The 144179-nt window shown below is 45.1% G+C and overlaps 2 protein-coding genes and 1 pseudogene across 2 annotated transcripts; 1 reads left to right on the top strand and 2 right to left on the bottom strand.

The window, feature by feature from the left end:
- The first annotated feature begins 44120 nt into the window (after positions 1-44120).
- On the top strand, positions 44121-46549 carry LOC123116466 (uncharacterized). Its single transcript, XM_044537417.1, has 3 exons — positions 44121-45122; positions 45646-45714; positions 46080-46549. Exons 1-3 carry the CDS (start codon positions 45100-45102, stop codon positions 46351-46353), a joined length of 366 nt encoding a protein of 121 aa, XP_044393352.1. The 5' UTR covers positions 44121-45099; the 3' UTR covers positions 46354-46549.
- A 27228-nt stretch (positions 46550-73777) lies between these two features.
- On the bottom strand, positions 73778-107459 carry LOC123116465 (auxin-induced in root cultures protein 12-like; annotated as a pseudogene).
- A 22837-nt stretch (positions 107460-130296) lies between these two features.
- On the bottom strand, positions 130297-131478 carry LOC123116464 (auxin-induced in root cultures protein 12-like). The gene has a single exon (XM_044537415.1). The coding sequence runs from the start codon at positions 131453-131455 to the stop codon at positions 130781-130783; it is 675 nt and encodes a 224-aa protein (XP_044393350.1). The 5' UTR covers positions 131456-131478; the 3' UTR covers positions 130297-130780.
- Positions 131479-144179: the final 12701 nt, after the last annotated feature.

The following is a 144179-nucleotide window of genomic DNA, read 5'->3' as shown; positions in this document are numbered from 1 at the left end:
TCCTTTGTGCTCTTAAGATGCCCTATGAGAAGATACATGCTTGTGAGAAAGGATGTGTCTTATTTAGGCGTCAGTATGGAGTGACAAATCCTAATCTCGATCCATGCCAACCCAACAAACATCTTCAGATACACCTGTAGAGCATCTTTATAATCACCCATTTACGTTGTGACGTTTGATAGCACACAAGGTGTTCCTCTGGTATTCGGGAGTTAATCTCATAGTCTGAGGAACATGTATAAGTCACGAAGAAAGCAGTAGCAATGAAATTGTAACGATCATAATGCTAAGCTAACGGATGGGTCTTGTCCATCACATCATTCTCCTAATGATGTGATCCCGTTCATCAAATGACAACACATGTCTATGGTTAGGAAACATAACCATGTTTGATTAACGAGCTAGTCAAGTAGAGGCATACTAGGGACACTATGTTTTGTCTATGTATTCACACATGTATTAAGTTTCCGATTAATAAAATTCTAGCATGAATAATAAACATTTATCATGAAATAAGGAAATAAATAATAACTTTATTCTTGCCTCTAGGGCATATTTCCTTCAGTCTCCCAGTTGCACTAGAGTCAATAATCTAGTTCACATCGCCATGTGATTTAACATCAATAGTTCAGATCTGTATGTGATTAAGACCCATAGTTCACATCATCATGTGAACAACAACCAAATGGTTTACTAGAGTCAATAATCTAGTTCACATTGTTATGTGATTAACACCCAAAGAGTAATAAGGTGTGATCATGTTTTGCTTGTGAGAGAAATTTAGTCAACAGGTCTGTCACATTCAGAGCCGTATGTATTTTGCAAATATCTATGTCTATAATGCTCTGCATGAGCCACTCTAGCTAATTGCTCCCACTTTCAATACGTATCCAGATTGAGACTTAGAGTCATCTGGATTGATGTAAAAGCTTGCATCGACGCAACTCTTTATGACGAACTCCTTTATCACTTCCATAACCGAGAAATATTTCCTTAGTCCTTACTAAGGATAATTTTGACCGTTGTCTAGTGATCTACTCTTAGATCACTATTGTACCCCCTTGGAAAACTCATGGCAAGGTACACAATAGGTCTGGTACACAGCACAACATACTTTATAGAACCTATGACTGTGGCATAGGGAATGACTTTCATTCTCGTTCTATCTTCTACCGTGGTCGGGCTTTGAGTCTTACTCAACTTTACACCTTGTAATACAGACAAGAACTTCTTCTTTGACTGATCCATTTTGAACTCTTTCAAAAACTTGTCAAGGTATTTACTCATTGAAAAATCTTATCTAGCGTCTTGATCTATCTATAGATCTTGATGCCCAATATGTAAGCAGCTTCACCGAGGTCTTTCACTAAAAAACTCTTATTCAAGTATCCCTTTATGCTATCCAGAAATTCTATATCATTTCCAATCAACAATATGTCATCCACATATGATATTAGAAATGCTACAGAGCTCCCACTCACTTTCTTGTAAATACAGGCTTTTCCAAAAGTCTGTATAAAACCATATGCTTTGATCACACTATCAAAGCGTTTATTCCAACTCCGAGAGGCTTGGACCAGTCCATAAATGGATCGCTGGAGCTTGCACACTTTGTTAGCACCCTTTGGATAGACAAAACCTTCTTATTGCATCATATACAACTCTTCTTCTAGAAATCCATTCAGGAATGCAGTTTTGACATCCATTTGCCAAATTTCGTAATCATAAAATGCAACAAATACTAACATGATTCAGACAGACTTAAGCATCGGTACGGGTGAGAAAGTCTCATCGTAGTCAACTCCTTGAACTTGTTGAAAACCTTTTGCAACAAGTCGAGCTTTGTAAACAGTAACATTACTGTCTGCGTCAGTCTTCTTCTTAAATATCCATTTATTTTTATGGCTAGCTGATCATCAGGCAAGTCCACCAAAGTCCACACTTTGTTCTCAAAGATGGATCCCATCTCAGATTTCATGGCCTCAAGCCATTTCGTGGAATCTGGGCTCATCATCGCTTCCTCATAGTTCGTAGGTTCATCATGGTCCAGTAACACGACTTCCAGAACAGGATTACCGTACCACACTTGTGCGGATCTTATTCTGGAAGACCTACGAGGTTCGGTAGTAACTTGATCTGAAGCTTCATGATCATCATCATTAGCTTCCTTACTAATTGGTGTAGGAGTCACATGAACTGATTTCTGTGATGAACTACTTCCCAATAGGGGAGAAGGTACAACTACCTCATCAAGTTCTACTTTCCTCCCACTCACTTCTTTCGAGAGAAACTCCTTCTCTAGAAAGGATCCATTTTTAGCAATGAATATCTTGCCTTCGGATCTTGTGATAGAAGGTGTACCCAACAGTTTCCTTTGGGTATCCTATGAAGACACACTTCTCCAATTTGGGTTTGAGCTTATCAGGTTGAAAAACTTTTTCACATAAGCATCGCAGCTCCAAACTTTAAGAAACGACAACTTCGGTTTCTTGCCAAACCACAGTTGAAAAGGCATCATATGTGGTAAAATCCGTTGAGACGATGCCTTCATTGGACCGCATACATCGGCATGTATTATTTCCAATAAGTCAGTAGCTCATTCCATTGTTCTGGAGAACGGAGTTTTAGTCATCTTGCCAATAAGGCACAGTTCGCAAGTATCAAATGATTCATAATCAAGTGATTCCAAAAGTCCATCTTTATGGGGTTTCTTCATGCGCTTTACACCAATATGACCCAAACGGCAGTGCCACAAATAAGTTGCACTATCATTATCAACTTTGCATCTTTTGGCATCAATATTATGAATATGTGTATTACCATGATCGAGATCCAACAAACTATTTTCATTGGGTGTATGACCATCGAAGGTTTTATTAATATAAACAGAACAACAATTATTCTCTGACTTTAAATGAATAACCGTATTGCAATAAACATGATCAAATCATATTCATGCTCAACGCAAACGCCAAATAACATTTATTTAGGTTCAACACTAATCCCGAAAGTATAGGGAGTGTGCGATGATGATCATATCAATCTTGGAACCAATTCCAACACACATCGTCACTTCCCCCTTAACTAGTCTCTGTTCATTCTGCAACTCCCATTTCGAGTTACTAATTTTTTAGCAACTGAATCGGTATCAAATACCCAGGGGTTGCTATGAACACTAGTAAAGTACACATCAATAATTTGTATATCAAATATACCTTTGTTTACTTTGCCATCCTACTTATCTGCCAAATATTTGGGGCAGTTCCACTTCTAGTGACCATTTCCTTTGCAGTATAAGCACTCAATTTCAGGCTTAGGTCCATCTTTGGGCTTCTTCACGGGAGTGACAACTTGCTTGCCATTCTTCTTGAAGTTACCTTTCTTTCCCTTCGCCCTTTTCCTGAAACTAGTGGTCTTGTTTAATCATCAACACTTGATGCTTTTTCTTGATTTCTACCTTCGTCGATTTCAGCATTAGGAAGAGCTCGAGAATCGTTTTCATCATCCCTTGCATACTATCGTTTATCATGAAGTTCTAGTAATTTGGTGATGGTGACTAGAGAACTCTGTGAATCACTATCTTATCTGGAAGATTAACTCCCACTTGATTCAAGTGATTGTAGTACCCAGACATTCTGAGCACATGCTCACTAGTTGAGTAATTCTCCTCCATCTTTTAGGCAAAGTACTTGTCAGAGGTCTCATACCTCTTGACACGGGAGAGGGAGTCCTGGATTAAGGGGTCCTCGGACAACCGGACTATATACTTTAGCCGGACTGTTGGATTATGAAGATACAAGATAGAAGACTTCGTCCCGTGTCCGGATGGGACTGTCCTTTGCGTGGAAGGCAAGTTTGGCGATTCGGATATGTAGATTTCCTTCTCTGTAACTGACTCTGTGTAACCCTAGGTCCCTCCTGTGTCTATATAAACCGGAGGGTTTAGTCTGTAGAAGAGGAACAATCATAATCATAGGCTAGCTTCTAGGGTTAGCCTCTACGATCTCGTGGTAGATCAACTCTTGTAATACTCATATCATCAAGATCAATCAAGCAGGAAGTAGGGTATTACCTCCATAGAGAGGGCCCGAACCTGGGTAAACATCTTGTCCCCCGCCTCCTGTTACCATTACCTTAGACGCATAGTTCAGGACCCCAACCCGAGATCTGCCAGTTTTGACACCGACATTGGTGCTTTTATTGAGATTTCCACTGTGCCGTCATCATAAGGTCTGATGGCTCCTTCGATCACCAACAACTCAACCCAGGGAGAGACCTTTCTCCCCGTACAGATCTTCGTATTCGGCAGCTTCGCACTGCGGGCTAACTCGCTTGGCCATCTGGAGAAGATCGACAGCTACGCCCCTGGCAATCAGGTCAGGTTTGGAAGCTTAAACTATAGGGCCAACATCAGCGGAGACTTAATCTTCGACGGATTCGAGCCCAGGACCGCTGCACCTGCCAGCCATGACGAGCATGACTTAGATATGACATCAAGCCGTACTCAGGAGACAGTGCCTATGATTGCCCTGGCCCTAGATCCAGAGCAGAACGCGCCGTCCGAGGACGAGGGGCTAAACCCCGCCACGGAAGCCACATACTCAACGGCGCTTGAGCCGTACATAGATCTAACCTCTAACGAGGCCTGTGTCATCAGACCCTCGGACTTACCTCCGGCCATAGGTTCCGAACCGCATGAATCCGTGCCCATCGAATCCAACTGGGCACCGATCTTGGAGTTCTCCTCCGCGGACATCTTCCAGAACTCGGCCATGGGAGACGTGTTAAACTCTTTGAAATCCCTTTCCTTGGAAGGGAATTCTTGGCCAAACTATGTCCGGCTTGAGTGGGAAGCGGACGACGAACTTCGTTACCCACCCACTACCCACTTGATAGCCACTGTCGATGATTTAACCGACAAGCTCGATTTTGACTCCGAAGACATCGACGGTATGGACGACGATGCAGGAGAAGAACAGGAACCACCGCCCACAGGGCACTGGACAGCTTCCTACTCATATGACATATACATGGTGCATACACCTAAGGACAACAATGGTGATAACAAAAAGGACCCAACTGAGGATAAGCCTCCTGAGAAGCAGCCGAAGCGCCGACATCAGCGGTGCCGTTCTAAACCACGCCATGGTAAAAATAGCGATACCGACACATGAGATAATACCCTGGACAACACCGAAGACAATGAAGACCCCGCAGACCTAGCCATGAAGTAGGACGAGCAAGGAGACGATGAACATAGTCCGGGGCTGCTGTCCAATCACAGCGATGCCGAAGATACCACTTATCAACCTGTCTCCGAAGAAGAGGACAGTCTAGATGACGACGCATTCAGCATCCCTGATACACAAGTGGAACGAGAACGCCTCTAATAGAGACTTATCGCCACTACAAGGAGCTTGAAGAAGCAGAAGCAACGGCTTAAAGCCGCACAGGATACGCTCGATGATAAATGGAACGAAGTGCTCGAAACTGAGGAAAAATACGGCGGTAATCGCCAAACAAAGAGCTATCCCAAATGCAAACTGCTGCCCGAATTCAACGACGAGGCTATAGCACCCATACCGCCGAATAATTGCACGACCGACCAACAGGACCGACCACCTCGTGGTCGAGACAGAGCAGCTAATAACGCCACACACAAATCCGCACCCCCGCTCCATAAATAAAAGGGAGCAACCCAGAACCAGCAACACGATTTACATGAAGACCTGGACAAAAGGGCCGGCATAACAAGGTCCATCTATGGATCTCGAGAATGTGCTCCCACGCAGGATCATGACCATCAAAACAAATATGCTGGTCACTCTCTAGTTCGGAAACAACACCGAACACTACAACCGTCGGACTCATGCCACGTCATAACCAAATACAGGGGCGCTGCGCACCCCCTGTGCTTCACCGATGAGTTGCTGGATCATGAATTTCTAGCAGGGTTTAAACCCGTAAACATCGAGGCATACGACGGAACGATAGACCCTACGGTCTGGATAGAGGACTTTATTCTTCACATCCATATGGCACGTGGAGATGATCTCCACGCCATCAAATACTTACCCCTCAAGCTCAAGGGACCAGCTCAGCACTGGCTGAAAAGCCTCCCCGAAAATTCTATCAGAAGCTGGGAGGAGCTCGAGGATGCTTTCAGGGCAAAATTTCAAGGGACCTATGTCCGACCTCCGGATGCAGACAATCTAAGTCACATAACCCAACAACTCAAAGAGTCAGCTCGTAAGCTTTGGAACAGATTTCTCACCAAGAAAAACCAAATCGTCGACTGTCCGGACGTCGAAGCCTTAGCAGCTTTCAAGCACAGTGTCCAAGATGAATGGCTCACCAGACACATCGGCCAAGAAAAGCCAAGGTCAATGGCATCCCTAACCACCCTCATGACTCACTTGTGCGCGGGTGAGGACAACTGGTTCGCCGTAGCAGCACCAGCGATCCAGGCACATCTGAAATCAGGGATGGCAATGGAAAATCACGACGCAATAAAAATAAACATCGAAACAATGAAGATAACCCAGACGATACAGCGGTAAACGCCGGATTCAGGGGTTCTAGGCCCGATCAACGGAAAAAGTTATTTAAAGGTGGCAGAGATGGTCCGTCCAGTCTAGATAAAATTCTAGACATGCATTGTCAGATTCACGGCACCATTGATAAACTAGCTAACCATACCAACAGAGAATGTTGGGTCTTTAAGCAGGCCGGCAAGCTCAACGCCGAACATAAAGGGAAGGCGCCGCAAAGTGAAGACGAGGACGAATCTCGCCAGCCGAACACACAGGGACAGAAAAAATTTCCCCCGGGGGTAAAAATAGTGAACATGATTTACGTCACTCACCTCCCAAAGAGGGAGCGCAAATGCGCACTCCGGGACGTATATGCTGTATAGCCCATCGCCCCCAAATTCAACCCATGGTCGGCCTTTCCGATCACATTTGATCGCAGGGATCATCTGACTAGTATCCGTCAGGGGGGCTCGGCTGCCTTAGTGCTCGACCCAATAATTAACGGATACCACCTCACCCGAGTCCTCATGGATGACGACAGTAGTCTCAATCTGATATATCAGGACACTGTCTGCAAGATGGGGATAGACCCGTCAAGAATTAAGCAAAGCAACACTACCTTTAAAGGAGTGATACCAGGCGTAGAGGCCCGATGCATTGGCTATATGACGTTGGAAGTTGTATTCGGTTCTCCCGATAACTTTCGAAGCCAAGAACTAATCTTCGACATTGCTCCATTCCGAAGCTGTTACCATGCACTACTTGGAAGAACAACATTTGCCCGCTTCAATGCAGTCCTGCATTACGCTTATCTCAAACTCAAGATGCCCGGTCCATGTGGCGTTATCACAATCAGCGGAAATATGGAGCGTTCTCTTCGTACGGAAGAACACGTGGTGGCTCTAGCAGCCGAATCACGGAGTGATATTTTCAAACCGAGCAATTCATCGGTCTTCGAGACCGTGGACACAACTAGATGTGTTCGGCGCACACCGTGTAGCAGCTCAGATAAACCTGAGCTTGATTAGCAGCTATGCCCACACAAGAACAGACCATAAGAAGACTGTACATGTCTCCCTGTATATATAATTAGGAATTCAAAACTCCTTGTGTGGTGTGTGGGGCCACCCACATATAAAAGGTCCATAATTCGGCTTGACCCTATTCGGACTGAAGAAGTTATATCTTCATGGTTCATTAAAACAAACCAATTTTACTCATGGTCACACCAGATTCTTTCACCTGGTTTCTTCTCTGATTTTCAGATGGCCACCACTCTATACCCCTCAAGAATACGGCGCAACAGAGATAAAGGCCCAGACGTGTAGTAGGGCCCCGTTCCAAGGTTTCTTTTTAGATTAAGCCCCTGCGTAAACCTTTTTATTATCTCTTGTTGTTTCATACCCTCCCGGCACTTAAAAAGTGTTATGGGTGAACTTATGGTTTGCCGCACTTAAATCAAAGTTACAAAGGCAGCAACCAGTGTGTTTTTTGAGATCTATGCTCTCACCACAGGTGCTCTTTCGTCACGCCGGATCGTCGCCCGTACCTTGAAATCCAGGGTTTATTACCAGGGGCTGTAGTTCAGCTCGGTATATATTGTAAAGTCCGAATAGCTTCGGGAGTGTTCGGCGCCGCGAGTTTGGCCTTATATGCATCAGCTCTGAATCATGTCTTTGGTTAAATGTTGGGTTTGCCCAGCTCTCGTGTTTTGCTACCTTACGTTCCGCTCTATCGACTAAGGTGGCACAGGGATAACTACTGCAATTGTGCCCTGGTTCATCCGGATGAGCACCTCAGTAGAGAAAGCCGGAAACTGACTATCATGATACAACGAGAGACTGGTCAACCACTTGATGACTCAACGGAATCCTCGTGATTCCTCCACATTAACAAAGGACCGATTTCCCAGTCACATATGTAAACGCACCATATTCGGATAAAACATAGACATACCAGGGGCCATATAGTAGCCCTACCATCAAACTCCTATGGCTAAGTGAAAGTGTTAAAGCTCTATATTCCGATTGCCTTGTTCGCTGCATTATCACCTCCTTAAACAGACCAAGACGTTGGATCAAGTGTGACTACGTGTTTTTGCCGAACACCCCTGCGTTATATGCGAGGGGGCTGAAGCCGACGACTCCAATGTTTCAGGTTATATACATATATACATAAACGGCCGCACATGAGACACTAAAATACTTTACGAGCAAAAGTATAAATGTAACCTCTTTTATCAAAAACATTGTCTTTACAATTCGAATACATATCATTCGAACATGATATTTTTTGAGCACTGAGCCTCTATTAAACATGCACCCTCCAAGACTTCTTCGAAATAGTGCTCTGGCAGGTCCTGGGCCCCGGGTGGACCCCGTGTTGCAATATCGGTGGCCTCCATCCTCGCCCAACACATCTTAACACGGGCAAGGGCCATCTGCGCACCCTCTATGCACACCGACCGCTTGATAGCGTCGATATGCGGCACAACACGAATAAATCATTGTACCAAACCAAATTAACTATCCGGACTTGGTTCCTCCGGCCACAAGTGGTCCACGACAGCCTTCATGGCAAGTCCGGATAATCTATGGAGCTCCGCCCATTCGGACATCTGCTCGTTCAACAGCAGCAGACGCCTTGGCATGCTAAAATGCGACCAGAATAGTCTTTCCGCTTCATGATCTTCTTGGTCTTGGAAGAACTGTGCTGCATCGGCATCACTCTTTGACAAGTCCAAGTACGCGTCTTAAGAACTCCACATTTGATCAAGAGGAGCATACTTCAGATCACCGAATTTAGTTCGCAATAAAAAGGGCTTCCCAGCCGCGATCTTGCTGGCTTGCCGGAGCTCCTCCCGAGCCGCTCTGACCTCAGATCAAGTCTCCTTTGCCGTTTGTAAGGCCTTTTTTAGGTCCACCATTTTTGCTTGGCTCTCTTTTTCGAGCAGCTCATATCGGCTAGCGGCATCCTTCAGCTCAAGAGCCATATTGGCTATTTTTTCCTCACTTCGGCGATGAGCAGCCTGTTCGGCTTTCAATTCACTCACTGCCATTTCGGCAGCCGCGTCGCTTATCCTGGCTTGCTCCTTAGCACGTGCAAGCTCAGCCCGAAGAGTCTCCACGGCGGCAGCACCATCTGCAGTTAAAGCATATTATAAATCCTAGCGTCATGCTGTCATGTATACTTGCTGACCACCCAGAAGACATACCTTGCGCCTCGTCAAGACGCTTATTCACGAGCGTGATGTCCTCATCCGCCACATCAAGTTGCTGCTTCAGTTCGGCAAATTCTGCAAATCGTGCAGTTGTCGGGGCTGCAGCTGCGTGTGTACAAAATTGGTAGAATCCTTTCCTGAGAATTATTGATATTTTTTGATCCTCTGATCGCCCCGTTCGGACGACAACCAGAGTCTTAAGGGCTACTATCTACACACAGTGCACCTTGCGTTTTGCAGTACAAAATAAAAAAATGCCACATTACGTACCTCGAAGCCTCTTAACAGGCTCATAAATGCTTCATCCAATCCGCTTTTAACGGACAAAATTCTTTTAATCACCATACCCATTAAGGTACGATGTTGCTATGAAACAGGTGCTTGCCGAAGAATACCCATCAACGTATCCGGCTGTGTGCCGGATAGTCTGGGGCTTTTGTTCACGGTCTCTTTAGGAGCCGAACACCCCGGACCTCGGGCGACCGAAGATTCACCTTCTGGCCTCGTTCTCCTTTGTGGATCGGGAGAGATCCTCCGAGACGACACTTTGGGGTCGTCCTCCTTATGGGGCGGGGAAGTATGAGGAGGCGTCTCGCTCTCCATCATCTCCGGAAGAAGATCCCCCGAGGACGAAGATTGTTGCAGAAGGCTATAGGCTGGACTGTGAAACATACGTTTCAGATGTTACTATCATAAATGGGAAAAGAACATGGTATGCTTACAAAGCACCTTTGTTCACTTACGTCTCGGCTAACGGCTGGTCCCCTTGAGGGCGCTATTCGGCAACGTTGCTCCCCGGGACAGGACCCCCTGATAGGGATTTCTTCCCTTGCTTGGAGGCCTCTGCCTTCAAGTCTTCGGGGGCGGCCCTTTTCTTCCCGTGGGGGGAGGGAATACTTGATTCTCCTCCCCGCTCATCCTCCGATGCAGGAGTTCCAATTTCTCCGGATACGGTGCGTAATGTACCACCAATATGGAGGCCACTTTTGACCTCCCCACTCTTCTCCTTGTCTTCCCCTGATGGCACTTGATATGGTGCATGAGCCAGCATCCTGGTTAACATCGGATCCGCTGAGTCTTCGGGAAGAGGCGCCAAACACCTGAACCTCTCTGCCTTCTTTATCCAACCCTGGCCAAGGATGGTTTTCAGAATAATGTTATGATAAATATAACGACAACATGTTCGGTTATGGGGTGCTCACCGGGGTATCTGGATGGTTGCAGTCAAGGCCTGTGTCTTTCGTGGTGTCCAGACACTTATTCGTGGTCCTAAGAATGATTTATACATCCCTTCGAGCGTCATACCGAAGAAGTGCTGAACGGTTATCCTTCCGGATTGAACTCCCACATGCGGAGAGGTCGTCATTGGCATGGCAGGACCCGTCGAACTAGCATTACTTGGATTACCTTGACAAGACTAATATCCTTCTCGATGAGATCTTGAATGCAGCTTTTCAATGTCCGCACATCATCAGCCGATCCCCAGTCCAGCCCCTTGTTGACCCATGATGCCAGCTGTGGCGGAGGACCGGAGCGGAAGGCAAAGGCAACCGCCCACTTTTTACCTCGGGGTTCTATGATATAAAACCACTCATGTTGCCACAGGTTGGAAGCCTCTGGGAAGGAACCCTTTGGCCATAAAGCATTAGCACATTTGCTTATTTTTATCCCTCCGCACTCCGCGTGTTTCCCGTCGATCATCTTCGGTGTTACATTGAAGGTCTTGATCCATAAGCCGAAGTGTGGAATAATGTGGAGGAAGGCCTCACACACGACGATGAATGACGAGATGTGAAGGAAGGAATCCAGAGCTAGATCATGAAAATCTAGCCCGTAATAGAACATGAGCCCTCTAACGAAGGGATGAAGACCGAGGCCTAGCCCTCGGAGAAAGTGAGAGATAAACACAACACTCTCATTTGACTTGGGAGTAGGGATAACCTGTCCTTGAGCAGGAAGCCTGTGGAGGATTTCCGCGGTCAAGTACCTTGCCTCCCTAAGCTTCTTGATGTCCTCCTCTGTGACAGAGGAGGCCATCCACCGGCCTTGAAGGCTGGATCCGGACATGGTCGGAAGTTTGGAGCGTTTTGGCTAAAGCCTTGGGTGTTGGAACTCGAGGTGGGAGAAGGAGAGGGTTAAGCATGGAAGAAAAAGACATGCCTTGGTCTCTTTATAAAGAGGACGAATATCAAACATCCCCCGCGTGGCCTTTGAAACTTGCCTATTCCCAAGGAATCCTACCCGTGGAACAGTTGGGTTACCCACGCCCGTATTGATGAGAATCCCGTAATAAGGGGACACGATCTCTTCTTTGACAAGATGTGCCAATGAAAACCGCCTCGCGAAAGGTGTCGTGGCAGGCTGATAAAACAGTTTGAATAATAACCGGGCCGCGGTGTGATGTCACGCTATGAAGAAACTGTCAGCAGATTAGATTTGTGAAATATTATACTCTCTACGGTGGTATGTGGAATTTATTTTGCAGAGCCGGACACGATTCTTGTGTTCAAGATCTACTTTGGAATATTCAGAGAAGGAACCCGCCTTGCAATGCCGAAGACAATCTGCGCGCTAGACTCAATTGTCATTGAAGCCTGGTTTAGGGGCTACTGAGGGAGTCCCGGATTAAGGGGTCCTCGGACAGCCGGACTATATACTTTAGCCGGACTATTGGACTATGAAGATACAAGATAGAAGACTTCGTCCCATGTCTGAATGGGACTCTCCTTTGCGTGGAAGGAAAGTTTGGCGATTCAGATATGTAGATTTCCTTCTCTGTAACCGACTCTATGTAACCCTAGCCCCCTCTGGTGTCTATATAAACTGGAGGGTTTAGTCCGTAGAAGAGGAACAATCATAATCATAGGCTAGCTTCTAAGGTTAGCCTCTACGATCTCGTGGTAGATCAACTCTTGTAATACTCATATCATCAAGATCAATCAAGCAGGAAGTAGGGTATTACCTCCATAGAGAGGGCCCGAACCTGGGTAAACATCGTGTCCCCCGCCTCCTGTTACCATTATCCTTAGACGCACAGTTCGGGACCCCCTACCCGAGATCCGCCGGTTTTGACACCGACAACGGGCATGAATCTGAAATACCAATTTCAGCTCTTGTAACATCTCATATGCTCCATGGCGTTCAAAATGTTTTTGAAGTCTTGATTCTAAGCTGTAAAACATGGTGCACTAAACTATCAAGTAGTCATCATATTGAGCTAGCCAAACGTTCATAACGTCTGCGTCTGCTCCTGCAATAGGTCTATCACTTAGCGGTGCATCAAGGACATGATTCTTCTGTGCAGCAATGAGGATATACCTCAAATCATAGACCCGGTCCACATCATTGCTACTATCATCTTTCAACTTAGTTTTCTCTAGGAACATATAAAAAACATAGGGAAACTCTAACGCGAGCTATTGATCTACAACATAATTTGCAAAATACTATCAGGACTAAGTTCATTATAAATTAAAGTTCAATTAATCATATTACTTAAGAACTCACACTTAGATAGACATCCCTCTAATCATCTAAGTGATCACGTGATCCAAATCAACTAAACCATGTCCGATCATCACGTGAGATGGAGTAGTTTTCAATGGTGAACATCACTATGTTGATCATATAGATTCATGCTCGACCTTTCGGTCTCATTGTTCTGAGGCCATATCTGCATATGCTAGGCTCGTCAAGTTTAACCCGAGTATTCTACGTGTGTAAAACTGGCTTGCACCCGTTGTATGTGAACGTAGAGCCTATCACACCCGATCATCACATGGTGTCTCAGCACGAAGAACTGTAGCAACGGTGCATACTCAGGGAGAACACTTATACCTTGAAATTTAGCAAGGGATCATCTTATAATGCTACCGCCGTACTAAGCAAAATAAGATGCATAAAAGATAAACATCACATGCAATCAAAATATGTGACATGATATGGCCATCATCATCTTGTGCTCATGATCTCCATCATCGAAGCATCATCATGATCTCCATCGTCACCGGCGTGACACCTTGATCTCCATCATAGCATCGTTGTCGTCTCGCCAACTATTTTTACTACGACTATAGCTAGCACTTAGTGATAAAGTAAAACAATTACATGGCGATTGCATTGCATACAATAAAGCAACAACCATATGGCTCTTGCCAGTTGCCGTTAACCTTGTTACAAAACATGATCATCTCATACAACAATTTATATCATATCATGACTTGACCATATCACATCATAGCAAGCCGTGCAAAAACAAGTTAGACGTCCTCTACTTTGTTGTTGCAAGTTTTATGTGGCTGCTACTGGCTTCTAGCAAGAACCGTTCTTACCTACGCATCAAAACCACAATGATTTTTTGTCAAGTGTGCTATTTTAACCTTCAACAAGGACCGGGCGTAGCCACACTCGATTCAAGTAAAGTTGGAGAAACAGACACTCACTAGCCACCTGTTTGCGAAGCATGTCGGTAGAACCAGTCTCGCGTAAGCGTACGCGTAATGTCGGTCTGAGCTGCTTCATCCAACAATACCGCCGAATCAAAGTATGACATGCTGGTAAGCAGTATGACTATTATCGCCCACAACTCTTTGTGTTCTACTTGTGCATATAACATCTACGCATAGACCTGGATCGGATGCCACTGTTGGGGAACGCGGTAATTTCAAAGTTTTCCTACGATCACGAAAGATCTATCTAGGAGATGCATAGCAATGAGAGGGGAGAGTGTGTCCATGTACCCTCGTAGACCGAAAGCGGAAGCATTATGTAACGCGGTTGATGTAGTCGAATGTCTTTGCCATCCAACCGATCAAGTACCGAATGCACGGCACCTCCGCGATCTGCAAACGTTCAGCTCGGTGACATCCCTCGAACTCTAGATCCAGTTGAGGCCGAGGGAGAGTTCCGTCAGCACGAAGGTGTGGTGACGGTGATGATGAAGTTACCGACGCAGGGCTTCGCCTGAGCACTACGACGATTGACTGAGGTGTGTAACTGTGGAGGGGGGCACCACACACGGCCAAAAGATCAACTTGTTCAACTTGTGTGTCTATGGGGTGCCCCCTGGCCATGTATATAAAGGAGGAAGGGAGAGAGGAGGCCGACCAGGCTGGGCGTACTAGGGGGGGAGTCCTACTTGGACTCCTAGTCCAAGTAGGATTCGCCCCCCCCCTTTTCCTTTCTTCCACCGGAGGGAAAGGGAAGGGAGAGAGAGGGATAAGGAAAGAGGGGGGGGGGCTCCCCTAGTCCAATTTGGTTTGGGCAAGGGGAGAGTGCGCCCCTGATAACCCACAAGTATAGGGGATCGCAACAGTTTTCGAGGGTAGAGTATTCAACCCAAATTTATTGATTCGACACAAGGGGAGCCAAAGAATATTCTCAAGTATTAGCAGTTGAGTTGTCAATTCAACCACACCTAGATAACTTAGTATCTGCAGCAAAGTATTTAGTAGCAAAGTAATATGGAAGTAACAGTAACAGTAGCAAAAGTAACAGTAGTGGTTTTGTAGTAATTGTAACAGTGGCAAAGACAAAGTAACTAAGCAAAGCACAATATGTGAAAAGCTCGTAGGCATTGGATAGGTGATGGATAATTATGTCAGATGCGATTCTTCATGTAATAGTTATAACATAGGGTGACACAGAACTAGCTCCAGTTCATCAATGTAATGTAGGCATGTATTCCGAATATAGTCATACGTGCTTATGGAAAAGAACTTGCATGACATCTTTTGTCCTACCCTCCCGTGTCAGCGGGGTCCTTATGGAAACTAAGGGGTATTAATGCCTCCTTTTAATAGAGTACCGGACCAAAGCATTAACACTTAGTGAATACATGAACTCCTCAAACTACGGTCATCACCGGTAAGTATCCAGATTATCACTTCGGGGTTAACTGATCATAACACATAATAGGTGATTATAGACTTACAAGATAGGATCAAGAACTCACATATATACATGAAAACATAATAGGTTCAGATCTGAAATCATGGCACTCGGGCCCAGTGACAAGCATTAAGCATGGCAAAGTCATAGCAACATCAATCTCAGAACATAGTGGATACTAGGGACCAAACCCTAACAAAACTAATTCAATTACATGGTAAATCTCATCCAACCCATCACCGTACAGCAAGACTACGATGGAACTACTCACGCACGGCGGTGAGCATCATGAAAATGGTGATGGAGGATCGTTGATGATGTTGACGATGACGGATTCCCCTCTCCGGAGCCCCGAACGGACTCCAGATCAGCCCTCCCGAGAGAGTTTAGGGCTTGGCGGCGGATCCATATCGTAAAACGCGATAATTCTTTCTCTTTGGTTTTTTTCTCCCCGAACATGAATATATGGAGTTGGAGTTGAGGTCGGTGGAGCACCAGGGGGCCCACGAGACAGGGGGGCGCGCCCTAGGGGAGGGGGCGCGCCCCCCACCCTCGCGGACAGGGTGTGGGCCCCCTGGCCTTGATTCTTTTGCCAGTATTTTTTATTAATTCCAAAAATAACTTTCGTGGAGTTTCAGGTCATTCCGAGAACTTTTATTTCTGCACAAAAATAACACCATGGCAGTTCTGCTGAAAACATCGTCAGTTCGGGTTAGTTCCATTCAAATCATGCAAGTTAGAGTCCAAAACAAGGGCAGAAGTGTTTGGAAAAGTAGATACGACGGAGACATATCAACTCCCCCAAGCTTAAACCTTTGCTTGTCCTCAAGCAATTCAGTTGATAAACTGAAAGTGATAAAGAAAAACTTTTACAAACTCTGTTTGCTCTTGTTGTTGTAAATATGTAAAGCCATCATTTAAGTTTTTAGCAAGGATTATGAACTAACCATATTCACAGTAACACTTAGGTCTCATGTTTACTCATATCAATGGCATAATCAACTAGCGAGCAATAATAATAAAACTCGGATGACAACACTTTTCTCAAAACAATCGTAATATGATATAACAAGATGGTATCTCGCTAGCCCTTTCTGAGACTGCAAAACATAAATGCAGAGCACCTTTAAAGATCAAGGACTGACTAAACATTGTAATTCATGGTAAAAGAGATCCAGCCATAGTCATACCCAATATAAACTAATAGTAATGCATGCAAATGACAACGGTGCTCTCCAGCGGGTGCTTTTAAATAAGAGGGTGATGACTCAACATAAAAGTAAATAGATAGGCCCTTTGCAGAGGGAACCAGGGATTTGCAGAGGTGCCAGAGCTCAATTTTTGAAACAGAGATAATAATATTTTGGGTGGTATACTTTCATTGTCAATATAACAGCTTAGAGATCTCGATATCTTCCATGCTACACACATTATAGGCGGTTCCCAAACAGAATGGTAAAGTTTATACTCCCCCTCCACCAACAAGCATCAATCCATGGCTTGCCCGAAACAACGGGTGCCTCCAACTAACAACAATCCTGGGGGAGTTTTGTTTAATTATTTTGATTTGATTTGAACATGGGACTGGGCATCCCGATGACCAGCCATTTTCTCGTGAATGAGGAGCGGAGTCCACTCCTCTTGAGAATAACCCGCCTAACATGGAAGATACATACAACCCTAGTTGATACATGAGCTGTTCGAGCATATGAAATAGAATTTCATTTGTAGGTTTAGAGTTTGGCACATACAAATTTACTTGGAACGGCAGGTAGATACCGCATATAGGAAGGTATGGTGGAATCATGTGGAATAACTTTGGGGTTTATGGAAGTGGATGTACAAGCAGTATTCCCGCTTAGTACAAGTGAAGGCTAGAAAAAGACTGGGAAGCGACCAACTGAGAGAGCGACAACAGTCATGAACATGCATTAAAATTAATAGACACTAAGCGCAAGCATGAGTAGGATATAATCCACCATGAACATAAATATCATGAAGGCTATGTTGATTTTGTTTCAACTACATGCGTGAACATGTGCCAAATCAAGTCACTTGAATCATTCAAAGGAGGATACCACCCTATCATACCACATCACAACCATTTTAATAGCATGTTGGCACGCAAGGTAAACCATTATAAGCTCCTAGCTAATTAAGCATGACATAAGCAACTATAATCTCTAATTGTCATTGCAAACATGTTTATTCATAATAGGCTGAATCAGGAACGATGAACTAATCATATTTACAAAAACAAGAGAGGTTGAGTTCATACCAGCTCCTCTTATCTCAATCATTTCATCATATATCATCATTATTGCCTTTCACTTGCACGATCGAACGGTGTGGATAATAGTAATAGTGCACGTGCATTGGACTAAGCTGGAATCTCCAAGCATTCATTTCAAGAGAGAAGACAAAGTAATATGGGCTCTTGGTTAAAATAAATCAACTATGCATAAAAGAGCCACTCAACATTTTCATTAAGGTCTTCTCCTCTCAACCCCCAAAGGGAAAGAAAAGAAATAAAACTATTTACACGGGAAAGCTCCCAACAAGCAAAAAGAAGAACGAGAAATCGTTTTGAGTTTTTATTTTAATTAGTACTACTACAGCATAGAAATTAAACTAACTAATTTTTTTGTTTTTCTTAAGATTAATCAAACACACAAGAAGAAAGCAAGATAATAAACTAAACTAGCATGGATAATACAATGAAAGAGTATGAGCACCGACATCTAGAATGAGTGTGTGAACATGAATGTAAAGTCGGTGAGGAATACGTACTCCCCCAAGATTAGGCTTTTGGTCTAAGTTGGTCTATGCCCATGGATCAGAGCTACTCCCTCCGGTGTACTGAGGAGTATCATCTGGGTACCACTGGCTGGCAATCTCCTCCGGGTCCCAGTGATAACATGATGGTCGGTAAGGGTCAAGTTGTGGTTCCGGCTCAGGCTATGGAGCTGATGTCTAGCCCCGGTATGCATAAACAGCCTCCAGCAAAATGAGAAAAGTATCTGCAGATAAGTCAAATAAAGAGGGCGCAGGCAAGATAATAGTCTCACTGTGTTTCTTACGAAATCTCAAATTATACAAAAGCATCTTATCATCATTGTTAATGATAAACTCATGTGCTACCATGCTCTTATAATCTAGAAAAGTAGGGGACAACAACTTTTCTTCTTTCTCATAGTGCCTAATAGGTATCTCGAAGTGTTTAGCAAGGCGTGAAGCATAGATACCTCCAAAGATGGGGCCCTTTGTATGGTTCAAACTTAATTGTTTAGCAATAATTGCACCCATATTAATAGAGTTATCACGAAATAAAGCATGGAACAAAATAATAAATATCAGGAACACTAAGGTTTCCATAGTTTCCGCGACCAATTAAGCATCAACTAGCAAATATTGCAAAGTAGCGTAACACAGGAAAATGTATGCTAGTAATTCTCGCATCGGAAACCTTCCTCGTTTCCCATACAGTAATAGTATCAATAAATCCATCCACATCTTTATGATGTGGCTCCTCTAATCTGCCCTCGAAGGGTATCTAGCAAACCGTGCAAAATTTATATAGTGACATCTCCCTATCAACATCATATAATTTAAACTCTACTGAAGGAGGTGATCTCTTAGGATAAAAGTAGAAGTTTTGCATGAAAGTATTGGTGAGTAAGAGATACTGTTCAAGCCGGTCGTGGAGGAAGTCGGTGAGGCCCGCATTATCAGCCAAAGAATAGAAATCGTCATATATCCCGGCTGCTCTCAAGAAATCATCACAAGGCCATTCACACAGCCACACTTCCGCCACATCAGGGAGATTATACTTGGGCTTTCATTTTCCTTAGCTTGTTATCCTTAGAGCCTTGGCTAGAAGAGCCACTCAAGAAAAATCTCTTCATCTTTTCTGAAAATATCGGGAATTTTTAGTAACTTCAATATAAAAGTAAACCCAACTCCATAAAGTTGATAGCAACTACTCCCATAAGTGCCTAGGGCCTCTATCATGCATTATAACTATTTGGGACCAACTAAATTTAACATGCAAGCTCAAGAACAGGGTCACCTTAGCAGCAAGAATTTGCAATAAATAAAGCACTAGAACAAAAACTAATTGGACCATTGGAGGAGTCACATACCAAAGAACAATCCCCCAAAGCAGTTTTGTGAATGGAGCTTTGAGCAAGGAGATCGAAAATGGCACCAAAACGAGCTAGAACTCGTGCTTGAGCTGGATAGTGATTTTTTTGGGAGGAAGAAGAAGTGTGTGGGTTCAGGAATAAATGGAGGGGGCAACCATGGGCCCACGGGGCAGGGGGCGCGCCCTGTAGGGGTGTGCGCGCCTGGCCAGGTGCTTGCTCCCCCTGCTGTGTTCTCAGTGCCAGATATTCTCAAATATTCCAAAAAATCATATTAAATTGGCAGGGCATTTGGAGAACTTTATTTCCGGGATATTTTTTATTGCATAGGTAATTAAGAAAACAGACATAATATACTATTTCTACTTTATTTATTCTAATTAATAGGAAGTAAAGAGAGGGTACAGAAGGTTGTGCCTTCTAACTTCATCCATCTCATGCTCAGCAAAAGGAATCTACTAACAAGGTTGATCAAGTCTTGTTAACAAACTCATTTCGAATCACATGAAACCGGAGAAATTTCGAAATGAAACTAGTTTACCTCAACGGGGATATGAACATCCCCAATAATAAGAATATCATACTTCTTCTTTGCAGTAGGCAGAGGAAATTAGAAACCTCCAATAATAATTGATGGGATTTTTACAATAGAATTTATACCGTGGACTTGAGGTTGTTTCCTCAGAAAGTGTACTGTATGCTCATTACCATTAACATAAAAGGTGACATTGCCTTTGTTGCAATCAATAACAGTACCTGCAGTATTTAAAAAGGATCTACCGAGGATAATCGACATACTGTCATCCTCAGGAATATCAAGAATGACAAAGTATGTTAAGGTAGTAACATTTGCAACAACAACAGGCACGTCCTCACAAATACCGACATGTATAGCAGTTGATTTATCGGCCATTTGCAAAGATATCTCAGTAGGTGTCAACTTATTTAATTCAAGTCTACGATATAAGGAAAGAGGCGTAACACTAACACCGGCTCCAAGATCACATAAAGAGGTTTTAACATAATTTCTTTTAATGGAGCATGGTATAGTGGGTACTCCTGGATCACCAAGTTTCTTAGGAATTCCACCCTTAAAAGTATAGTTAGCAAGCATGGTGGAGATTTCGGCTTCAGGTATCTTTATTTTATTTGTAATGATATCTTTCATGTATTTAGCATAAGGGTTCATCTTAAGCATATCGGTAAAGCGCATACGCAAAAAGATAGGTCTAATCATTAAGCATGGAAAAGTCATAGCAACATCATTCTCAAAACATAGTGGATACTAGGGATCAAACACTAACAAAACTAACTCGATTACATGGTAAATCTCATCCAACCCATCACCGTCCAGCAAGCCTACGATGGAATTACTCACGCACGACGGTGAGCATCATGAAATTGGTGATGGATGATGGTTGATGATGACGACGACGACGGATTCCCCTCTCCGGAGCCCCGAACGAACTCCAGATCAACCCTCCTGAGAGAGTTTAGGGCTTGGCGGCGGCTCCGTATCGTAAAAAGCGATAATCCTTTCTCTCTGGTGTTTTCTCCCCGAACGTGAATATATGGAGTTGGAGTTGAGGTCGGTGGAGCACCAGGGGGGCCACGAGGCAGGGGGGCGCGCCCTAGGGGAGGGGGTGTGCCCCCACCCTCATGCGCAAGGTGTGGGACCCCTGGCCTTGATTCTTTCGCCAGTATTTTTTATTAATTCCAAAAATAACTTTCTTGGAGTTTCAGGTCATTCCGAGAACTTTTATTTCTGCACAAAACTAACACCATGGCAGCTGTGCTGAAAACAACGTCAGTCGGGTTAGTTCCATTCAAATCATGCAAGTTAGAGTCCAAAACAAGGGCAAAAGTGTTTGGAAAAGTAGATATGACGGAGACGTATCAACCCCTCCCTTGTGGCCTCTCTCCTCTCCTCCAATAAGGCCCAATAGGCCCATTACTTCTCCCGGGGGGTTCCGGTAACCTCCCGGTACTCCGGAAAAATGCCCGAACCACTCGGAACCATTCCGATGTCCAAATGCAACCTTCCAATATATGAATCTTTATGTATCTACCATTTAGAGACTCCTCGTCACGTCCGTGATCTCATTTGGGACTCCGAACAAACTTCGGTCATCAAATCACATAACTTATCATACAAATCATCATCGAACGTTAAGCGTGCGGACCCTACGGGTTCGAGAACTATGTAGACATGACCGAGACATATCTCTAGTCAATAACCAATAGCGGAACCTAGATGCTCATATTGGCTCCTACATATTCTACGAAGATCTTTATCGGTCAAACCGCATAACAGCATACGTTGTTCCCTTTGTCATCGGTATGTTACTTGCCCGAGATTCAATCGTCGGTATCATCATACCTAGTTCAATCTCATTACTGGCAAGTCTCTTTACTAGTTTCGTAATACTTCATCCTGCAACTAACTCATTAGTCACAATGCTTGCAAGGCTTATAGTGATGAGCATTACCGAGAGGGCCCAGAGATACCTTTCCGAAACACGGAGTGACAAATCCTAATCTCGATCTATGCCAACCCAACAAACATCTTTGGAGACACATGTAGAGCATCTTTATAATCACCCATTTACGTTGTGACATTTGATAGCACACAAGGTGTTCCTCCGGTATTTGGGAGTTGCATAATCTCATAGTCTGAGGAACATGTATAAGTCATGAAGAAAGTAATAGCAATGAAACTGTAACGATCATAATGCTAAGCTAACGGATGGGTATTTTCCATCACATCATTCTCCTAATGATGTGATCCCATTCATCAAATGACAACACATGTGGTTAGGAAACATAACCACCTTTGATTAACGAGCTAGTCAAGTAGAGGCATACTAGGGACACTATGTTTTGTCTATGTATTCACACATGTACTAAGTTTCCGATTAATACAATTCTAGCATGAATAATAAACATTTATCATGAAATAAAGAAATAAATAATAACTTTATTATTGCCTCTAGGGCACATTTCCTTCAGTATTATGGCCTTCAACTGCAGAATCTCACGCCGGGCTCCATCCTGCACATGGCAGGCTTCGTCGCTCTTTGCATGCTGTTCCTAGGCTGCGAGGCCCATTTCGAGTTATGGAGGAAATATTTTTGCCTCTCCCCCGCTCCCAAGAGGGATCCATATTCGAGGTGGGCGGCGCTGAAGTATGGCGCATAGCCGGAACGGGATACCTGTCCGGCACTCTGAAGAAGGCATCCGAAGAGTGGCTCTCAGAGTGGTTCTACATCGAAGATGTTGTCCTCCCAGACCCAATCCGACGAGGTCTTCCCGAATTTACCACAGCTCCTTTAAAGAAGCGTGCCAACTGGCGTCCCCGAAGCTATGAAGAAGAAAACAGTGCAGAGATTAAGAGGCTAGCGAGCAAGATCAGAATACTTGCCCACTCTGGACTGTCCATAGTTGAGGTAATGGCGATTTCAATAACGTGATGCGTCCAGCCACTTCAATTCAGAAGGCTTCCCATGTGGCATTACAACGGGGAGGATGACGCATCGCACTGTGGGCGCAAGGGTCCGGTCAATTTTGCCGCTTTGGGCGCCATGTTGGCTGATCTTTACAAAGGGGAGAAGGAAGACTTCACTCGCCTTAAGTGCCGAGAAGGCTTCTCCATGTATAACCCCATCGATTGGGTAAGTTTTCAATCATTGGCCCCACTCACTCTTTTTATCTAATTAAGCTTAGCCGAATTGTAATACGGCTACTCTTAACAGGAATGGAGAAAGGTCATCGCAGGGATCTACAACCCCGCTCCACAAACGAAGAACCATAATCGAGACCTAGATCCCGGATTTGAAGAAGATCCGAATATATTTATAGAATTGAAGGAAGGAGTCTTTCATCAGACGAGCTACGACGACATGGAAGTGGCCATTATAGCCGATTACCCCGGTCTTCTCCCCTCCTCCCATGTAAGTACCCAGGAGACACCCTCTCAAAGAGAGTTTTCCCTTGCGACTCACCTGCCACACTATATTGTGCTCCCAAGGGGCGATGCTCATCCCATCGTACTGCAGCCAAGGCGCCTTCTTGGAAGATGACACTCGCACATGGCGCGCCTTTGGAAAGAAAGGCAAACGACGATACCGCCAGGCCCTCTTCTTTGCCAAAGAGGTATAATTCTTTAACACGCACTCAATGGATAGATCAGACGGTGATGTTCCCTGTTATGCCATATCGCAGGAGGAGCATATGCCAGACTATAACCAGAGACCAAGCCGGCCATGAGCAGACTAATCCGGCCCCAGACCCTGCCACAAGGACTGGAGGGGATGCGGGGGCAATGCCGGATTGTCATTTGCCAGAGGATTCGAATAATGTATCTGCCACGAACTCGAAAGTGGAGAGTGCGATGAATCATCGACGTTAGAGAGGGGCTATGCATGACCTGATATTCACCGAAGAGGCATTCAACGCCTTTAGCTCAATGGATGCCTACATCTGAGCTGCCTGGGATGGACTTGCTGGAGCCACTCACCAGCTTTCAAAGGATATGCGGGTAAGTATTTTTTGTGCAGATTCAATAAGCATATACCAGTAGCCCCCGAGTCTTGAAGCAGTTGGCCCAACTGATTTAAGGGTCGTTACATTCGCAGGTACTCACCAAGAGAAATAACACATTATCCAAGGAGCTAGAAGAATGCTGAACTAAGCTAACTATTGCCACCACCGAACTGGAAAATTTAAAGAAATCCAAGAAGGCACCTGATGGTAAGTACAACAGCAGCCCGGAAATAAGATTCCGTGCCTACAAAGATGTTGCTTAATTATGCATCGTTTCGTTGGTAGGTTCGACAAAGTAGCTGGAGGAGCAGCTAAGGGCTGCTCAAGCGGACAAACAACATGCCGAAGGGTAAGAAGCCGCTGGTCAACGTGTATTGACACGGACCATTAATGAGAAGAACAAACTACATGATGCAAATTTCAAGCAAGCTGAAGAATTGAAGGATTTAAGAGCCCAACTATCGGATGCTTTGAAGGAGAACAGGAAGCTGAAAGGCGGCATATTCAGTATGCTCTTTAACCTGACTTTCACATGGTCTCCTATTTGAAAATTTTATAAGCTTGTTTCTGTAGGTCTGCTAACGGGACGTCCTGAGGGAGAAATGTCTGGATTCCAAGGCGACCTGCTATAAGAGCTATCCAAAGTGTACAAGTGAGCTCGGAAAGCATTGAGGAACATGGCCAAGGCTTTATGGCCATCTGATGCACCTCCAGGAAGTATGGAGGAGCTTGTGAATTTATTCAAGGGAGCTCGTCGTCAGTTTGAACTATGGAAGGTATCAGCATGCCGGGAAGGTGCACGAGAGGCCTGGGCCATGGTGAAAACACGATACACCAGACTTGATCCAAATCATATGGCCCGGGTCGGACCTCAGGGACCAGATGGACAAGAAATTCCTATAGCTTAGTGTACGACCAAGTAAGAATAGCCGCTAAGTTTTCTCAACAGGATTGCAAGCTATACAACTTGTTCGAGGGTCTAGAGGAGGAAGAAGTTTTTGAGTCCAAGTAGCAATGTACCTAGTCAAGAAACTTATCTCCAGCCGAATTGTAAAACGAATGTCATGGTAGACCTTCTGCTTCGACCTCCAAAATCCGAGGTTTAGAGTGTTTCCAGATATTATACCGGCGGTAAACACCAAAGTATGTTCGGAAACTAGGTAGTCCGATCATAGTTGCTTGAACAGACAAGTTGTATTCGGGGAGTTATGTTATATTACATTTAATCGTAAGAAACATCTTCCAAAGAGAATAGTTTCGTTAAGGGTTCCTCTCCCTGCGCCAGAATGCTTTTTGTGCATGCCGGAGCTGTAATGCTAATAAGCACAGTAGTATCTATAATTTGGTGGATCATATTGCTACGAGGACAGTTCGTCTATTGTCTGCCGACCAATTATTCCCTTAAGAACGCTAGCTTTCGGCTTCACCCGTCTGAGGTACACGTCCGTATGACCCGACTGTAACAATCACAGAGGTGCTCCCTTTATGCCCTGATAACCCACAAGTTTAGGGGATAATTGTAGCCTCTTTCGATAAGTAAGAGTGTCGAACCCAACAAGGAGATAAAGGTAGAACAAATATTCTCCCAAGTCCTATCTGCCACTGATACGACTCTACCCACGCTTAGTGTTCACTTTACCTAGAACAAGTATGAAACTAGAAGTACTTTGTAGGTGTTGTTGGATAGAATTGCAAGATAATAAAGAGCACATGAATAAAAAGTAGGGTTTGTTTAGATAAAGAAGCAATAATAGTAAATATAGCGAGTGTGGAAAAGTGGTGGTAGGAGTTGTGGAATTGTCCCTAAGCAATTGACTACTTTACTAGACCGATAGCAAGTTTTATGTGGGAGAGGCCACTGCTAGCATGTCATCCCTGACTTGGAATTCTATGCATTATGATTGGAACTATTAGCAAGCATCCGCAACTACTAACGTTCATAAGGTAAAACCCAACCATAGCATTAAGATATATTGGCCCCCTTCAATCCCGTATGCATCAATTTCTATGCTAGGTTGAAGCTTCTGTCACTCTTGCCCTCCAATAAATAGTCCTATCAACATACAACTAACCCTATGGTGTGATCCACGCGCGCGCTCATATGATGGGCACCAAACGACATCAACATAACCACAAGCAAATTAAACCAATCATAGCAATTCATCAATCACTGATAGGACAACGAAAATCTACTCAGACATCATAGGATGGCAACACATCATTGGATAATAATATGAAGCATAAAGCACCATGTTCAAGTAGAGGTTACAGCGGGTTGCGGGAGAGTGGACCTCTGAATATAGATGGGGGAAGGTGATGGAGATGTTGGTGAAGATGGCGGAGGTGTTGGTGTAGATCGCGGTGATGATGATGGCCCCCGGCGGCGTTCTGATGCCTCCGGAAGCAAGGGGGAGAGAGTGCCCCCCTTCTTCTTCTTCTTCCTTGACCTCCTCCCTAGATGGGAGAAGGGTTTCCCCTCTGGTCCTTGGCTCCCATGGCTTGGGAGGGGCGAGAGCCCCTCCGAGATTGGATCTATCTCTCTGTCTCTCTCTGTTTCTGCGTTCCCAGATTCTGCCCTTCCACCGTTTCTTTTATATCCGGAGATCCATAACTCCGATTGGGGTGAATCTTTCACCTAGATCTTTCTCATAAAATTAGCTTTCTTGCGGCAAAAGAAGACCGTCAACCGCCTTACGGGGGGACTAGGAGAGTCCAGGGCGCGCCTGCCTCCCTAGGGAACGCCCCCCTATCTCCTGGCCCCCTCAGGCACCATCTCGCGTTGATTTTACTTCCCAAAAATTACAAATATTCCAAAATAATTCTCCGTCCATTTTTATCCCGTTTGGACTCCATTTGATATGGGGTTTCTGCAAAACATAAAATATGCAACAGACATGAACTGGCACTTGGCACTGGATCAATATGTTAGTCCCAAAAATAATATAAAAAGTTGCCAAAAGTATATGAAAGTTGAATAATATTGGCATGGAACAATAAAAAATTATAGATACGATGGAGACGTATCAGCATCCCCAAGCTTAATTCCTGCTCGTCCTCGAGTAGGTAAATGATAAAAAGATAATTTTTGATGCGGAATGCTCCCTAGCATAATCTTGATCATGTATCTAATCATGGCATGAATATTAAGACATGAGTGATTCAAAGCAATAGTCTATCATTTGACATAAAAACAATAATACTTCAAGCATGCCAACCAAGAAATTATGTCTTATCAAATAACATAGCCAAAGAAAGCTTATCCCTACAAAATCATATAGTTTGGCCATGCTTCATTTTCATCACACAAAATACTCCCATCATGCACGAACCCGGTTTCAGCCAAGCAATTGGTTCAAACTTTTTAACGCGCTTCAGCTTTTTCAACTCTTACGCAATACATGAGCACAAGCCATGGACATAGCACTATATGTGGTATATGGTGGTGGTTGTGAGGACAAAAAGGGAGAATATAGTCTCACGTTCAACTAGGCGTATCAACAGGCTATGGAGATGCCCATTAATAGATATCAATGTGAGTGAGTAGGGATTGCCATGCAACGGATGCACTAGAGCTATAAATGTATGAAAGCTCAAACTGAAACTAAGTGGGTGTGCATCCAACTTGCTTGCTCATGAAGACCTTGGGCATTTGAGGAAGCCCATCATCAGAATATACAAGCCAAGTTCTATAATAAAAATTTCCACTAGTATATGAAAGTGATAACTCAAGAAACTCTCTACATGAAGAACATGGTGCTATTTGAAGCACAAGTGTGGTAAAAGGATAGTAACATTGCCCTTTCTCTCTTTTTCTCTCATTTTTTATTTTCTCATTTTTATTTTATTTTTTGGTGGGCTTCTTTGGCCTCTTTTTTTTATTTGGGCTTCTTTGGCCTCTTTTATTTTTCGTAAAGTCCGGAGTCTCATCCCGACTTGTGGGGGAATCATAGTTTCCATCATCCTTTCCTCACTAGGGCAATGCTCTAATAATGATGATCATCACACTTTTATTTACTTACAACTCAATATTACAACTCGATATCTAGAACAAAGATATGACTCTATATGAATGCCTCCGGCGGTGTACCGGGATATGCAATGAATCAAGAGTGACATGTATGAAAAATTATGAAGGTGGCTTTGCCACAGATACGATGTCAACTACATGATCATGCAAAGAGCAATATGACAATGATGGAGCGTGTCATAATAAACGAAATGGTGGAAAGTTGCACGACAATATATCTCGGAATGGCTATGGACATGCCATAATAGGTAGGTATGGTGGCTGTTTTGAGGAAGGTAAATAATGGGTGCATGATACCAGCGAAAGTTGCGCAGTATAATAGAGGCTAGCAACGGTGGAAGGGTGAGAGTGCGTATAATCCATGGACTCACATTAGTCATAAAGAACTCATATACTTATTGCAAAAGTCTATTTGCCCTTGAAGCAAAGTACTACCACGCATGCTCCTAGGGGAAGGGTTGGTAGGAGTTAACCATCGCGCGATCCCGACCTCCACTCATAAGGAAGGCAATTAAAAGAGCACCCCATGCAACAAATTTGTCACACAATGGTTACCATATGTGCATGCCACGGGACTTGCAAACCTCAACACAAGTATTTCTCAATTTCACAATTAATCAACTAGCACGACTCTAATATCACCACATTTATATCGCAAAACTATTGCAAGGAATCAAACATATTATATTCAGCGATCTACAAGTTTTATGTAGGATTTTATGACTAACCATGTGAATGATCAATTCCTATCATCTCTCTAAATAGATAAAGGTGAAGCAAGAGAGTTTAATTATTTCTACAAAAGATATGCCCACACTCTAACAAATATAAATGAAGCAGAAGAACATTCTACAAATGGCGGTTTTCTATGTGAAGAGAAACAGACAATTCAAACTTCAAATGATATATGTGAAGCACATGAAGCATTCTATAAAGCCATACTCAAAAGATATAAGTGAAGTGCAATGAGCATTCTATAAATCAACCAAGTATTATCTCATACCAGCATGGTGTATAAAAGAAAAGTGAAAACTAAATGCAAAAGATGCTCCAAGACTTGCACATATCGCGTAAACGAAATGAATCTGAAAACATACCGATACTTGTTGAAGAAAGAGGGGATGCCTTCCGGGGCATCCCCAAGCTTAGATGCTTGAGTCTCATTGAATATTTACTTGGGGTGCCTCGGGCATCCCCAAGCTTGAGCTCTTGCCTCTCTTCCTTTTCTTCATATCGAGACATCCTCTATTAGACACTTCATCCACACAAAACTTCAACAGAAAACTCGGTAAGATCCGTTAGTATAATAAAGCAAATAACTACTCTAAGTACTGTTGCAAACCAATTCATATTTTGTTTTTGCATTGTGTCTAATGTAATTAACTTTTTCATGGCTTAAATCCACTGATATAAATTGATAGATTCATCAAAACAAGCAAACTATGCATCAAAAACAGAATCTGTCAAAAACAGAACAGTCTGTAGCAATCTGAACATTCACCATACTTCTGGTACCCCAACAATTCTACCAAAATTAGGAAACATAAAAAATTTGTACATAAAGACAGTGCAACAAGACTCAGAACCATTTGACGTTCCAGCAAAAAATGTAAAATCGAGCACTACAGACAAAGTTTCTGTCCTGCACCGCACAAACCAACAAGCATTGTAAGCATCCTAAAGGCAAACCTTGGCACATTATTTTTATAATACAATGGAATTGTACAAGGGGATAATTATTTTTGATGAAAAGTTTCTGTAATCAAGATTCACAAAGTTTCCGTGAGCATGAACAAAGTTCAAGGCTAGCTCCCACTTCAACAATGCTTGTCTCTCTCACTTCCACTTTCCTTTTTGAAAAGTTTTGGGTTCCCCTCTTTATTATTTTGTTGTTAAACTATATGAAAGCACACAACAGACATAAATGACTCTCTAAAACTTCCGGGTTGTCTCCCTGGCAGCGCTTTCTTTAAAGCCGTTAAGCTAGACATATAGTGCTCAAGTAATGAATCCACCCGGATCCCAAGGTATATCGAAGCCAATTTTAATTAACAATGATTTGTAATTTAGTAGTGAGCACAAAGTAACATATATCATGCAACAACAAAGTCTAACTCTCTTCCTATGCATTGGCATGTCATAAAAGAACAATTCATGCACACCAAGTAAAGGCCAATGCATAGTATAAGTAGTTTCTTGCAATTCTATCATATTGGAAACATAGAGAGGTGGAGATATAGTTCCTCTCTCATAATAATTGCAAGTAGGAGCAGCAAGCACATGCATATTATATCTATCAAAATCATCATGTGCAACGGTAAAATGCAACTCATCAACATAATCCTTAATAAGCACATACTTCTCCGGTATAGTGTAGTTTGGAGAATTCAAAAAGATAACAGGACTATCATGTGTGGGTGCAATAGAAACAATTTCATGTTTAACATAAGGAACTATAGAAAGTTCATCTCCATAAGCATAATTCATATTGGCATCTTGGCCACAAGCATAGCAAGCATCATCAAAAAGGGATATTTCAAGAGAATCAACAGGATCATAACAATCATCATAGCAATCATCCTTCGGTAAGCACGGAGGGAAATTAAATAATGTATGAGTTGAAGAGTTACCCTCATTAGAAGGTGGGCACGGGTGATCAATCCGCTCTTCCTCCTTTTGTTCTTCGCTCTCCTCCTCATCTTTTTCATCCAATGAGCTCACAGTTTCATCAATTTCTTCTTCCATAGCTTTCAGCAAAATATTAGTCTCTTCTTGGACAGCGGAGACTTTCTCAATAAACGCATCAATATTGTAGTTATATTCATAATTTTCATAGCAATATTTCAATATAGCATAATTTTCAGGCCTATAAACATCATCATCTAAAGCTTCATACTTTTCAAACAAAGATTCAATTTCATAAGCACCTTTAAAAGCAACAAATTCCTCAATTTGTTCAACATCATAGTAATCATATATACCATTAGCATAGGAAGCCAAGGTTTTATCATCATTAAATTTGCATGAAAAGGGAAGGTGTGGAGCCTTCATCCTAGAGCAATAAGTAATATCATATCTCAAGCATAGTTGCCTAGCATACCAATACAACATATAAATTTGATCCCATAATAGTTTCCCTTTTTGTGGCAAGCGATAATCCCTAAAGTATTCACATTTATCCAACGTGTCTCCCATAACATAATTGAATGGGGTTTTCTCAGGGTTATTAAAGTAGTACATAATATCTTCCACATAATGAGTATTGAGGGTTTTAGGAGGTTCCCAATCTCCATGAGTAGCAAGTACACCTATTTTTTTTGGTATTTCGTGTTCCATATCCATAACTAAAGATAGAAAACAACTAAGAACAGCAAATAAAAATTACTTAGTGATAAAGCAAACAAGCACACATGAGAATATTCACCCCACGCTATGACTCCCCGGCAATGGCGCCAGAAAAAGGTCTTGATAACCCACAAGTGTAGGGGATAATTGTAGCCTCTTTCGATAAGTAAGAGTGTCGAACCCAACGAGGAGCTAAAGGTAGAACAAATATTCTCTCACCTATCTGCCACTGATACGACTCTACGCACGCTTAGTGTTCACTTTACCTAGAACAAGTATGAAACTAGAAGTACTTTGTAGGTGTTGTTGGATAGAATTGCAAGATAATAAAGAGCACGTAAATAAAAAGTAGGGGATGTTTAGATAAAGAAGCAATAATAGTAAATATAGCGAGTGTGGAAAAGTGATGGTAGGAGTTGTGGAATTGTCCCTAAGCAATTGACTACTTTACTAGACTGATAGCAAGTTTTATGTGGGAGAGGCCACTGCTAGCACGTCATCCCTGACTTGGAATTCTATGCACTTATGATTGGAACTATTAGCAAGCATCCGCAACTACTAACTTTCATTAAGGTAAAACCCAACCATAGCATTAAGATATATTGGTCCCCCTTCAATCCCGTATGCATCAATTTCTATGCTAGGTTGAAGCTTCTGTCACTCTTGCCCTCCAATACATAGTCCTATCAACATACAACTAACCCTATGGTGTGATCCACGTGCACACTCATATGATGGGCACCAAAGGACAGCAACATAACCACAAGCAAATTAAACCAATCATAGCAATTCATCAATCACCAATAGGACAACGAAAATCTACTCAGACATCATAGGATGGCAACACATCATTGGATAATAATATGAAGTATAAAGCACCATGTTCAAGTAGAGGTTACAGCGGGTTGCGGGAGACTGGACCTCTGAATATAGATGGGGGAAGGTGATGGAGATGTTGGTGAAGATGGCGGAGGTGTTGGTGTAGATCGCGGTGACGATGATGGTCCTCGACGGCGTTCCGATGCCACCGGAAGCAAGGGGGAGAGAGTGCCCCCCTTCTTCTTCTTCTTCCTTGACCTCCTTGCTAGATGGGAGAAGGGTTTCCCCTCTGGTCCTTGGCTCCCATGGCTTGGGAGGGGCGAGAGCCCCTCCGAGATTGTATCTATCTCTCTGTATCTCTTTGTTTCTGCGTTCCCAGATTCTGACCTTCCACCATTTCTTTTATATCCGGAGATCCGTAACTCCGATTGGGGTGAATCTTTCGCCCAAATCTTTCTCATAAAATTAGCTTTCTTGCGGCAAAAGAAGAGCGTCAACCGCCTTATGGGGGGCCCAAGAGAGTCCAGGGCACACCTGCCTCCCTAGGGCACGCCCCCTATCTCCTGGCCCCCTCAGGCACCGTCTCGCGTTGATTTTACTTCCCCAAAATCACAAATATTCCAAAATAATTCTCCGTCTGTTTTTATCCCGTTTGATGTGGGGTTTCTGTGAAACATAAAACATGCAACAGACAGGAACTAGCACTTGGCACTGGATCAATATGTTAGTCCCAAAAATAATATAAAAAGTTGCCAAAAGTATATGAAAGTTGAATAATATTGGCATGGAACAATCAAAAATTATAGATACAACGGAGACGTATCATGCCCTAGCCGAACAAGCAGGAATATAGGGCAAAAGCACAGGAGCCAGGCGACCCAGCTTGGCAAAAACTTAAGTCATAAAGGTGCATATAATGGCAAAGACAAGACACATATGATTAGACAACACATATATACGGTGAGCTTGATGCTTGAAAAATAATAATGATATTAAGCTTCTATGAAGAGAAGCCCCCAGGTATTATGGGGTTTGTACATTTAATGATGTATTCCCCTCCAGTATGCGGTTTATCCTAACGCTGGCTGGAAGTCGTATAAAAATGAAAAGAAAAAAGTGAGGGAGAAAAGAAGGGACGAAAAAAGGTATAAGTGTGAACTTAGGCGTAGAATCTTCGGAGCCAGGCAACATTCCATGGGTTTGGTTCCAAACGATTATTCGAAGCGTTGCGAAGGCGATAGGCTCCTCCAGTGAGAACTTCATCTATAATGAAGGGACCCTCCCATTTGGGCTTGAGCTTGTCCTTTTTTTCTCTGATAGGCGTAGAACAAGTTCACCGACATTATAAGTCTTTGCCCGTACTTCCCTGCTTTGATATTGCCGAGCCTACTATTGGTAGAATGCGGAACGGGCCTTCGTGATGTCGCGCTCCTCCTTCGGGCCTTCCAGATCATCCCGTCGATCGAGCTCGGCTTCTCTCTTTTCATACATGCGCACTCGAGGCGAGTCATGAATAATGTCGCAAGGCAAGACTGCCTCCGCGCCGTACACCATGAAGAGAGATGTATATCCGGTCGTGCAATTGAGCGTGGTCCGCAGCCCCCAGAGTACGAAATCGAGTTCCTCGACCCAATGCTTGCCTGATTCTTGCAGAGATCGTACAAGTCCGGGTTTAATGCCGCTCATTATCAGGCAATTATCCCGTTCGACCTGACCATTTGTCTGCAGGTGATATATGGAGGCGTAATCAAGCTTGATCCCAAATTAGCGCACCAAGTTTTCACCTCATCAGCCATAAAGTTAGAGCCGTTGTCAGTAATAATACTGTGCGGGACACCATAACGGTGTACGACGCAGGATATAAAGTGTATAACCGGTCCGGCTTCGGCTCTTTTGACTGGTTTGGCCTCTATCCACTTAGTGAACTTGTCGACCATAAACAGTAAATATTTCTTCTTATGGCTTCCCCCTTTAAGGGGTCCGACCATGTCCAGCCCCCAGACCGCAAAAGGACAAGTAATGGGGATTGTTCGTAGGGCAGCGGGCGGCATGTGGCTTTGATTAGCGAAAAGCTGGCATCCAACGCAGCATTGTACGAGATCCTATGCGTCTGCTCGGACAGTGGGACAAAAGAAACCTGTATGGAAGGCTTTACTTACAAGGGCCCAAGCTGCAGCGTGATGGCCACCAAGACCAGCGTGTATTTCAGCCAAAAGCTACCGTCCCTCTTCTTCGGAGATACATCTTTGAAGTACTCCGGTAGTACTTCTCTTGTACAGTTCCCCCTCATGAACTTTCTAGGCCTTCGAGCGTCGAATAATATGACAGGCCTCAGTCTGATCATTAGGGATCTCATTCCTATTAAGGTAGGCGAGGAAAGGTTCAGTCCACAAGGCAATTACAACCATGATTTCATGGGCCGATTGTGTAAGTTCGGTGCCCGAACCCCCGATGATATCGGAACTTTGTTTGGAATCTGGGGGTATGATCGGCTCCGGAACGGTGCTGCCGCTTTCGTCCTGCCACACTACGGATGGCTTGAAGAGCCTCTCCACAAAGGTGTTAGGTGGGACGGGGTCGTGTTTGGCGCCCATGCGGGCAAGAATGTCCGCAGCTTGATTACTCTCTTGAGCCACGTGATGGAACTCGAGCCCCTCAATCCGAGCTGATATTTCGAGTACGACGTTGTGGTAAGCCACCATCTTCGGATCTTTTGCATTGAATTCTCCGTTTATTTGGGATATTGCAATGTTTGAATCCCCGTGCACCTCGAGGCGTTGTATGCCCATGGAGACGGCCAACCGGAGACCATGCAATAGGGCCTCGTATTCGGCTGCATTGTTAGAGTCTGTGTATAGTATTTAGAGCACATAACGGACTGTGTCTCCTGTGGGAGATGTCAAGATGACACCAGCCCCCAGTCCGGCTAGCATTTTAGAGCCATTGAAGTGCATCACCCAGTTGGAATATGTGCCATACTCTTTAGGGAGTTCGGCCTCTGTCCATTCGGCGAAGTCAGCCAACACCTAAGATTTAATGGCTCGGCGTGGCTTGTAAGTTATTTCAAATGGTAAGAGCTCAATGGCCCATTTGACAATCTGCCTGGTGGCGTCCCGGTTGTTTATAATGTCATTAAGTGCTACTTCAGAAGCCACCGTGATCGAGCACTCTTGAAAGTAGTGCTGCACCTTGCGGGATGCCATAAAGACCGCAGATGCTATCTTTTGATAATGCGGGTATCGGGATTTGCATAGTGTAAGGACCATCGATACGTAATATACTGGTTTTTGAAGTGGGAATTTATGTCCCTCTTCATCTTGTTCGACGACGAGCACCGCACTCACCACCTGGTGAGTTGCAGATATGTAGAGCAACATCGGTTCACCGATGCTTGGTGCGGCCAGGATTTGGTTACTGGCTAACAGACCTTTTATTTCTTCTAGTCCGGCTGTGGTGGCGTCCGTCCACACGAAGTGGTCGATGCGGCGGAGCAAGCGATATAATGGCAACGCCTTTTCCCCTAGTCTGGAGATAAAACGGCTCAAAGCTGCCACACACCCAGCTAGTTTTTGGACCGGCTTCAGGTCTGTTGGTGTTGCCAACTGTGATAGGGCTCGGATTTTGGCTGGGTTTGCTTTGATTCCTCTATTGGAGACAATGAACCCAAGCAGTTCTCTGGCTGGAACGCCAAAAACGCATTTTTTCGGATTGAGCCGTATGTCATATGCTCGGAGGTTGTTGAATGTAAGGCGTAAGTCATCCACCAATGATTCAACATGCTTGGTTTTGATGACTACATCATCTACATATACCTCCACAGTTTTGCCGATTTGCTTTTCCAGGCATGTTTGAATCATGCGTTGGTAGGTTGCGCCGGCGTTCTTGAGCTCGAAAGGCATAGTGTTAAAGTAGAAGGGCCCATACAGAGTGATGAATGCCATTGTGGCTTGGTCGGATTCCTTCATCTTAATTTTATGGTATCCGGTGTATGCGTCAAGGAAGCATAGGGATCATGTCCTGCAGTCGCCTCAATAATCTGGTTAATGCGGGGTAGTGGGAAGGGGTCCTTAGGGCAAGCCTTATTAAGGTCTTTGAAATCGACACACATGCGCCATGATTTATCCTTCTTCGGTACCATGACCAGGTTTGCTAGCCAGTACAGATGTTTGATCTCTCTGATAAACCCGGCTTCGAGTAGCTTGGCCAGCTCCTCCCCCATAGCCTGTTGTTTGGGTTCAGAAAATCAGCCCAGAGTTTGCTTGACTGGTTTGTATCCTTTCAATATATTGAGACTATGCTCGGCCAGTCTTCGTGGGATACCTGGCATATCTGAAGGGTGCCAGACAAAAATGTCCCATTTCTCATGTCGGATCCAGCTGTCCCCAATGGAAGCTATCTTCTTGGGGTCCGTTGGGTGGACTTAAAATTTGACTATTTCGTCTGCTGGCTTGAAGGAAGTGGATTTGGGTCTCTTATCGAGGATTACATCGTCCCTATCCACTACAGAACATAGGGTAGTTAGTTCTTTGGCCGTGAGGGCCTCGGATAAAGCCTCGAGGGCCAGAGAGGCGGTTTTGTTTTTGACGCGGAGTGCTATGGCCGGATCACTGGTGATAGTGATGACTCCATTGGGCCCGGGCATTTTGAGCTTCATATACCCATAATGGGGTATGACTTGGAAGCGTGTGAATGCGTCACGCCCCAGCAGGGCGTGATACCCGCTGTTGAAAGGTACCACATGGAAGAGTAACTCTTTAGACCTGTAGTTTTCCGGCGTGCCGAATACCATGTCGAGTTTGATTTTTCCCGAGCATCTTGCTTCCCAACTGGGGATAATACCTCAAAAGGTTGTGTTACTATGCTCAATGTGACTCATGTCCATTTGCATTTTATTGAGCGTGTCTTCGTAGATGAGGTTTAGTCCGCTGTCGCCGTGCATTAGCACTTTAGTGAGTCGAAAGCCGTTTACGATTGGGTTTAGGACCAAAGCGGCTGATGCCCGAACTGAGCGGTATCTTGGTTCGTCATCGGCGTTGAAAGTGATCGCCGTATCATTCCAAGGATTTACTGCTGCCAGTTGGCAAACTTTGACGAGGTCACAGAGCGCCCTTTTGCACCGATTATTTGATGAAAAGGTCTTGAAGACCGTGAATATTCTGAGATCCTTGTCCTCTGAAGAGTAGTTCTCTGGGGTGTTGTTGGTGAGGATATCTTTGCTACTCTTGGCCACTTGCCGGAGTATCCAACATGCTCGGAGGCTATGCGTTGGTTCGGTGCTCGGCACCATATGAATTTGACAGGGCTTGTCGAGCCATTCCTCGAGGACAGTTCTGTGCCCGGTAAAGGGCTTGATTTTCTTGTCCACGGGACGATGATTATGTGCTCTATGAGGGTGCATCCTTTTTGCCCGTCCGGGAGGTGGCCTAAAGGCCTGTGGTTCCCAGCAGGCTGTCTAGGTTTTCCAGGCGCTTTCCATTGCGCACTACTTCTGTACAATGTGTGCCAAATCTGCAAAGTGCAGTATGCAACGGCGATTGAGGGCATTAAGAATTCCCTCATCCATACAATTGTTGCAGAATACCGGTATCGCGTCGTCGCTACAACAATCTTTGATCTTGTTTTTAACAAGGAGGAATCTCGCCGAAAAGTGGTGGACTATTTCCTGAGGCTGCTGCCGCACGTACATTAAGTCGCATATGTCCGGGGGACCGGAATTGCTTGGGGAATATTGCTTGTGGTGGGTGGGTGGGTGTAAATCCAAAGCCTGACCCACTGTGAAGTTCGGATTCTGAAATGTTTCCAAAGTTACAAGCCCGGGCTTCGGTGCGTCTGGTGAGTTTTTAGGCTCAACGCCCGATTCTATGTTCGGAGGACAAGAAGTGTCCTCCCGAAGCTGGGTGTCCGGCTCTCTGAGCTCGAAAATCCGAACATACTTTGTTCTCAACGTAGGAGAAGAGTTATTGTCAGCTTGTTCCTCGACAATTGCCACCTGGTGGGTGATCGGCAGAGATCTGATTTCTCTCTGGCCGGGTTTAAGCCCAATCTAATCATAGTCGGTTGCGACCCCCAGGGCGGCGATGTGATCTAGCAGTTCTTTTAAAGCTGATACATTTGCCAGATCCATCTTGTCGGAGTATTCAGGGCCGACGCAAAGACGATTTTTGGTGACAGGTTGGGCTGCCTTTGGCTTAATGGCCGAACGAGCGCCCATGGTGAAGCTGCCTGATACGTCTCCAATGTATCTATAATTTTTTATTGTTCCATGCTATTATATTACCTGTTTTGGACGTTTATGGGCTTTACTTTACACTTTTATATCATTTTTGGGACTAACCTACTAACCTGAGGCCCAACCCAAATTGCCGTTTTTTGCCCATTTTAGTATATCGCAGGAAAGGAATATCAAACAGAGTCCAAACGGAATGAAACCTTCGGGAGCGATCTTTTTGGAACAAACGCAATCCAGGAGACTTGGAGTGGACGTCAAGAAGCAGCCAAGGCGACCACGAGGGTGGCCGGCGCGCCAAGTAAGGGTGGGCGCACCCCCCTGCCTCGTGGGCCCCTCGTGGCTCCCTTGACCTACTTCCTTCGCCTATATATATCTATGTACCCCGAAAACATCCAGGAGCACCACGAGAAATTATTTCCACCATCGCAACCTTCTGTATCCATGAGATCCCATCTTGGAGCCTTCACCGGCGCTCCGCCGGAGGGGGAATCAACCACGGAGGGCCTCTCCATCATCACCAAGGCCTCTCCGATGAGTTGTGAGTAGTTTACCACAGACCTTCGGGTCCATAGTTATTAGCTAGATGGCTTCTTCTCTCTCTTTGAATCTCAATACAAAGTTCTCCTTCCTCTTCTTAGAGATCTTTTGATGTAACTCTTTTGGCTGTGTGTTTGTCGAGATCCGATGAATTGTGGGTTTATGATCAAGTTTATCTATGAGAAATATTTGAATCTCCTCTGAATTCTTTTATGTATGATTGGTTATCTTTGCAAGTCTCTTCGAATTATCAGTTTGGTTTGGCCTACTAGATTGATCTTTCTTGCCATGGTAGAAGTGCTTAGCTATGGGTTCAATCTTGCGGTGTCCTTTCCCAGTGATAGTAGGGGCAGCAAGGCACGTATTGTATTATTGCCATCGAGGATAAAAAGATGGGGTTTATATCATATTGCATGAGTTTATCCCTCTATATCATGTCATCTTGCTTAATGCATTACTCTGTTCTTATGAACTTAATACTCTAGATGCAGGCAGGAGTCAGTCGATGTGTGGAGTAATAGTTGTAGATGCAGGCAGGAGTCGGTCTACTTGTTGCAGACGTGATGCCTATATACATGATCATGCCTATATAATCTCATAACTATGCACTTTTCTATCAATTGCTCGACAATAATTTGTTCACCCACTGTAATAATTATGCTATCTCGAGAGAATCCAGTAGTGAAACCTATGCCCCCCGGGTCTATCTTTTATCATATAAGTTTTCCATCTACTTTTATTTGCATCTTTTATTTTCCAATCTATATCATAAAAATACCAAAAATATTTATCTTATCATATTATCTCTATCAGATCTCACTTTTGCAAGTTACCGTGAAGGGATTGACAACCCCATTATCACGTTGGTTGCGAGGTTCTTATTTGTTTGTGTAGGTGTGTGGGACTTCTGAGGAGCCTCCTACTGGATTGATACCTTGGTTCTCAAAACTGAGGGAAATACTTACGCTACTTTGCTGCATCACCCTTTCCTCTTCAAGGGAAAAACCAACACATGCTCAAGAGGTAGCAATAAGGATTTCTAGCGCCGTTGCTAGGGAGGTCTTCGCTCAAGTCAAGGCATACCAAGTACCCATTACAAACTCATCTCCCTCGCATTACATTATTTGCCATTTGCCTCTCGTTTTCCTCTCCCCTACTTCACCCTTGCCGTTTTATTCGCCATTCTTCCATTCGATCTTATGTTTGCTTGTGTCTCCATGTGCCTTCTATGTGCTTGCATCTTTGCTTGCTGGAAATCTATTGATATGGATCCACTTAAAGTGTTCTACTTGGATCATCCTCAATCCTTATGCGCTCGTGCTGAAACCCCAACTAGCCTAGTTGATGGGAAATCTTCAGACGAGCATGCTCATTTTGTCGTCATCGTTTGTCTGAAAAGGGGAAGCTCTTATGGTATCACATAAGTAGTTTGCTTTGCTATGCTTGGAATCTTTGTGAAATTTATGATTTTACTTGTTGCTCTAAGAACCCTAAAAACACCTTCCCTACCTATGTGAGTTTAATGATAATGAAATCTTATCTTCGTATGCAAAGGGTGTTTATAGTTACTATGATATCGAACAAATTGAAGAATTTTTCGTTTTTAAGGGTGCTCATGAAGTTTCTTCTTTGATTGAAAAGTATGATAATACTCTCTACAAATCTGAAAATTCCGACATACTTAAATATTGCTATGAAAACTGTGCTCATAATGCCTTTGTGAAGGAATTTATTGAGAGAATGACCGTTGCTTTGGAAGAAAATAATGATATGCATGAATCTATAGATAATTATGATTCCGATGATTTGATTGAAATATCCCTTGATGAACAGGATGCTTGCTATTCTTGTGGCCATGATGCCAATATTTATGAAGATGAATTTGCTATAGTTCCTTATGTTAAACATGAGATCGTTGCTATTGCACCCATACTTGATAGTTCCTTCGATGAAAAGCATGATTACAATGATTTTACTATAAATTCTCTTGATGTCAATTGTGCTAATAATATGCAAAACCCTAAGCTTGGGGATGCTAGTTTTGTTATGTCTACTACTTGTTGCAATGATCATGATTGGGGCGATTCTTCTTTTGATCTTGAAAATTTATTTAACCCCCCTGATGAATATGAGATTGATAATAGTGTTTGCAATAATATTGAAAGTGGGTTTGGAAGAGTGTCAACTTTAGATCCCACATATTTGGAGTATGTTCAATCTTATGATATTTTTGATAAAAGTGGGTTTGGAGAGGTCATGACTTTAGTCAATGTTAATCTCACTATCTTGGAAGAGTGTCAACTTTGCACGCATGTGGATCATGTTGAGAATATGTTTTGTGATAGCTATATTGTTGAATTTGCTTATGATCCTACATGTAATTATTATGAGAGAGGAAAATATGGTCGTAGAAATTTTTATCTTACTAAATTACCTCTCGTCATGTTGAGATTGCTATCATCTCTTTCTTCTTCCTTGCATATGCTAGTTTTTGCTTGCCTTGCAAATTTGTTTGCTTATAATATGCCTATGCATAGGAAGTATGTTAGACTTAGATGTGTTTTTTCACGTGTTTCATGATGCTCTCTTTGCGCTTCAATTCTTGTCTTTCATGTGAGCATCATTAAAATTATCAATGCCTAGCTAGGGGCGTTAAATGATAGCGCTTGTTGGGAGGCAACCCAATTTTAATTTTGTTCCTTGATTTTTGTTCCTGTTTATTAATAAATAATTTATTTAGTCTCTGGTTAGATGTGTTTTTATGTTTTAATTAGTGTTTGTGCCAAGTAGAACCTATAGGATAACCTAGGGTGAAAGTTAATTTGATTCTGCTGAAAAACATAAACTTTGCGTGCATGAGAAAAAAATTCAATAAATCACAGAAACATGCTTTTGAGTTGATTCTTTTTTGCTGTAGATCAATAGACAAATTACCTAGGACGTCCTATTTTGGTAGGAGTTTTGGAGTTCCAGAAGTATTCGAAAGTTACAGATTGCTACAGACTGTTCTGTTTTTGACAGATTCTGTTTTTCGTGTGTTGTTTGCTTATTTTGATGCATCTATGGCTAGTATCGGGGGGGGGGGGTATGAACCATAGAGAAGTTGGAATACAGTAGGTTTAGCACCAATATAAATAAAGAATGAGTTCATTACAGTACCTTATGTGGTGGTTTTTCTTTCTTGCACTAACGAAGCTTATGAGATTTCCTGTTGAGTTTTGTGTTCTGAAGTTTTCAAGTTTTGGGTAAAGATTTGATGGACTATGGAATAAAGGGTGGCAAAAGCCTAAGCTTGGGGATGCCCATGGCACCCCAAGATATTCAAGGACAACCAAAAGCCTAAGCTTGGGGATGCCCCGGAAGACATCCACTCTTTCGTATTCGTTTATCGGTAACTTTACTTGGAGCTATATTTTTATTTACCACATGATATGTGTTTTTCTTGGAGCGTCTTGTACGATATGAGTCTTTGATTTTTAGTTTACCACAATCATCCTTGCTGTACACACCTTTTGGGAGAAACCCACATGATCTAGAATTTACTAGAATACTCTATGTGCTTCACTTATATCTTTTGAGATAGATAGTTTTGCTCTATGTGCTTCACTTATATTTTCTAGAGCACGGCGGTGGCTTTATTTTGAAGAAATTGATGATATCTCATGCTTCACTTATATTATTTTGAGAGTCTTTTAGAACAGAATGATATTTTCTATGGTTATAAATTTGGTCCTAGAATGATGGGCATCCAAGTTGGGTATAATAAAAACTATCATAGAAAGTGCATTAAAAACTATGATCAATTTGATGCTTGATAATTGTTTTGAGATATAAAGGTAATAATGTCAGAGTCATGCTAGTTGGGTAATTATGAAATTGAGAAATACTTGTGTTGAAGTTGGCGAGTCCCGTAGCATGCACGTATGGTAAAAGTTGTGTGACAAATTTGTTGCATGGGATGCTCTTTTAATTGCTTTCCTTATGAGTGGAGGTCAGGATCGCGCGATGGTTAACTCCTACCAACCCTTCCCCTAGGAGCATGCGTAGTAGTACTTTGCTTCGAGGGCAAGTAGACTTTTGCAATAAGTATATGAGTTCTTTATGACTAATGTGAGTCCATGGATATATGCACACTTACCCTTCCACTTTACTAGCCTCTATTATGCCGTGCAAATTTCGCTGGTATTATGAACCCATTATTTACATTCCTCAAAACAGCCACCATATCTATCTATTATGGCATTTCCATAGCCATTTCGAGATATATTGCCATGCAACTTTCCACCGTTCCGTTTATTATGACACGCTCCATCATTGTCATATTGCTCTTTGCATGATCATGTAGTTGACATCGTATTTGTAGCAAGGCCACCTTCATAATTTTCATACATGTCACTCTTGATTCATTGCATATCCCGGTACACCGCCGGAGGCATTCACATAGGGTCATATTTTGTTCTAAGTATTGAGTTGTAATTCTTGAGTTGTAAATCAATAAAAGTGTGATGATCTTCATTATTAGAGCATTGTCCCAAGTGAGGGAAGGATGATGAAGACTATGATTCCCCCCCAAGTCAGGATGAGACTTCGGACTTTATAAAAATAAAATAGGCCAAAGAAGCCCATAAAAAAAGAGGCCAAGGAAGCCCACCAATATATATATATATATATATATATATATATATATATATATATATATATAGGATGGGTCTATTATGATAACACCCCTTAAGACCTTATTCTGCACACCAAAAAAGCTTATTTTGCTAACACTTGTGTACTACTCGATTCATCTGACTCGGGCCGCACAGAAACACCAGAAAAACTGCCTCCACCCACTCCCTACACCTCCTTCCTCCAGCCGGGGCAGCGCCCAACCCCATCCCGCCCCACCTCCCTCCCCCGGCGGCACCGCCCCACCTCGCTCCACCATGCCGCACCACCACCATCCTCCCCAGTGGCGCCGCCATCCCACCCTCCCCACCGTCTCCGGCGCGGCGCGACCCACCCCGAGCCGCCGTCCCACCCTCCCCACCATCTCCGGCATGGCGCGGCCCACCCCGAGCCACCATCCCACGAGCCACCAACCACCCTCCCCACCTTCTCCGGTGAGGCCCGCCCCACCTGAGCCATCGTCCCACCGTCCCACCTTCTCCGGCGGGATCCGCCTCCCACCCCTGCCCAGACACCTAACCTGGCCGCGCGACCGCCGGATCCGGTGGGATCCTTCCTCCCGTGCTTGCCCGGCGACGCGTGCATCACAAACAGAGGCGAGGTGCCCCCTCACCCCGCCCCCCACGCGCCCTCCCCGCGACGGCACGCCCTGGTGGTCGCCAAATCTGGGCCAGGAGCGCCTACCCCCGTCCCGAGATTCAGCTCCTCTGGCTGCATGGCGCAGGTCCCCATTCCCCGGGCGAGCTCTCGTGCTCCCCTTCCCGCCGGCGATCTCTACTGCTTCCCACCCCCTCCGACGAGCTCTCCTGCCTCCCCTCCCCTCTAGCAAGCTGGCCTGAAGATGGTCGAGGCTCCTGATGCAGTTCGTTTCGTGGATTGTGTTGTGCAGTGTGTGTGGCGTGCAGCTCGGAGCGAGTGGGCATGCAGCTCAGAGCCAGCAAGGATATTCCCATGTGTTGGCCGTAGCGTGCGCCCCTTCCTAGCATGCTGACGGTCAGGCCGCATTTGCTTGCGATAGTGGCTCCGGACCATGGACACAACCGGATGCAAGACCCTGCATCCCACATCGCCACCCTTTGACTTCTTCGTCGCAACAAGGCATGCTGTGAGCAAGCGTGTGAGAGTGCAGCTTGCCGTTGAGGATGCAGTCCGTCGTCTCGGCCAGGTGATGCTCCTTGTTTGTTCCCCACTAACGAACAAGAAAACACACGAGCATCGATGTTGTAGTTTACTTTTTTTTATATTGGGAGGAAAGATTCAGTGTAGTTCCGCCAACCGGCGTTGTGAAGAACAGCCAACGATGGAGTGCAGTTTGACAAAAATAAATTCACCGGTGGTCGATGGTGTGGCCACTGCATTTCGCCGGCGAGCCGCTAGCGGCTGGAGCAGCACGGACGTGCAATTCGCTTTTTATTTTTTGGCCGAGGATGCAGTGCCTTTACTTTTTGCAGTCGTTCACTCGTGTGCCATGGGGTTCACTTGTAATTATTTCTTTGAAAACTCAAAATTCTCCTTATTTTGTTTCTAAAAAGGAAGTACATTTTGCACTAGCAATCCGCTGAGCTGGAGCTGAAGGTCAATGGCCGCCCCATGCAGTTCAGAAAACACTTGTTTTTGCTGCTCTTTTTGAAGCTCGTTTTGATATTTATTTGCAGCTCGCTGAATTTCATTTTGCTGTTCACTGTCAGATCCATGGCGCTGGCCGTGCTTTCTCCTACTGCTCTGTGTGAGGTGAGGATGGGTTCTCTGTTGGCAAGGTAATGCATTTTTCAGTATGGTTTGCAGTTCCATCAGTGTGGTCGTGCGGCACGCGGGCGTGGGTTTGCAATGTGGTTCTCATCTACGTGCAGCCCAAGATGATGGCCATATCCGCTGGGGCTTTTGTATTCATGTGTTTATATTGTACTCCCATGGACATCATCCCGTATTTGTGTGAGTATTTGTTTGCCTAATGGCCCATAGCCAGCTCCACCACAGGGCATCTAACTCTGTATGTTCCCAATGCAGTTCGGCGGGCGAGCATGTTCCGTGCAGTGCATTTGGCATGTTCTTGCATTTTGTAGTGTTTTCATTTGGCAGCTCCTTTGCTTTTTGTTGCAGCTCACTCAATATTTGTTTGCAGTCCATTGCGGGACTCCATGGCGCTGGTCGCGCTGCTCCTTTTCTTGTTGCTACGTCTGAGGCGAGGACGGGCTCTGCCGCACTGGGAACCAGGGTGTTCGCGACACCGGCGAAGACGGCGTGGTGGTTCCCTTCTTCCCCAACAACAGAAGTTGCGGTGTGGCTATGCAATTGTTGAAGTTCAGGAATATGTTTGGTGTCTTTTCAGATTTCGTTTGGGCGCAACACTGCAGTTCGCCTGGGTCTTCACAACGGTGCGGACGGGTGTGCAGTAGGGTGCTTGCAGTGCGATGGCGCGATGCTCACGGTCTTGAATAAATTTGTTTGATGCGATGGTGCGATGGCGCAATTTGTTTCATGTGTTCTAAAATTTAGTCGACTATGTCAACACCTGCAGTGCGTTTGTTTCACGGATGTGGTTCAGTTTTTAGAGTGATGATGTTCACTTGCGCCCAACATGAAAGTGTTAAAAATTAGTGAAACAATAAAATAGTAATGTGGTTCACTTTGATATATGCCGCGACTCACTTGGCCTAGGCTCTGCGATCCACTCTCGTTCGTAAAAAAAAAGTAAAAAAAAGACAACAAAAACTCGTGTGAGAAAATTTACATCCGACAAAAAAAATCATGAAGTTCACTTTCCCGTTTGATGTAGTGCGGTTTTCAGTTTAAAAGCAGTGCGGTTTTCTTCCTTGTCTTCGAAAATTTACGTCCCACAAAAAAGAAATCATGCAGTTCGCTTGACTGTCTGATGCATTGCGATTGTGCGGTTTTCTTCCTCGTCTTCAAAAATTAACGTCCCACAAAAAGGAAACCATGAAGTTCTCTTACCCATGCGATACAGTGCGGTTTTTCATCCGTTGCAGTGCGGTTTTCAGTCGGATGAAGTACCCACGTCGATTTGGGTGTCGCGAAAAACAGAGTGTCCGCTTTTCGATAAAATCGAAACTGCTCTTAAACCGTAAGGAATTAGAGAGAGCGTTCTACATGAAAAAATTGCGTCTCGTCGATATCTTTCCAACGGCGTATGATTTGAATCATTTCGACCAGCCGTTCATAAAAATTTCGCGAAAAAACAGCCGCTGCCTCTCGAAGTCAGCCGCACGATTTTCAAAATTAACTAAAAACCGTAAGGAATCTCAAAACCATTTCAACATATGAAAGTTGCGCCTTGTCCGTAGTTTTCCAACGGCGTATTATACGCCTCATTTCGACAAACAGTTCAAAAACTGGAGCGAAAACAGTACCAAAAATTTCAAAAAATTTGAAAAACAAAGTTTCGTGATTTAGTAAATTTGAAATTGCTCTTAAACCGTGACGAATTAGAAAACATAATAGATATGAAAAAGATGTGCCTTGACGATATCTTTCCAACGGCGTATCATTTGCTTTATTCCGATGAGCAGTTTAGAAAAATTCACGAAAATACGTTCGCTGCCACTCGTCATCCGCCGCGCCTTTTTTGAAACTGCTCTTAAACCGCGAGGAATCTCGAAAAGTGTTCAACATAGAGAAGTTGCGCCTAATCCATAGCTTTTCAACGGTATATTATATGCCTCATTCCAATAAACAATCAAAAAATTAGAGCGAAAACAGTACCAAAAAAACAACACGTGCAGTATTTTCCGACGAGAAATTCACTAGTCTCTATTGCAGTGCTCGTCGTCAAAATGATGCAGTGCACTTCTGTTGAGCGTGCAGTGCCGAAGTGGTGTGTAGAATAGTTATTCTGCTAATATTAGCAGAATAGACCGTCTGTATATATGTATATATATATATATATATATATATATAATGAGAGAAAAAGAGAGAATGGACAATGCTACTATCTCTTTTTCCACACTTGTGCTTCAAAGTAGCACCATGATCTTCAAGATAGAGAGTCTTCTATGTTGTCACTTTCATATACTAGTGGGAAATTTTCATTATAGAACTTGGCTTGTATATTCCAATGATGGGCTTCCTCAAAACGCCCTAGGTCTTCATGAGCAAGCAAGTTGGATGCACGCCCACTTAGTTTCTTGTGTTGATCTTTCATATATTTATAGCTCTAGTGCATCTGTTGCATGGCAATCCCTACTCACTCACATTGATATCTATTAATGGGCATCTCCATAGCCCGTTGATATGCCTAGTTGATGTGAGACTATCTTCTCTCTTTTTGTCCTCACAACCACCACCATATACCACATATAGTGCTATGCCCATGGCTTGCGCTCATGTATTGCGTAAGAGTTGAAAAAGCTGAAGCGTGTTAAAAAGTATGAACCAATTGCTTGGCTGAAACCAGGGTTGTGCATGATGGGAGTATTTTGTGTGATAAAGATGAAGCACGGCCTAACTATATGATTTTGTAGGGATAAGCTTTGTTTGGCTATGTTATTTTGATAGGACATGATTATTTGTTAGTATGCTTCGAAGTATTACTATTTTTATGTTTTATAAGCTTTTATCTTGAATCATTTGGATCTGAACAATCATGCCACAATAAAGAAAAATTACATTGAGAATTATGCTAGGTAGCATTCCACATCAAAAAATCTATTTTTATCATTTACCTACTCGAGGACGAGCATGAATTAAGCTTGGGGATGCTTGATACGTCTCCAACGTATCTATAATTTTTGATTGTTCCATGCTATTATATTACCTATTTTGGATGTTTATTGGCTTTACTTTACACTTTTATATAATTTTTGGGACTAACCTACTAACCGGAGGCCCAGCCCGAATTGCTGTTTTTTTGCCTATTTCAGTATATCAAAGGAAAGGAATATCGAACGGAGTCCAAACGGAATGAAACCTTCAGGAGCGATCTTTTTGGAACAAACGCAATCCAGGAGACTTCGAGTGGATGTCAAGAAGCAGCCGAGGCGGCCACGAGGGTGGCCGGCACGCCTAGTAAGGGTGGGCGCGCCCCCTGCCTCGTGGGCCCCTGGTGGCTCCCCTGACCGACTTCCTTTGCTTACATATATCTACGTACCCCGAAAACATCCAGGAGCACCACGAGAAATTATTTCCACCGCCACAACCTTCTGTATCCGCGAGATCCCATCTTGGAGCCTTCGTCGATGCTCCGTCGGAGGGGGAATCGACCATGGAGGGCCTCTCCATCACCACCAAGGCCTCTCTGATGAGTTGTGAGTAGTTTACCACAGACCTTTGGGTCCATAGTTATTAGCTAGATGGCTCCTTCTCTCTCTTTGAATCTCAATACAAAGTTCTCCTTCCTCTTCTTGGATATCTATTCGATGTAACTCTTTTTGCGGTGTGTTTGTCGAGTTCCGATGAATTATGGGTTTATGATCAAGTTTATCTATGAGAAATATTTGAATCTCCTCTAAATTCATTTATGTATGATTGGTTATCTTTGCAAGTCTCTTCGAATTATTAGTTTGGTTTGGCCTACTAGATTGATCTTTCTTGCCATGGGAGAAGTGCTTAGTTTTGGGTTTAATCTTGCGGTGTCCTTTCCCAGTGACAGTAGGGGCAGCAAGGCACGTATTGTATTATTGCCATCGAGGATAAAAATATGGGGTTTATATCATATTGCATGAGTTTATCCCTTTACATCATGTCATCTTGCTTAATGCATTACTCTGTTCTTATGAACTTAATACTCTTGATGCAAGTAGGAGTCGGTCGTTGTGTGGAGTAATAGTAGTAGACGCAGGCAGGAGTCGGTCTACTTGTTGCGGACGTGATGCCTATATACATGATCATGCCTAGATAATCTCATAACTATGCACTTTTCTATCAATTGCTCGACAGTAATTTGTTCACCCACCGTAATAATTACGCTATCTTGAGAGAAGCCACTAGTGAAACCTATGGCCCCCGGGTCTATCTTCTGTCATATAGGTTTTCCATCTACTTTTATTTGCATCTTTTACTTTCCAATCTATATCATAAAAACACCAAAAATATTTATCTTATCATATTATCTCTATCAGATCTCACTTTCGCAAGTTACCGTGAAGGGATTGACAACCCCTTTATCGCGTTGGTTGCGAGGTTCTTGTTTGTTTGTGTAGGTGCATGGACTTTTGAGGAGCCTCCTACTGGATTGATACCTTGGTTCTCAAAACTGAGGGAAATACTTATGCTACTTTGCTGCATCACCCTTTCCTCTTCAAGGGAAAAACCAACGCATGCTCAAGAGGTAGCACTGCCAAGCCGGAGGGTTTGCCCTAAAGCTAGGGCTCCTCTGGAAGTGATGCTATCCTTGATGACAAGGTGAGCCATTAGCCCTTCTGTCAACAGTACAGAGGAACTCTCACTCAAAGCACCAATGTCGGTGTCAAAACCGGCAGATCTCGGGTAGGGGGTCCCGAACTATGCGTCTAAGGATCAAAGGTAACAAGGAGGCAGGGGACACGATGTTTACCCAGGTTTGGGCCCTCTTAATGGAGGTAATACCCTACTTCCTGCTTGATTGACTTTGATGAGTATAGGGGTTACAAGAGTTGATCTACCTCAAGATCGTAATGGCTAAACCCTAGATGTCTAGCCTGTATGATTGTGATGGCCTCTACAGACTAAACCCTCCGGTTTATATAGACACAAGAGGGGACTAGGGTTGTACAAAGTTGGTTTACAGAGGAAGGAAACTACACATCCAAACACTAAGATTGTCATCCACACAAAGGAGAGTCCCATCGGGACACGGGGGAAGGCTCTCTATCTTGTATCTTCACGACCCATCAGCCTGGCCCATGCCACATAGGCCGGCTCCCCGAGGACCCCACTATCTAGGACTCCCTCAATAAATCGCCTAACTTGCCCTGCCCCCGGTGGATGTCCTCGCCTAACTCTCCTAACTTGCCCCGTCACACAGGATTAGAAGATCCTCGGCGGTGGATGTCCGCCCTGCCCCTGCGCTCTGGCCATCTCCCCCTCCCGCCTCGGCTGCGCTGCAGTTCCCTCTGCTCCGGCCTCGCCACCCCCTCGCCGCCTACCCAGTTGCCACCACCCCCGCCGGGTCCGCCGCCACGGGGCGCCATCAGGCTGGGAGTGTCGTGGAGTCAGGTGGCTCGCACGGAGTCATCGGGCATCGCCCCCTCCTTCTTGGTTCCTTTCACGCCGACGAGCTTGCAGGTGGTCTCCCAGGTGGCGGTGGAGGAGGTCGTTGGTTGCTGCTTCCTGGAGATGGGCCCTGACATCCGTGCAATGGAGGAGGAGCTCTGCCGCGCTGTGGTGGTTGATACGTCTCCAACGTATCTATAATTTTTGATTGTTCCATGCTATTATATTACCCATTTTTGATGTTTATGGGCTATACTATACACTTTTATATCATTTTTGGGACTAACCTACTAACCGGAGGCCCAACCCGAATTGCTGTTTTTTTGCCTATTTCAGTGCTCCGCAGAAAAGGAATATCAAACGGAGTCCAAACGGAATGAAACCTTCAGGAGCAATCTTTTTGGAACAAACGCAATCCAGGAGACTTGGAGTGGACGTCAAGAAGCAGCCGAGGCGGCCACGAGGGTGCTAGGCGCGCCTCGAGGGCGGGGGGGGGGGGCACCCCTGTGTCTCGTGGGCCTCTTGTGGCTCCCCTGACCTACCTCCTTCGCCTATATATATATCTACGTACACCGAAACCATCCGGGAGCACTATGAAAAACTATTTCCACCACCGCAACCTTCTGTATCCGCGAGATCCCATCTTGGAGCCTTCACTGGCACTCTGCCAGAGGGGGGATCAACCACGGAGGGCCTCTACATCATCACCAAGGCCTCTCTGGTGAGTTGTGAGTAGTTTACCACAGACCTTCGGGTCCATAGTTATTAGCTAGATGGCTTCTTCTCTCTCTTTGAATCTCAATACAAAGTTCTCCTTGATCTTCTTGGAGATCTACTCGATGTAACTCTTTTTGCGGTGTGTTTGTCGAGACCCGATGAATTGTGGGTTTATGATCAAGTTTTATCTATGAGAAATATTTGAATATCCTCTGAATTCTTTTATGTATGATTGGTTATCTTTGCAAGTCTCTTCGAATTATCAGTTTGGTTTGGCCTACTAGATTGATCTTTTTGCCATGCGAGAAGTGCTTAGCTTTGGGTTCAATCTTGCGGTGTCCTTTCCCAGTGACAGCAGGGGCAGCAAGGCACATATTGTATTGTTGCCATCAGGGATAAAAAGACAGGGTTTATATCATATTGCTTGAGTTTATCCCTCTACATCATGTCATCTTGCTTAATGCGTTACTCTGTTCTTATGAACTTAATACTCTAGATGCATGCTAGATAGCGGTTGTTGTGTGGAGTAATAGTAGTAGATGCAGGCGGGAGTCAGTCTACTTGTTGCGGACGTGATGCCTATATACATGATCACGCCTAGATATTCTCATAACTATGCACTTTTCTATCAATTGCTCGATAGTAATTTGTTAACCTACCATAATAATTATGCTATCTTGAGAGAATCCACTAGTGAAACCTATGCCCCCTGGGTCTATTCTCTATCATATAAGTTCCTAATCTACTTTATTTTGCAATCTTTACTTTTCAATCTATATCATAAAAATACCAATAATATTTATCTTATCATATTATCTCTATCAGATCTCACTTTTGCAAGTGGCTGTGAAGGGATTGACAACCCCTTTATCGCATTGGTTGCGAGGTTCTTGTTTGTTTGTGTAGTTATGAGGGACTTGTGAGGAGCCTCCTACTGGATCGATACCTTGGTTCTGAAAAACTGAAGGAAATACTTACGCTACTTTGCTGCATCACCCTTTCCTCTTCAAGGAAAAAATCAACGCATGCTCAAGAGGTAGCAGTGGTCACCGTGGTGGGGTCTCCCCAGGCTGCGGATCTCGATGCGGTGACTGCGCCAATTGTGGACGAGTTTGAGCTCTCGCCGCTGGACATGTTGGTCCGACCCTTTTTCCCGCAGGATTTCCTTGTTCTCTGTCGCTTGGTGGATTTGAGGAACAGGATGCTTCGCCAGGGCCGGGTGGGCTCGCCGCTCTTCGACCTTCTCTTCTCGCTGTGGACTCGCCAAGCTGGTGCCATGGGCATCTCCATGCCATTCCTTGTCACGCTGGCCCTTCATGGGGTGCCGACGAACTCCTGGACTAGGCGGGCGGCCGATGTTCTGCTCCACGGGCTTGGAATTGTTGTCAAGGTTGCGGATTCCACGGCCTCGCGTCGAGACATGGATGGCTTCAGGATCTGGCTGCGCACCGATGACCCAGCTCGCATTCCATGCCGGTGGATCCTCATTGTTGAATAGCCTAACAAGCAAAGTGAAAGTTCTCGGCGGTCTGCCTCCGACATCGATGCTCTTTGGTACCGTGTGGAGATCATTCAGGAATCGGCGCCAGTGTTTCTTGGGCCGCAGGTGGATGCGCTGCCACCACCGCCACCGCCAAAGTCTGGTGGGTCCGGTTGTCATGATTCTGGTGGTCCTGGGCCTGCTGGTCCGCGGGACCTGCCCCCCCCCCCACCACCACCGCCCTCGCCTGGGTCGTCGGGTGGCTCATCGGCGGCCTCGGCGCTGTCGCCGCCCCCTACGCATGCTGTTCATGAGGGTGGCCTCACCAGTCAACATGGGCAGTTGGAAAGGCATGGGGCCAGCTCTCTGGGCGTGGCTGGCTCTGCTTCAGATAGCATTTTCTAGCCTCTCATCGCTGGACACATGGAGTATTTTGATGCAGGTCCTGTGGCGGCTTTGGTGGATTCGGTGGAAAGCAGGGAGGGCCCTCTTGCCTCTCCTTATCCTGTGTGCGGATCAAGCCAAGGATGCGGCAGCCCTGTCGCAGCGGATGCATCTATGGGGCCCTCTGACCAACCAGATGCCAGGATTGGCTCGCGCGACCCTTGGACAGACGCGTCGGCAGGCGCGGGGCTCGCTTCCCCAACGGTCAGGGTGGGTGACTGGCAGTTGTCCCTACCCTCCCAGCTGGCTCATGGCGACCGTGAGATTCCCTCTGCCGCTTCGTGGGAGGACGGGTGCTTGGCCAGTTTGCTATTGGGCTGCTCGCCCGAGGTAGATGCACCGAGGCTGGTGGAGATGGGGCCCGCCAGCCATGCAGATGGGACGGCCCCCTGCATACGTGAACCGGGCTGGTTTCTCGTCAGCCTATCAGAAAATGTGGATGCTCCTCCCTCCCCTGTGCTACAAGTTCAGGCCCAGCCTTCATTCCAGGACCGCGTTAACCAGCTTTGCTCGGGTATTCGCTAAGCAATCACCCCTCTGCTCGCCCAACCAAAAAGCAGAAATCCTCCAAAGCACCAAAGGAGACCCAGGCAAAAGAGACCACAAGTCACAACACTACGACATAGTGTGAGGCTGGCCAAAAATACTCGTGGCTCGAAGGCTTCGAAGCAGCAGGCGGTCTTCATAGGGAAACTATGATTAGCAAATGAAGGGAATGCGATCTCTGACGAAGCACTCGAAGCATATGTGGAGCTGTTTGACAAGCCACTCCTGGACTGTCACGTTCAGGCCATCTTGGCCTTGTTTGGGTGGGACTCCTCGGCACTTCCGCTAGTCAATGAAGACGAGGTAGTCATGGTTGGCCATTAATGCCTCTCGCCTGTGGTCGCAGTAGGCCTTTCTCATGGCTGAACAACCTCCGAAGATCCTAGTGTGGAATGTGCGTGGGTTAAACTCCTCGGCGCGCCATAGCTCGGTATAGCAAGTAGTGGTGGCCTCAAGTGCAAGTATCATATGCCTCCAGGAAACTAAAATGGAAGAGATCTCGGCGGAAATTGTAAGACAATGCCTTGGCAATAAATTTGATGGGTTTTATTATGCTCCAGCTATGGGAACTCGTGGTGGAATGCTGCTTGCTTGGGATAGTTTGGTGGTCTCCATGTCTAACAGGCATGTCACAACCAACACGATCACAACCCTATGCAAGCAGGAGGGTGCCCCCTTGTGGTGGCCGACTGGGGTGTATGGCCTGCAAGGTGATGTGGATAAGGTGCAATTCATTCAAGAGATCAGAGATATTCGAGACCTACACGTGGGCCCATGGGCTATGGTCGGAGACTTTAACCTGCTTGTCAACCCAGGGGACAAAAACAACACCAACATCAATCGTAGGATGATGGCACGCTTTAGGTTGCTTCTTAATAGGCTTGAGCTCAAGGAACTATATCTTAACGGTCGCAGATACACTTGGTCAAATGAAAGACGAAACCTAACTATGGAAAGAATTGATCACATCTTTCTGACTAACACTTGGGAGGACATCTACCCAAAGAACCTTCTGGTTGCCATGAGTACATCCACCTCTGATCACTGTCCGCTTCTTGTTGACCTGGATTCTGACTTCCATGTGGGACGACGATTCAAGTTCGAAAGCTTCTGGCCCAGGGCCGAGGGCTTCCTGGATGTTGTTAGAGAGGCCTAGCAATCTGTTCCATCTGTTGGAAACCTGTTTATTGCACTGGACAACAAGCTGCATGCCACGACAAAAGCTCTCCAAAGCTGGAGTGATAGGTGGATCGGGAATGTGTGTCTGCAGATTTCCATTGCGATGGAAGTTATTGGGCGGCTTGAGGTTGCGACAGAGTCAAGGTCTCTTTCAGACCAGGAACATGTGTTGCACAAATTACTCAAGAGGAAATTGCTGGGTCTTTGTTCCCTGGAGACGACCATTGCGAGGCAGCGTTCTCGATTGCTATATCTAGCGGAAGGAGATGCCAACACGGCCTTCTTCCAGAAGTAGGCTCATCATAGGCAGTGCAAGAATTTGATAACCTCACCGCATCATAATGATGTCTTACATACCGATCAAGAGAGCATTACAAATCTGGTGGACGACTACTACACCAATATACTTGGGACGACACCTACTAGAGAGGAAACGATAAATCTTGAAAGACTCGATCTTCCCTCCTATGATCTGGCACATCTTGAGGCTCCATTCTCCACGGACGAGGTGGAGAAGATCATCAAGGCTATGCCGTTGGACAAATCCCTGGGCCCCGATGGATTCACCGGTCGTTTCTTCGTCACGTGTTGGCAGATAATCAAGAGCGATTTCATGCAAGCCTTGGAACACTTTTACCGCAGAGACATGCGAGGTATGGCCTCCATCAACAAAGCCATGGTGTCCCTACTTCCTAAGGTGGCCTACGCGGTGGATATCAAAGACTTCCGTCCAATCATCTTAGTGAGTGGACCAATCAAGATCTTTGACAAGATTCTGGCCACAAGACTAGCAATTGAGCTACCAAGGCTCGTGGGGCTGCACCAAAGTGCATTCGTCAAAGGCCGATCGCTTCATGACAACTTTATGTTGGTTCAATGCACAGCGCGGTGACTTCATGCTCTCAAAAACCCCACCGTCATGCTTAAGCTCGACATCACTAGAGCTTTCAACTCTATTCAGTGGTTGTTCTTGATGCAAGTTCTACAAAGGCTGGGCTTTGGAGCAAGGTGGATTTCCTGGATATGTGGACTGCTATCTACCTCATCTACAAGGATCATGGTCAATGGGCTGCCTGGCAGGCCGATCTTGGCATGTCAGGGTTTTAGTCAAGGGGACCCGCTCTCGCCAATGCTCTTCATTCTATGCATGGAACCTCTTTGTGCACTTTTCCATCATGCTACAACTGCTGGGTTGCTTGCTCCGCTTGCCAGGTCTGGTCTGCAATAACGCATCTCCATGTTTGCTGACGACGTAATGGTGTTCTTCAAGCCTAATAGCATTGAAACAACAACTTGTGGTGCGATCCTACGGCTGTTTGGTCATGCCTCGGGCCTGATCGCCAACATGGCTAAGAGTGCGGTACTACCAATACGATGTTCTCACGAAGAAATGATGATGGTTTCAACTATGCTGGGATGCCTAGTGGCACCCTTCCCTTGCAAATACCTGGGGCTTCCTTTGACGCTTAGAAAGCAGACTGTAGCTCAGTTACAAGGTTGGTGGATCATGTTGGAGACTGCTTGCCTCTTTGGAAGGCTGCTATGCTACCTAAAAGTGGTAGGCTGTTACTCATCCAGTCAGTTCTTTGCGCGATTCCGGTGCACTCCATGCTGGCTCTGGACCTCCCCGCAAACACACTAGCTTCCCTTGCAAAGATTTGTCATGGTTTCCTGTGGTGTGGCAAGAAGGAGGCGAGGGGTGGCAACTGCTCCGTCGCATGGGACATGGTTTGTTCTCCAAAATGGGCAGGTGGACTTGGTATCCCTAACCTGCATTGGCTAAACAAAGCGTTGAGGGCAAGATGGCCATGGTTGTAGAAGGCGGACAAGAACAGGTCATGGGCGGAGTTCCACATCCCGGTGCCAACGGAATCTCTGGAATTGGTCCGGGCGGCGGCGCGCACTTCGTTGGGTAACAAAAAAGGAACCCTCTTTTGGGAAGACAGGTGGCTCAATGGCTATAGGCTACATGAGCTTGCCCCGATAGTACGTAGACTAGTGCCTGATGGGCTAAGAAGATCAAAGCTCGTCCGGAGGCGATTCATCACAGCAGTTGGGCACGTGACTTGGGACCCAATATAACCATGCAAGCCTTGTAGGAATCACTATAGCTATGGCCTCTCATAACTTCTGTTCAACTCACGAAGGATGCGGAGGACGAGGTCACTTGGAACTGGGAGAAGGACGGTCAGTTTTAAGTGAGGTCAGCATACACGGCCAGGTTCATGGGGCGCACAGTTGCCCCGACAACGGCTTTCACTTGGAAATCTAGAGCACCCTTGCAGTGTCGTTTCTTCGCGTGATTGTCTTTCAAGAACCAATGCTGGACGTCTGATCGGCTAGCATGATGAGGGCTACCGCATCAACAAGCCTGCCTGCTCTGTAATCAACATGAGGAAATGATTCAACACCTCCTTGTGGGATGCATTTTTTCGAAGCAGGTCTGGCATTGGATGGGAAGGACGACGGGCAGGAAAGACTTTGAGCCGGAGCAAGATGAAGGTCTTGGGAGTGGTGCACTAGGCAAGAGCACACCACCACGCACTGCAAGTCCAATAGGGCCCTATGCTTACTTGCGATGTGGATGATTTGGAAACACCGCAACGACATTGTGTTTAACGGCGCGACACCTTCCCTCTTGGCGATAATTCCTAGGATTAGGGATGAAGGTAGATTATGGGCTAAAGCCGGCCTCTTGAAAGGCAATGTAAGAGGTTTTGAGGTGGATGAGGGTAGGCAATATCGAGAGGACTAGTTGATGAGTTTGGGTGGTGCCGGATAAAATTCGGCATGTAAATGTGTTGTACATAAGACCTGGGAGTCCTCCCCCCTTCTTTAATGAATGATACGCACACTCGTGCGTATCCAAGAAAAAGATGTAATGACTTTTTGCGGTGTGTTTGTTGGGATCCGATGACGTGCGAGTTTATGATCAGGTTTATCCATGAATATTATTTGAGTTTTTTTTGATCTCTTATGTGCATGATTGTTATAGCCTTGTATTTTTTCTCTGAATATTTGGGTTAGTTAGGCCAACTAGATTGATTTTTCTTGCAATGGGAAGAGGTGCTTTGTGATGGGTTTGTTCTTGTAGTGTCCTCACCCAGTGACAGAAGGGGTAGCGAGGCACGGATGTAACATTGCTATTAAGGATAAAAAGATGGGGTCTATTACTACATGAATAGATTTTGTCTACATCATGTCATCATTCTTATTGCATTACTCCTTTTCTCTATGAACTTAATACACTAGATGCATGCTGGATAGCGGTCGATGTGTGGAGTAATAGTAGTAGATGCAGAATCGTTTCGGTCTACTAATCTTGGACGTGATGCCTATATACACGATCATTGCCTTGGAAATCGTCATAATTATTTGTTCTTCTATCAATTGCCCAACAGTAATTTGTTTACCCACCGTATGCTATTTTCTCGAGAGAAGCCACTAGTGAAATCAATGACCCACGGGTCTAACTTTTATCATATTGTTTTCACATATATTATTCCAAAAACCCAAAAATACATTGCTGCACTTTTTTTTTACTTATTTTATTTTGTGTTTTATTCATATCTATTTATCCAATCTCATACCATTTAATCTATCTTTTTACCGTGGAGGGATTGACAACCCCTCTTACGCGTTGAGTTGCAAGTATTTGTTCTTCGTGTGCAGGTACCGTTTACACAGTATTGCTTGGTTCTCCTACTGGGTTGATAATCTTGGTTTCATAACCGAGGGAAATACTTGCTGTAGTTGTGTTGCATCATCCCTTCCTCTTTGGAGAAATACCAACATAGATCTAAGCCACGTCACCGCCGCGTTGCCCCTTCGGGCCATGGCTCCACGGCCCACGATCCACTTCGTTGTCGCCGCGCATCGACTCTGGTGGCATGTGCCGCACCGCCTCCCTTGGCGCGGGATCGCCATTGTCTGCGCCGATCTTCGTTACGCTGTCGGGTTCCTCGCCTACTTCGAGCATTGCTGTCATGCTCCTAACCTAGCCGCTGTCGCCATCAAGCCACTGCCGCCACTCTTCTTCAGCTGCCGCCACTGCTAACCCCGTAGCCGCTGCCGCCCGTCCACCCCCTTTGTCTACATCCAGCACCATCTCGTTGCCAGCATCGTCGTCATCTTCCCCAACCACTTCGTCTACTCCGACCATCGTTGGTGACATCGGCCCCATGCCGATTGGTGCCAGAACTGTCGTCGAGTCTCCTTCTCTGCCGCCCCCTCCGACTCCTCGATAAGCATAAAACTCATGCAGGTCCCTCGTCTATGCATGCCTGATGTTGGCAACACCGATGTGTGCCTTCATCCACGATGTGTCCCCAGGCCTGACAAGCCTGGTGCGGCATTTCGTCAACTTCGTCTTCGTTCGTCTACGCATGCCCGGTGCTGGCAACACCAATGTGTGCCTTCGTCGACCATGTGCCCCCAAACTTGGCAAACCCGGCGCGACACATCGTCAACAACGTCTTCTTCCCGGCGCACCACTACTCCGACACCACTGCTCCCATGACTATCTTGGCGCCTCCTTGTGCCCGCGGCTCCACGACGACTACCTCGACACCGTCTACCCCGACTCGACATCGACCATGGCATTCTTCGCACGACTACCCCAACCACGGCTACACAACCCACACTCTCAGCTACCTCGACAACGACACAAAGGGCTATCATCCGCTTGAGCAACTCGTCGGCTTACTATACAGTCAATGCATCTGGGACGCGACACCGTCCATGACACTCTCACTATGACTGCGGGGGGATGTCAGCCCGTTGGCTGCTATTCTCTCTAGTCTGAACATCCACGGCGCTCTTGTTGTTCGCAACGCTACCGCTACTACTATGATGGGATGTTAAAGATATATTTGGGTACATGTATTTGGTAGTCTAGGATTTGTAATCCGTCTCCTACCTTATCTCCAGGAGAGGCTTCTTTCCCTCCAAGTGTTGTACTCAATATATGCTCGCCCTCGAGGCTCAATAATACATGCATTATATTCTGCCAATCTTCCCTCTCCCTTCTAACACATATGTGTTGCGAATCGTTGCATGGAAAAACAAAAAAAATTCTATGCACACGCAATGATCTATCCATGGAGATGCATAGAAACGAGGGGGAGAGTGTGTTTACATACCCTCGTAGACTGTAAGTGGAAGCGTTTCACAACACGGTTGATGTCGTTGAACTTTCTTTGCGATCCACAGATCGAGTACCGAACATATGGCACCTCCGAGTTCTGCACACGTTCAGCTCGGTGACGTCCCTAGCCTTCTTGATCCAGCAAGACGTCGAGGTAGTAGATGAGTTCCGTCAGCACGACAGTGTGGTGATGGTGATGGTGGAGTGATCTCCGCAGGGCTTCACCTAAGCACTACGAAAATATGACCGAGGGAGTAAATGGTGGAGGGGGGCGCCGCACACAGTTAGGCAATTGTCTGGTGTGTGCTAGGCCCCCCCACATATATAGGTGGGAGGGGGAGGGAAGAGGCCAGGAGGTGCGCTAAGTAGGACGAAACCCTACTGGGGCTCCTCCCATGCCGCGCCCCCTGCCATATATATCGGAGGGGGAAGGAAAGAGGGGGGAGGGGGACGGAAGGGGGAATCCTATTCCCTTTCTTTCCTTTCTGCCTTCCCCTTTCCTTCTCCACCTTGGCTGGCCCATATGGGGGGCGCACCAGCCCCTTGTGGCTGGTGTGTTTCCCCTCTTGGCCCATAAGGCCCATATGTTTTGCCAGGGCTGCCCGGAACCCCTTCCGGTGACCCGATATGTACCCGGTACTCTCTAGAACACTTCCGGTGTCCGAATACCATCGTCCTATATATCAATCTTTATCTCTAGACCACTTAGAGACTCCTCGTCATGTCCGTGATCTCATCCGGGACTCCGAACAACATTCAATTACCAAATCACATAACTCATATAATACTATATCGTCATCGAACGTTAACCGTGCGGACCCTACGGGTTCGAGAACTATGTAGACATGACCGAGAATCCTCTCCTGTCAATAACCAATAGAGGAACTTGGATGCTCATATTGGCTCCTACATATTCTACGAAGATCTTTATCGGTTGAACCGTTATGACAACATACATAATTCACATTTGTCCATCGGTATGTTACTTGCCCGAGATTTGATCGTCGATATCTTCATACCTAGGTCAATCTCGTTACCGACAAGTCTCTTTACTCGTTCCATAATACATCATCTCCTGAATAACTCCTTAGTCATTTTCTTGCAAGCTTATGATGTGTATTACCGAGAGGGCCCAGAGATACCTCTCTAATACTTGGAGTGACAAATTTTAATCTTGATCTATGCCAACTCAATAGACACCTTCGGAGATACCTGTAGAGCATCTTTATAATCACCAAGTTATGTTGTGATGTTTGATAGCACACAAGGCATTCCTCCGGTATCCAGGAGTTGTATAATCTCATAGTCGAAGGAATATGTATTTGACATGAAGAAAGCAATAGCAATAAAACTGAATGATCATTATGCTAAGCTAACGGATGGGTCTTATCCATCACATCATTCTCCTAATGATGTTATCTTATTATCAAATGACAACTCATGTCCATGCTTAAGAAACCTTAACCATCTTTGATCAATGAGCTAGTCTAGTAGGGGCTTACTAGGGACACTATGTTTGTTTATGTATTCACACATGTATTAAGGTTTTCGATCAATACAATTCTAGCATGAATAATAAACCTTTATCATCAATAAGGAAATATAAAATAACAACTTTATTATTGCCTCTAGGGCATATTTCCTTCAATATGTTCTTGCTTAGTGCAAGACATATGAAGCCTGCATTTCAGGTTAACTGAATGTTTAGTTCAGAGCTGCAACAGGATTGTGGTAAAAAATTGATTTAAAATTGAATTGCAAGAAAAAAGTGAATAGACGTTAATCTTGTTACATATTTATCTAGAATTCCTTGAAAAATAGTAGTTTAATTTTGTTGTACTTGTTTTGTCACAAGATGAATGTTAAACTTTACTTGTGTTGCTTGTAAATCCAGCTGTAGAAATAAAAATGAATAGAAGAAGAAATAAGCAAGTTAAAAAGTGAACTAACACAAGTTGAAAAGTTGCCAAAAAAGAGAATTCATTTTGGAGAAAGCAAATGTAGAAGTACAACTAACACTTAAAGACGGAAATTGAATGACAAAAAACGACGTTACCTAGATTTGAAAAAAGTCTCAATTCCATCGTAAGTTGACATGTACTTGGAGACATAAATACCTTAATCATTTGCATTTCTATGTTGTAGACAAATAAATATTAGATTACCATTGCATGAACAGATCAACTAAACTAAAAAGGTGAAGTGCTATTGACATGAGCAAGAAGAATGAAACATGTTTTCCAACTTTTGTGCTTGCACATGTCTTATTTGAAAATATCGGATGTTGAAAAAAGGACAATGAGGATAGCTTGCCATGAAAAGAATCTTGAAAATGTACACAACAACTAAAATTCTGGACAGATATTTGTTTGTATTATTATCTGGATTTAATGTATCAAAACTCGATGCTCTGCTTGGATTTTCATTGGACCCGATGCACTAGGTATTACACCCAGATCGGATATGAATTCCTTCATCCAGACTCCTTCATTTGCTGCTTCCAAAGTAGCTATGTACTCCGCTTCTCACATAGATCCTGCCATGACGCTCTGCTTGGAATTGCACCAACTACAGCTCCACCATTCAATATAAATACGTATCCGGTTTGTGACTTAGAGTCATCCGGATTAGTGTTAGAGCTAGCATCGACGTAACCATTTAGGATGAGCTTTTTGTCACCTACATAAACGAGAAACATATCCTTGGTCCTTTTCAGGTACTTTAGGTTGTTCTTGACCGCTGTCCAGTGATCCACTCCTGGATTACTTTGGTACCTCCCTGCCAGACTTATGGCAAGGCACACATCAGGTCTGGTACACAGCATAGTAGACATGATAGAACCTATGGGTGAGGCATAGGAAATGACTTTCATTTCCTCTCTATCTTCTGTAGTGGTCGGGCATTGAGTCTGACTCAACTTCACACCTTGTAACATAGGCAAGAACCCTTTCTTTGACTGATCCATTTTGAACTTCTTCAAAACTTTATCAAGGTATGTGCTTTGTGAAACTCGTATTAAGTGTCTTGATCTACCTCTATAGATCTTGATGCCCAATATATAAGCAGCTTCACTGAGGTCTTTCATTGAAAAACTCTTATTCAAGTATCCTTTTATGCTATCCAGAAATTCTATATCATTTCCAATCAACAATATGTCATCTACATATAATATTAGAAATGCTACAGAGCTCCCACTCACTTTCTTGTAAATACAGGCTTCACCGAAAGTCTGTATAAAACCATATGCTTTGATCACCTCATCAAAGCATATATTCCAACTCCGAGATGCTTGCACCAGTCCATAGACGGATCGTTGGAGCTTCCACACTTTGTTAGCACCTTTACGATCGACAAAACCTTATGGTTGCATCTGTAGAATCGAAAGTATGTTTAGAGGGTGTGTGTGTGATTAGACTACTTGACCAAATAAAACTTAACCTTTTCCTAATTTTAGTTCTTGGCAGATTTTAGCAACTTAGCACAAGGAAAGCAATCTCAATACAATTCAAGCAAGCATGCAAAGAGTATATGGGCAGCGGAAAGTAAAGCATGCAACTTGCAAGAAAGTAAATGGGAGGAGTTTGGAGGGATCAAACACAATGTTGACACGGAGATTTTTGGCGTGGTTCCGATAGGTGGTGCTATCGTACATCCACGTTGATGGAGACTTCAACCCATGAAGGGTAACAGTTGCGCAAGTCCATAGAGGGCTCCACCCATGAAGGGTCGATGAAGAAGCAACCTTGTCTATCCCACCATGGCCATCGCCCACGAAGGACTTGCCTCACTAGGGTAGATCTTCATGAAGTAGGCGATCTCCTTGCCCTTACAAACTCCTTGGTCCAACTCCCCAATCTCGACGGAGGCTTCGAAGTGACACTTAACCAATCTAGGAGGCACCACTCTCCAAAAGGTACTAGATGGTGTGTTGCTGATGAACTCCTTGCTCTTGTGCTTCAAATGATAGTCTCCCAAACACTCAACTCTCTCTCACAGATTTGGCTATGGTGGAAAGATGATTTGAGTGGAAAGCAACTTGGGGAAGGCTAGAGATCAAGATTCTTGTGGTAGGATCGGAATATCTTGGTCTCAACACATGAGTAGGTGGTTCTCTCTCAGAAAATGAATGCTGGAAGTGTAGGCACGTTCTGATGGCTCTCCTCACGAATGAAGAATGGGTGGATGGGTATATATAGCATCCACACAAAATCTAGTCGTTACACACAGATTCCCAAACTCGGTGGGACCGAATCATAAAATTCGGTCAGACCGATTCAGATCAAAATATGAACGTTAGAGTTTTTGGTGGGACCGACTTAGTTATCTCGGTGAGACCAATATGCTAGGGTTAGGGCATAATATAATCTCGGTGTGACCGATCGCATAAACTCGGTGGGACCGATTTTAGCAATAGGCACATAGAGGGTTGGTCAGGCAAACTCGGTGGGACCGATTCGCTCATTTCGGTGGAATCAAAGTGTTACGAAAAGGAAACAGGGAGTTTGCATTGCAGACTCGGTGGGACCGATTTGCTCATTTCAGTGTGACCGAAATGTTACAAAAAGGAAAGAGGGAGTTTGCAATCCCATCTCGGTGAGACCTAGATCCCTATCGATGAGAACGAAGTAACTAGGGTTTGTGGCAGTTGCTATATCAAATGAAACTCGGTGGTGCCGGATAGATCAAAGCGGCGGGGCCGAATTTGACTTTTAGGTTTAGTACAAATGTGGAAATGAGAAAGTGGTTGAGGGTTTTAGGCATATCACTAAGCATTTTGAGCAAGTAAGCCATTAAGCAACGCCTCATCCCCTTTTAATAGTATTGGCGTTCCTATGGACTCAATGTGATCTTGGATCACTAAAATGAAAATGTAGAGTCTTGAGCTTGTTGCCAATATGTGTTCTTAGCATTTTGAGGGGTCCACATCTCTAGTCCATGCCATGCCAATCATTGAACTTTCTAAAATGATCATCTTGAAAGAGCATTAGTTCAATGAACTATGTGTTGTTAAGAATTACCAAAACCACCCAAAGATTAGTTGCACTTTGAACATCATATACAACTCTTCTTTAAGAAATCCATTAAGGAATGCAGTTTTGACGTCCATTTGCCAGATTTCATAATCATAAAATGCGGCAATTTCTAACATGATTCGGACGGACTTAAGCATCGCTATGGGTGAGAAAGTCTCATCGTAGTCAACCCCTTGTACTTGTCGAAAACCTTTTTCGACAAGTCGAGCTTTGTAGACAGTAACATTACCATCAGCGCCAGTCTTCTGCTTGAAGATCCATTTATTCTCTATGGCTTGCCGATCATCGGGCAAGTCCACCAAAGTCCACACTTGTTCTCATACATGGATCCTATCTCAGATTTCATGGCCTCAAGCCATCTCTCAGAATCTGGGCTCATCATAGCTTCTTCATAGTTCGTAGGTTCGTCATGGTCTAGTAACATGACTTCCATGACAGGATTACCATACCACTCTGGTGCGGAACGTGCTCTGTTCGACATACGAGGTCCAATAGTAACTTGATCTAAAGTTTCATGATCATCATCATTAGCTTCCTCACTAGTTGGTGTAGGCATCACAGGAACGGATTTCACTGATGTGCTACTTTCCAATTCAAGAGAAGGTACAATTACCTCATCAAGTTCTACTTTCCTCCCACTCACTTCTTTTGAGAGAAACTCTTTCTATGGAAAGGTTCCATTGTTGGCAACAAAAGATATTTCCTTCGGATTTGTGGTAGAAGGTGTACCCAATTGTTTCCTTAGGGTATCCTATGAAGACGCATTTCTCCGATTTGGGTTTGAGCTTATCAGGCTGAAGCCTTTTGACATAAGTGTCGCAACCCCAAACTTTAAGAAACGACAGCTTAGGTTTCTTGCCAAACCATAGTTCATACGGTGTCGTCTCAACGGATTTAGACGGTGCCCTATTTAATGTGAATGCAGCTGTCTCTAATGTATAACCCCAAAATGATAGTGGTAAATCGGTAAGAGACATCATAGATCACACCATATCTAATAAAGTACAGTTACGATGTTCGGACACACCATTATGCTGTGGTGTTCCAGGTGGCGTGAGTTGTGAAACTATTCCACATTGTTTTAAATGAAGGCCAATCTCGTAACTCAAATATTGGCCTCCGCGATCAGCTCGTAGAAACTTTATTTTCTTGTTACGATGATTCTCCACTTCACTCTGAAATTATTTGAACTTTTCAAATGTTTCAGACTTGTGTTTCATTAAGTAGATATACCCATATCTGCTCAAATCATCTGTGAAGGTAAGAAAATAATGACACCCGCCGCGTGCCTCAACTCTCATCGGACCGCATACATCGGTATGTATTATTTCCAGTAAGTCATTGGCTCACTCCATTGTTTCAGAGAACGGAGTCTTAGTCATCTTGCGCATGAGGCATGGTTCGCAAGTATCAAATGATTCATAATCAAGTGATTCCAAAAGTCCATCTGCATGGAGTTTCTTCATGCGCTTTACACCAATATGACCTAAACGATAGTGCCACAAATATGTTGCACTATCATTATCAACTTTGCATCTTTTGACATCAATATTATGAATATGTGTATCACCACAATCAAGATTCAACAGAAATAGACCACTCTTCAGGGGTGCATGACCATAAAAAATATTACTCATATAAATAGAACAACCATTATTCTCCGATTTAAATGAATAACTGCCTCGCACTAAACAAGATCCATATATAATGTTCATGCTCAACGCTGACACCAAATAACAATTATTCAGGTCTAAAACTAACCCCGAAGGTAGATGTAGAGGTAGCATGCCAACGACGATCACATCGACATTGGAACCATTCCTGACGCGCATCGTCACCTTGTCCTTAGCCTATCTTCGTTTAATCCATAGGTCCTGTTTCAAGTTACAAATATGAGCAACCGAACCAGAATCAAATACCCAGGCGCTACTACAAGCATTAGTAAGGTACACATCAATAACATGTATATCAAATATACCTTTGTTCACTTTGCCATCCTTCCTATCCGCCAAATACTTGGGGCAGTTCCGCTTCCATTGACCAGTCCCTTTGCAGTAGAAGCACCCAGTTTCAGGCTTGGGTCCAACTTTGGGCTTCTTCCCGGGAGTGGCAACTTGCTTGCCATTCTTCTTGAAGTTCCCTTTCTTTCCCTTGCCCTTTGTCTTGAAACTAGTGGTCTTGTTAACCATCAACACTAGATGCTCCTTTTTGATTTCTACCTCCGCAGCCTTAAGCATTGTGAAGAGCTCGAGAATTGTTTTGTTCATCCCTTGCATATTATAGTTCATCATGAAGCCTTTGTATCTTGGTGGCAGTGATTGAAGAACTCTATCAATAACACAATCAACTGGAAGATCAACTCCCAACCGAGTCAAGTGATTGTAATACCAGACATTTTGAGTATGTGTTCACTGACACAATTGTTCTCCTCCATCTTGTAGCTATAGAACTTGTTGGAGACTTCATATCTTTCAACCCGGTCATTTGCTTGAAATATTAACTTCAACTCCTAGAACATCTCATATGCTCCATGACATTCATAACGTCTTTGAAGTCCTGGTTCTAAGTTGTAAAGCATGGCACACCAAACTATCGAGTAGTCATCAGATCGAGCTTGCCAGACGTTCAAAACATCAGCATCTGCTCCTGCAACAGGCCTTTCACCTAGGCATGCATCAAGGACATAATTCTTCTGTGCAGCATTGAGGATAATCCTCAAGTTATGGACCCAGTCCGTGTAGTTGCTACCATCGTCTTTCGACTTAGCTTTCTCTAGGAACGCATTAAAATTCAGGGGAACGGTAGCACGGGCCATTGATCTACAACATAGATATGCAAATATTATCAGGACTAAGTCAATGATAAAAAGTTAAATTAATCAAATTACTTAAGAACTCCCACTTAAATAGACATCCCTCAAGTCATCTAAGTGATACATGATCCAAATCAACTAACCCATATCCGGTCATCACGTGAGATGGCGTAGTCATCAATGGTGAACATCTCTATGTTGATCATATCTACTATATGATTCACGTTCGACCTTTCGGTCTCCAGTGTTCCGAGGCCATGTTTGTACATGCTAGGTTCGTCAAGTTTTACCCGAGTATTCCGCATGTGCAAAACTGTCTTGCACCCGTTGTATGTGAACGTAGAGTCTATCACACCCGATCATCACGTGGTGTCTCAACACGACGAACTGTCGCAACAGTGCATACCCAGGGAAAAAACTTATACCTTGAAATTTAGTGAAGGGATCATCTTATAATGCTACTTCCGTACTAAGCAAAATAAGATGCATAAAAGATAAACATCACATGCAATCAAAATATGTGACATGATGTGGCCATCATCTTGTGCTTTTGATCTCCATCTCCAAAGCATTGTCATATTCTCCATCATCACTGGTTTGACACCTTGATCTCCATCGTAGCATCGTGGTCGTCTCGCCAACTATTGCTTCTACAGCTATTGCTAACTCATAGCGATAAAGTAAAGTAATTACATGGCGTATGCATTTCATACAACAAAGAGACAACCATACGACGCCTGTCGGTTGCAAGATATCTTACAAAACATGATCATCTCATACAATAATGTATATTTCATCATGTCTTGACCATATCACATCACAACATAGCCTGCAAAAACAAGTTAGATGTCCTCTACTTTGTTGTGCAAGTTTTACGTGGCTGCTACGAGCTTCTAGCAAGAATCATTCTTACCTACGCATAAAACCACAACAGTGTCTTGTCAAGTTTGTTGTTTTAACCTTCTTCAAGGACCTGCCATAGTCAAATTTGATTCAACTAAAGTAGGAGAAATAGACACCCGCTATCCACCTTTATGCAAAACAAGTTGCATGTCTGTCGGTGGAACCGATCTCATGTACGTGGACATGTAAGGTTGGTCCGGGCCGCTTCATCCCACAATACCGCCGAATCAAAATAAGACGTTGGGAATCGTTGCATGGAAAAATAAAAAAAATTCTACACACACGCAATGATCTATCCATGGAGATGCATAGAAACGAGGGGGAGAGTGTGCCTACATACCCTCGTAGACCATAAGCGAAGCATTTCATAACGCGGTTGATGTCGTCAAACTTTCTTCGCGATCCACCGATCGAGTACCGAGCGTACGACACCTCCGAGTTCTGCACACGTTCAACTCGGTGATGTCCCTCGCCTTCTTGATCCAGCAAGACGTCGAGGTAGTAGATGAGTTCCGTCAGCACAACAGTGTGGTGACGGTGATGGTGAAGTGATCTCCGCAGGGCTTCGCCTAAGCACTACGAAAATATGATCGGGGGAGTAAACAGTGGAGGGGGCGCCGCACATGGCTAGGCAATTTTCTGGTGTGTGCTAGGGGCACCCCCCACATATATATAGGTGGGATGGGAGGGGAGAGGCTAGGAGGCGCACCAAGTAGGACCGAATCCTACTTGGGCTCCTCCCAAGCCGCGCGCCCCCCTGCCATATATATCAGAGGGGGAAGAAAAGAGGGTGGAGGGGGGAGGAAGGGGGAATCCTATTCCCTTTATTTCCTTCCCTCCTTCCACTTTCCTTATCCACCTTGGCCAGCCCATATGGGGGGCACACCAGCCCCTTGTGGCTGGTGCGTTTCCCCTCTTGGCCCATAAGGCCCATATCTTTTGCCGGGGGTGCCCGGAACCCCTTCCGGTGACCCGATATGTACCCGGTACCCTTTGAAACACTTCCAGTGTCCGAATACCATTGTCCTATATATCAATATTTACCTCTCGATCATTTCGAGACTCCTCATCATGTCCATGATCTCATCCGGGACTCTGAATAATATTTGGTCACCAAATCACATAACTCATATAATACTATATCATCATCGAACGTTAAGCGTGTGGACCCTACGGGTTCGAGAACTATGTAGACATGAACGAGACACCTCTCCGATCAATAACCAATAGCAGAACCTGGACGCTCATATTGGCTCCTACATATTCTACGAAGATCTTTATCAGTCGAATCGTTATGACAACATAAGTAATTCCCTTTGTCCATCGGTATGTTACTTGCCCGAGATTCGATTGTCGGTATCTTCATACCTAGTTCAATCTCGTTACCGACAAGTCTCTTTACTCGTTCCATAAGACATCATCTCCTGACTAACTCCTTAGTCGTTTGCTTGCAAGCTTATGATGTGTATTGCCGAGAGGGCCCAGAGATACCTCTCTAATACTTGGAGTGACAAATTTTAATCTTGATCTATGCCAACTCAACAGACACCTTCGGAGACACCTGTAGAGAATCTTTATAATCACCCAGTTATGTTGTGATGTTTGATAGCACACAAGGCATTCCTTCGGTATCTGGGAGTTGCATAATCTCATAGTCGAAGGAATATGTATTTGATATGAAGAAAACAATAGCAATAAAACTGAATGATCATTATTCTAAGCTAACAGATGGGTCTTTTCCATCACATCATTCTCCTAATGATGTGATCCCGTTATCAAATGACAACTCACGTCCATGGTTAGGAAACCTTAACCATCTTTGATCAACGAGCTAGTATAGTAGAGGCTTAGTAGGGACACTATGTTTGTTTATGTATTCACATATTATTAAGGTTTCCGATCAATACAATTCTAGCATGAATAATAAACCTTTATCATCAATAAGGAAATATAAAATAACAACTTTATTATTGCCTCTAGGGCATATTTCCTTCAATATGTTATGGCTTAGTGCAAGACATGTGAAGCCTGCATTTCAGGTTAACTAGATGTTTAGTTCAGAGCCGCAACATGATTGTTGTAAAAAATTATTTAAAATAGAACTGCAAGAAAAAGTGATTAGAAATTAATACTGTTACATATTTATATAGAAATTCCTTGAAAAATAGTAGTTTAATTCGGTTGTACATGTTTTGTCACAAGATGAAAGACAAACTTTTCTTGTGTTGCTTGTAAATCTAGCTGTAGAAATAAAAATGAATAGAAGAAGAAATAAGAAAGTTGAAAAGTGAACTAACAAGCTACTTATCCAAAAAAGAGAATTTGTTTTGGAGAAAGCAAATGTAGAAGTACAACTAACACTTGAAGACGAAAATTGAATGACAAAAAACGACGGTACCAACATTTAAAAAAAGTCTCAACTCCATCGTAAGTTGACATGTACTTGGAGACATAAATACCTTAATCATTTGCATTTCTATGTTGCAGACTAATAAATGTTATATTACCATTGCATGAACGAATCAACTGAACTAAAAGGGTGAAGTACTATTGAGATGAGCAAGAAGAATAAAACATGTTTTCCAACTTTGGTGCTTGCACATGTCTTATTTGAAAATATCGAATGTTGAAACAGGGACATTGAGGATACCTTGCCATGAAAAGAATCTTGAAAATGTACACAACAACTGAAATTCTGGATAGATATTTAATGCATCAAAACTCATGCCAATAAAATTCGCCTCATGAACCAAAGAGTATGACTGGTGGAATTTTTTTATTGTACAAGGAAGATCAATCTATTTGTGCAAATAAGTAAGAGAATAGGTGATTCAAAGAGGCAAAAATCAGTTCTATTGTAAAGGATGAGTTTCAGAAGCTCACCAAACTAGCTCTCACTAGTTTGGAACCAACTGTAGCCTCTTGAAAAGACCTTTCTACAGGGAATGGTTCAAACTTGATTTCATTACCAGTGAGTCCAATAAATTGTTGTGACCATAAAATTGTTGGGAATGCATAGCCATGAATATGACAAAAGTGCGTTGTTGAAGTTAAAAAAAGAGCTTACTGCCAAGTCAGAATCTATAATGTAAGTGAGAATCATTATGGATCACTTATCCATGAAAAGTTCTGAGAAACAATCCATCACACTTTATGCATCCATCATAGAGAGTGTCAGTGTCCTTTGGTGCTCCAATCTATTTCTTAGTTGAAAAACTCAAGGGTTATAGAATTAAAAGAATTGAATCTTTAGAAGAGTGAAATGGAAAAATTTGGAAACTGTGTAAATGCAGATAATGAGGGAATTAGATTGAAAGTAATGTAAAAAATAAGAGTAACTAAATTCAATTTTTCCCATACAGGAAACCAAAATATTGTACAACTCATTCTGGATTGATGTAAAGAAGAATTTTTTTGTGGAAGTAGAACCCCTTTTGTTGCAAAAAGAGTTGGAGATCTGTAACACCTCAACTCGGGTTCAAACAAGATCGACGTTTGTCATTGTGTCAACTTCCACCTCGTTGCAGGAGGAGCTCGCGTAGCTCTCCATCAGAGCAACAACATGAGGACGCCAATGAGCTCGTGCACTGGGCTCCATGGCACAATGTAGAGGTTCTCGGCAACGAAAGGACGTGGATAGTCGACCCAAGGCAATGAGTGGGCAGTTGGTGGTGGCACCGACGACGAGTGGGAAGGTGGTGATGGCGTTGGCGATGAGTGGTGGCAATGACGTGCGTCAGCAACGCTTGTAGATCTAGTGTTAGCTTGGCCACTACTGCCACAATGACCAGCGACCCTAAGACGATGAATATCACCTCACTGATCGATAGTGAACCCATCACTAGTGGGAGGAAGCAAGAGCAAGGCCAGTATTGAGATTTTGATGGCCCAAGGCGGAACTAAATCCGAGACACCTTTTATATAAACATCGAAATGATAATCAGTATACGTTACCGACAAAAAATTATAGTGTATTCAAATCATATCAAATAACTACTCCCCCGCATTATATTATGGGACGAAGAGAGTACTAGTTAAGTTAGAGTTAGGGAGGATTCCACGCCTTTCCCCCACCTTATGTTATGGCAGGGGGCTCTGCCCCCCTTCCCCTCACGACACGGTTATATTTTTCAATAATTGTTTATGTTGGAGTACATGTATGCTATAACCAATGTTTGTACCACATAATCCTTTTTTGCAAATGGAAAACCAATTTATTTGAGGGTTAACACCCAAACGGAGTTTGACAATATCATCTGGTCTTGACCGCAGGCAGACCACCATACAAGGCATGCAACACCCATATCGAGCAAGAGAGTGACTATCAAAGTTCAACTCACATTTGATAAGCTCTATTTTGTGCTCATGACCAGAGCTCGGCAGACGCTTGATTTCATTTATGTGCCGCTATCACCTATCGGTTGACACCATCTTCCTTTAGCATGCTCGCCAGCATGGAGCAGTCTGTCTCGATGATGACAGGGGCGTGACTCCACTCTAGTGCGAGAGCAATGCCTTCATAACAGGAATCAACTTTAGCTTCAAGTGCACTTGTGAAAGGATCAAGAAGAGGTGTCTAGAGGGGTGGGGGTGATTAGACCCTCAACAAATAAAGATAGCAGGTTTTAAGTTTTTCAAGTTAAGGTTGGAGATTACCAAAATTTCAAGCATTCACAATACAATTCAAGCAAGTATGCAAAGAGTATATGAGCAGCGGAAAGTAAAGAATGCAACTTGCAAGAAAGTAAATGGATGAGATTGGAGTGTGCAAACGCAATTGGAGATACAAAGATTTTGGTGCGGTTCTGATAGGTGGTGCTATCGTACATCCACGTTGGTGGAGACTTCAACCCACGAAGGGTAACGGTTGCACGAGTCCACGGAGGGCTCCATCCATGAAGGGTCCACGAAGAAGCAACCTTGTCTATCCCACCATGGCCATCACCCATGAAGGACTTGCCTCACTTGGGTAGATCTTCACGAAGTAGGTGATCTCCTTGCCCTTACAAACTCATTGGTTCAACTCCACAATCTTGACGGAGGCTCCCAAATGACACCTAACCAATCTAGGAGACACCACTCTCCAAAAGGTAATAGAAGGTGTGTTGATGATGAACTCCTTACTCTTGTGCTTCAAATGATAGTCTCCCCAACACTCAACTTTCTCTCATAGATTTGGATATGGAGGGAAAGATGATTTGAGTGGAAAGCAACTTGGGGAAGGCTAGAGATCAAGATTCCTGTGGTTGGATTGGAATGTCTTTGTCTCAACACATGAGTAGGCGGTTCTCTCTCAGAAAATGAGTAGTGGAAGTGTAGGAACATTTTTATGGCTCTAGCTCAAATGGAGAAGGGGGTGGAGGGATATATATAGCCTCCACACAAAATCTAGCCGTTACACACAATCTTCCAAACTCGGTGGGACCGGATAGTGAAACTCGGTCAGACCGATATGGTTGAAAATATGAACGTTAGAGTTTTCGGTGGGACCGACAAGGTCAACTCGGTGAGACCGATGTGCTAGGGTTAGGGAAAAACCTCATCTCGGTGAGACCGATTGCGTGAACTCGGTGAGACCGATTGCGTGAACTCGGTGAGACCGGTTTCAGCAATAAGCAAACACATACTTGGCCAAGCAAACATGGTGGGACTAATTGCACATTTCGGTGAGACCAAAATACTGCAATAGGTAACAGAGAGTTTGCAAGGCCATCTCGGTGAGACCAAGATCCCATCAGTGAGAACAAACTGATTAGGGTTTTTGGCAGTGTCTATGTCAGGTGAACTCGGTGGCGCCAGATGAATCACATCGGTGGGGCTGAGTTTGACTTTCGGTTTAGGACATATGTGGAAGTGGGAAAGTGGTTGAGGGCTTTGGAGCATATCACTAAGCACTTTGAGCAAGCAAGCCATTAAGCAACACCTCATCCCCTCTTAATAGTATTGACTACTCAATGTGATCTTGGATCACTAAAATGAAAATGTAGAGTCTTGAGCTTTTGCCAATGTTTGTCCTTAGCATCTTGAAGGGGTTCCACATCCTCTTGTCATGCCACTCCAATGTTGAACTTATCTGAAATATACTAGGTAGAAGTATTAGTCCAACAAGAGATATGTTGACATTAATTACCAAAATCACCCAGGGAGCAATTGTGCTTTCAATCTCCCCCTCTTTGGTAATTGATGACAACAAACATCAAAGCTTTAGATAAACATATGAAGTATGACAAGTAAAGCTCTGGAAGAACATGCAACATGCATTAGCTCCCCCTACATGTATGCAATCATGTGAAGATAGATTATAAAAGTATGTGAAAGCATAAACATGTCAGAGGAAGCAATGAGTTACATGTATCTTGGGTATATGCATCTGAGCAAATGATGTGAAATGCAGAGAATATACCTACATGTTCATGAGTTCTTCTTGCAAATAATATGTACATTAGCAAGAGATCCTCATGCACATGAGTGTGATGCATATACTTACCTTGTGGTCTTGAGCTAACTTTGGAAGAGATGAACATGAGAAAACATGGTTAGACAACCCAAGAACATCTACTAATCAGAGCAAGAATGAGAGACCATAAGAGTAGAAGACAGGGATGCCATGTAGAGAGTGAGTACTTAGTAATCTATTTGGATGTTGACATGTCCCCAAGGAATAAAGATATGCCATGAATTCCAAAGATTTTCTTCCCTTAGATGTCTTTCTCTCCCTGAATCTGATATTGGATAATGGGAGAAGATAGGGCAATAGAAAAATCAGAGCAAATGAAAAGCAAAAGAAAAACACAGCGAAAGACACAAAGAAACATCTTCAATTAACATGTCTTTCCCCTCTAAAAGACATGTGGCTTCTCTCCTCTTTGTTTACCAAGCATCTGGGAAAGCTATGATGTCTCTCTCTCTCCCATAGGGTCTCTTTGGCCCATAAGATAAGCTTTGATGTGATCTCTCTCTCCCCATTTGACATCAATTTCCAAGAAGGGATCTTCTGGAGTATAAGTCAAATAGGTTCGGTCCTTGAGTCACATGGCAAAGCAGTATAAAAAATGTGATGCAGGTAGAGGATAAGAATCATCGAGTGGAGCTGGATTCGAAATGCAAGATGCAAATGACAAAAAGTTTCCACAGTAGTGAAATCGGTAACTCCGATCCTTTTCTTTGGTAACACCGAGTTATTTCGGTCTGTCCGAAAGGAAAGGATCGATGAGGCCGAGTTCATCACAAAGAAAGGATTTTGTCATCTCAGCTCACTAGTCAAATAGGATCTCACAAATATTTATAGGGAATTGTCTGAAGGATTTGCAATGAATTAAATGCAGGCAATGCAGAAAATAACTGAGAAAAGAAATGAAATCTAGATGAAGGATTTCTTTGAAAGGGGAAACAAACATGCAAGAGACGAAATGCAAGAACACAGAGAAAAACTAGAGAACTTCATCTAGAATTGGTCGGCGACAAAGTCTCCTATGTACAGCATATTGAATTAGGAGTCAAGTGAAGACACTTGATCATAGGTCATACTCATCATTTAAGCTCAAAATGGGGTTGCTATTTTTCATTTAAGTATCTTGATGTATTCACATCTTGTTGAGTTTCTTTGACCCATGTCTTGCGGTAAAGCTTCTCTAAGATGGAATGACATACCTTGGTGGTGGTGTTGATCTTGATCATGTAGTTGAACTTGTATAGGATGCTCAAAGTTGATGTACACTACTGCAGGATGCTGCTAACACGACACTACGATCAGAGACTCTTCGACGAAACTATGTGCAATGCAATAATCACAAACAGTGGTGTGAAAAAACCGTCAAACAAGGTGCAAAATGTTTGTGATGGCGGATACATAAAACACGGTTCAGATTTTAGTTACGTGTGCGATGCTGGGCATACGGTTGATCCAGCAGAACTGTTTGCGATGAGGAAGAACAATAGAAACGGGCAGCCATATCAATGTGTACGCGATACACGGCATACAGTTCCCTCTGATGAACTGTGTGCTATTAGTGAATGCAATAGAAACGGCATACGGTTCACTCGGACAAACTGTTTTCGATTAGGCAAGAGAACGGAAACAGTTCATCTTAACAAGATGTGTGTGATATGCGACATTTGTGATCAGCCAAAAGAACACAAATGATTCTTGTAAACCAGATGTGTGTGATATGCAGCAAACAACCCACTCGGATGAACTGTTTGCGATGAGAAATTATAACACAGACGGTTACTATAGCAAGTTCGTGTGTGAATCTATTTGTACAAAAAACTTAAAAAAAATGCAAACTAGTTTCTTGCGGTGTCTAGGAGTATCGCACACGATGCGTCTGCGAGTACTCGTATGCGATGATTAGTAAGTTACACATAATGAACGGCCGCAAGGGTGATATGCTAATCATGGAGTCCGAGAAGACCGTCGTCGGAAGACTGCCGGCTCAACTTTTCAGCCTATATTTTATTATAATTGTATGCATAAGTAGGTCGCGAGTGTTTTCTGCCTTGCCGCATGTTGCATTTTAAATTATCCTGAATATGTAAGACAATTATTAACCGTTGCCATCGTAAATTTTCCTCAACGATGAGCAGAGCACGCAGGGACGCCACAACGAGCAACCACGTGGTCAACCTTCTGGCACCCTGTCGGAAATGCGACGGTGCATCCATAGGACACGATGGTGATATCATGACCGTCTGTGGTAGTGGGCAGACACGTACACGTACATCCGAGAACAAGGGCCCACGTTTTGGGCTTCCGATGTGTGGCATACAGTTGATCCAAAAGAACTGTTTGCAATGAGGCAGAACAACAGAAACGAGGCTTTGTAGGCCCAGAACCATCAATAAATTTTGACTTTGTTTCTCATCACATTGCATATTACAACGTAATAAGTAATTGCAAATCTGTTCACACCGATGAAACTAATATGTGTTCACACTTAGCACCGGGCTATAAAAACTACCCACTTGAAAATTACTTCATAATTCCTCTCCTCATCACCCACAAAACTGGTCTTTCCTGTCAAGTTGTTCCGCCATGACCGGCAGGAGGAGTTTCGGGTGGGCATATAACCAAGCAACAAAGACCAAGGTCGCGGAAGCACTAGAGAGGTCCCGCCACGAAGCGACATCCGCAGTAGAGATGTCCCGGTGTGCCGCGGAGCCCTCTAACAAGCTCTCACGGGCACACGAGGGCTCTCACAAGCACACTTGCCGCGTCGGTGATCTTGACGAGCTGGCGTTGCTGAAGTCCTTGGCCAGCGACGACGACATTCTCGCTGGCCTCATTAAGCAGTAGGAGCTGGTTGACAACTTGATGAAGCTGCTGGAGATCAATGATGCCTCGGTTGACAAGGCAACCGGCCTTATCGAGCAACTCATGGGTGACAATGCGAAGCTCCTCAAGGCGCTCGCCGAGAAGGAGGAGGAGGTTGCTGGCTGGAAGATGATGCATGAGCAGAGCAGTGCCTCGGGGATGACGCTGACAGCGGTCGTCGAGGAACTGATGGGTGACTTGAGGAAGCTCCTGATCGAGCGCGAGCAGGAGGTGAAGGAATCTATGGCTGCTTTCAAGCAAAGTCTTGAGGAATTGAGGAAGGAGCCAGAGGATGTCATTGCCCTGTGATCCATCGAAGAGTAGATACAGTGGCGATCAAGATCGTTGTCTGTGATTTCCTTCTTCTCTTGCCCCCATGTCTTCCGGGCTTTGCCGCATGTGGCATTTAAAATTATCTGGAATATGTAAGACAATTATTATCTGCGCCATTGTAAATTTGTCCTCGTACTATCGGTTGCCATTTTATTTGTCATCATATTATCCGTTGCCCTATGTGGCAATTTAAATTAGGACAGAATACGAGTTGAAATCACGAACAAAGCAAATGCTGCCATGGGATCACAACCAAACACACTCCGTCCACCCCTAAAAAAACCCTCCATCCAGGCGCTTTAATTAATCCATTAATGGAGAAGTTGTGAGCGATGCGGGTGGCGGCTTGTGTATGGAGGTGAAAGAGCTCGCTTCCCGGTGAGCATGGGCGGCCTTGTTGCCCGCACATGTCCCGTCGAGCCTACGAGGTGGACAGGATGCACGCGTCCCCTCGAGTCTGCGTGGCGGATTGCTCGCACGCGTCCCGTCGAGCCTGCACGGTGGACTTCTCGCGCTCGTCCCGTCTAATCAAACAGCTGCATGCACGCCACCGAGTATGGTTAAATATTGACACTGTTCATATAATACAACTGTTTGTGATATTAACATGTCAGCTTTTTGTTTTAAAAAGGACTTCATTGGCTACTAATGTGTGCGCCTCTTCTAAAATTGGACGATTTTTTTACCACGACATATATGTGCCATGTCATGAAACCATGCCAAGTTTCATGTTTTTGGGTGTGTTTTTGATTTACTAGGATTTAAAAACCAAGATTCTCAGTGTTCCAGGACGACGACAAGTTTGTAATTCATTCCCATTCCTTAAATGACACCTAAACATGCATCCAATGACACATGTATGATTTCCCACCCATTTTGCTTCACTGGAGCATGTGCTTGTAGTTCAAATTTGAATTATGGACTACATTAAATACGTAGAAACTTAATTAGTAATATATACAATGGCCAAACAAACCCTAAATAGTTTAAATTTCGGCACGACACTCCTGTTATTCTATGTTGCCTATAGAAAACAAAGTCCAAGGCTTGAAGAGGCAACAATTATCGTTTCTCCCACCGAAACCATGAGGGTTGCGAGAAGCTTTAGTTTGTAAGAGGCTTGTAATATAGCTTCGCCCAAATTGGACAATTATATGTAACACGTGGTGACACCCTGCCAAGTTTCATGATTTCCTGGTGAGTTTTTGATTTACAAATATTTACAAACCGAGATTCGCAATGTTTGTGGCCAAGGCAGGACAGCGAGACGGTTGAATTCATTCTCATTCGTTCCATGGGACCTAAACATGCACCCCAACGACACACATGTACATTTTTTCTAGCCATTTTGGTGTAGTGGAGCATGTATTTGTAGTTCGGATTTGAATTATGTCGGGGAAACTGATCCACGAACACCTATGGGACCGGCGGACCGAGCCCCTTTCGGTTCGGTGGGGGGCGGAGATCGCACGAAGAGCGGATCGAGGCGAAGCACACGAGCAGTTTACCCAGCTTCAGAGCTCTCCGGAGAGATAACACTCCTACTGCTGCATGTTTTAGTGTATTATGTTCTTGCTCGGGAGCGCTGAGTGCTACAGTACACTCTAGTAGCTAACGAGACCGAGTGTGAGTGTTTTTCTGCCTTCGAACTAAGCCGAACCCCCTCTACGTTGCGCATGGGCCTCCTTTTATATGCTCAAGGGGTCACCCACAGGTGGCAACGTAGACAAGGGTAAAAATGGAAGAGGAGTTGCGGTTGGTACAACTACCCGTACAGTGTATCCTACCTAACCCTGACGGCAGGGGACAAAGGCATTAAATGCCTGTCTGTGTTGCCCAAACAGTGCAGAAAAGGACTGTCAGGGACGCCACCGTTCGCCATGATGGTAATCTTGTCAGCGTCGCTTGCCACCTCGCACCGCTGGCTGCACAGCCTCTTGCCACACGCGCCTGGAAAGGCCCCAGGGCGACACGTTGGTGGATGTGCTGGAGCGCGGGTACAGGGTGGTAGCTTGTCGCGGCAAGCGCCTAGCCGCGGTCGTTGTCTTGTCGCTCACCGGGCCTTGCCGGGATGCGTGGCGCGTCGCGGCAAGTTCCTTGAGATGCCTTGGTTGGCCTTCCCGGCAAGCTCCTCTTGCCGGGGCCTTGTCTCCTTGGCTTGAATACTTTGTTCTTGAATGGCTCCAAAGGAACCACGGAGGGCCTTGGCGGTCACCCAGCAAGCCTTGCCGCGGGGTGCTGCAACTGCCCATGCACAAGTTCGGGATACTAGGGTACCCCTACTCTAGTACACCGACAGGAGCCCCCGGGCCTGGGCCACACACGGTGCCGAGCGCTGTTGGGCTAGGCCCAAAACAGGGCACGGGCACGCGCGGCCTGGGTTACGCCGTATCTCACTCCGTATCCACCGCGCCCTCCCCCAACGGCACGCGTCGAATGCGGCGTCGTGGGAGAGATCATGGGTGGTTTCTTTATTCAAAAAAGCGGAATGTCCGTCCCCTCCCTCTTTATAAGCAGGGGAAACAGGGGCGGTTCGCCCATCTCGCCGGTTGCTACTCCATTCTCGGAAATCTCCACCGCTCCCCCTTCTTCCCAAAGTCGAAAGAGAGCAGCGCTCCGCCCCCCATTACCACCGGCACCACCAACGCCGTCGATCTCCCCCGCCACCTCCGCCATGGCTCTGAAAGCCGACAAGGGGAAGGGCGTGAAGTCAGCCGAGGCGCAGCGGCTCACGGCGCTGTGAAAGGAGCGGGCAATCTTTCCCCCTCAGCTTGACGCGAAGGAGCTGAGGGAGTACTACTACCTCTTCTGGTCGACGGAGACGCGAGCGCATCCGCGCACGAAGGTACTCTCAGCTGCCGCTTCGAGACTGGCTCCGAACGGGTACCCCTTCTTCGCGCTGTTCTTCTACTGCAGGCTCTGCCCGCCCTTCTCTGAATTTTTCTGTGACATCATGAACACCTACGGGTTCCGCCTCCTTGACTTCACCCCCAACGCCGTTCTGACCATGGCAGTTTTCGCACATCTCTGCGAAAACTTTGTCGGAGTCCTTCCAAACGTAGCTCTTTTTCGCCACTTCTTTATGCCCCGAGTCGAGAGAGGGGAGCCCCTTGCCGGCGGAATCGCTTGGATCTCGAGAACTGGCAAGAAGGATGCTTATTTGGAGGGAGAGCTCCGCAGCAAATGGGAAGAATGGAGAGCAGAGTGGTGCTGGATCGTCGAGGAGAACCCGCAGCCATTTACCGCCCTGCACCAAGCCCCAATAGTGCGCGGCAACGATTTGAGCAACGTGGCCCCGGAAGACGATAGGCTGAAGATTGCCGTCACCCGGATCTTACGCCTGAGGCTTGTCGGGCTCACCGTAGGCGCCGTTGGCGCAGATTTTCTTCGCCGCCGCATTGCCCCCCTTCAGGAGAGGAGGAGACCCGCTTGGGAGTTCCAGAACTCGGCGGATATCATGAGGCTGCGCCCGGGCCTCAACTTCAACTTCACTGTCTTGGAATTGGACGCGATGCTCCTGGAGCTGTTCAAGCGCGATCCTCAACATCCATTCATCTTGCCGAGGGGAGTCGTTCCGCTGTGCAACAACTCTTCGCTCGACCGCATCCGTGCAATGATGCCGCTGTGCGATTCGCACGGAATTGTTCCAACTTGGCAAGAGCCTGCAGACGACGTCGTGCAGGAATTCTTTGATAGCTTAGTAGAAGTGCCGGTCCGCCCCGATGAACAGAAGAGCCTCACTCGCGACATCACCGATGCGGAGATGCAGCGCATCGCCACTAGGCTGGAAGAGGCGGCGGCAGCAGCTGCCGCGGGCGAGTTTGGATTCACCGTGGAGGAGGCAGAGGCAGCAGAGGCGGCAAGCCTTGCCAAGCGAGAGGAGCTTGTCGGCGAGGAAGAACTTGTCGGGCCTGAATCTGAGTCGAGCGAGCCCGCCGAGGGCGCGAGCGACCCGTTGAGGATCGGCTCCTCCTCCTCCCCACCTTCAGCCAGCTCGCCGCAAGCGGAGCCCCCAGCTCCAGCAAGAAGGCGTCTCCGCAAGGCCGGGGACGTGGCGGGGCGGCAGACGGGTCAACAGCCGCCGCACCGCGCGACGCGCTCGACCGCGGCAAGCACTGTTGCCGCGGGAGCACCTCACACCGTTGCGGCAACTGGAGCGGGGTCTTCCCGGTCCACCGCCGCCGCCCCTGCCAAGCGGACAAGGGAACCTACTCATCCGCCTCGTCGCACTGGAGGCGAGCCGGACTTCGACCTCTCCGCGCTCAGCTCCGACGAGGAAGAAGAAGAGTAAGATTCTTTGCTGTACTTGTAGTTCTTCATTTTTTGCTGTTTTGTCTTGTCTCTGATTTGCTTTACTCCGAACCCATTCCTTTTCAGGACTCTGGCCCAGAGAGCGGCGAAGAGAGCCAAGGTCCCGGTGATTGTCATCGAGGACGAACCCACCGCGACAGCAGAGGGCGTGTCCGAGACCACCTTGCCGGACCCGACAACTTTTCCCCAAAGCAGCCCCCAGCGCAGCCCCCAGCGTAAGTATATAGTTTACTTCTTGCTGTCAGGCGCGTATTGGTGCTCTTGCTTTGCTGATACCTGACTGTTGGTTTGTGTAGGAGCAGAGCAGCCTCACCAGGAGTGCCCGGAAGCCGCTCCCGAAATGCCATCTGCTTCGACTACACCACCAAGGGAGGATTCCCCAACAAGGGAGCGTTCTCCGGCAAGGGACAGTTCTCCGGCAAGGGATAGCACCAGGGACCCCCCCGGTGGCGGAGACCGCGGCTGCAGATCCAGGTAATCCTCTCGCTTGAGAACTTCCCTTGGGTTTTTCTTCTTCTGATTTTCTTTTTTGAATATTTGCTTGACTTTTCTCCCCTCTTCGGTTGTCAGATCCACCTGCCATGGAGCCGATGGAAACCGAGGTCGCCGGCGAGGAGAACGCGCGCGGCAACAACAACGACGCCGCTGCCATCGAAGAAGAGGCCGGCGCTGATGATCCCGCCGGCGAAGAGGCCACCAAAGCTGCCGCCGCAGAAGCTGGCGAGGGATCCGGCGATCGCACTGACGGCCCTGAGGCCGCAGGAGCGTCAGGTGCTACGCCGACCGCCGATCCCTCCGCCGCTGCTGCAGCGCCAGGCTCCGAAGAGCCCCAGCCCGGCGCCTATTTGAAGGCCGGTGACGGTATCTTCATCAAGCTCCCCTGGGCGTCAAGCTCCAGGGCGCCGGTCGAAGGAGAGATCTTGGATGGAGAGGTGCTCGCCTCCGTTGGGCTGACGCTGGTTGACGCGCCAAGCAACAGCAGCGACGAGCCTGAGGAGGAGCGGCTGCTGCGGAAGCTGTTGTCGCTCTACCGCGCCCGACAAGCCAAGCTGGCATCCCGAGAAGCGCTTATCGCGAAGGCGGGAGTGGACATCGAAAAGCACGCGGAGGAGCTCCGGGGTCTCAGGCAGGAAGCTCTCCGATCCCTAGCAGAGGAGCGGGAGCAACTCTCCGAGGAGCGGAAAGCCTTCCTCCTCGGCAAGGCTGAGGTTGAAGAGCAGCAGCGGCTTGCTGCCAAGAAGCTATCTGCGCAGGAAGGCGAATTGGCGCAGCGCAAGGTCAACCTTGACAGCCATGAGGAGGAGCTTGCCGCGCGCGAGCAAGCAATTGGCGGGGCTCTCAAGGAAGCAAAGGACGCTGCCGCAGCTGCCGAGGCCGCCAAGAAGGAGCTGGAGACGAAGATGGCGTAGCTGGAGGCCGATCTTAAGGCAAGCGACGAGGAGCTTGCTGCGCTCAAGCGTGAGCGCGAGAAGGACACCCACGCCCATGGCGAGCTGCAGGGTCGTCTCGCCGAGAGGAGCAAGGAGCTTAGCACCGCCAAGGACTCCAATGCAGATCTTGAGTTGAAGCTGACCACCTTGACTCAAATGCTGGACGGCGCCAGGGAGCAGGAGGTGGCCTTGAAGGAGAAGATCAAGGCCGACGAGGTGCTGCTGGCGAATGCTGCTGCCGCCCAGAACAGTTTCAGGGAGACTGTGGAGCACTGGACCGAGGGTCTCGTGGATGCTGCCGCAGCCATCGACAGGGAGTTGGCGCAGCTGGGGATGGAGGATTTTGGATATTCCTCCGATGAGCACCTCCAACCCAGCGCCAAGCTCAGCTTGTTCTTCAAGGGCGTGGCGACGGCCCTCCAGCGGCTCCAGGAGAAGATCCCAAAGCAGCTGGCCGACGAGTCACGCAGGATCTGCACGGGGGCTCTTCAGAAGGTGCTGGTGAAGGTGGCCTTTCGCAACCCAGGCCTCAATCTCACCAACGTCCTCAGGTCCTTGCCGCCGGATGCTGATCTGAAAGCGCTCAAGGCCCTTGTCACACCCATTGTGGACAAGGTGAGCGAGATCAAGAGGGTTGAGGGCGATCGCGTATATTAGGCCACCCATCTTTTCTTTTTCTTGTCGCTGCTGGTCATGTCATGAGAACAATCTATTAGAGCTGCGACAAGCTATCTTGTAATATGACTCTATTTTGGGTAGTGATTGCTGTGTTATTTCCTTTACTTGATCCCTTCCTTTGTATGTTTTTGCCCTACGCTTTTAGGGAACTTGTCGGCGCAGGCACCTTGAGCCGCGAGCGCTGAGTGCGGGACGTCAACAGCCTGCTGGCGGTGCCGCTACCGACAAGAAACCTTGTCGCAACTAGTCGCAGCTCTCTTAAATTGTTGAGCGGACTCGAAACAAAGTAAGGGCGCAACTAGCTACAAGTTGGTTCCTCCGCGCACAGGTTTTCCATACAAAGCACGGTCGTTCAAGGAAGATAACTTTAAAAAATTTAAAACTGATTGCTCAAACTTTAGCAACTTAGCTTTTCTGTTGTTTGCTTCCCGGTAAGGCGAAACTTCCTTGAACGATGCTGGGTCCATACCATTATCTTCTCCTTTCCCCCCGGCAAACTTGTGGGCGAGGGAACCTTCCTTTCTTTGGGAAAGAGAAAGAAGAGAAAAATAAAGATATGGAGCCTTACGGCTCGTTATTGCTTACCGGGGGTAGGTGCTGCACAAAGTGTCAGATAACGCATGCAAAAAATAGTAGAAAGCATGAAATCGACAAGATGTGCGGGGCACATGAGCTTTACTTATGCACGGGGTCTGCGCCCGGCTTTGTACAAAGGATTACATGCAACATCGGCAAGACTTGTACAAAAGGTGGTTGCCGGAACAGGTTCCGGCAACCGTGCCCTATGGGTAAAACTTACGAAGATGCTCAATGTTCCAGGAGTTGCTCACCGGAATGCCATCTTCGGTCTCAAGGCGGACAGCGCCAGGCCTAGTGACTCGTTTCAACCCGTAAGGGCCTTCCCACTTCGGCGTCAACTTGTTGGAATTCTTGGCGGACTGAACACGCCGAAGAACAAGGTCGCCTTCCTCGAAATTTCTGGCATTAACTTTGCGGCTATGGTAGCGGCGCAAAGCTTGCTGGTATCGAGCAGCTCGTACAGCAGCCTGAAGATGGTCTTCCTCAAGGAGCAGCGCGTCATCTTGTCGGAGCTGCTCTTGCTCAAGCTTATCATAAGCGAGCACTCGAGGTGACCCGTATACGAGTTCCATGGGGAGAACTGCCTCTGCTCCATAGACTAGAGCGAAAGGTGTCTGGCCAGTGGCTCAATTTGGCGTCGTTCTGATCGACCAAAGAACCACCGGCAGCTCCTCAATCCAGTTCTTTCCGCACTTGCGCAGCCTGTCGAAAGTCCTGGTCTTGAGCCCACGCAGCACTTCAGCATTCGCCCTCTCTACTTGACCGTTGCTTCTCGGATGAGAAACAGAAGCGAAGCAGACCTTGGCGCCAAGATCTTGGACGTACTGCATGAAGGTGCGGCTCGTGAATTGCGTGCCGTTGTCGGTGATGATCCTGTTAGGGATTCCGAAGCGGCAAACAATCGACCTGAAGAACTTGACTGTTGACTGTGCTTTCACCTTCCTCACTGCTTCCACTTCCGGCCACTTTGTGAACTTGTCGATTGCAACGTACAAGTACTCAAAGCCCCCGACAGCTCGGGGAAAGGGGCCGAGGATGTCGAGCCCCCAGACCGAAAATGGCCAGGATAAAGGGATCGTCTGGAGAGCTTGAGCTGGCTGGTGTATCTGCTTGGAATGGAACTGGCATGCTTCACACTTGGTTACTTGTGCAGTTGCATCCTGGAGGGCTGTCGGACAAAAGAAACCTTGCTGGAATGCTTTGCCGGCAAGTGCTCTTGCGCCAATGTGGTGACCACATATGCCTGCGTGTATCTCTGCCAACAGCTTTTGTCCGTCTTCCCGGTGAATACACTTCAATTTCACACCGTTGAGTCTTCTTCTGTATACTGTGTTGTCGACAAACTGGTACATACTTGACTGCCGGGCTACTCTTTCCGCTTCTTCTTGCTCTTCGGGAAGTTCTCCTGTCTGAAGGAAATGGACAATCTGTTGCGCCCATGCTGGAGCTTGTGGCTCGACAACAAGGACTAAAGGCATATCTGCTGCTGCGGGAACATCCGCTTCTACGGCGAGAACCTGTGGTTCAGCCGGAGCTTGACGTTCCCCAGCAAGCTTGTTGGAGCAAAACTTGTCGGGAGCGTCTGCTTCAATGGAACAAACCCTAGGGCTTGTCGGAGCAGACTGCTCCTCAGCATCCTTGGTGTTGATCTTGAGGACCTTCTTGGCGGCGGCTTCGGGGAGCTCTGCCGGAAAATAGTCACCAGAAATCAACTTCCTCTTCTTGCTCTGTGCAGTTGATGGCGTTACGGACGGTTGAGTCATCTTGAGCACAAAGATCCCTGGTTCCATAGGTAACTTAAGTGCGGCGCACTTCGACAGGCCATCGGCAATGTCGTTCTGAGCTCTTGGAATATGTTCCATCTGTAGGCCGTCAAAGTGCTCTTCTAGCTTTCTCACTTCATCAACGTAAGCTTCCATCAATGGACTCTGATAATTCTTGTTCACTTGGCGGACGACAAGCTGTGAGTCACCCCTGACAATGAGCTTCTTGATCCCAAGGTCTGCTGCGATCCTGAGACCGGCAAGCAAACCTTCATACTCTGCAGTATTGTTTGTTCCTTGCTCCTTGGGAAAGTGCATCTGGACTACGTACTTGAGGTGCTCTCCGGTGGGTGCAACAAGTAGCACGCCGGCACCGGCGCCTTGCAGCGAGAATGCACCATCAAAGTACATCAGCCACTCTTTGCTTGCTTCCTTGACGGGGATGCTTGTTTCTGGAATTTCTTCATCTGGTGTTGGCGTCCACTCCGCTATGAACTCTGCTAATGCCCTGCTTCGGATAGTTGTAGTGCTCTCAAACTTGAGGCCAAAACTTGACAGTTCCAGTGCCCACTCGACAATCCTGCCTGTTGCTTCTGGATTTTGCAGTATCCTCTTCAGCGGAAAATGAGTGACGACTGTGATCTCATGTGCTTGGAAGTAATGGCGCAGCTTTCTCGAGGCCATGAGAAGGCCGAAAAGCAATTTCTGCACACCAGAGTACCTTGACCTAGCCCCCTGCAGAAGGGAACTGACAAATTAAACTGGGCGCTGCACCATTCTTTTCTGCATCTTTTCATGTGTCTGCGCAGATCCATCTTTGTCGGGACCAGAGCTTGCCGGTGAAGTCCCTTGCTTTTCGCTGGATGCACTTGCCGTGGTTGCTGGCTCATCATCTGGCTCCCTCTCCGCTACTAACGCAGCACTAACCACTTGATTGGTTGCCGCTATATACAGCAGCAACTTCTCTTGTGGCTTAGGTGCGACAAGTGCTGGAGTGGAGGACAGGTATCTCTTTAAGTCCTGCAGTGCAGCCTCCGCTTCCGGAGTCCAGTTCATTGGACCTGCCTTTTTCAATATTTTGAAAAATGGCAGGGCGCGCTCAGCAGACCTAGAGATAAACCTGCTGAGAGCAGCTACGCAACCGGCAAGTCTTCGTACATCCTTGACGCGCTTTGGTGCTTCAATCTGCTCAATGGCCTTGATCTTGTCGGGATTGACTTCAATTCCGCGCTGAGACACGAAGAACCCAAGAAGCTTACCGGAGGGGACTCCAAACACACACTTCTCGGGGTTAAGCTTGAGGTTGATCTTGCGCAGATTTGTAAAGGTTTCGTCTAAATCTTGCATCAGAGTTGCCTTGTCCTTGCTTTTGACCACTATGTCATCCATGTAGGCTTCCACATTTCTGTGCATTTGTGGCTCAAAAGCATCATGGACTACTCTTGCAAATGTTGAACCAGCATTTTTTAAACCGAAAGGCATTCGTACGAAATAGTATGTGCTACATGGGGTGATGAATGCAGTTTTCTCCTCATCCTCTTCTACCATGAAGATCTGATGGTATCCTGAGTATGCATCAAGAAATGAAAGCAAGTCACATCCGGCCGTGGAGTCAACAATCTGGTCGATGCGCGGCAAGGGAAATGGGTCTTTGGGACAAGCTTTATTGACATCGGTAAAGTTGATACAAAGCCTCCATTTCCCGTTTGCCTTGCGCACGACTACAGGATTGGCCAACCATGTAGGATGGAGCACTCCTCTGACAAGGCCTGCTGCTTCCAACTTCTTGATTTCTTCCGCGATGAATTCTTGGCGCTCCACTGCCTGTTTTCTGACTTTCTGCTTGACGGGCCGCGCATGAGGACAGATGGCAAGATGGTGCTCGATTACTTTCCTGGGAACACCGGGGATGTCAGACGGTTGCCATGCAAACACGTCGACATTCGCCCGCAGGAAAGCAACGAGCGCGCTTTCCTATTTAGGGTCGAGGGTGGCACTGATGGTGAAGGTACCACCAGTGCCGTCCTCCTTGGCGGACACCTTCTTGGTCTCTGGTGGAGCTACCATTGTCTTCTTACACTTGTCGGTGGAGCTCGATGGTGCGTCCTCGACGGTAGCGCAACACTCCGAAGAGGTGCGCTTGCCGGAGTGGGCATCAGAACTCTTGCCGGACTTGGTCTTCTTCTTCCCCCCGGAAGCTTCAACGGCAAGTGATCTGCGATCTGTTGCGGCTGCTGCTTCCCGGTAGATCTTGTCGGCGCAGATAAGAGCATCCTTCTTGTCGCCAGGGACAGAGATGACACTTATTGGGCCCGGCATCTTCATCACGTTGTATGCATAGTGAGAGGCTGCCATGAATTTGGCGAGTGCTGGACGGCCAAGTATCCCATTGTAAGGCAATGGAAAGTCGGCAACATCAAAAGTGACCCTCTCAGTCCTGAAGTTCAACTCGCTGCCAAATGTCACCGGCAACGTGATCTTTCCCTTCAGCTTGCTTCTTCCCGGATTAATTCCTTGGAATGTGCCGGTCTCTTCGAGCTCGCCATCAGGGATCTGGAGTTTCTGGAGTACCGCGGAGGAGATCAGGTTCAAGCCGGCCCCGCCGTCAACTAGCATCTTAGTGACCTTGAGGTTGCGGATAGTTGGTGAAACCAACATCGGCAAGCACCCGACCGCAGTTATGCGATCAGGGTGGTCCTCAATATCAAAGATGATAGGCGTGCTGGACCATTTCAGAGGCTTGCGTGACTCGACGGGTGGCTCTGCTGCATTGACTTCCCGCACCCACTGCTTGAGCTGGCGGTGTGAAGTATGCAGAGAAGCGCCTCCATCAACGCATAGGACCTCTGTGGCTTTCTGAAACTCCTGCTCATCGGTCTCATCATCATCCATATCTTCATCGTCGTCGTCATCTTCATCCTTGTCGCGGCCACGGGGAGGTCTGTCTCCTTGCCGCTGCTTGGCCTTGCCGCGGTGTCCTCCTCGGCTAGGGCGTTTCTTGCCAGCTCCTCCAGCACCTTCCTGGGCCTTCTCCTTGTCGCGTCGCTCGTATTCAACCTTTTGCTGCTCGACAAGCTGCTCGACCTTCTTGCAGCTCTGGAGGTCATGGCCCTTGGTGCGGTGGATCTTGTAGTACTGCTTGTTGGTGCCGTCCTGCTTGTCGGCGACCGCCACAGCCTGGTGGTCGGTGCCTGCAGCAATCTCCTTGCCGGAGCTACCAGCTTTGGCCTTCTTGCTGGACTGCTCAACGACTAGCACATCTTTGCCTTTCTTTTTCCTGTTGTTCCGCCGCTGGTTTTTCTTTGCCGGGGCAGCATCCTCACTATCAGATCCTCCTGCTTCTGTATTCTCTCCGGGGAGTTTCCTCCCTTCCTCAGCACGTGCACACTTGTCGGCCAGGGCATATAGCTCACTGACGTCTCTGATCTTGCACATCGCCATCTCCTCCCGCATCCTGCGGTTTCGCACGTTCTGATGGAACGCGCTGATTACCGCGGCAGGGTGGACATCTAGGATGTTGTGCTGTACGCGGCTGAATCTCTGAATGTACTTGCACAGGGGCTCTCCTTCCTTCTGGCGAGCAGATGAAGATCGCTCTCTTGGCCGTGAGGCTTGTGGCCGCCTGTAAAGGCGCCGACAAACTGATGGCATAGGTCAGCCTAGGAGGATATGGAGTTGTCCGGCAAGTGCATGAGCCAGGATCTGACATTGGGCTTGAGCACCAGCGGGAAGTAGTTGGCAAGGATCTTGTCGTCCCGTCCCCCGGCAGCTTGCACCGCGATGGTGTAGATGCTGAGGAACTCCGACGGATGCGTCTTGCCGTCGTACTTCTCTGGTACGTCTGGCTTGAAATTCTTCATGCTGGGCCACTGGACTTGCCGTAGCTCACAAGTGAACGCAGGGCAACCTACCGCGTACGGCAAGTCGCCTGGTTCCCCTGGCGCATGCATGTCGACAGAGGGCCCAGCGCGCTGGTCCGATTGACGCCGCGCTTCTCTTCGGCGCTCGATGCGAGTACGAGCGTCACCTTGCTATCGTTCGTGAAGAACTTGGCGCTGATCGCGACGAGCTCGTGGATCCGACGATGCAGTGGAGTCGCTGTTGAGGTGGATCCGGCGAGTCGGCGATCTTGGCCTACGGGGTGGAGAGTGCATGGTGGTTGCACCCCCACCGGTTTCGTCGCCACCGGCTCGTGCCTGGCGGTTCTGCCGCGGCAGCGATGTATTCGGCTGCCGCGGAGTGTCACCGTTGGCGAAGCCGATGAGACTTTGAATGGTGGCCCTCCATTGATCGATCTTGTCTTCCCTTGGAGGGTAATCCAGGAGCAGTTGAGCTCGCGCCAAAGCTTCTGCTGGAGTAGTGGGCGGCACTGGCGAACGGTGCGAGGAACGGGATATGCTCGGACTTCTAACTAAGTTAGAAGGAGCAGTATCTCGTCCGGGCGACCGTGTCTCGGTCGTGTCAGCATGTTGGCGTGCATGCTGGTCTTGAGCACCCCGAGATCCACCAGCTCGATCTTGGTCCAACAAACGTATGGTACTGCGAATACCATGATGTTGTCGGTCCTGCGCCTCCTGAGATGGGCGCGGTGCATGTACGGACGCCGAGGTCTGCGCAACCTTGTCCTTGGACCTGGCAGCACCGTGAGCTTCCTCGTCGATGCCCGTTCTTCCGCCGGCGTCTACCCCACCACCCGATTGCTCCGGTGGTGGTGGGATCGACGTGGACGGAACAGTTGCCCCCGAAGCCTTCTTCTTCGATGGCATGTCGATGAAGAGGTTGAAGATCTAGCTCGTGTGAACGCCGGATCAGATTCACACAACCTCGACGCCCCCTACCTAGCGCGCCAAAGATGTCGGGGAAACTGATCCACGAACACATATGGGACCGGCGGACCGAGCCCCTTTTGGTTCGGTGGCGGGCGGAGATCGCACGAAGAGCGGATCGAGGCGAAGCACACGAGCAGTTTACCCAGCTTCAGAGCTCTCTGGAGAGATAACACTCCTACTGCTGCATGTTTTAGTGTATTATGTTCTTGCTCGGGAGCGCTGAGTGCTATAGTACACTCTAGCAGCTAACGAGACCGAGCGTGAGTGTTTTTCTGCCTTCGAACTGAGCCGAACCCCCTCTACGTTGTGCATGGACCTCCTTTTATATGCTCAAGGGGTCACCGATAGGTGGCAACGTAGACAAGGGTAAAAATGGAAGAGGAGTTGCGGTTGGTACAACTACCCGTACAGTGTATCCTACCTAACCCTGACGGCAGGGGACAAAGGCATTAAATGCCCGTCTGTGTCGCCCAAACAGTGCAGAAAAGGACCATCAGGGACGCCACCGTTCGCCATGATGGTAATCTTGTCAGCGTCGCTTGCCACCTCGCACCGCTGGCTGCACAGCCTCTTGCCACGCGCGCCCGGAAAGGCCCCAGGGCGACACGTTGGTGGATGTGCTGGAGCGCGGGTACAGGGTGGTAGCTTGTCGCGGCAAGCGCCTTGCCACGGTCGTTGTCTTGTCACTGACCGGGCCTTGCCGGGATGCATGGCGCGTCACGGCAAGTTCCTTGAGATGCCTTGGTTGGCCTTCCCGGCAAGCTCCTCTTGCCGGGGCCTTGTCTCCTTGGCTTGAATACTTTGTTCTTGAATGGCTCCAAAGGAACCACGGAGGGCCTTGGCGGTCACCCGACAAGCCTTGCCGCGGGGTGCTGCAACTGCCCGTGCACAAGTTCGGGATACTAGGGTACCCCTACTCTAGTACACCGACAAATTATGTACATGAAATGCCTAGAAAACTCAATTAATGAATAAAAAGGGTCAAACGAACCCTAAATAATTTCGAAGTTCAGCGCAAATCTCCTGTTGTTCCGTCTTGCGTGTAGAAGAAAATATGAGGCTAGAAGAGGGAGCAATTATCATTTGGCCCACAAGGGGACACGTTTCCCTATCGAAACCACGAGGGTTCTTGCGACAAGCTTCGGTTTGTAAGAGGTTTGTAATAAAGCTTGGCCCAAATTGGCAATGTTTTTACCACGACATATATATGCCATGACGTGACACCTACCACCTTTGATGACTTTCTTGTGAGTTTTGGATTTATGGGGATTTAAAAACCGAGATTCCAAATATTTGAGGACGAGCCAGGACAACGGTAAGGGTGTAATTCGTTCCCATTCCTGGCATGGAACCTAAACATGCACCCAAGGACACATGTATAATTTTTCTAGCCATTTTGGTGAACTAGAGCATGTATTTGTAGTTCAGATTTGAATTATTGACATTAAATGCCTAGAAAACTCAATTAGTGTATAAAAAGGCCAAACGAGCCCTGAATAAGTATAAATTTTAGCATGGATATCATGTCATTCCATGTTTTCCGTAGAAGAAAATACAAGGCGAAAAGAGGCATTGATTATGTTTTGACAACAAGGGGAACACATTTCCCTATCGGAACCACGAGGCTTCTTTGAGAGAAGCTCCGGTTTGGAAGAGGTTTGTAATAAAGCTTGTCCCAAATTGGACAATGTTTTTACCACAACATATATGTGCCATGACGTGACATGATGCCTACTTTCATGACTTCCTGGTGAGTTTTGGATTTACGGGGATTTAAAAACCGAGATTCCAAATGTTTGAGGACGATCCAGGATGCCAGTACGGTTGTAATTTGTTCCCATTCCTGGCATGGGACCTAATCATGCACCCAAGGACACATGTATAATTTTTCTAGACATTTTGGTGATCTGGAGCATGTATTTGAGGTTCAGATTTGAATTATGGACATTAAATGCCTAGGAAACTCAATTAGTGTATAAAAAGGCCAAAGAGTCTCTGAATAAGTTTAAATTTCAGCATGGATATCCTGTCGTTCCATGTTGCCCGTAGAAGAAAATGCAAGGCAAAAAGAGGCAGTGATTATGTTTCGCCACAATGGGAACACCTTTCCCCGTCAGAACCACGAGGCTTCTTTGAGAGAAGCTCCGGTTTGTAAGAGGTTTGTAATAAAGCTTGGCCCAAATTGGACAATGTTTTTACCACGACATATATGCGCCATGACGTGACACCATACCAACTTTCATGACTTTCTTTGTGAGTTTAGGATTTACGGGGATTTAAAAACCGAGATTCTTAATGTTTGAGGACGAGCCAGGACGCCGGTATGGTTGTAATTCGTTCCCATTCCTGGCATGGGACCTAAACATGCAGCCAAGGACACATGTACAATTTTTCTAGCCATTTTGGTGAACTGGAGCATGTATTTGAAGTTTAGATTTGAATTATGGACATTAAATGCCTAGGAAACTCAATTAGTGTATAAAAAGGCGAAACGAACCCTGAATAAGTTTAAATTTCAGCACGGACATCATGTCGTTCAATTTTTCCCGTAGAAGAAAATACAAGGCGAATAGAGGCAGTGATTATGTTTCGATGACAAGGGGAACACATTTTCCTATCGGAACCACGAGGCTTCTTTGAGAGAAGTTCTGGTTTGTAAGAGGTTTGTAATAAAGCTTGGCCCAAATTGGACAATGTTTTTACCACGACATATATGTGCGATGACATGACAACATGCCTACTTTCATGACTTTCTGGTGAATGTAGGATTTACGGGGATTTAAAAACCGAGATTCCAAATGTTTGAGGACGAGCCAGGACACCGGTACGGTTGTAATTTGTTCCCATTCCTGGCATGAGACCTAAACATGCACCCAAGGACACATGTTAAATTTTTCTAGCCATTTTGGTGAACTGGAGCATGTATTTGAGGTTCAGATTTGAATTATGGACAATAAATGCCTAGGAAACTCAATTAGTGTATAAAAAGGCCAAAGGAACCCTGAATAAGTTTAAATTTTAGCACGGATATCTTGTCGTTCCATGTTGCCAGTAGAAGAAAATACAAGGCGAAAAGAGGCAGTGATTATCGTTTCCCCCACAAGGGTGACACGTTTCCCTATCGGAACCACGAGGCTTTCTTTGAGAGAAGCTCCGGTTTGTAAGAGGCTTGTAATAAAACGTGCACCAAAATGGGCAGAAAAAATTCCTCGACATATATGTGCCATGTCATGACACCATGCCAAGTTTCACCATTTTCGGGTGAGTTTTGGATTTACTGGGATTTAAAAACCAAGACTCTTCTCACGAAATGTTTTCAAATAGCACACGGTTCACTCACTAAAGTCATGTGCCTACCAAACTGTGGCTGATGCCCCCTCCCCCCTGCTACATGTGCGATCTGAGTCATGCATTTTGATTGGCCAGAACCCAAACCCCACAGATCGTACGTCCGCACCGTTGGATACTTCCAGATCGAACGGCAACCCTCAGCCCTTTTGACAGCACATGCAGTACAAGGGTAAGCATTGTGCGTATGCGTCGTGCTAGCTCACGCTTCCTTCTCTTCTACATTTTCTAAACAGACTACCATTTCCCGCCATTCCTCTCATCGGTTTCCCGCCTCTTCTCCCATTGGTTTCCCACTACCAGTGTCAGTGCTCATTGAAGGCTAGGTGGTGACACACCAGCCATGTAAATATCACACACAATTTCTAAAAGAAAAAATGTGCATGATAGGAGGGAGTAGGTCCCATAGGGTGGCCAGCATGCAATGCCTTAAAGGCAAGGAGGCAATTCCTGTCAGCAAGGTGCCGCTTCCCATCCGCTAGCCTAGTCGAATAGAACGCAGAAGTTAAGTATGCTCGGCTGGAGTAGTCCAAGGATGGGTGACCCGGTGGGAAGTTGCATATCTCAAGATTCATTTAATTGATAGGTTATTTTTTGCTGTAAAATCACCACGACTGCGCAATCATGAGCAAATGGTGCAGGTACTGGCTTAACCATGTGCGATGCAAGTGCGCTGTAAAATCACCACGACTGCGCAAGCGCGAGCAAATTGTGCAGGTACTAGCTTAACCGTGTGCGATGCAAGTGCGCTGTAAAATCACCACGACTGCGCAAGCGCGAGCAAATGGTTCAAGTACTGGCTTAACCTTGTGCGGTGCAAGTGCGCTATAAAATCACCACGATTGTGCAAGATAAAGGCGGGTAAATTTATTTAGAAATTAGGACGAACATGTGCGATAGACCAGCTAGCTAGAAATATAAAAACAAACTACCCACCTTGAGCGTTTCAAAAATCGGTTGTTCCGCCACTTTTCCTTATTATCACCATAACTGAGCAAGCTAAAGGTGGTTAGTTTATTTAGAAATTAGGACGAAGTGTGCGATAGACCAGCTAGCTAGAAATATAAAAATAAACTACCCACCTTGAGCATTTCAAAAATCGGCGGTTCCGCCACTTTTCCTTATTATCATACACACATATTCTTATTGGACCGTGCGTGATCTTGGGCACTCCCTCCTCGCATCAATTCCTTTACCCAAATTTTAGTACCGTTGTACTTCAACCGTTACCCACACTCCTCCGGCACCGACCTTATAGTAAAGTTGCAGTAGCCGAGGCATTTGAACCGTCGCCCTTCCTCGTCCACCACCATCTCCACCCACCATTACTAAAATTTTCAGTAGCTGCGGCGTATCCTCAAACACCACTATCCCCCCTCCATAGTCCCCACACCCACCCCTCCCCCTCGAACCCTAGCTTGCGGCCGCCGCCGGCGCTACCGCCAACCCATGCCGGTCTGCCCCTTCCACCTAGCTTAGATATAAAGTTCAGGTTACCCAGTGATTCCCATACCATCACCCCACTCCCCTGAGTTTTTAGATGAGGCCTGCTGTGTCCCTCCCTGCCAGATCCACATCCCCTGCTCCAGAATGTGGCAGCCTAAGCTCGACCACGTATCCCAGGGAGCCCGACGAGTGTTCGGCCAAGAAGAGGTTTATCATGGCCTCTCCGGTGGACGTTGGTGAGGTGGCCGCCGTTCGCCCCGACCTGCCGATCCCGGAGCAACATGTTACCATGGAAGCCGGTGAAGACGTTGACTACATTTCCATGTTAAAGGCTTCATGTCAACGGGTTTGCGTATTACTGTATCTCAGGAAAGCTGGCTATGACATTAAGCTCGTCAACAGCGATGACTTCACGCGGGCCATGTCACAGGTTACGTGGTCCATCCCCAACCCGTCTAGTTCAACCACTGTCGATCTCTTCGACGGCCCTGCCGCTGATCTCCTCTGCCAAGCAGTCAAGGATTTGCGATCCTTATATGGCATCGAGCCCATTTTTTCATTTCTGAAGGACACGTTCTACGGCGGTGGCTTGGGATCCTCAATTGCCAAGTCAGATCTCATCGACCACGACCACAACCACGCGGAGGCACCCAGAAAGGTTCTTCCAAGGTGAAACAGCCCATCTGTGACATCAGAGAGGGCACCATGGGACTGTGCTCTTCCAACTGGAAGGATCCCGTCCATGAAATGTGAGGCAGCATCCTATCAGCAAATCTTACATTTTCTAGCTTGCCAACCCGTACCCTTTGTTGTAGTAGCATTTGTTGTGCGGTGCTAAAACTGTGTCATGTTTAATTATTTCAGTTATGCAAAAATGTATTGTTCAATAGGGCTATGTGATGGTTAAGTATGAATTGTCCACTTCAGTTTCACGAATGGCTATATTTGGTTGTTTACAGTGAGTAGATTCCTTGTTTATCTGTGTTTGGTGGTTAGGTTGGTTGCAGTGAGCATTTTTTCAGTTATCGGGCCGATGCCTTGTTTATATGTATTTGGTTCTTAGTTTGGTTGTAGTGAGCGTTTGTCAAGTTATCAAGCAGATGCCTTGTTTATCTGTATTTGGTTGTTAGGTTGCTTTTTTAGCATTTGTCTAGTTTTTAAGCAGATGCCTTGTTTATTTGTATTTGCTTGTTAGGTTGGTTATAGTGAGCATTTGTCTAGTTTCAAGCATATGCCCTGTTTATCTGTATTTTCTTGTTAGGTTGGTTGGTTGTAGTGAGACTCTGTCCAGTTTTCAATGGCTATATTTGGTTGTTATACTGATCATTTCTTCCTTGTTTATTTCAGTCATTCACAATGTGTTGTTCATTATGTGCAAGTCGGAACTGTGCCGCTCGATTGCATCAATACCAGTTTGAACGGCTATATTTGGTTCCATTTATGCCTGGTGTAGTTAACACATGCCCTTTATTTCAGTTTTACACATTTATTCAGTGATGTTTACGCATTACCTACATTCTATTCATTTTCAACAATACCAGTTTGAATTGCAATATTTGATGGTTGTTAAGCCTGCTGTCGGTAACATTGCCATCCATTTTATATATGCTTTAACAACATGCTGAGACCAACAAATTCAAGCTATCATTTGGAGATGATATTGTTTACCTTTGCTATATTTGTTTGATGTTAAGGTTGCTGTACTTATCATGCCTTTCCACTAAGTATGCAGGACAACAACAAGAGTGGCCACCATTTTCCGCCGAGGTTAGCTTAACCCCTCGGCTTGTACTCCCTCGTCGTTCCATAATGTAGTGCATATAGATCCAGGCCTGGACACTTGTTAGCTTCTAATATTGACTTGTTGCTTGTAGGTACATATGCCCTTGGCAAGGATCCACACACCGACCCTTTTTGCGTATGAGGCAATGAGACATTCATGAACAAGCATCAAGTGAGGAAACTGATAAGGATTATTAGCAAAAAGATACGAATGGTGGCAAGCAAATTATTTGTTTATGCTCTATCCAACACAATAGTGAGTTGTAGGATGGTAACTACAAACTCTGCAGCCTTCTCTTTTTACTACCCATAATGAGTTGTTAGACAACAATGTCTGAATCTTTTTCGTTTGCAGTGGTTCCCGAAGCAGTTCACTCAAGATTACCTCGCAAAGTACATGATTGGTGGACACACAATGAAGGTTAAAGTATTTCATCCAGACTACAATGAGCATCGAGAAGTCGTAATGAAGACAATGAAGGATGGACGGGCAACCATCACAAGGGGTTGGCCTAGAGTCGTGCACACATTACACATGGAGGAGGGCACAATATGGGCATTCCGCTTCAGCTTCTCCAGCAACCAGAATGTCTTTCGCCTCTCTCTTTACAGTCTTTAGTACAACTGTGGTTCATCATTCTTTACTGGGTGCTTCTGTAGTTCTTCAGTATATGTACATGTGCATCAATTTATGCATTCGTGGTTGAACCTATATTTGTAATAAACATGGTTGGATATGAAGTAAGTGACTGCCTCTATCAAATTCAAAGCATATGCTTTTTAAATTAGGGATTAATAAGGGATTACACTGCACACGGTTGGCAAAAGCGAGACTTCTTGGATTAACTGTGTGGGATGTACATACTAACGGAAACGTATTCCTTGGATGGACTGTGTGGAATGTACATATGAATGGAAACATTTAGCAGGGACTGACTGTGTGGGATGTACTTACGACCGGAAACGATTTGCCTGTATAATTGTATTTTTTTAGCACTACTGTACGTATAACCGTATTCGAGCGCTCGCTGGTCGCACACGACCTCATTGTGCTGAGCGTCTGTGCCAGGAGGGCATATCCCCGACGGTTTCTGGGTCGTGTGAGAAGGACCCCCTATCTCCCACACTCACTTGACGACAGTTCCAAATGCCATCGCAAAAAGGGGTTAAAAACAGTTTGTATAGCACCGACGCGTACCAGTGGTAGTTCATCAAGAGTTGGGAGCATCGCTTGTAGTTGGAGTTCATCTTCCTACATGGGTTAGTTTTGCAAGGAAGAGCATTTGCGTATCCAAAATGACAATCATGACATTTGATACCAAATGAAATTTGATATATATAGAAATTGTCAAAGGATATTGTAGTGACTTGGAGATGTAGAGATTGCTTAGAATGTGATTGAGTTGCAATCTCATTAAATTGGGCTTATCCAAGTACCTACAAGGGTTAGATAGCATGCAAAAGTACAAGTGTATCCAAGACATATGACCATCATCATAAGAGAAATATCAAAGATTAGTCAAAGAAAGGCTCATGCCTTGCATGCATCCAAATGGAGTTCCTACTCCAAGTTTGAGGCATCAATGATGTTCAATTCACCTCTCAAACGGCAAAATACTTTCTCATCAAGCGGTTTGGTGAATATATCCGGCAATTGCTTATCGGTACGAACATGCTTAAGATTGATATCTCCCTTAGCAACATGATCTCGAATGAAATGATGACAAACTTCAATATGCTTAGTTCGAGAATGTTGCACGGGATTGTGAGCAATCTTAATAGCACTTTCATTGTCACAAAGCAATGGAACATGTTTCACATATATCCCATAATCTTTAAGACTTTGGGTCATCCAAAGTAGTTGAGCACAACATGAACCGGTGGCAATGTATTCCGCTTCGGCGGTGGATAAGGATACCGAGTTTTGTTTCTTGGAGGACCAAGACACAAGAGATCTAACAAGAAATTGACAAGTACCCGAAGTTGACTTTCTATCAACCTTGTCACCGACATAGTACAGATTGGAGTAGGCAACAAGGTCAAAAGAAGACCTCTTAGGATACCAAATGCCAAAGTTTGGTGTGTGAATTAAGTATCTCACTATCCTTGTCACACCCTTAAGATGACATTCTTTGGGGCTCGCTTGATATCGTGCACACATGCATACACTTAGCATAATATCGGGACGGGAGGCACATAGATATAACAATTAACCAATCATAGAGCCATAAACCTTTTGGTCAACCGGTTCACCATCCTTTGTCAAGTCAAGATCTCCACTAGTAGCATGGGGATACTCATACCTTTGCATTCTTGCATGTTGAACTTCTTGAATAAGTCCTTGGTGTACTTTGTTTTAGAAACAAAGGTACCCTCCTTAGTTTGCTTGATTTGCAAACCAAGAAAGAACTTGAGTTCACTCATCATATACATCTCAAACTTCTCCGACATTAGCCTTCCAAACTTTTCACTTCGACCTGAGTGTAGCCCTGAGCAATGAGGCGAGCCTTGTTGCGTACAACTTTTCCATCTTCATCTTGCTTGTTCCGAAACACCCATTTGGTTCCAATGACATTGTGCTTCTCATCAGGCTTTTCAACCAGCGTCCATACTTGGTTCCTCTCGAAATTGTGTAGCTCTTCATGCATGGCATTCACCCAATCCGGATCAACAATAGCATCTTCAACCTTCATAGGTTCAATACTAGAAATGAATGAGTAATGTTCACAACAGTTAGCCAAACGAGTTTTAGAGCGAGTAATTCTCCCGGTTTGAATATCACCATAGATTTGTTTGACGGGATGATCTCTTGAGACTCTTGCTCGAACTCGTGAGAGCTTTTGTTTGGGTCAGGGTGGAACATCCTCTTCATTGTCTTGTTCTTCCTCTTGTCTTTCTTCATTGTTGTTGGCATTGTTGTTCTCTTGTGGAGGTGGAGAAGGAGGTCGTTGAGGTTCATCTTGTTGTACATCCTCGTTTGCATCATGTTGATGTGTCCCACTTGTGGATGCCTCCATGTCAACTTGTGGTTCACCTTGGTGTGAGGTTGAGGCTTCCACTTGGACAGACGAGGTACTCTCCTTCACCTCCGTTGGGCGAATCGTGCCAATAGACAAGTCTTATATAGCTTCCGAAGGATCTTTGTCACCTACATCAATTGGCAATTGCTCTACTTGCGAGCTGTTAGATTCATCAAACTTCACATCTACCGTCTCTTCAACCTTTTGGGTGAAATTGTTGTAGACACAGTATGTGTGAGAGTTTGAGCCATAACCGAGTAGGAAACCTTCATGAGATTTAGGAGCAAATTTCGAACGACGATGCTTATCAAGAATGTAGCACTTTGAGCCAAATACCCGAAAAGTATCCAACTTGGGGTTTGTTATCGGTGAGAAGCTCGTATGCCATCTTGCCTAGTAACTTGTGAAGATATAGATGATTCGTTGCATGGCAAGCTGTCTGAACCGCTTCCGCCCAAAAGTGTTTTGGCGTCTTGTACTCATCAAGCATCATTATCACCATTTGGATGAGCGTCCAGTTCTTCCTCTCAACAACTCCATTTTGTTAAGGCATGTACGTAGCCGAGAACTCATGTGAAATCCCTTCTTCGTCAAGAAAGGTGTCCACATTGGCGTTCTTGAACTCCGTTCTGTTGTCGCTGCGAACCTTCTTGATATTCACTGCAAATTGATTTTGGGCCTTCCTAGCGAAGTTCTTGAAGATCTTTTGGACCTGCGATTTATCATCAAGAAAGAACACCCACAAAAATCTTGAAAAGTCATCAATAATGACCAACCCGAATGAGTTACCACCGAGACTCTTGTAGGCGTTGGGGCCGAAAAGATCCATATGAAGTAGCTCAAGTGGTCTTCTCGTGGTCATGATGTTCTTCATGGGATGACTTCCTCCAACTTGTTTTCCTGCTTAGCAAGCACTACAAAGTCTATCCTTGTCAAATATAACATATTTAACACCAAGGATATGATCACCTTTAATAAGCTTGTCAAGAGTTCGCATGCCCACATGACCTAACTGTCTATGCCACAACCAGCCTTTAGAGGATTTAGCAACTAAGCAAGTTCTGGTTGAGCCTTTTTTTAGTGAAATCTACAATGTATAGATCACCTCTACATATGCCGGTAAAGACCATATTATGATAATCTCTTCGAAACACTTGTCGATCTACTTCAGTTAATAGGACATTAAAACCGAATTCGGCAAGTCTAGATAAAGTAAGTTATAGCCAAAAGATTCAACGAGCATAACATTTTGTATGGAGCTATCATGTGAGATGGCCACCTTACCTAGGCCAACCACCTTACCCTTTGAGTTATCACCAAAAGTGACATACTTTCAAGGGCCGTCGTTTTCAGCAAGCTCACGAAACATATCCTTGTCTCCGGTCATGTGATCGGTACATACACTATCAAGAACCCATTCCTTTCCTCCAGCCATGTAGCCGCGAAGGTTTGCCATAAGACCAAAGTGTAGACTCATCGAGATCATAGTCACTATCATCATCCTCATCATAGTATTCATGTTCAACATCATCTTGTGATTGATCATTTCTAAGAGAGGGTGATTCATTAGTTTTGTGATCATGACAATGTGCATCTTTATGAATTCTAATGACTTCGGAAATGATATTGCTAATGATTCCAACATCTCCTTTGGCACGCATAAGGTCACGAAGCTCAAATAGACAATCACCAAACTTAGGATCATTGGGATTCATCTTATTCAAAGCAATAGACTTGTGAAGAATCTCATCTAAGTTTTTCAAGGAATAGTTTGGAAATCGTTCCTCAAGAAATATCCATATAGTGTAAGCACATTCAAGAGTTGGCAAGCGAGCAATCAAATTTCTAGGTAATCCTCTAGTGATAAGATTGACAGTTCTAAGATTGCGAATCATATCAAGAGACTCATCGGGGGTAGGATGCAAGGGGTCAACAAGGAGCGCACAAGGAGTAGTAATGTACTTGTTCAAGTGATATTCATTGAAAATCTCAAGCATCTCATTTTTCCAAGCAATAAAGAACTCTCCATCAAGCATAGGCACTCTATGTCTAATTAATATCCCCAATCGTAGACTCATCCATCTTCCTCCAATGGTGTTTAAACCAAAGAAATGGAGACCAAAGCTCTGATACCAATTGAAAGAATAAAGAAGAGGTGTCTAGAGGGGGGAGGGGGGTGATTAGACCCTCAACAAGTAAAGATAGTAGGTTTTAAGTTTTTCAAGTTAAGGTTGGAGATTACCACAATTTCAAGCATTCGCAATACAATTCAAGCAAGCATGCAAAGAGTATATGAGTAGCGGAAATTAAAGCATGCAACTTGCAAGAAAATAAAGGGATGAGATTGGAGTGTGCAAACGCAATTGGAGACACGGAGATTTTTGGCGTGGTTCTGATAGGTGGTGCTATTGTACATCCACGTTGGTGGAGACTTCAACCCACAAAGGGTAACGGTTGCGCGAGTCCACGGAGGGCTCCACCAACGAAGGGTCCACGAAGAAGCAACCTTGTCTATCCCACCATGGCCATCGCCCACGAAGGACTTGCCTCACTTGGGTAGATCTTCATGAAGTAGGCGATCTCCTTGCCCTTACAAACTCATTGGTTCAACTTCACAATCTTGACGGAGGCTCCCAGGTGACACCTAACCAATCTAGGAGACATCACTCTCCAAAAGGTAATAGATGGTGTGTTGATGATGAACTCCTTGCTCTTGTGCTTCAAATGATAGTCTCCCCAATACTCAACTCTCTCTCACAGATTTAGATATGGTGGAAAGATGATTTGAGTGGAAAGCAACTTGGGGAAGGCTAGAGATCAAGATTCTTGTGGTTGGATTGGAATGTCTTGGTCTCAACACATGAGAAGGTGGTTCTCTCTCAGAAAATGAGTAGTGGAAGTGTAGGCACGTTCTGGTGGCTCTCTCTCAAATGGAGAAGGGGGTGGAGGGGTATATATAGCCTCCACACAAAACCTAGCCGTTACACACAATCTTCCAAAGTCGGAGGGACCGAATAGTGAAACTCGGTCAGACCGATATGGTTCAAAATGTGAACGTTAGAGTTTTCGATGGGACCGACAAGGTCAACTCGGTGAGACCGATGTGGTAGGGTTAGGGCAAAACCTTATCTCGGTGAGACCGATTGCGTGAACTCGATGAGACCGGTTTCAGCAATAAGCAAACACATACTTGGTCAAGCAAACTCGGTGGGACCGACTGCACATTTCGGTGGGACCGAAATACTGCAATAGGTAACAGAGAGTTTGCAAGGCCATCTCGGTGAGATCGAGATCCCATCGGTGAGACCGAACTGATTAGGGTTTCTGGCAGTGGCTATGTCAGATGAACTCTGTGACGCCGGATGAATCAAATCAGCGGGGCCGAGTTTGACTTTAGGTTTAGGACATATGTGAAAGTGGGAAAGTGGTTGAGGGCTTTGGTGCATATCACTAAGCACTTTGAGCAAGCAAGCCATTAAGCAACACCTCATCTCCTCTTAATAGTATTGACTTTCCTATGGACTCAATGTGATCTTAGACCACTAAAATGAAAATGTAGAGTCTTGAGCTTTTGCTAATGTTTATCCTTAGCATCTTGAAGGGGTTCCACATCCTCTTATCCTGCCACTCCAATGTTGAACTTATCTGAAATATACTAGATAGAAATATTAGTCCAACAAGAGATATGTTGACATTAATTACCAAAATCACCCAGGGAGCTCCTGTGCTTTCAACTTGCGGATGTGAACATGAATATGCAAGAGGAGAAGATGATGCCGCCGTTATGGACACAGAGGATCATCCCGGTGCCACTATTACTGTCAGCCTAAAAAAAGAGTCGTCAACGTTAAGCTTAACACAGCCCGGGGGTGGAGGAGCCCGGGTAGCAGGTGCGATATCCTGTTTGTTCACATGGTGTCACATAATCATAGGTACATGTTGTATCAACATATTATTTGATCATAAAAAATACTTTTGTTATGTTTTTGCCTCTATGAAGACTTTTATGGTATGCAAGATATATCAGTGAAAGTAATTTTTTACATGGTACATCACCAAAACAAGAAGGACGCTCCAAATTTTCTCTAGAAAAGCACTACTCTGGTACATCCAACCCTTGAAGCATAATATTGGCGGTTGATTGCAATTGAACGGCGGCATGGGACGCCCAATACACATATTATCAAAAAATGGTTCTTACCGATTTTGCATAATTTATAGTAGACAAATTAATAGTATGCTCATGATCACTCACATTGTTGTCACTCATGTTGATGTTTTTTTTGTGTGGGCGCATTCATGTGGCTGTCCACTATTTTGAACTCTTTTTTTTGCGGGGGAACTATTGTGAAATCATCTGAATTAGAAGTGCTCATAGTATTCTTAGTTTTCTTTACCAATGGATCACCCCCATGATTATATCAACTCATCCGGATTAAAGGTGCTCATAATACTCTTAATTTTCTTTCCCGACGGATCATCCCCAAGATTTTTTTTTTTGCAGATTGTGGCAGGCTCTGTTCTTCCTTGCCTACTTCCTTCTCCTTCCCCACTCTCTCTTTCTCTCTCGAATTCTGTATCCCAAACACTACTGCTACTGGTTAATCGAGATAGTCGTGAGAGATAAACACCGGAGCTGGTGCGGCCTCCGTCGCTCCGGCACCGGTGAGCACGAGACTGCCCTTCGCCTCCAGGTTCTCCTGGGCGAACGCGTGCTTGGCCGGCACCCCATTGGCCACCGTCGACCCTACCTGCCAGATGTGGTTCACGGCTTCCATGCCCTTGGGCAGCTGCAGCGTGCCGTAGAGCCGCACCTTCCCATGGGCGCCCTCGTCGGCGGCGAGCTCGGTAGCCTCGAACGTGATCGGCGTGGACGCCGCGCTGAGCGGGCGGTACCCGGTGAGGTTGTACGTGTTGACGACGTATGCGCCACTGCTCTTGAAGGCGAGGAGCGTCTGCGCGCCCTTCATGCCATCGCCGGTGGGGTTGACCCCCCAGGCCACCCAGCCGGCGCCGATCGCGCCGGGCGGCTTGGCCGCGAACGCCAGGGACAACGACGAGGCCGCCGCGTCGTACGTCCAGTGCAGCGAGGCGCCGAGGGTCGGGAGGTCCGCGCACGTCGCGTAGCTCCTGCCGGCCGGGAACTCCTCGCTCTCGCAGGCTCCGCCGGTCGCCAGCATTGCCGCCGGTGACGCCGCCAGTAGCAGGAGTGCCAGCTGGAGAATGGAGCGGCGCCGGTGGTGCAAAGTCGTCGCGGCTGCCATGTCTTCGTGCGGCGCGACGCCAGCTATCTAGAGGTTTTGAGTTGATGTTTGGAGAGAAGCACACACTCGTGGTTTATATAGGTAGGGAGCTCGAGAACGGGCCGGCCGGGGTGGTGGCCATGGTGGGGGGTGCAATGTACATCTTGGAGTAGTTGACCTGCGATTGCACGTTCTCAACGATTTCATAACCATCAGCCTACATCGAAAGTACATGAACCCTTGTAATGTCATGATGTCAATAATGGTACGGAAAGTAGTAATATTGTTTGGTGTAGTGCATTCAGTTTAAGTATTGTTGTGAGTGTAAGGCACGATCGATGGAGGGAACGGAGATGGTAACCTAAGCATATGCGTCATCACATCCCTATGGAGTCAATGCTTAATTAAAGGAAGCATAATCGTTCTTTGCTCCTACCCTCCTGGCTGCTGTGACCTAGCCGCCGCTGGTCGATCTTCCCCGGCTTCTCGGCGAGGAACGAGACCCTGTCCCTCCGTCTATCACTCTAGCGACGGGAGGGGCCAAGACCCATGGCGGCAGGGTAAGGGATAAATTTAGCATTGTCTTCGATCTACGGTGGCGAGACGACAAGCGTTTTTCGACATGGAATAAGGTATCCGCGCCTCGTCTTTGTTCAAGTGATGCTTCTACGTATCGTCAGGAAGCATGTAGAGGAGACTGATCTATCTTTTTCTTCTTCAGGTTTTTCTTGAGGGCGTTGTCATGCAGAACATACAATGTGGGTGGACATCTTGGTTCTTCTGCTCCAGTTCTGACCGTCAAACGTTGGCCAACCTTGGCCTAGTCAGGAGCGTATGAGATTTGTGTTCCGTGACAATGTGCCGATGTTTCTACTCCGCGGCAGTGATTTGCTACAAAGATCACATCCTCCCATATTTTCTACCTTTTCTTTGTGAGTTGGATTTTTAGTTAACCATGGGTTTAAAATCTAGATTACATAAAGTAATAATCTCGTCGTGTGCATGCACAATCAATGTTGTCTGTCGTTTTCTAGTCTACACCGACGACTTCTTGACCGATGTTCTATACCAGCTGTTAGGTTTTAACAACTTTGCTCCACTAGGAATGAAGTCTAGAAACACGAACGAGCTGTGCTCACGGCGCCACCGGTGGAAGGAGGAAGAGGACTTCAACACCCCCAACAATTTACATGTAATTTGCATTTTATATACTGTTTTTATAAGGGTTGGCGGTACTTAATATACAACCTTTGGTATTTTTGCCCCGAGAAAATCACCTCATATCCAATAAGGATGATGTATATTGTGCGAGAATAATAAGGTGGTGTTGCGTACGAAAGTGCACCATGTTCTATCTAACCGGAACCAATCTAAAACCTAAATCTCATTGAACTAGCGTTTTTTAGGAGTGGGTTTTCTATGGAATGCTCTGTGGTACGTTCAATTTTCATGTGTGAGCCTCAAAGAGACACACGTGGCGATTACTGTTCGCTCCATTCACCCCTATGAGTGAAAGAGTGAGTGTAAAATACTAAATGTTCACTCCCCATGGCAATCTGAGCAAATGACGCGACCCTCATCTTATCCCCCCCCCCCCCCACCCCACCACCACCACATCAAAATCACATCCGGATGGCAAATTTTGTATTTAGAGCATGGCAATTTCCAACAGTTTGTTCTGATGTAGCATGGCAATTCCTGAACATGTAGACATTTTTTCATATAGCTTTGTCAATTCTCTGATGTAGCATCGCACGTCTACCTACTGTAGCACGACAATTCATCGTCATTTGTGACATTTTTTCCCTTTTTTTCTTTAGCTGGCAATTATCTACACTACGTCATGGAAAATCTCTGAAACGTGTGGCAATTCACTTTGTTGCAGCATCACAAATTCTTGTCAATTCTTTCTATTAATGTGGCAATTTTTTTCTTTTCATATGACAAATCTTTCTGTAATCGCATGGCAAATATATGTTTTATAGCATGGCAATTCCCGAGCTTTTGCTGGAAGTTTTTTTTTTTTGAAGAAACACTCTCTCGTGGCATGGTTCACTCAAATATATGTAAGGAACATTTGTTTGTTTGGGTGACCTCGCTGAGAAAACAGAAGCTGTTATTAGCATCCATTACAAATCAGAATTACATTGTTTGACCACCATGATCCAACAAACACAAGCTCATTATTGACCACGTGATGAGAACATGAGACCCAATCCTCCGGCCTTCCCCTACAAAAAAGACAAATCAATTATCATTTTACATGTTTCATACAAAGTGCAATTTTGTCATAGATCACCTCATGATAAGACAATTTGGGTTTAGAAATCCACCATTGCAAAGGAGCCCGATTAATATTATTCCTTGACTGGTTCAGAAATAGTTTACAGAGGTAGTATTGTTTAATGGTGTTGGTAAAAAAACATGTTTGGTTCAACGCATGTATTGGTAATGCGAATCCATCAAGGCTTACATTGTTTTCCAGTTCACATAATATGTTGCAGTTGCATGAGAAGAGCCATGATGTTGTGGAGAAAACACGCATCGCTGGTTGCTTCTGGTTGCTTCTAGTCTAGTCGGGCTTCTCCCAACAAGGACTTCGAGTAAAATATCACTGAATAGTGCACTTGTGCTGCTCCTCGTTGGTGGAGGGTCCACGAAGAAGATTGGTGGTAGAGGTCATCCATCCAAGGGGGACGAGATTAGGGAGGGAAGGAACTAGCCTAGAAGAGGCTTGAGGAAGGTGGGAGCGTCGGTGGAGAATACAGGGTAGTCAAGAAAGAACTTGCATTGTGGATTTGTGTAAAAGTTGAGTCGAGAAAGAAATCTTATTGTGTTAACATACTAATGCGAATCGATTGCAGTTGGTCTTACGTGGAATCAGCCATGAATAATGCTGCTTAGAGCAAATATGTACTTATGGTGGTTTTGTATCAGCTTGATGTGATATTATGAGTGAATAATGAGCACCCTTTGTATAAAAAAATTAAGTTTTATTCTGATCCATGAATAATGTTCCATCACACCATAAACATGTTCCTGTCGCACGGGATAATAATTTCTGTTCCATGAGTAAATTGTTTTCATAGCGTGTTTTGAAGTTTTTTCATGTATTACGAAAGGAAAACACACACACGTGCGCGAAAAAAATAGTGTTTATATCGTTTATGGATAACTCTTTCGTCACACGAAATAATGTTTTCATTGCAACGACAATGTGGCATGGTGTAAGTATGAATTGCGAGTGATTTGGGAGAATTATACTTCCTGCAAAAACAAACTATTACTTAGTAGTAACAAGTCATGATTTATGGGATTTATTACATACAAATTCACTATATGTTTCCTTCAAATTAGATGCATTTCTTTGGTGCATGGAAGATGTTAGCTGAGAAGGTAGTTAAGGAGCACAATTAGGTGTGAAACCATTGCTCTCATCGTTGGCCATCACTCTGTACATTAGATCAATGGCAAAGCACTAATCTGACGAGGTCTCATGGAAACTACCTGAGAAACCAGCAACAATTTAGATCCTTAAGACGTTTCGACCTATTATATATAGATGTGTCCATCCAAGGACATTTGCTCAGGCACTCTATTACCATATCATATTTTCTTTTACGTGTTTGTTTTATATAGTTATATGGAGAGTTTTGGAGGAAACCAAGTTCATGTGTGTACGATTAACTCCAAACATGTGTGCATACTAGGCATCATTTCCCCAGTGCTCGATGTCAGTGAAAGGGGGGTCATACGAAGTTGATTGATAATGTCATTATGGCGCTACTATTAAAAAGCAAACTAAAGTTATTGTAACATTTATTCAGAGGCGTTGCACTGGAGCGTGCGAGGCACGACAAAACCAACGAAGAAGTTTTGACATACGGAAACATATCGAAAGTAGGCCTGGTGGTACGAAAGTTCTACTTGTTATCAAAAGGACAAACTTGTGGCCTTGGTCAATTGATCGTGCTCTTAGTCATTTTATGAGCAACTTAGTTTATTAGGACCTTCTCATGCTCTTGGACTTTCTTTCCCTCTCGTCTGAATCATTTCTCTTATTTAGATCCTTTGGCAGCTTCACATTCTTTGGGTTGGTTATGTTCTTGAATACCTATGGTGCAATTGGAAGGCATTCGTCTGTTTCGTCTTTAATGGAGAGTATTTTAGTTTTTCCCTTACCAACTGGGGATATGTTACTCAAAGAATGAAAGTGCATCTAGAGAGCACCGTCTCAAAAATCAGAAACCAAACATTGGTTAAGAGGCTGCCCTTTTTTTACGAGACCTAAGAGCATCTCTAGCAAATGCTCCAAAATTGTATCCCCATCCTCTCAAAAGCTAATGTTTAGGTACATATGTTTCTTCATCTAGCAGATCCCGCAAAACTGACCCCCAGACATTCATTTGCCAATTCATTGAAACATTTGCGCAAACAATTCAAGCAAATGCACCACATTTCAAAACAAGCACAAATGCACCACATCATTGTTCAACTACGAGAATAAGTAAACTTCATCCAATCCAACAAAAACTAAAAGATTAGCGTAGTTTGTGGCAAAAGGTACCTATGTGCACCAAAAACTTACGCTAAGCAAGATAAACAACTAAGTGATAACAAGATATATAACATGAAACACTACGGCTATCACAAAGTAAAGTGCATAAGTACAAGGCTCATGTAAGAGATAATCGAGGCATGCGGAGACGAGATGTATCCCAAAGTTTACACCCTTGCGGATACTAATCTCTGTTTGGAGCGGTATGGAGGCACAATGCTCCTCAAAATGCCACTAGGGCCATGGTAATCTCCTCACGCCCTTGCACAATGCAAGATGCCGTGATTCCACTGAGGTACCCTTGAGGGTGGTAATCGAACCCATACATATGAAAACCCTTGGGGGCGTTCACCGAACCCGTGCAATTGGCAACCCTTGGGGGCGGTCACCGAACCGAAACAAATTGCTCGAGGTAATCTCCGCGCCCTAATTGGAAACCCCAAGTCTTGCCCGGAGCTTTACACCATAATGATTGAGCTCCGCGACACCATCAACTATCTAGGGCGCCCAAGCACCCGAGAGGCACAAGCTCTAGGGTACCCACACAGCCAAAAGTAATAAGCTTCTCAACCTTTCGCTTCCACATATGTGGGGAACTCAAATCTATGCACCAAATGCAATGATAAAAGCACACAAAGTGCTCAAGTACCTCTCTCCCAAATCCCACCACAACAATGAAAGCTATGGAGGAATATGAGAGGAAGAACAAAGAAGAGAACAAAAAAAACTCCAAGATCTAGATCCAAAGGGTTCCCCTCACTTAGAGGAGAGATGGATTGGTGGAAATGTAGATCTAGATCTCCTCTCTCTTTTCCCTCAAAAAGGAGCAAGAATAATTGGAGGAACTGAGAGATAGCAAGATCAAGGAGGGTCAACAATGGAGGGGGAACACGAGATCAAAGGGATAAGAACCAGTGGGAAAGAAGACCCCCTTTTATAAAGGGACAAAAGATCCAACCTTATGCTCAGCCCGCAGTAAATCGGTACTACCACTCCAAGGAGCGGCACTACCACTTCAAGTGGCAGTTCCAGCCTGAAGCCAGTGAGTAAACTTGTACTGGAGCTGTAGTGCCACCGGAGTGGTACTACCATCCATCCGAGCGGTACTACCGCTTTGGATCAAATAGCATAGTGAAACCGCGGTACTGAAGTGGCGCCAGAGCTGAAGTACCACACAGAGTGGTACTACCAGTTAACTATCGCCCAAGTACCGTAAATGTTGAAAGGGCAACAACAACCCCAAAATAAGCAGTAGTAGCAGCGGCAGTAGAACGCGGAAGTATAGCACGAGCGGTACTATCGTGCTACTGCCGTTTATTACGGGTAGGCCAACAGAAGGCCAAACCCAAGCGGTAGTGGGTGTGGTACTGGTTTGTGGAAGTACCGCCAAGCGTTACTACCGCGGACCAGGGCGGTACTACCGCTTGGGTGCTGAAAACTTGCCTAGGCACAAATAGATGAATCAAGAAGACCAAAACTGCCATAACTTCTACAAATGAACTATGATTTCGACGAATTCAAGCTTGATAGAAAGCTAATGACAAGAGTTGTCAAATCATGAGAGGGGTGGGGGAGTCTCCCCCTCGGGCTTCCTCCTTCATGGCCTCCCCCTAGATGGGGAGAGGTCTCCCCTCTGGTCCTTGGCCTTCATGGCGACCAGAGGGGCGAGAGCCCCTTCGAGATGGGATCTCTTTATCTGTTTTCATCTCTAGATCGCCTTTATTTTCTGGCTCTTTGTTGTTTCTTATATTCTTGGAGATCCGTAACTTCGATTGGGCTGAAATTTTGAGGGGATTTTTACCTGGAAATTATCTTTCTTGCGGTGAAAGAAGGGCATCAACCGGCCTACGAGGTGACCACAAGGAAAGAGGGTGCGCCTAGGGGGTAGGGTGCACCCTGTTGCCTTGTGGGGACCTCGGGCACCGCCTTGCATTGATTCTATCTCTCAAAAATCACATATATTTCATAACAAATGTTCGTAAATTTTCATCGTGTTTGGACTTCGTTTGGTGTGGTTTTTCCGCGAAACAAAAAACATGCAAAAAGAGGAATTAACACTGGACACTAGGTTAATATGTTAGTCCATGAAAATAGTATAAAAGTGCATCAAAACCATATAAAACTCATGTAAATATAACATGAATACTTTATAGTTATAGATACGTTGGAGACGTATCAACACCCTTAAGCTTAATCACCCTCGTCCTCGAGTAGGTAAATTATAAACGAAATAATTTATGAAGTGTGAATGCTAGCATAGTACATAAGTTTGATAAATGATAATTCTCAAACAAGGAGAATGCTCCAAATTTTCTCTCAAACAAGGAGAACACTCCAATTTTCTCTCTCAGAAAAGCACCACTCTAGTACATCCAACCCATGAAGCATAAAATGGGCGGTTGATGGCAATCGAACGGAGATTGAAGGCATTGGACATCCCAAAACTATACATATTACCAAAAATTGGTTCTCACCAAGATTAGCATACCTTATAGTAGATGGATTAAAACTGTGCTCATGATCACTAACATTGTTATCATTCATGTTGATGCCCACATTCTTATATAGAGATTAGTTTTATTTTGGTCCTCTCTTGAAATAGGCCTTCGCCCCGCTTATAAATAAAGCAAATTAAAACTTTATTTTGGTCCGTCACATGAACTATTGTGAACTCATCTGAATTAGAAGTGCTCATAGTGTTGGAAATATGCCCTAGAGGCAATAATAAAATGGTTATTATTGTATTTCCTTATTCATGATAATTGTCTATTGTTCATGCTATAATTGTATTGACCGGAAACCGCAATACATGTGTGAATACATAGACCACAACATGTCCCTAGTGAGCCTCTAGTTGACTAGCTCGTTGATCAACAGATGGTCATGGTTTCCTGACCATGGACATTGGATGTCTTTGATAAAGGGATCACATCATTAGGAGAATTATGTGATGGACAAGACTCAATCCTAAGCATAGCACAAGATCGTGTAGTTCGTTTGCTAAAGCTTTTCTAATGTCAAGTATCATTTCCTTAGACCATGAGATTTTGTAACTCCCGAATACCGTAGGAGTGCTTTGGGTGTACCAAACGTCACAACGTAACTGGGTGACTATAAAGGTGCACTACAGGTATCTTCGAAAGTGTTTGTTGGGTTGGCACGAATCGAGACTGGGATTTGTCACTCCGTATGACGGAGAGGTATCTCTGGGCCCACTCGATGATGCATCATCATAATGAGCTCAATGTGACTAAGTAGTTAGTCACGGGATCATGCATTACGGAACGAGTAAAGTGACCTGCCGGTAACGAGATTGAACGAGGTATTGGGATACCGATGATCGAATCTCGAGCAAGTAACGTACCGATTGACAAAGGGAATTGCATACGGGGTTGCTTAAATCCTTGACATCGTGGTTCATCCGATGAGATCATCGTGGAACATGTGGGAGCCAACATGGGTATCCATATCCCACTGTTGGTTTTTGGCCGGAGAGGTGTCTCGGTCATGTCTGCATGATTCCCGAACTCGTAGGGTCTACACACTTAAGGTTCGATGATGCTAGGGTTATAAGGGAAGTTTGTATGTTGTTACCGAATGTTGTTCGGAGTCCCGGATGAGATCTCGGACTTCACGAGGAGTTCCAGAATGGTTCGGAGGTAAAGATTTATATATGGAAAGTCCAGTTTCAGTCACCGGAATAGTTTTGGGGGTTATCGGTATTGTACCGGGACCACCGAAAGGTGTCCGAAGGTCCACCGGGTGGGGCCACCTGCCCTAGGGGACTTGATGGGCTGAATATGGGAGGGAACCATCCCCTAGTGGGCTGGTGCGCCCCTCCCAAGGGCCCAAGGCGCCTGGGTTGAAAACCCTAGAGGAGGGGGCGCCTCCACCTTGCTTGGGGGGCAAGCCTCCCCTCCTGGCCGCCCCCCCCCCCCCTCTAGATGGGATCTAGAGGGGCCGAGCCCCTCTCCCCTTCCCCTATATATAGTGGGGGTTTTGGGGCTGCCAAGAACATGAGTTTCCCTCTCTCCTGGCGCAGCCCTACCCCTCTCCCTTCTCGTCTCTCGCAGTGCTTGGCAAAGCCCTGCTGGAGTGCCACAGTCAATCACCACCACGCCATTGTGCTGCTGCTGGACGAAGTCTTCCCCAACCTCTCCCTCTCTCCTTGTTGGATCAAGGCACGGGAGACGTCACCGGGCTGCACGTGTGTTGAACACGGAGGCACCGTTGTTCGGTGCTTAGATCGGATTCGGCCGCGATCTGAATTGCTTTGTGAACAACTCCACCTACCGTGTTCTTGCAACACTTCCGCATCACGATCTTCAAGGGTATGAAGATACACTCCCCTCTCTCTTGTTGCTAGATTCTCCATAGATTGATCTTGGTGATGCGTAGAAAATTTTGAATTTCTGCTACGTTCCCCAATAGTGGCATCATGAGCTAGGTCTATTGCATAGATTCTATGCACGAGTAGAACACAAGTTGTTGTGCGTGTTGATTTTGTTCAATATGCTTACCATTACTAGTACTATCTTGTTTCGACGGTATTGTGGGATGAAGCGGCCCGGACCGACCTTACACGTACACTTACGTGAGACAGGTTCCACCGACTGACATGCACTTGTTGCATAAGGTGGCTAGCGGGTGCCAGTCTCTCCCAGTTTAGTCGGATCGGATTCGATGAAAAGGGTCCTTATGAAGGGTAAATAGAAATTGGCATATCACGTTGTGGTTTTGGCGTAGGTAAAAAACGTTCTTGCTAGAAACCTATAGCAGCCACATAAAAACTTGTAACAACAATTAGAGGACGTCTAAATTGTTTTTGCAGCAAATGCCGCGTGATGTGATATGGCCAAAAAGGATGCGATGAATGAAATATATGTGATGTATGAGATTGATCATGTTCTTGTAATAGGAATCACGACTTGCATGTCGATGAGTATGACAACCGGCAGGAGCCATAGGAGTTGTCTTAATTTATTGTATGACCCGCGTGTCATTGAATAACGCCATGTAATTACTTTACTTTATTGCTAAACCGTTAGCCATAGTAGTAGAAGTAATAGTTGGCGAGACAACTTCATGGAGACACGATGATGGAGATCATGATGATGGAGATCATGATGTCATGCTGGTGACGATGATGATCATGGCGCCCCGAAGATGGAGATCAAAAGGAGCAAAATGATATTGGCCATATCATGTCACTATTTGATTGCATGAGATGTTTATCATGTGTTTACATCTTATTTGCTTAGAACGACGGTAGCATAAATAAGATGACCCCTCACTAAAATTTCAAGAAAGTGTTCCCCCTAACTGTGCACCGTTGCAGAAGTTCCTTGTTTCAAAGCACCACGTGATGATCGGGTATGATAGATTCTAACATTCACATACAACGGGTGTAAGTCATATTTACACACGCGAAACACTTAGGTTGACTTGATGAGCCTAGCATGTACAGACATGGCCTCGGAACACAAGAGACCGAAAGGTCGAACATGAGTCGTATAGTAGATACGATCAACATGAAGATGTTCACCGATGATGACTAGTCCGTCTCACGTGATGATCGGACATGGCCTAGTTGACTCGGATCATGTATCACTTAGATGACTAGAGGGATGTCTATCTGAGTGGGAGTTCATTAGATGAACTTAATTATCATGAACATAGTAAAAAAGTCTTTGCAAATCATATTGTAGCTTGCACTTTAGTTCTACTGTTTTAGATATGTTCCTAGAGAAAATTTAGTTGAAAGTTGATAGTAGCAATTATGCGGACTGGGTCCATAAATTGAGGATTGTCCTTATTGCTACGCAGAAGGCTTATGTCATTAATGCACCGCTTAGTGTGCTGAACCTCGAACGTCGTCTGTGGATGTTGCGAACATCTGACATACACGTTTTGATGACTACAACATGATAGTTCAGTAATGTTAAATGGTTTAGAATTGAGGCGCCGAAGACGTTTTTTTTGAAACGTCGCGGAACATATGAGATGTTCCAAGGGCTGAAATTGGGATTTCAGGCTCATGCCCACGTCAAGAGGTATAAGACCTCCAACGAGTTTCTTAGCCTACAAACTAAGGGAGAAAAGCTCAATCGTTGAGCATGTGCTCAGATTTTCTGGGTACTACAATCACTTGAATCGAGTGGGAGTTAATCTTCCAGATGAGATAGTGACGTTTCTCCAAAGTCATTGCCACCAAGCTACTAGAGCTTCATGATGAACTATAACATATCAGGGATAGATGTGATGATCCTTGAGCTATTCGCGATTTTTGACACTGTGAAAGTAGAAATCAAGAAGGAGCATCAATTGTTGATGGTTAGTGAAACCACTAGTTTCCAGAAGGGCAAGGGCAAGAAAGGATACTTCATGAAACAACAAATCAGTTGCTGCTCTAGTGAACAAATCCAAGGTTGAACCCAAACCCGAGACTAAGTGCTTTTGTAATAAGGGGACCGGTCACTGGAGCAAAATTACCCTAGATACTTGGTAGATAAGATGGCAGGCAAGGTCGAAAGAAGTATATTGAATATACATTATATTAATGTGTACTCTACTTGTACTCCTAGTAGCACCATGGTAATAGATACCGGTTCGGTTGCTAAGTGTTAGTAACTCGAAATAAAAGGCTACGGAATAAAAGGAGACTAGCTAAAGGTGAGGTGACGATATGTGTTGGAAGTATTTCCAAGGTCGATGTGATCAAACATCGCACGCTCCCTCTACCATCGGGATCAGTGTTAAACCTAAATAATTGTTATTTGGTGTTTGCGTTGAGCATAGACATGATTGGATTATGTCTATCGCAATACAGTTATTCATTTAAGGAGAATAATGGTTACTCTGTTTATTTGAATGATACCTTCAATGGTCTTGCACCTAAAATGAATGGTTTATTGAATCTCGATCGTAGTGATACACATGTTCATGCGAAAAGATATAAGATAGTAATGATAGTACCACCTGTTTGTGGCACTGCCATTTGAGTCATATTGGTATAAAACGCATGAAGAAGCTCCATGTTGATGGATCTTTGGGCTCACTCATTTTTGATAAGTTTGAGACATGCGAACCATGTCTATTGGTATGCGCATGAAGAAACTCCATGCAGATGGATCGTTTGGACTCACTTGATTCTAAATCACTTGAGACATGCAAATCATACCACATGGGCAAGATGACTGAAAAGTCTCGTTTTCAGTAAGATGGAACAAGAGAGCGACTTGTTGGAAGTAATACATTTTGATGTGTGTTGTCCAATGAGTGTCGAGGCACACAGTGGATATCGTTATGTTCTTACTTCACAGATGATTTGAGTAGATGCTGAGTATATTTACTTGATGAAACACAAGTCTGATTATTGAAAGGTTCAACTAATTTCAGAGTGAAGTTGAAGATCGTCGTGACAAGAGGATAAAATGTCTATGATATGATCATAGAGATGAATATCTGAGTTACGCGTTTGGTACAAAATTAAGACATTGTGGAAATTGTTTCACAATTAATGCCGCCTGGAACACCATAGTGTGATGGTGTGTCCTAACATCATAGTTGCACCCTATTGGATATGATGCATGCCATGATGTCTCTTATCGAATTACCACTATCGTTTATGGGTTAGGCATTAGAGACAACCACATTCACTTTAATAGGGCACCACGTAATTCCGTTGAGATGACACCGTGTGAACTATGGTTTAGAGAAACCTAAGTTGTCGTTTCTTGAAAGTTTGGGGCTGCGACGCTTATGTGGAAAAGTTTCATCGTAATAAGCTCGAACCCAAAACGGATAAATGCATCTTCATAGGACACCCAAAATAGTTGGGTATACCTCCTATCTCAGATCCAGAAGCAAAATAGATTGTTTCTAGAAACGGGTCCTTTCTCGAGAAAAAGTTTCTCTCAAAAGAATTGAGTGGGAGGATGGTGGAGACTTGATGAGGTTATTGAACCATCACTTCAACCAGTGTGTAGCAGGGCACAGGAAGTTGTTTGTGTGGCACCTACACCAATTGAAGTGGAAGTTGATGATAGTGATCATGAACCTTCGGATCAAGTCACTACCAAACCTCGTAGGACGACAAGGACGCGTACTGCTTCAGAATGGTACGGTAATCCTGTCTTGGAGGTCATGTTGCTAGACAACAATGAACCTACGAGCTATGGAGAAGCGATGGTGGGCCCGGATTCCGACAAATGGCTCGAGGCCATAAAATTCGAGAGAGGATCCATGTATGAAAACAAAGTGTGGACTTTGGAAGAACTACTTGATGGTCGTAAGGCTATTGGGTACATATGGATTTTAAAAGGAAGACGGGCAATGATAGTAAGTGTCACCATTAGAAAAGCTCGACTTGTCGTTAAGATGTTTTCCGACAAGTTCAAGGAGTTGACTACGATGAGACTTTCTCACTCGTAGTGATGCTAAGAGTCTGTTGGAATTATATTAGCAGTTACTGCATTATTTATGAAATCTTGCAGATAGGATGTCAAAAACATTGTTTCCTCGATGATTTTCTTGAGGAAAGGTTGTATGTGATACAACCAGAAGGTTTTGTCAATCCTAAAAGATGCTAACAGCTATGCAAAGCTTCAGCAATCCTTCTAAGGACTGGAGTAAGCATCTCGGAGTTGGAATATACGCTTTGATGAGATGATCAAAGATTTTGTGTTTATACAAAGTTTATGAGAAACTTGTATTTCCAAAGAAGTGAGTGGGAGCACTATAGAATTTCTGATGAGTATATGTTGTTGACATATTGTTGATCAGAAATGCTGTAGAATTTCTAGAAAGAATATAGGGTTATTTGAAAAGTGTTTTTCGATGGAAAACCTGGATTAAGCTACTTGAAAAATGGAGCATCAAGATCTATAAGGATAGATCAAAAAACGCTTAATAGTACTTTCAAATGAATACATACCGTGAAAATATTTTGAAGGAGTTGAAAATAGATCGGCAAAGAAGGAGTTCTTGGCTGTGTTATAAGGTATGAGTATTGAGTAAGACTCAAGACCTGACCACGACAGAAAAGAGAGAAAGGATGAAGGTCGCCCCCTATGCTTTAGACGTAGGCTCTGCAGTATGCTATGCTGTGTACTGCACCTAAAGTGTGCCTTGCCATGAGTCAGTCAAGGGGTACAAGAGTGATCCAAGAATGGATCATAGGACAGCGGTCAAAGTTATCCTTAGTAACTAGTGGACTAAGGAATTTTCTCGATTATGGAGGTGGTAAAAGAGTTCGTCGTAAAGGGTTACGCCGATGCAAACTTTGACACTAATCCAGATTATTCTGAGTAGTAAACCAGATTCGTATAGTAGAAAAGTTATTTGGAATAGCTCCAAATAGAGCGTGGTAGCTGCAGGATAACATGGATATTTGTAAAACACACACGAATCTGAAAGGTTCAGACCCGCTGACTAATAACCTCTCTCACAAGCGAGATATGATCAAACCCCATGGGTGTTGAATTCATTACAATCACATAGTGATGTGAACTAGATTATTGACTCTAGTGCAAGTGGGAGACTGTTGGAAATATGCCCTAGAGGCAATAATAAAATGGTTATTATTGTATTTCCTTGTTCATGATAATTGTCTATTGTTCATGCTATAATTGTATTGACCGGAAACCGCAATAAATGTGTAAATACATAGACCACAACATGTCCCTAGTGAGCCTCTAGTTGACTAGCTCGTTGATCAACAGATGGTCATGGTTTCCTGACCATGGACATTGGATGTCATTGATAACGGGATCACATCATTAGGAGAATGATGTGATGGACAAGACCCAATCCTAAGCATAGCACAAGATCGTGTAGTTCATTTGCTAAAGCTTTTCTAGTGTCAAGTATCATTTCCTTAGACCATGAGATTGTGTAACTGCCGGATACCGTAGGAGTGCTTTGGGTGTACCAAACGTCACAACGTAACTGGGTGACTATAAAGGTGCACTACAGGTATCTCCTAAAGTGTTTATTGGGTTGGCGTGAATCGAGACTGGGATTTGTCACTCCGTATGACGGAGAGGTATCTCTGGGCCCACTCGGTGATGCATCATCATAATGAGCTCAATGTGACTAAGTAGTTAGTCACGGGATCATGCATTACGGAACGAGTAAAGTGACTTGCCGGTAACGAGATTGAACGAGGTATTGGGATACCGATGATCGAATCTCGGGCAAGTAACATACCGATTGACAAAGGGAATTGCATACGGGATTGCTTAAATCCTTGACATCGTGGTTCATCCGATAAGATCATCGTGGAACATGTGGGAGCCAACATGGGTATCCAGATCCCGCTGTTAGTTTTTGGCCGGAGAGGTGTCTCGGTCATGTCTGCATGATTCCCGAACCCGTAGGGTCTACACACTTAAGGTTCGATGACGCTAGGGTTATATGGGAAGTTTGTATGTGGTTACTGAATGTTGTTCGGAGTCCTGGATGAGATCCCGGACGTCACGAGGAGTTCCGGAATGGTCCGGAGGTAAAGATTTATATATGGGAAGTCCAGTTTCAGTCACCGAAATAGTTTCGGGGGTTATCGGTATTGTACCGGGACCACCGAAAGGTGTCCGAAGGTCCACCGGGTGGGGCCACCTACCCCAGGGGACTTGATGGGCTGAATATGGGAGGGAACCAGCCCCTAGTGGGCTGGTGCGCCCCTCCCAAGGGCCCAAGGCGCCTAGGGTTGAAAACCCTAGGGGAGGGGGCGCCTCCACCTTGCTTGGGGGGCAAGCCTCCCCTCCTGCCCCCCCCCCTCTAGATGGGATCTAGAGGGGCCGGGCCCCTCTCCCCTTCCCCTATATATAGTGGGGTTTTTGGGGCTGCCAAGAACATGAGTTCCCTCTCTCCTGGCGCAGCCCTACCCCTCTCCCTTCTCGTCTCTCGCAGTGCTTGGCGAAGCCCTGCTGGAGTGCCACACTCCTCAATCAGCACCACGCCGTTGTGCTGCTGCTGGACGGAGTCTTCCCCAACCTCTCCCTCTCTCCTTACTGGGTCAAGGCACGGGTGACGTCACTGGGCTGCACGTGTGTTGAACGCGGAGGCACCGTTGTTCGGTGCTTAGATCGGATTCGGCCGTGATCTGAGTTGCTTCGTGAACGACTCCACCTACCGCGTTCTTGCAACGCTTCCGCATCGCGATCTTCAAGGGTATGAAGATACACTCCCCTCTCTCTTGTTGCTAGAATCTCCATAGATTGATCTTGGTGATGCGTAGAAAATTTTGAATTTCTGCTACGTTCCCCAACACATAGTACTCTTAGTTTTATTTACCGATGGATCATCCCCATGATTGTATCAACTCATCTGGATTAGAAGTGCTGATAATACACTTAATTTTCTTTCGCAACTGATCATCCCCAAGATTGGCTGCTGGCTCTGTTCTTCCTTACCTACTTCCTTCTCCTTCCCCACCCTCTCTTTCTCTCGCAAATTCTATATGCCAAACGCTGTTGCTACTGGTTAATCGAGATAGTAGTTAGAGATAAGCATGTGGCTTCCTAACAGAACGGTAAATATTTATTAGGATAATTGGTTTTATGCTCCTAGTTGGGTCACACTCAGCTCCTAGTTGGGTCACACTCGTTTTTGCCCAAACCACTTTGCTCGTCTTATGCTTTTGCCCTTTTCCCGTTTGACCATCATTTTGAAAACTTCATAACAAATTCATACTAACTCAGAAAAAGGCAAATAATATATCATGAATGCAAATGATATGCACATATAGGTGATGTTTTTCTGAACATTTTCATATCTTATTTGAATTTTTCTGAGTTAGTATGGTTTTTTTTATGAAATTTTCAAAATGATGGTCAAATGGTCAATGGGCAAAAGCATAACACGAGCATAGTAGTTTGGGCAGGAACGTGTATTTTCAGTAACTAGGGATAAACGAGCTGAGTGTGACCTAAGTAGGGACATAAAACCAATTATCCCATATTTATTTGGCAGAAAAGAGAGAAACTAATGGTAATATTCAGTTCGTGTAGAATTGAATGCAAAACAAGGCTTCGAACTCATCCAATAACCACTTTGACAAACACACCAAAACCATGAAACGAAAACACCCTCTTGAAAATACAACAAACTTTCATTTCAACCCGAAGAAATAATAATAAAAAAAGGGTTGCACAGTGCTCAAGAGAAAAAAAAGACTATCCTACATACGTTCTCCCGTTGACAAATTTAATCTCATCGGGATTATACAGTCGCGAAGAAACCAGCGAACACCAGAATCAAAATGAACACCGGAGCCGAGGCGTACGTGGTGATTATCGCTGCCGACCCGCTGGACGGCGCTGGCGCTGGCGACGGTGCGGTCCCCGTCTCCAGGTCACCAGCAGCCTCCTCGGTCGACGGGGCACCGGCCAACGGGGCCGGCGCTGCCTCGGGCGCGGTCTCTGTCTCTAGGTTACCAGTGTTGGAATTGATCTACGGTTATAACAAACTGAGACAAAGAAGGGGAGGATTTGCATCCCCAGTACATGCCCTGATCGGGGGCATTGACCCAACTTTTGGTTTTGGTCCCTGTCCCCTTCGCACCACTTACAAAATGAGGAGGTCGTACCCCTTGGGGGTGACACACGTACGGGTTAGCACCCGGTTACTCCTAACAGCCGATCCTGAAAAGGTGCTTAAGGGGATCAGAAGACCACCACCACCGCCGGCCACCTCCAGGTCCGTGCCGGCGGCATCCTTCGTGTCTGCTACATCGCCTGCTGATGCCCTTCCTCCCGACGATCTTCTCACTGCTGGAGATGCTAAGGTGGAGCCAGGGGCTATCCTGTTAATGGATCAAGATAATCACGGTTAGTAACCACTATTCTGCTTGATGGGTGTTCTAATCAAGAGATCCAGATCCTAGTTATCTTAACTCTAAAGTATTATTGTTAACATTGGTATCTTGAGCCAGTTTGATCTCTGTTTAAGAACTCCAATTAGACTCGGTTTATGTTATTTACTAATCATGGTCTAATTCCTTATGAATTTGAGTAATGTTCATGCATAAATCGCTTCCGCTTACATAATAATGATGATGACATCTGGGTTAAGTGCTAATTGCCCTGACTAATGTTTGCTAATTATGAAATAGCCGAAATTAAATTTTCGCCTAATATATTAGCACTGATTGTGGCCTCGGTTCAGAAAAGGATTCAAATTTTTTTTTTTAAGAAAAGATCCCGAGAAAAAAAAAGCAGTTTTTCCCCAAATCCCGAGCACTAGAAGCAAAGAATAAATCCTCAACGTGTTTGGGCTGGGGGTGCTTATCCGCTCCAGATTGGAGATGTTGCCGTGCCGCACACACATCATGGACGCCTATGAGCATGGCCACCATGCAATGCGCGTCAACGTCAGTACCTCATGCTGCAGCAGCATCGTTGAAGGCGTGCCATCCGCAGCGGCGGACGAGCCGCAGGTTTACGACGCCTAATGGATGACGCCGAGTGCCTCGCGTCACCGCCGGCGGGCACTTATGGCCGACCTGGCACCACTGCTCTCTCCTCCGGCATCCCGCAATAAATGTCGTGTAGCTGCACGGGTGGCCACGCTCGACGGAGCAGCGCGCGGGATCCCTCCGTTGCACGCTGCTCCGGCGAGCGGAGCCGCCGAACCGCCATGGACACCGGGCTCTCGCGCCTTGCTTTGTGCCGCCGCCAGTGGTCGGTCGCGAGCGGAGAAAGGGGGGGAGGAGAGAAGAATGCGCTAGGGTTTGCCAGCGCGAGTTAGTTTTGTTCCGAAGGGAGCAACTTACAACCGTTAGATGGGATCGACGGCTGACGTTGATGCTCCGCTGCAGTCGGGCTGCGGGTGGCTTAGCGGGCCTAATCTGGCTGTAGGCTACGACCCAGGTTGTGTTGGCCCAGTATAAAGTTTTCTTATGTTAATGAATTTAGCTGCTGGATCGTTCCTTTCATGGGTTGCCGTTGGTTTTAGGCCGAAAATAAGTATCGAGTCGTTTTGTTTATTTTCAGTGCATTTGATGTGTTTCAAGTGGACTAAAAAAAGGGTTGTTTCAAGTTTTCTTTTGATGGTTTATGCACTGTTTTATTAAGAAACAATATGCCAAAAAATGTCTAACAGGCAGTATTAATAATGATATTGTTTTTTCTTTAAAGGGCTGCCGTGGGTTCCTATCAGCCAAATTATGTCTTTTAGGCAATTGGTATTTTTGGTGCTTTTGAATCATGTTGTTAATATTAGTAATAATTTTTTATGCACTGTTAATACGTCTTGATTGCCTAAATTATGCTAAAGATAATGTTTTGAATTTTCTGAATAAAATGGATCAATGAGAAATTTTATTTCGAAAATATTAATGTGGTATAATGTAAATGCCATATATGGCATTTTTAGTGGTGGTATTTTATTTTTATCATTTTAAAGTTTAAATATTAATGTTATGAAATGACATTTGTCATGATCACAATCTATAATGTCTCATTTCGTAATGTTTCAAATATTTTATATGCAAACTTATTTGAGTGTGAATTTAATGTTGATGCCATACTTATGACTTTTTCTTAAAGATGTGGTAATTTCTAATGGGCTCGGGCCACCTCAAGGAAAATGATGATGGACGCGTGGTTCGGTTTTCCGCACCGCACTATGTGTCATAATAATGTTTGGGCATTATGTCTATTGGGCAAAATAAAGTTTTTTGCTTGGTGCATTTCATGTCATTTTATTATGATATACACCATTGAAATATGCATAAAGACTCAAATAATGTTTATTGGGTTATGATCAATCCCCTAAACAAAAAATTTGTTTTCGAAAGTACATGTTGTCATATGTTTGACAACTCTTATTTGCCAAATGTTGTTATTTTGTGAATCCTTGCGAAAAATTTATGTCCAATTTTTTTTGGGGAAAATGTTATGATATCCTGGCGATAATATTAATGGTATTTTCACTCTGAATGTCCTCTTTAGTGTTTACTCGATGAGAGTAACATTTATGTTTATATGTTAATTCCAATGTCATTTTCATTGTATGTCATTGAGAATTCTAATGATAATTTTGACACTTATGTTCAATATTCATATTATCATTGTGAGATTTAGTGTCAAAAGGCATCAGTGTGCCTCATGGCACACATGATTATATTATGACATTTCTTTATGTTAATGATGGCAATTAATTTAGTCGTAGTTCTTGCTGGTCATTACAAGATTTTATATCTCTCTGGTCAAAATGGAACCAACGAGAAGTTTTGATTAGAGATTTAATGAGCAAATGTTCTAATTGCATATGATGATATTCTGGCCAACATTGCTTGTGTTTCTCATGTGTCATTTACGAGTAAGTAAGGTTCTTTCTCATTATCTACCCAACGGTGATATAGATTAGAATAAAAATTAAGCATGTTCTTTATTCATCTTATTGCGTGGTTAGTTTATGCTTGATTCTCTGTTATAATGATCATACAGTTGTCTCTTTTTTTCCAACAATAATAATGATGTCAAACAAATGTTTGACATAGACGAACCTTATGCAAAGAACTTTCCCACATGGAGAGTGGAGATCATTGTCTCATGTAAGGAATCCCCAATGTTTTTCTGCCACTAAGGTTGAAGGATGTTAATCATGATGATAAGGCAGACATTGGGAGAGATCTCAAGACGCATGTGCCATCATGCACATTACTAATGATGTCAAACAAATGTTTGACATAGACGAACCTTATGCAAAGAACTTTCCCACATGGAGAGTGGAGATCATTGTCTCATGTAAGGAATCTCCCAATGTTTTTCTGCCACTAAGGTTGAAGGATGTTAATCATGATGATAAGGCAGACATTGGGAGAGATCTCAAGACGCATGTGCCATCATGCACATTACTAATGCAAAGGAGACTAAAGTCAAAACTATTGGATTTATTCCACTAGCTTTTGGAGATGACTTAATTTTTCCATCTTATTGATGATATTTTGTTCATGCTCCTAGTTATTGGAGAACCTTAACTCTCAAACAGATGAGGTGATTTTGTATGTTATTAAGTTAACTCCAATTATGTAATGTTAGTCCCACCTTGGTGAGATGAGTTATGTTTTCACTAAATAAATCTTTTGTAAAGATTATATGCTATGTTACAATTGAAGATGTAAAAGAAGTGTAACTAATGAGACCTCATCAAAATTGTGGTTTTAGACCACATTTCGAGGGGGAGAATGGAAGTCTCATTTAATATGAGATGTGACGTTCACTTCTCCTACTTAGACCATATCATGTACAACTAAGCAAAATATGTATCTCAATTCTCTAATTAAGATGGAACCAACGAGAAGTCTTGGTTGGAGAGAATGTATGAAAAGCACATTATAATGTTGGTTGTCTAATTAAGATGCAACAAGTCTTATTTAGAAGAATGAATGAAAAATAACTCCTTTATTATGTTAATGTGTACTTAGTCCCTTATGAGCATTATGAAGCACACATGAATGCTAAAGTGGCAAGCTTGCTAGTCTAATGACCGTCATGATGTAACATGTTGATTATATATCTGACCAACGTCGTTTATAATCATATGGGACACTCACTCAAGTGGCATGTTTGTCAGTATTATGTGGCTTGTGGTTATATTTCTGACTAACGTTGTTTATAATCATTTGTCACGGTTCATTAAGTTCTTTTCCATCTTCAGCCCAACGGTGTTGTGGTTTAGAGCTGAGATGATTGTTATTAATATTTTGGATATATTTTCCATCTTCTAAATAAAGTGATCATCAGGGAACCTGGAGCGTATGAACATTAATCTTAAGGATAACTTCATTAGGTCTTTGTTCATATGCATCAGGTAAATTGAGGGGAATTTATTTTTCTCTAATGCAATACTTATTGTTGAGACTCAACAATTTCCCGACAATAGATAATGTGTGTGAATGATCATCTTAGTGGCTTGTTGCCATATAGGATGAAGATTATGAGCCCTAATGATGTATGGAACTCCATAGAATTCCTCACTGAGTTGTTGTGACATTTGTGTTATTACTATGACATGCTCTTGTGTTGACTTAGTTGATAATGTATGTATGACTCAACTGTACGGTTTTGTCATGGGTGAAGTTGACATAAGGCATGTTATCTAAAGAAATACAATTATGAGATAATACAAGTGTTGGGACATTCATACCATAAGACGAGGGGGAGTAAGGTCACTACCTTGTGGAGATAGAATATTTTGGCGAGCCAAGTAATTTCTATCTTCTATTTGTAACATGAAGGATCTTGGTGATGCCTCATACTTTGCTTCTATTGAGTTTCGCCAAGATATAGGTTCAAAAGGAGTATAAGTTTTATTATGATGACATCATTGATAGAGTACGGAAGAAAATATTACATGGTAGTACGTACTCTATCTCACCTGCTACTAAATTCAAGGGCAATAAAGGTGGACAGTTTAGTGTCCAAGAAACCATTATGAACTGATCAGGTAATGTTAGTTCCTTATGCTTCAGTTGTCAGAAGCAATGCAAGTATTCAAATATCAACTTGCCCTATTTATGACCGGGATAATTGGCAAATATACAAGTCCAGAAATGGACAACCGGAGAAGCCGTGAAAAGTCTTGTAGATATGCAAGGCAATAAAAGTTTACATGCTCACTACTAACAAGTCTGATAACCTCAATATCCTTGGTTATTCAGACATTGTTTCTGCGAGGTGTGTGGATATTAAAGTTTCCACGTTATGTTACATCCTCACTCTCGCATATGGAGCTATATCGTGGAAAAGCTCCATAATGACATTGATGGCATTAGAAATAATGCAATTTACGATGTGGCACGTTAAGAGGCTATTGGGCGGGTTGTATGTCAAAGAAGTTCTATTCCCGAAATTAAGGTGGTAGACAACATTTATAAAAACCACCTACTGCATTATGAACACGCAGTTTTCTATGCGAGTAACAACAAGTCAAATGGTGTTGCCAAAACCATTGACAATATGTATCATGTTGTGAAAGATAGAATCCAAGATCAAGCTAATGATGTTAAGCATATAAAAATGATTTATATGTATTACGGATCCGTTTACCAAAGAGGCTCACCACCCATACTCATGATTATGTTGCCGGCATGGGTTAGGAAAGCTTTTTGATCCTGGAAATTAGGACCATCTTATAAACCAACTCCCAAAAGGTATTATGTTTTCTATTTCGAGATAGAGTGATGTACTATAGGTAAAGAGGTTCAGTGGCATCTCATTGGTCATTGCAACACTTTATTTTGGTGTGTTATTTCTATCGAGTGTGGGCTTATGACGTTTATTAACCATACGATCAAGGGGGAGAATGTTGGAATTGATCTACGGTTATAACAAACTGAGACAAAGAAGGGGAGGATTTGCATCCCCAGTACATGCCCTGATCGGGGGCATTGACCCAACTTTTGGTTTTGGTCCCTGTCCCCTTCGCACCACTTACAAAATGAGGAGGTCGTACCCCTTGGGGGTGACACACGTACGGGTTAGCACCCGGTTACTCCTAACAGCCGATCCTGAAAAGGTGCTTAAGGGGATCAGAAGACCACCACCACCGCCGGCCACCTCCAGGTCCGTGCCGGCGGCATCCTTCGTGTCTGCTACATCGCCTGCTGATGCCCTTCCTCCCGACGATCTTCTCACTGCTGGAGATGCTAAGGTGGAGCCAGGGGCTATCCTGTTAATGGATCAAGATAATCACGGTTAGTAACCACTATTCTGCTTGATGGGTGTTCTAATCAAGAGATCCAGATCCTAGTTATCTTAACTCTAAAGTATTATTGTTAACAACCAGTAGCCTGCTCGGCCGACGGGCCACCGGCCACCGGAGCCGGTGCGGCGTCCGTTGTTCCGGCACCAGTGAGCACGAGGCTGCCCTTCGCCTCCAGGTTCTCCTGCGCGAACGCGTGCTTGGCCGGCACCCCATTGGCCACCGTCGACCCTACCTGCCAGATGTGGTTCACGGCCTCCATGCCCTTGGGCAGCTGCAGCGTGCCGTAGAGCCGCACCTTCCCGTCGGCGCCCTCGTCGGCGGCGAGCTCGGTGGCCTCGAACGCGATCGGCGTGGACGCCGCGCTGAGCGGGCGGTACCCGGTGAGGTTGTACGTGTTGACGACGTACGCGCCGCTGCTCTTGAAGGCGACGAGCGTCTGCGCGCCCTTCATGCCGTCGCCGGTGGGATTGATCCCCCAGGCCACCCAGCCGGCGCCGCTCGTGCCCGGCGGCTTGGCCGCGAACGCCAGGGACAGCGACGAGGCCGCCGCGTCGTACTTCCAGTGCAGCGAGGCGCCGAGGGTCGGGAGGTCCGCGCACGTCGCGTAGCTCCTGCCGGCCGGGAACTCCTCGCTCTCGCAGGCTCCGCCGGCCGCCAGCATTGCCGCCGGTGACGTCACCAGGAGCAGGAGGGCCAGCTGGATAATGGAGCGGCGCCGATGGTGCATCGTCGTTGCGGATGCCATGTCTTCGGGCGGCGCGAGGTAAAGACACTAGCTAGCTAGAGGTTTTGTGTTGATCCTGGGAGAGAAGCGCACACTCGTGGTTTATATAGGTAGGGAGCTCGAGAACGAGCCGGCCGGGGTGGTGGCCATGGTGGGGGTGCAATGTATCTGGGAGTAGTTGACCTGCGATCTCACGTTCTCGACGATTTCATAACCATCAGGTGGCCTCGAAAGTACATGAACCCTTGTATGTCACGATGTCAATAATGGTACGGGAAGTAGTAATCTTGTTTGGTGAGTACATTCAGTTTAAGTATTTGTTGTGAGTGTAAGGCACGATCGATGGAGGGAATGGAGATGGTAACCTAAGCATATGCGTCATCACATCCCTATGGGGTCAATGATTAATTCTCTCGCAAAAAAAATGATTAACTTTTTTTTTGAATGAAAGGGGTTTCCACCCCCCCCCCCCGCCCCCCCTTATTAATGAAGCGAAATGGAAACAGTCAACCACGAGTTCAAACATAATAAGATCAGGTTCTCTCCCAAGCACTCCCCAACTCTCTTAATCATTACAGACCCGGAATGGAAGGGACAACTACGGAGAACTAACACCCTGGCATAATCCCAGCCATCTGAACGTCTGCGCTCATCTCCACGCAAACCGCATCAGCTCTCCGCACTTTTTGTCCAGCAGAAGAATACATCTTTGTAGCAGCACTGCTTGAGTGTCGTCGCAGAGCACTTTCCATTGTTTTAGATGAGACCTTAGTTTCACAAGAACACATGCGGCATTTCTCCAAGTGCGGCCCTGAAAGCAGAATTCATTTCTTAGTTTCCAAAGGCTCCATAAGGATGCAGCCACTACCAAGTTCAGCACAGGCTTCTTTTTACATTTTTGCCACAAAGCAATAACATCACAAAAACTGGTAAAGAAAGGGCATTCAAAACAGACAGAGACAACTTCCCAAACTATTTTTGCCACAATACAATCAAACAGCAAATGTTGCACCGTTTCATTCTCATTGCAAAAAGGCAAGTCATGTCATCAACCTATCTCCTTTTGGCTAAATTATCACGAGTAAGAATCTTGTCGTAAACCCACAGCCAAAGAAAGACATGTATTTTTTGAGGGCATAGAACTTTCCAGAGTTTGTCATTTACAGCCGAAATTATCCCCCCAAAATTGATCTGCTTGTAAAGAGATCTGACTGAGTACACCCCGTTAGTCTCCAAAGACCAAATGGGGGTGTCATTCTCATCCAGTAACTGAGTTTTCCTAACAGTTTCTACTAATTGGTTTGTAGGATCGAAACTATGTCTAGAGGAGGGTGATTAGACTACTTGACCAAATAAAAACTTAGCCTTTTCCCAATTTTAATTCTTGGCAGGTTTTAGCAACTTAGCACAAGTCAAACAGTCAACCTACACATGCAATTCTAGAGTATAGCAGCGGAAAGTAACACAATTGCATATGAAGGTAAAAGGGAGGAGTTTGAGGAGGCAAACGCAATTTGGAGACACGGAGATTTTTGAGCCGTGGTTCCGATAGGTGGTGCTATCGTACATCCACGTTGATGGAGACTTCAACCCACGAAGGGTAACGGTTGCGCGAGTCCACGGAGGGCTCCACCCACGAAGGGTCCACGAAGAAGCAACCTTGTCTATCCCACCATGGCCGTCGCCCACGAAGGACTTGCCTCACTAGGGGTAGATCTTCACGAAGTAGGCGATCTCCTTGCCCGTACAAACTCCTTGGTTCAACTCCACAATCTTGTCGGAGGCTCCCAAGTGACACCTAGCCAATCTAGGAGACACCACTCTCCAAGAAGTAACAAATGGTGTGTTGATGATGAACTCCTTGCTCTTGTGCTTCAAATGATAGTCTCCCCAACACTCAACTCTCTCTCACAGGATTTGGATTTGGTGGAAAGAAGATTTGAGTGGAAAGCAACTTGGGGAAGGCTAGAGATCAAGATTCATATGGTAGGATTGGAATATCTTGACCTCAACACAAGTGTAGGTGGTTCTCTCTCAGAAAATGTAAGTTGGAAGTGTAGGCATGTTCTGATGGCTCTCTCCACGAATGAAGAGGAGGTGGAGGGGTATATATAGCCTCCACACAAAATCTAACCATTACACACAACTTACCAATCTCGGTGGGACCGAATTGAGAAACTCGGTCTGACCGATTCAGTAAACCTAGTGACCGTTAGGATTTTCGGTGGGACCGACATGCAACTCGGTAGGACCGATATGGTTAGGGTTAGGGCATAACGTAATCTCAGTGAGACCGATTACACAAACTCGGTGAGACCGATTTTGGTAATAAGCTAACCAGAGAGTTGGTCAGGTAAACTCGGTGGGACCGATTCGCTCATCTCGGTGGGACCAAACGTTACGAAAGGGAAACAGAGAGTTTACATTGCAATCTCGGTGGGACCGATCGCTCATCTCGGTTGGGCCGAAATGTTACGAAGGGAAACAGAGAGATTACAATCCCATCTCGGTGAGACCGAGATCCCTATCGGTGAGACCGATTTGCCTAGGGTTTGTGGCAGTGGCTATGACATCTGAACTCGGTGGCGCCGGATAGAAAGAATCGGTGGGGCCGAGTTTGACTTTTGGTTTAGGTCATATGTGGATGTGAGAAAGTAGTTGAGGGCTTTTGAGCATATCACTAAGCACTTTGAGCAAGAACCTCATTAAGCAACACATCATCCCTCCTTGATAGTATTGGCTTTTCCTATAGACTCAATGTGATCTTGGATCACTAAAATAGAAAATGTAGAGTCTTGAGCTTTGAGCTTGAGCCAATCCTTTTGTCCTTAGCATTTTGAGGGGTCCACTTTTCTCATCCATGCCATGCCAATCATTGAGCTTTCCTGAAATATTTATCTTGGAATAGCATTAGCTCAATGAGCTATATGTTGTTAGGAATTACCAAAACCACCTAGGGATAGTTGCACTTTCAATCTCCCCCTTTTTGGTAATTGATGACAACATATAGATCAAAGCTTCGACAAATGATAATAAGATTGAAAACATTGTCGCTTTGAGAAGTATGTGAAAAACAAGAGCTCCCCCTAAATTTGTGCATAGTTTAAGATTTTCTTTGGACTGCAAATGCACAATGAATTAGGATCATGGGTTACTCTTCCATGTCACATACATCTTGGTGGAGCGCTCAAAATGATGATAATTAAATACATGCACTCATCACCAAACAAAGTGAATGATCATATGAGAATATAAAGATAATATCATCCAAACAAGCATTAATGTAGCATAGCATATGATCAAACACATAATCATCCAAGTATCACATACATGTAGAATGTATCTCAAACAAGCAAACAAATAAAGTTCAACCACCAAAAACAAGAGAGAACAAAAGCAATACTCTCTCTCGAAGCCTATGATCTATACATTTTCTCCCTCTTTGGCAACAAGTTACCAAAAAGTTCATAAAAAATGCATAGTGCTAAATCGACTCTCAGGCTTGGTCTTGATGTGGTGGTGTAGAAATGACTCCAAGGACGAAGGCATCAGTTGAGGATGATGGAGCTGGTGGAGTGGCTACTAGAGCTGGTGGCACTGAAGCTGTTGCTGGTGCTGATGAAGTTGCTCTGGTGTCTGTCACTGGCACTGCAGCAGATCTCTGGCTTCTGGGCACTCTAGCAAATGTATTTATGGTAGACTTGCCCTTCTTCTCCTCCATTTCATCCTAAAGTGGCTCAACAACTGATTGTATCTCAGTGGCCTTCACATCTAAATCATAGAACTTCTGCTCCATGATTCTCTCCAAGCTCTCCTGGTTTTGTGCCAGGGTGGCCAAACCCTTCTCAATCCTCAGAGTGGAGGCAATCAAGTAGCCAAGATGATCTTGCTTGCTCTTCAGGAAGTATTGAGATGCCTCTTCAGCAGTTGGCATCTTAGCAGCCTTTTCAACAGTTAATGAGATGCCTCTTCAGCAGTTGGCATCTTGCTTGAACCACTTAGTGGAGGCCATCACTACAGTATTGTCCTCAAAGTCTGGGTAGATGGGCAGGTGGTCCTTGTCCAAGAGGTAAGTGCATGTGCCCATCTTAGAGTTGATGAGCTCCTGAATCTGTGGGGCATACCCACAACTCCTCTTCTGGTCAGCAGTTGTCCTCTTATAGTCTCAACAATTAAGCTCATGCTTTGAACTTCTGAGGCACATCAAATATGTGAAGCAAATTAATTGCATGGCCTATGATCATCTTGTGATCACCTGACTTTGGCAACAAAGTATGCCTGAGGATCCAGCTGATTGTTGGCAAACCTGACAGAAGGTAATGTACTGATCCAAATTTGTGTGTCTCAACAGCAGCATCTGGATCTCTCTATACATATGCGCCATGGAGTTGTGATCCTTCTTCTTCTTGGCATAGACATCCAAGTCATCTTCACTCTCCTTAGGGGCATTGATCAATTTTGCCCATTCTTCAATAGTTGATTGGTACCTAGTACCATCAGACATCCAGACAACCCTTCCATCTAGGTAGAAGTGAGTTGTGGAGTAGAACTGCATAATAAGCTCATCATTCCATTTTGTGAGCTTCTGCCCAACAAATTTTTCTACCCCACAAGACTTGAAACTATCATAGACTCCTGGATAATGCTCTTCATTTTTTCTGATGTACTCCCAGTCCACCCATCTCATATCACAGACAATTGGCTTCTTATCAAGCAGCACTGTCTCATAGAAGTCATGTTGTTCCTTTGTATGGAACCTGTAGTCCACAGCAGTCCTTCTCCTAACAGCATAGGGATCTGTCATCCTCCATTGTCTAAGTCTTGCATCCTTCCTGAGCTTCATGTCCTTAGCTACTGGATGAGCATCATTGTGATCTGGAATTTTGGGTTTCAACTTCCTCAAGACATGTGACTCATCATCTTCTTCTTCTTCAGCAGATTCAGGCACTTGGGCCTTGTTCTTCTCTGCAGCTGGTATGCTCCTAGTGTTTCTCTTGGGTGCAGTCTTGGGCTTAGGAGCAGCTTTGGGAGCATCTTTGGGCTTAGATGGAGCAGCCCCTGATCTGATTGCATCTCCCATTAGCTTCTGAGCTTTAGGTGCTGGTGCAGCAACCTCTTCCTCTTCTTCCATCATAGAGGGTTTTCCAACTACTCTGGCCATAGTCTTCTTAGCTCTCTCTTTCCTTTTCTTTTCAGCCACTTCTTGCTCTTTGGGTTCAGGTCCCAAATTCTATTGAGTTGATCCTCTGACCTTCAACATAGGTGTTCTCTTGGCTGGAACTTTCCTGTTCATGCCAGGCTTGGTGGCAGCCGTTGTGCCATATTCTTTCTTCATCACCTTCCTGGATGTGGCTTCATCCTCTTCTGCCACATAATCCTCATCTTAAGAATTTGAGGTTCTCTTCTTTCTAGCCCTGGTGGCAGCTTTAGGCAAGTTGTTGGGTGTGCTCCTGCTGCCCTCATCTGAGGAACTGGAGGGACTAGTGCCCTCACTCAAGTGAACTTGCTCTTCCTCTCTATTCTGGTTGTCACTCTGTTCAGACATAGTGCAAACTCTGACAGCAGACCCTGTGAATAGATATAGATGAGATGGCGGGGGTGAGCATCATAAAGCACAGAGATTTTTGCAAAAGAATGAGTTAAAAACTTAGTTTTAGTTTTCCACGGAAAACATTTCGGATCTACCGATTTGTAAACTCGGTGATACCGAAGCAGCTTTTGGAACCTAAACTAGTGAACTTGGTCAGACCGAGTCACAGTTCGGTGGCACTGAGACTGCTAGGGTTTCACAAAGTCCTGAACTTGGTCACATCGATTTGCAATTCTCGGTCACACCGAGAATCACATGTGCACTGGCCTGAGCCAAATCGGTGGAACCGATTTCTACAACTCGGTTGGTCTGAGATGATTTTGGCGGAAACCTAACCCTAAATTCTTAATCGAAACTAATCTATTTCGTTGTATGGAACGATCTCAATTGTGGCAAGATACATGGCAAACAATGTGCTAGGAATCGGAATGAGATAGCACAAGGATCAAGTCCATACCCTAAGTTTGGCGGAGGACTTGCTACGGCGGCAACGGCGGAGAAGATTTCCGTTGACGGCGGCAGAGACCAGCGGCGGGAGGCGGCTGGCGACGAGGAGAACGATCCGAAGACCCAGGGAGGTAGGGCAGGCTGAGCACGGGCGAAGTGATTCGAAGAAATTTCCATATTTTGGCCCGGCGGTATAAATAGCCTGACCCTGTCGGTGTGACCGAGTGGAACGACTCGGTGGCACCGAGATGCATAACTGCAAGCAGTTCCTGCAACTCGGTGTGACCGAAATTTCAAATCGGTTGCACCGAGATTGAAAACCTAGATCGACTTAGTGATCTCGGTATGACCGAAAAGGATGAATCGGTCAGACCGAAACGCACAAAAAAGTTTTGGAAGTTTAAGTCTATGACGAATCGGGGGACTCCGAGTGCTCCTCACACAGAGTGGTTCGAATCTGACTTGATCAAACTTTGTGATGTAGCATGAATAGAGTTTGAGACAAGAATAGCATACATAACTAGAGATGGTTCTTAGGCATTCTTGTCCATCCACTTGGCAAAAAAAAGAAAAGAAGCCAAACAAGCAAAGCTACAAGTGGATGTCCTCGAATGAGTAAAATATGCAAACGACATGCTCACACAATAAAATAGCAGATAAAATATGTGACAAAGCATGCACAACCAATTCTAACATCCATCAAGCAATTGGCGATGACTAGGTCATCTATATATGAGTACTTTGGCTTAGGAGTCAAATGAGAACATTTGATCATAGGTCATACTCATCGTTTAAGCTCAAGTGGGGTTGCCACATTTACATAATGCATTGATGTGTTCACATCATTAGAGTTGCTTTGGCTCAATTCTTAGAGTAAAGCTCCCCCTAGATGTGAGATCCCCCCAAAGAGGGATGAACTAACCTTGGGTTTTGTCGATGTTGACTTCATGTAGGTGTTGAATATGTGCATGCTCTATGTTGATGTAGATCTTTTGGAGCAATCCTTTGAAGTGAGTTGCACTTTCAATACCTACACGGGTTAGTCCCACAAGGAACAAACAAGGATATCCATAGGCATAGAGTTATGCACACACAAGATGATGTCTATGAAAGCATTGGGTTACCTTGTCCCTTGTCTTACCAACAAGAGGGTTTGTGACTCCATGAACTAGTGCAAGATGTGGAAGTTGGTTGCACTTGTCCTCGCCAAAATGATAAGAGTGAAGTATGTTGGCGGAGTCACCCTCAAGAACTCTCTAGTTCTTCTTCTTCGGGATCCACACCATCTTGATGGGAATCCTTGGAGTTGTAGTCGTACTTGATGAAGTAGAACTTGACGTAGTCTTGGGAACCCACTTGACCAAGGCCTTAGGAGCTTCTTCAAATGCATCAATATCCTCTTGAAGCTTGTCCTTGCCTTTCTGCTTGTGGTCTTGTGGTGGAAGATCATCTTGTGCTTGTGTCCCTTTGAAAGAAGTAGGATCATACTTCTCTTGTTGAGGAACAAACTTCGTCTTGGGGTATTGATCTTCTTCCCACTCAACTCCATTGGCATTGAACTTTCGTTCAAAACCAACACCTTGGTTCTTCCGGTGCCTTCCTTTCTTGCGTACAATTTCCTCGAATTGCTTACTTCCGGCAAGGCTCTTGTAAACACCTTTCTCTATAATTCCCTTCAATAAGTTGTTTTCTTGCTCAAGTGTAACTTGGCTAAGAGAATCATTAGTGGAATCAAGAGAACTACTAGAAGCAACAACATTGGATTTAGCATGATGATTGTTGTTACTACTAGAGGAAGAATCTTTCTTGTTCTTGTTACTAGACTTGACTTGAGGCATGTAAGTAGATAAGAGTAAACGCTTGGAAATGTAAGAAGAACTTTTCTTGCGAAGATCATCATTGATAGCTTTTAAAAACTCATGTTCTTGCTCAAGGTTGAGCTTTTCAAAACGTAATTTCTCATGAGTCCTTAAAAGTTCTCGATGATCTCCTAAGATAGTTTCATGAGCTAACTTAAGAGTGTTTAGTTCTTTAGTTAGAAGCTCAATCTTCTCCTTATCATTGTCATTCGTTTTATCTTGATTAGCATGATTAATTGACGTTTCATCATAGTATTCATCACTAGAGTTGTCAACAAGTAAATCATCATCACCTAGCAAGTCATCTTCATCACTATTGAAATCAACATACTCGGGGTGTAATACCTTAGGGCCTTTAGCCATGAAGCATCTTCCAAGTCCTTCATTTGGTGAATCAAATATGTCGTAGGAGTTGGTTGACACAAGTGCTAGACCGGCAACACCTTCATCTTGAGTATGTTCTGAGTCGGAGTGATAGCTTCTCTCGGAGTGATGTTCGGAGTCGCAACCGGATACCCATTCACCAACATGAGCTTGATGTCTTCGTTTTGTGTAGCTCTTTGATGATTTGTCCTTCCTTTCCGAATCCTTGCTCCTTTGGGATGTTCTTCGTTCATAACGATCAACTCTACTCCTTCTCTCTCTTGGTGGTGATTCTTCTCTTCTGCTTCTTCTCTTAGGTGATTCTTCTCTTCCCTTGTAGGGAGTCGTACACTCATTGGAATAGTGTCGGGGTCTTCCACAATTGTAGAAATTACGCTCTCAACTCAAAGATCTTTTGTCATTGTAGGACCTTGACTTGGAACTTCTTTCCTTGCTCCTACTCTTGTAGAACTTGTTGAAGTTCTTCACCATTAGGCTTAATTCTTCATTTAAGGTTTGTTTCTCACTTGATGATGTGGGAGCTTCACATGAGGCTTTGTAAGCACCACTTGACTTGTTGTGGAGCTCCTCCTTATCCTTGAGTGACATCTCATGAGCAACAATTCTTCCAATGACCTCCGTTGGCTTGAGATTCTTGTAATTGGGCATCATTTGGATCAATGTGCACACAGTATCATATTTTCCATCCAAGGCTCTTAGGATCTTCTTGATGATGAATTTGTCGGTCATCTCTTCACTTCCTAAGCCGGCAATCTCATTTGTGATGAGAGCAAGCCTAGAGTACATTTCAGCGACGCCTTCACCGTCCTTCATCTTGAACTTGTCAAGTTGACTTTGAAGCACATCCAATTTGGATTCCTTGACGGAGTCGGTACCTTCATGCATGTCAATCAAAGTGTCCCAAATTTCCATTGCATTCTCAAGACGGCTGATTTAGTTGAATTCTTCGGGGCACAATCCATTGAAGAGGATATCACAAGCTTGAGCATTGTATTGCAGCATCTTCAACTCTTCCGCGCTAGCTTCACGGTTCGGTTCTCTCCCATCAAAGAATTCGCCTTGCAAGCCAATACACACAATAGCCCATACGGCGGGGTTATGTCCAAGAATATGCATTTTCATCGTATGCTTCCAACTAGCAAAATTTGTACCATCAAAGTAAGGACCTCTACGGTGATAATTTCCCTCGCTAGAAGCCATACTCTCCTAGGTTGTGAAACCAAGGCTATGACCATCAAAATCTATGGAAATCAAAGCAAATGGAGACCAAGGCTGTGATACCACTTGTAGGATCGAAAGTATGTCTAGAGGGGGGTGATTAGACTACTTGACCAAATAAAAACTTAGCCTTTTCTGAATTTTAATTCTTGGCAGGTTTTAGCAAATTAGCACAAGTCAAGCAATCAACCTACACATGCAATTCTAGAGTATAGCAGCGGAAAGTAACACAATTGCATATGAAGGTAAAACGGAGAAGTTTGAGGAGGCAAACACAATTTGGAGACATGGAGATTTTTGAGCCGTTGTTCCGATAGGTGGTGCTATCATACATCCACGTTGATGGAGACTTCAACCCACGAAGGGTAACGGTTGCGCGAGTCCACGAAGGGCTCCACCCACGAAGGGTCCACGAAGAAGCAACCTTGTCTATCCCACCATGGCCGTCACCCACAAATACTTGCCTCACTAGGGGTAGATCTTCACGAAGTAGGCGATCTCCTTGCCCGTACAAACTCCTTGGTTCAACTCCACAATCTTGTCAGAGGCTCCCAAGTGACACCTAGCCAATCTAGGAGACACCACTCTCCAAGAAGTAACAAATGGTGTGTTGATGATGAACTCCTTGCTCTTGTGCTTCAAATGATAGTCTCCTCAACACTCAACTCTCTCTCACAGGATATAGATTTGGTGGAAACAAGATTTGAGTGGAAAGCAACTTGGGGAAGGCTAGAGATCAAGATTCTTGTGGTAGGATTGGAATATCTTGATCTCAACACAAGTGTAGGTGGTTCTCTCTTAGAAAATGTAAGTTGGAAGTGTAGGCATGTTCTGATGGCTCTCTCCACGAATGAAGAGGAGGTGGAGGGGTATATATAGCCTCCACACAAAATCTAACCGTTACACACAACTTACCAATCTCGGTGGGACCGAATTGAGAAACTCGGTCGGACCGATTCAGTAAATCTAGTGACCGTTAGGATTTTCGGTGGGACCGACATGCAACTCGGTAGGACCGATATGGTTAAGGTTAGGGCATAACGTAATATCGGTGAGACCGATTACACAAACTCGGTGAGACCGATTTTGGTAATAAGCTAACTAGAGAGTTGGTCAAGTAAACTCGGTGGGACCGATTCGCTCATCTCGATGGGACCGAAACATTACGAAAGGGAAACAGAGAGTTTACATTGCAATCTCGGTGGGACCAAAACGTTACGAAGGGAAACAGAGAGATTACAATCCCATCTCGGTGAGACCAAGATCCCTATCGGTGAGACCGATTTGCTTAGGGTTTGTGGCAGTGGCTATGACATCTGAACTCGGTGGCGCCGGATAGGAAGAATCGATGGGGCCGAGTTTGACTTTTGGTTTAGGTCATATGTGGATGTGAGAAAGTAGTTGAGGGCTTTGGAGCATATCACTAAGCATTTTGAGCAAGAACCTCATTAATCAACACCTCATCCCTTCTTGATAGTATTGGCTTTTCCTATAGACTCGATGTGATCTTGGATCACTAAAATAGAAAATGTAGAGTCTTGAGCTTTGAGCTTGAGCCAATCCTTTTGTCCTTAGCATTTTGAGGGGTCCACTTTTCTCATCCATGCCATGCCAATCATTGAGCTTTCCTGAAATATTTATCTTGGAATAGCATTAGCTCAATGAGCTATATGTTGTTAGGAATTACCAAAACCACCTAGGAATAGTTGCCCTTTCATGGTTCCATCTTTCAAAACCTGTCATATCCACGCATCTGCGAAAAGTTAGCTTAAGTTGGACCCCATCCCAGACTTGTGCCACAGAGCACTCAGTTTGATTACAAATGATGAAAAGGTCCCAGAATTTAGTTTTGAGGGAACAATCCCCTACCCAAGTGTCGTGACAGAAACTAATTCTCTCCCCATTTCCCAGTTGCCACTTATAAAAGACTTTGTCAGCTGAAAAGGCCCAAGTGGCACTCCTCCTGAATGTGGAGCCAACCCCACATTTGGACCAGAGGATGTTGGGAGATTCAATATCATATTTATATGTGATCAGTTTCTTCCGGCCACTATCATTGTTATCAAAAAATCTCTTGCTCCATAAAGCCAACAGAGCCATGTTGAAATCCCTTATGCTAGGGATCCCTACACCTCCAAACTCTTTTTTTCTCGTAACGATGACCCAGTTAGCTAAATTAGATTTATGCTGGTTATCCACATTTCCCCAGAAAAAATGAGCCATTTGAGAGTTAATAGCATTGATAGCCCATTTGGAAAACTTAATCATAGACATCAAATATGCAGGAATGCTCACAATACAAGCACACAGTAAAATGATTTTTCCTTTGTAAGTAAGGTATCTCCCTAACCATCCAGAGATGTTTTTTATAATCCTATCAATGATAGGTTGCATGTCCTCTTTCCTTAGTTTGTCATAGTGCAAAGGCACTCCTAAGTACTTAATTGGGAATTTCCCAAGTTTACAGCAAAAGATTTGAGCAAATTCCCAAGCAGTCTCATTATCCACATTGATGGTCAATAGGTCACTTTTATGGAAGTTAATCTTCATACCCGACAGATTTTCAAAGCAAGATAGCAACCATTTAAAGTTCCTAGCTTTATCTACAGAATTTTCCAAGAACAAGATAGTATCGTCAGCATACTGTAAGCTGATCACCCCATCGGGGATAGCATGAGGCAGAAGTCCCGAGATCAGACCTTGTGAAGCGGCTTTGTGTAACATTTTAGAGAAAACATCCACAACCAGATTAAAAAGAAAGGGGGACGATGGGTCCCCTTGTTTCAGCCCCTTCCCAGCTAAGAAATGAGGCCCCACCGTATCATTGATCTGCACACTAAACGTGCTTTGGAGAATAATAGTTTTGATCCAAGAGATCCACTTGGGTCCAAGCCCCCTCGAATGGAGCATGTCAAATAAGAATTCCCAACTAACCCTGTCGTAAGCTTTCTCACAATCTTGCTTAAGCACTAGGCCCTGAGAATTAGTTTTTTCAACCTCATGAATCACTTCATGTGCCATCACAACACTCTCTAGAATATATCTCCCCTTAATGAAGGTTGTCTGGTTCATGGAAATGAGTCTATGACCAATAGGGGACACCCTATTTGTCATTGCTTTGGATAATTTTTTAACACCACAGTTACTCAGGCTGATAGGCCTAAATTTTTTCATGTCTTTAGCGTTTGGTTCTTTAGAGATAAGCACAAACAACGCAAAATTCCGTCGATGGAGGTCTAGTTTCCCT

The sequence above is a fragment of the Triticum aestivum genome, chromosome 5B (assembly GCF_018294505.1).
Source record: "Triticum aestivum cultivar Chinese Spring chromosome 5B, IWGSC CS RefSeq v2.1, whole genome shotgun sequence".
NCBI classification, from domain to species: domain Eukaryota; kingdom Viridiplantae; phylum Streptophyta; class Magnoliopsida; order Poales; family Poaceae; genus Triticum; species Triticum aestivum.
The sequence above is the reverse complement of the archived record's forward strand: the minus strand, read 5'-3'. Positions and strand labels throughout refer to the sequence as shown.

Coding starts and splice junctions, on each gene's coding strand:
- LOC123116466 (XM_044537417.1), top strand. CDS start 45,100: ATGCAGTCCGTCGTCTCGGCCAG. Junction 45,123..45,645: donor CAGTCCGTCGTCTCGGCCAG/GTGATGCTCCTT, acceptor GTTCACTGTCAG/ATCCATGGCGCTGGCCGTGC. Junction 45,715..46,079: donor ATGGGTTCTCTGTTGGCAAG/GTAATGCATTTT, acceptor ATTTGTTTGCAG/TCCATTGCGGGACTCCATGG.
- LOC123116464 (XM_044537415.1), bottom strand. CDS start 131,455: ATGGCATCCGCAACGACGATGCACCATCGGCGCCGCTCCATTATCCAG.